The sequence below is a fragment of the Balaenoptera musculus genome, chromosome 20 (assembly GCF_009873245.2).
Source record: "Balaenoptera musculus isolate JJ_BM4_2016_0621 chromosome 20, mBalMus1.pri.v3, whole genome shotgun sequence".
NCBI lineage: Eukaryota > Metazoa > Chordata > Mammalia > Artiodactyla > Balaenopteridae > Balaenoptera > Balaenoptera musculus.
The window spans coordinates 6,852,357-6,976,213 of record NC_045804.1 but is presented as its reverse complement, the minus strand read 5'-3'; the positions used below and the strand labels follow the sequence as shown (position 1 = coordinate 6,976,213).

Below are 123,857 nucleotides of genomic sequence, written 5' to 3'. Positions count from 1 at the left end.
AATCCATTACTAAAATTCATGCGTATCTGAAAGATGTAACAGGAGAAGCTTTAGCCAAGAGCAGTGTTCACTCCCTGTGGTGCCTGCGTTGAGACCTTGCCTTCTAGGGACTTGGAGACATTCTTTTTTTCTCTCTCCCACGTATAGAGTCTGCACAAACCCTTAATACCAGCAAGAAAGAGGAATGTGCCCCACCTGGCTCCAGTCTCCAGCCTTGAGAATGTCCTCCTTTCAGTTACTAATTGGTCTGTTTGCTGAGGTGTAACATCCACGAAGTAAGCTGTACAGATCTTAAGGTCAAGGCTGGGTGAGATACAGAACAGTTCCAGCGCCGCTGAAGGCTCTCTTATATCCCCTCCCCATCAGTCACCACTGCCTCCGAGTAAATACTTCCCTGACTCTCATTACCATAAAGCAGTTTTGCCTGGTTTTGAACTTCATACAAATGGAATCATATTCTTTTATAATCTGGCCTCTATCACTTATCATTGTGTCTGTGAGTTCACCCATGTTCATTCTTTTGCCCTCAACCTTTTTTTTTTTTTTTTTTTTAAATGACAGGTCCTGCCCTTGTGCTCCACTCTCTGTCCCTTGGCTTGTTTTGTTTCTCTTTACCTCTCCTTCCCCTCCTCCGTATCTCGAATGCTTTTCCAGGTCCCTTCACATGCCACCAATGTCTTCTGAGGGCCTCACAGGTCCAGCACTAGGCTCCAGAGTTTAACCAGAGAGAGGCCCTCTCTGGTTTCCCGCCACCATCATCTCACCAAGCGTCTCCCTGCCTTGCCTCATCTTCAACTGCTCCTCCGTTCCCAAGACTCTACTTGTGCCCTCTGTCCTGCATCTCCAGCTTTGACCTCACTCCCCAGCTCCAGCTCCGTTCCCTCTCCTGGGCATCTCCACCTAAGCATTCCTCCTCAGGCCCCACAAAGTCAACTCCTCGAAGGCAAAACCATATCCATCATCCAACCATCCCAAGCTTGCTCCCTCGGTGACTTTCCTGGCTGAAAGCTCAGCACCACTCCCTTGTCACACACCAGCTTGCCATTTCACCCAAGCCAATTTTCTGTCCCCATAACCCTTTTGCATCTGCTATTTTCTCTCCATGCCAGTAGCCACTGCCCTAGTTCCAGGATGGGTCCCTAATTGCTCACGTGGGTCTGTCCGCCAACCTGTGTCCACTTCCCTGCAGTCTTTTCTCATTCAGTCACAGTCAGATTAATCTTCCCCTGACAGCCTCTGTAGGGGTAGAGTCTCAATGTCTTAGCTGTCACATTTAAGGCCTTTCTAGACCTGGCTCCCACTCAAGGTGGCAGGTGTGTCTTCCACAGCGCCTCACCCCCTGGCTTCCAGCCAAACTGGAACTGTTTAATCATGGCTAAACTGTCAATCATGGCTAACATTCCCTGGGTACAGGCTCAGTGCCACTAACCATTACTACCCTACGAGGTAGGCACTAATAACATCATCCCTAGTTTATAGATGGTGAAGCTAAGGTTCAGAGAGGCTGAGTAGTTTGCCCAAGGCTGCACAGCTGGGGGTGGTGGAAGTCAGGAGCTGATCCAGGGCAGCTGGCTTCACAGCCCATTCTCTCAATACTATGGTTTACTGTCCCGGCCACAGGCAGGGCCTTTGGCCATCACTGGAGCCTCCAGGTGACAAGCTCTTACCTTGCTCCCTTGGCCAGCCCCTCCCCTTCTTCCATCCCATCTCAAGCACATCAAGTACATCTTCACTGACCATCCAGCTGGAACTAGTTCCTTCCCAAAATCTATTTAGACCTTTCTTGTGTTATTTACCATGTTTTAGGTCATGTTACCCAAACAGGAATCCATTTTTCTTCTTAGCTTTTATCATCCTCTGATCAAATGGAAGTTCTCTGGAAGAAAGGACTTTTGTTTTGTTCATCGCTGATTCCCCAGGACCTGGCCCATTGGCTGGTATTCAGTAAGTATTTGTTGAATTAATGAACCAAAGAATGCTGCACTTCCTTGTATATGAGCCTCAGCTCCCTACTGGGCTGAGTCCCTTGAGGACAGGGACCCTGTCTCCACATCTTTTGTATTTCATAAGAGTCACTTATCGGGACTTCCCTGTTAGCACAGTGGTTAAGACTCTGCCTGCTAATGCAGGGGACACGGGTTCAAGCCCTGGTCCGGGAAGATCCCACATACCATGGAGCAACTAACCCCGTGCGCCACAACTACTGAGCCTGTGCCCTAGAGCCCGTGCTCCGCAACAAGAGAAGCCACCGCAGTGAGAAGCCCGCACACTGCAACGAAGACCCAACGCAGCCAAAAATAAATAAAAATAAAATTAAAAAAAAGAAAAAATATCTAAATTGCTCAATTTGAACTCGAGACCCTGCACCTTGAACTTCTATCTCCCTCTCCAGACTCACCTCTCACAATGACCTGCACAAATCCCCCATTCAGATGGATTCCTCATCATTTCCTCCACCGCAGCCTTTTCTCTGGTCTCCTTTATTCACACTGTTCCTTTCAACTGGCATGTCCTCCCGGCTCTCTACTGATTAATATTCTACCCCTGTCTCCAGGCCCAGTTCTGATGCCCATGCACCTGTGTCAGCCCTTCTGCCCTTGTGTTCCTGAAGGGCTCATCCCTCTGTGCCCCACCCCCGGGCTGTACAGTCAGTGCCAGTCAATAATTATTAGGCAGATTTCAACTGAGAGAAAAGGGAGGAATTCTGTTCTGAAGCATTCTGAGAAGCGGAAGCCCACTGAGTTTATTGCAACTAATATATTAAATGGATAATAGAGGTTTGACAACATGGTAATTGCCTATAAAGACCTCTGCAACCAGTGCCTACAACCCTCATTCCAGATGAACATTCTTGAGATGGTTGCAATGTTACAGACAAGCGCTGACAACAAACAACACACACGTCTCCTGATGGTGTTAGAGCTCCCTCGTGGCAGCTGCCTGGAGGCCCTAAAGAGGGTCTTTGCCAGCTCGAGGGCATGATTTCAGTCCACATCTACCCTCCTGCTTGTCTTTATGGCAGAATTTATTCTCTTTTTTCTCAGCCTTTCCCGATTCATGTTTTCTACCCTGAAAACAAAGAAGAACACAGTTATGCCCAGATGCCCATCCAGTGGTTCTCAGAGTGGTGAGAGGAGCTGGTGAGAGGAGCTGGCAGCTGAGCGGGAAGCAGAGCAGCCGAAGCCGCAGGCGCCGGCCCGGGAGCCTCCGCTCCGGGTCTGAGCCGCTCCCGTTCCCGGAGCTTGTCCACCTGCCTGCTGGCAGGTCGTGGGCTTCACCGTGCCTCCCTTCTTCCCTGGGTAGCCCCTTGTCCACACGAATTGGTTTACAGAAGCTCAGGGAATTTTCCAGTACCTGATTTTCTGGAGTACAGCATCTTCTCTGGATGGCTCCTTGGCTGGCTGGCTGGCCTCAGTGATCATGTCTCGAATCTTCTGTAGGCAATCTGCCAGGTTTCGGGACTGATAGCGGCTGCGCTCAGAGGTCAGGATCAGCTCTCCTGCCCTGTTGACCTTATTTCTGTGCTGCGGAGAACAAAGGCAAAACCAGAGTTCTACAGAGTAAAGGCTTAAAAGTGACTGAGGGTTAAAGAGAAAGGAAGGGGCCGTGGTTACCGTGACCGCCATCTTCCGCCGTACAGGCTCTGCGATCCACTCGGCGCTGGCCAGGTGGAACCTGACTTCAGCCTTGGAATTCACTGTAAATAAAGGGAGGGGGCAGGCTCGGTGCCCGGGTGGCTGGTGACCACCGGATTCTGAACCACAGGGAGGTGAGACACGCACCCGGGGCTGTTTCTATCCTGTGTGAACTCGGGGATGCAAACCGGGCTATGGAATGAGCCTGCACATCCAGACAAACATAAACTTCCCGGAACAAAATGCCTAGGGCTTTCTTTCTCTTACAAGGTATTGGATTCTGAAAAGAATGTGGGGAGGGGGGAGGCGGGGAGGTGGAGGAGCAGGGAGGCGGAGCTCCGTAAGAGTGAAGGAAACCTGTTCTTGGAGCTGGCTGCCAACTCACACTGTGACTTCCCTTTGCTTAGACTCCCAAGCCAATCCTAGTCCTAGCAACCCACAACTGAGAGTCTGAGAATCAGACCGCATTCAAAAGAATAAAGAGGGTTATTATATAAACTGGCGGTATTTAAGCTTCTGAAAAAACAATCCCTTTATTGCCACATGAATGTAAACACAGAAGTCCTCAAGTCCATCTCTCAGCAAAGTTTTAAAGTGAAAGAAAACAAGGCACTGTTGTACCTTTGTTAACATTCTGGCCCCCAGGACCACTACTCCGACAATAAGATATTGTCAAGCGATCTGAAAAACAGAACACACACCAACAAAATATTATCACAGGGCAAAACATGCAAACTGCTAATTTACCGTCAACGTCAGTATCCCTATTCCTCTCTCTTTCAATGACGTAACATTCAGATCAGTAAAGTCAGAGATTATTTACAGATGTCAAAACTAAAATCAAGAGTCTCCCAAGGCCACACAGAGAGCAGAGGAGGTAAAATTACAACCCAGGTTGTCTGCTTGTGGTCTAGTACATTCCACTAAATCTGACTGCCCTCGCTTTTTGCTGTTTGTTTGTTTTAATGCAAGGACTCTTGGGCTTCCCTGGTGGCACAGTGGTTAAGAATCCACCTGCCAATGCAAGGGACACGGGTTCGAGCCCTGGTACGGGAAAAAACCATATGCTGCAGAGCAACTAAGCCCGAGCGCCACAACTACTGAGTCTGCGCTCTAGAGCCCGTGAGCCACAACTACTGAGCCTGCGCACCTAGAGCCCGTGCTCCGCAACAGGAGAAGCCACCGCATCACTGAGCACCGCAACAAAGAGTAGCCCGCTCTCTGCAACTAGAGAAAGTCCGCACGCAGCAACAAAAACCCAAAGCAGCCACAAAAAAAAAAAAAAAAGACTTATTAAAAAAAAAAAATAAGGCAAGGACTCTTTCAAAAGCTCAAGCTAAGGGACAAACTGAGTTTAATGTTGTATTCTGAAAATGCGGTGGATGTGGACCCCCCCAGAGGGGAGGTGGGTCTCATTCCTCGTGAGTTGCGCGTGCACCCCCGGGCCTCGGTCGCGGTCAGTGGACGAAAACACCTGCTGGGTGAATGAGCGCTCCATTTGGCGCTGGGAGCCCCGTCTTCCAACACCAGCTCGGCACGGGCTGACTTTGTGACCTCCACAAACTCCCACCGCTTCTCTGGGTCTTGGTTTTGTTGGTCTGTTTTGGATCTGTAAAATGAGGTTTCTTCCTTCTATTTCTGTAATTCATGAAAGGCAGCCTCGTAGTCTCTGAGGGAAGCCGGGAAGGCACAGCAGCGGGAAGGTTTCAGAGGACTGGATGGTGAGCTGCAGGAGATTTGGGGGGCGAGGAAGTGCGGCCCCGTGGCGGCGGAGAGTGGGCCTCAGCGGGCAGCGGTGACCTCTCCAGATGGCTTCTGAGAGGCTTTCCTCCCTTTGAAAAATCAAATGAACTCATTTTTCTGAACAGGTGAGGAATACGTGTGGTTCCGCGGGGGCGGAGGGGTGCGGATCTACCCCGGGGCTGGTGGCCTTGTCTGCATCCGTACAGGCCAGCCAGGCACGGGGAGGCCTGGGACCCTCTCGGAGAACACGGGCAGAGGCAGGTGAGGAGCGGCCCCTCGGCCATTCCCACTGCCTGCCCGTCCCCCCGAAGCTGTCAAGAGACAGCCTCTCTTCTCTCTGGTTCTCGGCCTCCTCCCGCCTCAGGACACAGCTGCCGGCCTCAGGACGCCGGCTCCTCTGCTTTAGACCGTGGTCACCTGGCCTCCTTGTTTCAGGGTCGCCCTGAGCAGGGGCCACCAGGAGCCGGCACCTTTGGCTGCTCTTCTCTCACTGTCTGTGGGCGCCAGAAACTCTCTGAATCTCAGGAGCGTTGCTTGTTCCTTTACAGGCCACGCCTCAGGCTTGATGGGCACAAAATTATGAAGTTATGCAAATGGTTTACAGGGAGAAGTCCCCACTCCTGTTCCCCAGCCACCAAGTTCCCAAGTTTGTCCCTTCCCCTCCCCTCCCCATGGCAGTCCCTGTATCCAGGGTCCTCCACATCCTCTCAGATCTATGTGTACATCCAGAAATGTGTCTTTCAGATATATATATATAAGTAAAACACAAATGGTAGCTCACTATATAGATGCTTCCGTACCTTACTTTTTTCAAATAACAATCAACTCATCTATCGTAAAGATTGTTCCACGTCACAAGACCATCAAGAGCTCTCTGTTCGTGCTGGGCGCCGCACGGCACTCTGGAGTGGCTGCCTCATCACTTCTTTCTTCCTTCCTAGTCTCAACAATGCTGAAAGGACTCTGCGTTTGTAACCCCAGACAGTTTCTTTACTTTCATTGGTTTGGAGAGACCTGGAAGGAACGCGTGAGGGGTAGAGGAAATGACTGATTTTTTATAAACCCAAACTACTCACCTATAGGAATGTCGCTGTTGCCTTGCTCTGCATCATCCTGCAATGCAACATATACGGTGTCAAATAAATATTACCTACTGGGCGACTCCTAACTGGTCCAGGGCAACAAAACAGAAATGATGTAAAGCCACGACATGAATGTAATACAACTATTTTCAGGTCTCCAGCAAAATCGTATCAAGATGACAGAAAAATCTTCCCCAGACTCCAGAGGTACCACCTCAGAAACACTCCTCCAGGAAAATGGAACTGACTTCTCCAGCCTTCCCTGCTGCTGCCCCGACTCCACTTGGCTAGTGTCGGGAACTACCAGCGCCCAGGGGAGGGAAGGTGCCACAGTACATGTGCATCAGGCAGACTCCAAAAGGAACACCCTCTGCCAACCTGGAGCAACAAACCATGGGTCCCCTGTTCCTCCCCAGACCACAGGAGGCTCGCATGTAGGGCTGTCTGCCTTCAACAGTGACTAGCACATCTGCCTTGAGAGTTTGTGTCAAGCTGACCTACTCACCCCAGGACCTCTCACCTTCACGTCTCTCCCGAGTTGTTCTTCCGAAGCCTTAAATCCTCACATCCACAGGCCCGGTGCAAACACTACCCACTCTGAGGCTCTTCTGGCCCCCCAAGCTCAAAGTGTCTTCATCTGTCCCTGCTCTGGCTGCCTTCATCACCCACCACCCCGTTTTTGCGGGGGAGAGGGGGGCCCCGGGCCCCACCCCTACCCCCCCGCTGCACCACATGTGGGATCTTAGTTCCCCCACCAGGGATCGAACCCGCGCGCCCTGCACTGGAAACTCGGAGTCTTAACCACTGGACCGCCAGGGAAGTCCCTTCATCCCTTTTCATCTTAGAATTGTCTGGGGGTGAAATCCTCACCCTACTTCACCTCTGCATCGTAGAAGACCCTGGACTGCGCCCTCCTTGAAGCAACGCTCCTCCCCCTCCTTCCGCGCTGGCCTCTCCAGTTTCCTCTTACCTCCCCGTGACTTTCTCACTCTCCTTTGCTTGCTCTTTGCAACCTTTAAGCACAGAAATGTCCTGAAATTCTTCCTCTTCTCTCTTTCCCTAGAACATTCCATCCATCTCCTTTGAAAATACCACCTTTGGGAATTCCCTGGCGTTACAGTGGTTAGGACTCAGTGTTTTCACTGCTGGGGCCCCTGGTTCGATCCCTGGTGTGGGAACTAAAATCCCACAAGCTGGGTGCCACCAAATTAAAAAAAAAAAAAAAAAAAATCTTTGTTGATGACTCCCAACCTTCTGGCTCAAACTCAAACCTCTTTCTTGAGGGAAAGCCAACTGCTGTTCGAGGTCTCCTCTCTCGAGCCTCAAACCTCCTCACAGAGGACTTCCCTTCCTAACAACCTGAAGTAGCTCCCTGGCTATCACATCCAAGCACTCTGGTCTATTCATTACTTCTCGCTCTCTGGTATGTTTTCCCCATTTGTTTACTGTCTGCTCCTTGCGCTAGAACATAAGCTCCATGAAGTGGGAACTCTGTTTTATCGTGGTGGTATCTGCAGTGCTTGAAACAGTGTCTGACACAGTGGGTGCACGAGAAACTTTCTGTTGAATGAACGAACAGACAAACGAATGCTATTACCATTCTGTCGTCTCCATTAATGGCAACACAATCCTTCCATTACTCAAGGCCCTAGACCTCAATTCCTCTCTTAATCTCACTTCTCAGAGAAAATCCATTAGCAAATCCTGTAGGCTTTCCCTTCAAACTTTATCTAGGACCTGACCAATTCTCCTGACTCCTATTGCTTTCACCCTGCTTATCACCTCTTGCCTATATTATTGCAATCTCCTCACTGGTCTTCCTGTTCTTGCCATTCTGCAATCTCTTCTCTAGAACAGTGATTTTTGCAAAACCAAGTTGGATCATTCCGCTCTTCTGCCTCCATCACATTCAGGGCAAAACTAAAGGCCTGTAAGCCCTATACAAAGGCCTCCCCCCAGCCTTCTCCCCTTCAGCTTCATATCTGACCCCCCTGCCTGCTCAGCCACGCTGGCCTGCCTGCTGTTCCTTGAACCAGCGGAACATGCTACGGCCTTGAGGGGGGTGGCACCTGCTGTTCCCTCCGCAGGGATGCTCCTCTCCCCGCTCTTCTCACGGCTCGCTGCTGCCTTGTTTCTCCCCGGTCTTTACTCAAGCATCACCTTCTCAGAGGCCTCCTCGGACCAGCCTACTTACAATTGTAACCCCACCCCCTACCTTAGCACTCCTTCTCCCTTCCGGACTTTATTTTCTCCTAAGTACTTATCACATACTCTATGTTACTGATTTTATTCATTGCCTGTCTCCCTCCATTAAGCAGATAAGCTCCACTAGCATTAGGATTTTTGTGTTTTGTTCACTACTCTGTCCCCATGCCTAGCATCGTGTATACACCATGCTTTCAACAGAAGTTTGTTAAGTGAGTGAATGAATGAATAAGTGAATGAATGAATAAATGAATGAACGCTCTCTTCCAATTCTGTAGGTGGAAACTCCATAGAATTGGGTGGGTCCAAACTCTCCAGCTCTGGGCCCAGATACAGCGCCTGCGCACAGCGGGCTGTCAATAAAGGTATCCTGAGGCAACGAACCAGAAGCCCTGTTTCCTCAGGCGTGCCGGGGTTACTAGAGGCTAAGGACAACGTCACTTGCTAAAAGGCTCCAAAAGGGAGCTACTTGGCAGCTTCCTGCCTTAATTGTTCTCTGCGGAGGGCACTTTTCCCTTGGGACGAGCATTTGGGCCTGAGGGACGGGGAATGAATGCGGAAAAGCTGGTGGTCTTGTAAGAAGCATAGCCAGCATGCTCTCCCGATGCCGGCACACCTCGAGCCACACGGGGTGCCGCCAACCGCCCAGCAGCCCCAGTCCCCCGGTTGCTCGGGCAACCAGCCTCCTCCCGCGGCGACCGCCATGTTTGAGCGCGTCCGTCTCTTGGATTAGCAGCACGCCCGGCCAATGGGGCCCCGGCTGCCCGACATCACCCAGCAGAGTCCAGGAAACGCCCCTTCCGTCCGGCCCTTCCGGCTCACCGGAACCCTCCAGGCGGTGTCCGAGCCGCGCGATTTGGGGTAGAGCTTGTCCAGGCTGTAGACGCTCTGGAATTCGGTGCCTTCTACCTGTTTGTTCAGAGTCCGGTGGGGGCAGCGCGCGGGCGGCAGGAGCAGCCAGGATTCGGCTCGATTCAGGCCCCAGCGCAGCCACCGTACGGCCGCCATGTTCGGGTCTCGGGGCCGCTTCCGGTGGGCGCTTTCTTCCGCGGTCCGTGGGCTCGCTCTTCCCTCGAGACTTTGGTTCCGCTAGACCTTTAGCGCCTGCCACGGGGAGGAAGCGAGCAGAGCTCCCGGCGTTGCTCTCGCGCGGAGCTTATTAGAGGCTTCTGGTCGGCCGCCTTCAGGAGGCCTGGTTGGTGCTTTGAGGGCATCTGCTGCGATGGGGAAGACGTTGGCCAGACAGCGAGCTCTCAAGGGAGCCTCCTGGTGAAAAGAACCCCCGGATGCCGTGTCCCCCAGAAACACCACTTCTCTCCCTTTCGGTCTGTGCCTTCCTGGACCTGTGTTCCCCCAAATCTCACAGCATCAACGAGGCATGCCCAGGTTCATCTCCATCCCCTTTACTCTTTGCCACTTTTTTTTTTTTTCTTTCACATTGCTCAATCTTATTTTTCTGTCTGTTGCCTGTCTCCCAGCCGGAATGTAATCACCTCCAGGAGGGCACTGGCTCATTGCTGGATCCCCAGTACCCAGAACCTGGCACGTCATGGGTACTCAATAAATATTGATAAAAGGGATTCTTTGGGAAGGTGTTTTTGAAAGTTGAGTTCCGCCAGAGCTGAGTTTTAGTAACTTCAGGCTCATTCACAAGGCAGCCTAAAAGGAAATCCCTGCTGAGCACTTGTGTGAAGGCGCTGTAGGACAAATAACAGGATGGAGGAGAGGCGGGCAGGTAGAGAAAGAAATACTTTAGAAAGTGGACACCCGCCCCAGCCCGCCTGCTTTGTGGAGCTTGATGGCAGTTTCTCCAAGCCAGGACATAAGGGGAGGATGGGGAAGTAGGTCGAGATTCAGACAGCCACAGACAGGCTAATCAGAGCCCTTTTTACAAGATGGTTAAAAAATGAACTTGAAAACTGAGAAGTTCTAACTCTGAGAAAGGTTTAAAATAGAGCAAGCAGTGTTTGGAAACAGGTAAATGTTAGCTAAGTTGCTTTGTCGAGAGGCAGTGTGGTAAACGAAAACAGAGCTCAATAAATGTTAGTGATTATTAGTAATACTAGTGGTTATTTCTTAATGGCGGGTTCTATTTTTAGGAAAAGCACAATTACCTAGAAAAACATGCCCCTGGGAATGCGGCTGTTTGAAATAGGAGATTGTCATCAAGTCAAGGCTTTACCATCTTAGCCTCATTGATAAAGGCAAATTCTTTAGGAGGGAAAAAAATACTTCCCAAGCACTGGCTTTGCAAACCCAGACTAGGAAGGGAATGGCAATTGACATGCGCTTTTGGGGCTCTAGGATTTAAGGAGAGTCTCCTGGGACCCTCCCTGTCTGACTTAATCCCAAGACCTCAGAGGGAACAGAGGCGTCTCCATGGTGACTGGAAAAAGCTGCTCAGGGGAGCAAAGCCAGGGACTTGCCCAGGTTGACGGCTCAGGGATTACGAATAATAAAACCACCATCCCATGGCATCACTGCTCTGAGGCTGGGCTCCAGCTCTGCGCCTGACCCAGAGTGATAGGAAAAGGAAGCTGCAGGTTTCCATGGCCCCAAATAAACACAGCCTGCTCAGGCCATCTGGTGGCCTGGATTCTGGGAGAGGAGGGGGTAGAGGAGAGAGTGGAACAAGCTACCCTGTGGTGGATAGAGGAGCAGCTGGCAAGCTTCTTTCACCTGCTGCTGCCATGAACCATCCAGAATAGAGGCCCGTCTGGGAGAAACCGTCCTGAGAGGTGCCACCTGTTCCCTTAAAAAGGTGGCACTGAAGGCTGAGGCCAGCCTTCTTCCCTTCTCTGGTTCTCCATACGTTGAATGGGTGCTTCAGGAAGGGGACATGCATAGGGGCGAGAAGAGGGGAAGAAAAGATAAAGGATCATCAAGCCATTTCTGGTAGCTGAGGAGCTTGCAGACACCAGGCGTTCTCTATAGCTGTGAGTTGGGGTACCACCCCCATGTAGAGGGGGTCCACAGGATTTTCCTTTCTTCTTTTCTGGAGTGCCCTAGGTCAGACTGTCTCTTAAAACTCAACATTACGTGGAGGTAGGGAACATGCAGTATCACACAGTGGGATTGATCAGGTCTGGCTTCGACTATTTCTATGTGATTTTGAATTACTAACTTAACCTCTAAGCCTCAGGATCCCCATCAGTAAAACAGAGATTTTACCACTGCCTCATGAGGTTGCTGAGGGCAAGGGTGATTTAAAAGGCAAAGGAAGGCTTCCCTGTTGGCGCAGTGGTTAAGAATCCACCTGCCAATGCAGGGGACACGGGTTCGAGCCCTGGTCCCGGCAGATCCCACATGCCGCAGAGCAACAAAGCTGGTGAACCACAAAGCAGGTGTGCGTTGGGAGGAGGGATTTCAAAATCAGTACAGCAAGGAGGGTCCACCCCACGGGGTACCCTGCAAGGCAACGTGACTGGCCTAGCTGGTACTCAACAAATATGGAAACTTCCAAGAGCCTGCTATTTAGAGCTGTTCGGCTGCCAATCACGGGGGTGGTGAAGCTCAGGCTGTGCCCCTCCCCCCCATAGATAGCTGTGTGATGGGAGGCAGGTGTATGAGATGCACAGAGACAGGACCATGGCTCCATTTCTGGTTTTAGATTACTGGTGCGTTTTTTATTAAAGAAGAGAATAAAGCATTTGTAAATATATTTCTCTCATGTATACTTCAAAGGTGACGCTGGTCAGCAGCTACAGAACCGGGGAGCAAACAGGCAGAAGCCCTTCCCCCACCCGTCCCATCCCACCCCACCCCCTCCACCCTAGATGCCGGAGACACACGGATGGCTGGGAGCTGCCCAGCTCCAACGGACGAAAGGTTCCAAGATGTGTGAATGGAAGGACCAGCTGACAGCTCTCATCACAGTGCCGCCCGGAAAGCAGGGTGGCGCCTTCAGGGAGGTTGGGCAGGCTTGTTAAGAAAACCCCTTTACCCCTTAGAAACAAATAAGGCATGAAGGTTCCCCACTGGGCTCCCAGCACAGAGGCCGGGGCTACCGACTTCCACTGCGTTGTATGGCTCCTCTGATTTCTAGGGTCTCAGGAAGAAGGAACTGGGAGCCCTGAAGAACTTCTCAGGGCAAGCTGGGGACCTGGGCATCTCTTAGCTGAAGCTCTTAGCTGAAGCTGGACCTTCTGAAGCCTTAACAAAAGATTAAACCCCTGACCCAGCTGGGTCCTCAAAACCAGGCATTGTATGGGAAGGAGGAGACATGTTCCCCATCTGGTCCCATTTCATTACTGCCCAGTGTGGGGTGAGACTCTTGGGCGGGCCCCAGTAAAGGGGGGCAGGGGAGGATGCTGGGACCATGGGCTGGTGGCACACATCCAGGACATTCTGGGGGTGGCAGGCATGACCTGCAGTGGGGTGGGCCTGGGGGGAGCATGGGAGTGAATGAGACACATCATGGTCCCTGAGATGGGAACAGGCAGAGGCCAAGCTCGGTGAGTCAGAGGAGGCATGCAGAGATAGGGGGCTCCCACTGCCCAGACCCCTGGAAGGCTTGATACCCAGAAGGCATTTCCGGGGCTGGAACCCGGGGAGGCTGGCTCTGAGCTGATTGGCTACAGATCTGCAGTGGGCTGAGGATGTCCAGGGAGAAGCCCGCCCTCACCAGGGCTGGAGTCGGGGCCGCTCAGGCCTGGCTCAGGCTTTCTGCTCTGCATGGCAGGGGCCGTCTCTGACCTCGTCAGGACCCTCGAGGTGGGACAGCTGGTGCTAAGGGAATGACAGCGTGTCACAGCTGGAGAAGCAGTGGGTGGTCCAGGAGACCCCTGGAACCTGCAACATCTGGCTCTGGGGTCCCCCTTCAAGTGTTTCCAGTTGTGGTGAGGGGTCAGGGAGACCCTGCCTTGCAAAAAAAAATCTCTCAAAAAAAACATAAATAAAAAGAGAACTTTGGGAAAAAAAGCCAACTGGCCCAGAATGGCTTTCAGAAGCCTGGCCACAAATCTGAGAGCAAGGCCCAGGGTCAGGGAGTGGGGGCTGGGAGAGCGGGGAGTGGGGACATTTGGCTTGCAGACTTTTGGCTGCGCCTTTGGGCTGGCGCGGGGTGGTGGAGGGTCCTGGGAGGCAAGAGGTGTTGACAGCCTCCCCCGTCAGCAGGGAACGGGTGTCCCCCGCGTGCTCCCTGGGTCAGAGAGCAGCCTCCCTCTGGGGTGTATTGCTGCTAAAGGGCTCCCTCTCTCACCAGAGGCTGCACAGCCCAGGTAAGAGGGACCGCACGGCCTGATCCTGGGGGAGGCAACTGGCCGGGGAACCTTCACTTGCTGCTGTGCGTCTTGACTTTGGTGGCGCTGATGTCGGCCTTGGTCTTCTGGATCCTGGAGAAGATCTCCTTGAAGAGCGCCTTGTACTCGGGCTGGCTCTGCTCCAGCCGCTTGTCCACGGCCTCCACGTGCTGGCTCAGGCTCTTCTCGCCCGCCTTGGCCTCTCCCTGGCCCTCCTCGCTGCCCCGCAGGTCCCTCCACGAGCTGTCCCGGGAGACGGGCCGCGAGGTCTGCACGCCCGCGTGCCGCACCCCCGCCCCGTGCTGCCGGCACTTGCTCAGCAGCTCCTCGTACTTCTCCAGCAGCGCGTGGTACTGTTCATCCACCTCGCGCAGGATGGACATGCCCCGCTTGCGCACGCTGTTGGCGTGCAGCGTGAGGTGGCCCACGTGCCGGCTGGCCGGGTCTTTGGCCACGATGGCGTTGAGCGCCGTGTCGCTGCAGCTCTTGCGCACGGTGTGGCCCGGGGACGCGGCCGGAGAGGAGAGCCCGTCCTGGGTGCCCGAGTCGTCCCCGCTGCCCGGCTGGGGGTCGTCGGCTTCAGGCGCCTGGGTGAGGGGCGCCAGCAGGGCCTCGGCCAGGTGGTCCTCCCGGCCCAGCAGGTAGGTCTTCGCCTGCTTCATCTGCTGCAGCTCCAGCAGCTCGGCCTCCAGCTCCTGCACGCGGAGGCGGCAGCCCTCCATCTCGCACAGCTGCCGCTCCAGCTCCGCGTACTCCCGCAGCACCGCCGCGAACTCGCGCTCCGCCCGCTCTCTGCGCTGCCGCTCCTGGCTCACCTGGGAGCGCAGCACGCCCACCAAGGTCTGCAGCCGCTCGTTCTCCTGCTCCAGGGGCCGCGGGCCCAGCTCCAGGGAGGAACTGTGCAGGCGGAAGGCATCCTCGCACCTGGGAGGGAGCAGGGCCAGGTGGGCAGAGGGCGGTGGGCACGGCCAAGGCCCCGGGAGCCCAGCCGCATCTCTCTCCCCCACGGGGTTGGATAGTCTGCCCCCGTAGAGTCGCTCTCGGCCTTTCTCCCCCTGCTCTCTGCCCTGGGAGGTTCCCCTTAGCGTCCGCCAGGCTTCCTGGCTCTCTCTTGGGTTCAGCCAATGGGAGGCACGGGCAGGAGGGCCAGGGGGATGGGGGCAGAGGGAGGTCATGGGGAACGTCTCCCCCTGGGCTCCTTCCCTGGTCACTGCAGGCCAGACAGCGCTCTCCCTGCCTTCTAGGTTCCAGTAACCTCCCTTCTCCTGGTCCCTTCAGGCCTCAGGATGGTTAACAGCTCCTTGCTATTGCAACCCCAGGGGGCTGCAGTGTCCCCCTGGTTTCCCCACACCTTGCCCACACCTCTTTATTAAGCACTCCGCAGTTACTCTGGGCGGAGGCTATCTGTCTCCTACCAGGACCTTTATTGAAACACCCACTAAATACACCGTGTGTACAGTATTCTTACATTAGGAAGTCATCCTATTCAAAAGACTTAATGAGAACTGAAAGGTATAGTTGTTAACCCCTCCTGGGTGAGAATTCTGGCTTACTAAACAAACAGGTGACCTTGGATAAGACACATGATCTCGGAGTCGCAATTTCCTCCTCTGAGTAGCGGGGACGAGAAACCACACCTTGCGATATTGCCGTGAGAATCAAATCACTTAGCAGAGTGGTGGGCACACGGCCAGTGCTCACAAGCGCCAGCTGCTGTCGTCAGCAACGGGAGCAGCCTCTCCGACAGCCTGGACAACGCGGCAGCTCTCGTTCCCACCTGCTGCCTGGCGCCTACCCGCCCTTCCCTGCCATGGTTGGCAGCCCCGGGCATTCGGAGACACGGTCCAGGGTCCGGGCTGCTGCCCTCGAGGGGCACCCTCACCTACCGGGGGCTGGCGCACAGCTCCTTGAGGCAGGGGAAGGTGTGGATGGTGCGCCGGCGCTCCCGCTTCTCCCGCCGCACTCGCAGGTGCTCCAGGTCCCGCAGCTGCTCCACCTGGGCCTGCAGCTCCTCAACCTGGGTCTGCAGGCGCTCGATGGTCTCCGTCAGCCTGGGGATGGGGTGGGGGACACACGCATGGGAGGGACTTTAAGGGGACGGGGCCAGCCCTCCTCACTGCAGCCCTAGGGGGACTTGGGGGTTGGGGACAAACAGGTGACCTTGAGCCATGCTGCCTGGTGCTGAGGTCAGACAGGGAACTCCTTGTATGCCCAAGGACCCACTCTTTTCCCCCACCTCCCAGGCCGAGCTGACAATTTCTCCTCCGTGTCTCCTCAGTTCCTTGTACACCCATCTAATCACTCATCACCCTGCACTGCAATAAAATATTTACGTGTCTGCCTTCCCTCCCAGAGGGCAGGACAGTGGCTTTGCATCCCCATCACTGTATTCCCCAGTGCCTAAAACAGAGCCTGGTGTGTAGCTGGTGCTTCAAGAAGGTTTGTGTCCTGAATGTTAAGCCAGCCCAAATGGACAAGGGCAAACTCACTACCATCCCAGGTTCCCAGACCTGGGCTTCTAAAGGAAGGAGTCTGAGTCACACCCACTGGTCAATACGCACCCCATGTACACCCAGCCCTGGGCCCCTCCTTGGCCATCCCCAGCCCCCGGCTCCCAGCCCTCCACCCGGCCCTCACCCATGGATCTTCTGCTGGGCAGCCTTACTCTCCAGCACCAGCTTCTGGTTGGTCAGCTCCAGGTCTCGGGCCGCCAGGTCCAGCTGTTCGTACACTTTGGCGTGCTGCTCATTCACGTGCCGCAGCGTGTCCAGCTGTTTGGTCAGGTACTGGGGGTGGGGGTGGGTGAGTAACCTTTCAGAACTGTGTTGGGGAAAATGTCTCCGCCTGGGCCCTCCTCCCACTTCTAGGAACAGGTTTGCTTTGGGGTATTCGTCTGCAGCAGAGGGAGGGGTCAAGATGGTGGTGCAACAGGGCAGCCTGGGACAGTTGTGCAGGTTGTGAACTGCACAAGGCTGTTGGGCCAAGGCTGGGTCTGCTAAGAGGGCACCTTTTCCTAAGCTACACAAAGGTACACACGGGCCAAGGGGTCCTTGACGGGTGGCGGAGCCTGTGCAGGGCCCGTGTGGCCCCTCACCTCAATCTCCTGCACTTGCTCCTCGTTGGTGGAATACATCTGCTGCAGAGACTCCTCCAGCTCCTTGTTCCTCTCCAGCAGCGTCTTCCCCAGCTCCGCAGCTAAGTGCAAGTCTTGGGGGGGAGGGGGCAGAGGGTGGGAGGAATATGAGCAGCTGAGAATGAAGTTGGAGGACCCCCCGCTATTCCTGTTCTGAGCATTCATTCTGGGCTGGGCCTCTGGGGACCCTGAGAGAACCAGGACCCAGGGGCCGCCCCTGGGGAGACTCCAGGCCTGGAAGGGGATGTAAGTCACAAGCTAAGCCTGTGCATTGGCTGTCACTTCTGCCTGGAATGTCCTCTCCCCAGACACTCCCAGGGTTCACCCCTCTCTGCCTTTAACGTCACCTTCTCCAGGAGGCCTTCCTCAGACATTGACCTCACTGACCTCAAAATTGCACCCTCCCCCATCCCCCACTCCCTCCCTGCTTCATTTTTCTCCTGACCTCATATCACCACCTAATTTACCAAACAATTTGTACACTTATCTTGTTCATCTCCCTTGACTAAATCGTAAGCTTACAGGGCAGGGATTTTGCCTGTTTCAGTCACTGATGTTCCTAGGACCTAGAACAATACCTGGCACAGAGCAGGTGAATAAGAAATCTTTTTTGAAAGAAAGAGTGAGTGGAATGTGATAAGAGCATCAGCAGACATAGGGGCAAAGTGCCCTGGGATGATAGGTAAGGGAGAGTTCACGCAGGGGACAGAGGGAATCTCAGGCAATAAGCAGCCTTGGAGCTGGGTTTGGAAGGGCGGCTGGAGCTCACTGAGAGGGGGAGGGGCAGAAGGGCTTGCTGGGTGTTAGAACTGGACAAGGCTTCAAGGTTCTTTGGCCCAGGACTTCCCGGGTGGCACAGTGGTTAATCCGCCTGCCAATGCAGGGGACACGTGTTCGATCCCTTGTCTGGGAAGATCCCACATGCCCCGGAGCAACTAAGCCCACGCGCCACAACTACTGAGACCACGTGCCACAACTACTGAAGCCTGTGCACCTAGAGCCTGTGTTCAGCAGCAAGAGAAGCCACCGCAATGAGAAGCCTGCGCACCGCAACAAAGAGCAGCCCCGGCTCGCAGCTGGAGAAAGCTTGTGCGCAGGAACGAAGACCCAACGCAGCCAATAAATAAATTAATTAATTAATTTTTAAAAAAAAAGAGAAAACAGGAAAGTAAAAAATGGTGCAATAAAAATAAATATTAAAAAAAAAAAAAAAAAAGCTCTGGCCCAACCTCCTTGTTCTATGGATGACAGGTTGGAGAGGAAAGAAGAATAACCTACCCAAGGTTTCATTACCTGGGTTATAGCCACATTGGAAGCAGAATTCACATCTCCTCACCCCAGGTGGGTACCATTTGGTCCTAGTGACACACGCCCCTCTCCAAAACCTTCTCCTTTCCCTGGGCAGCAAAACCAACCTCTTCCCCCAGTAGCCCCGATTCTTGTACCCCGTGGGACCGGAACCTCCTCTCCCCAATCCCAGCCAAAGGTAAATGAACACCTATCAGAGAGGTCGGGAGAGAATCTGGCCTGTCTTTAGGGGGCTGTATGGTGGGAAGGGGGAGGGGTTAGAAGGGAATGGTAGGTGCTGGAATCCCTAAAAATTCTCTCAGTGGGTCTGAAGCTGGGCGAGGGTACCTAGACATTTGGGGTGGATATTTCCCCATATATAGGCCTAACTCCTTTTAGAAGCAAAGGGTAATATATAAAATAGATAACTAATAAGGACCTACTGTATAGCACAGGGAACTCTACGCAATACTCTGTAATGACCTATACGGGAAAAGAATCTAAAAAAGAGTAGATATACGTACATGTATAACTGAGTCACTTTGTTGTAGAGCAGAAACTAACACAACATTGTAAATCAACTATACGCCAATAAAAATTTAGAAAAGAAACAAAAGTTAATATGTTTGTAAATATAGTATTATTTGTATTTAAATATATAAATATATGTCTAAGGGAAGCCTAGGATCAGACTGTGGTCTCAAAGAGGAGGTCAGATCAATTTATGTTGTGTGCTTGGTGGAAATTCAGCAAGACCACCCCTAGTTCGTGACGAGGGAGGCACGCCAGCTTCCTGCTCTCTGTAATAGGATGGCGGACATTTGGCTCATCCACAAACGCTATCAAGTAATTCACGTTTACATGAAAAAGAACAGAGGGTCACACTCATTAACTTTTTTTTTCCCCTTGGGAACTGTCAGGTCGTCTGTGACGAGGCCACTGCTAGGGATGCCGCCTCCTGCACTGGCGTGGGAGGACAGGCTCTGTGGGTGGCCTGCACGAAGCCCCTGAAACTTAACCTTGAGTCCAAGGTCAGAGGCAGAGTGAGGAAAGGCCAAGAACAACTGCACTTTATGTTCTTCCTTCCAGGTGAGCATCTGAGCTGTGTGTGTATTCCTACTGCCAGTGGGGTGGGCTGGGGCAGCTGCAAGTCATACTGTAAACCGGGGATATTGAAGGCAGCGAATGTGACCCGGGCCACTTAGCGATTCCGAGATGCGGAGGAAGGGAACACAGTAGAAGTGGCTTGGGGAGAATCTCAGAGACTGTCTCAGGGAAACGGGATCACAATGCAAGCTAAGCTGGTCCGAGCTGCCAGGAGGGATCATGAGAGAAGTCTAGAAGCTGCAGGGCAGGGCACTGAGTGGAGCCAAGTGCTGGGGAAAGGACACCAGCTAAATGAGGGCTGGGCACGGCTTCGGGGAGGGTGCAGCTCCCCCTGGGCCAGAGGGGGAGGGAGTCCTAGGAGTGGGAGAACGGGGGAGCTGGCTAAGCCAGAAGTAGAATCTGGAATCTGCATAAACAGCCTGTCACAGCCACATTAATGGTTACACTGGACCAGGCCAAGGAAGGTACTGAGTCTGAACTGGCATCTCCCCTGCGTGGACCCCAGCATTTTCTGGGGTCTCCTGCAGTAGGCTGCAGCAGTTTTGCCCTCTGAATGCCAGCAGAGGTGTTGCCCAGGGGCAATGCCCCAGAGCCCTAGAGAGAATGGCTGGGAGCCAAGGGGATGTCTTTGAAAAGAAATCCTGAAATCCTACTGCCCCTCCTGGTTAGGGTCACGGTGGGACCCCCTAGACTCCAGAGAAGAGAGGTAGGAAAAGGACAGAGGACAGACATAGGGAAGAAAAGACAAAGATAAAGGGGGCAGAAGGAGGCCAGCTACCACCTGGCAGGGCTACAGGGGTCCTGTTCACAACCTCTGGGGCACCAGTGTCAGGAACCCTGGGTCCGCAGAATTGGGGTCCGGTCACCTCCCTCCCCTCGCCATGTCAGAGCTCTCCCCTGAGGCTGAGACTCAAGGTCAGGAGCCCAGGACCTCAATTCTGTGACTCAGCAGCCATCTCTCAGCCTGGAAAGAGGTACCCACAGGGCCGGCCACACCTCGTCCAAGGTGGGGGAGGGAGGCAGGCAGAGAGAGAGTGCCAGCGCTTAATAATTAATGGTTTTTTCTATTTTTACAGGTGCTCGTGGCAGTGGGCAGAGGGAACACAGTGAGAAAGGAGGGCCCTGTTTGTCCCAGATGCCTGCCTCCACTGGGGCGGAACAGCATCAAAGTCAAACAGGAGCTTGATGGCCAAGCATCTGAAAGTAAAGTTGGGGCCCGTCCTCAGCGGAGTTGGGGCTAGCTGAGAAAAACCATGTCCTGGGACACTCAGAGGCAACTTGGGGGCAGCTGGGCGGGAGAGAATTTGGGGAGCGGGTGTGCGGAAGGGGGGGAAGGAACAGGCACGCGATCCCCCACGTGTCTGGCCTTTGGCCCGCGCTCACCCCACCATCCAGCCCTCCGTGCCGGTCCCTGTGGGGTGCTGCAGCATCTGTGCCTGGGACTTCCTCCGACCCCCACCCCAGCACTCCAGATAATTCCTACTTTGCAGTCATGCGTGGTCTTTTCGCATGGCTCTGTGCCTCGGTACAAGCACCCCCTCCACTTAAGACTGCCGGCCTGCCTTCCTCTGCCGGGGCGGAGCGGGAGGGCCCTCTTCACCCTCCAGCTCCGAGGGGTGTATAAACCTTTATGCGTCTTACAGCAGAAGGCCCTCACGTCTGTTCTCACTGTCCTCAGGGGCTCACTGCTGCAGAACCCCTGTCGCTCCGTCACAGGTGCTAGTCTGATCCCATTTCTGCCTCCTCTGCCGGACTGTGGAGACTGCGAGGGTGGAGATCACGTCCCAGGCTCAGCACAGCACCTGGCCCACGGCAAGCAGACGTTTGGCTTCTGGTGGAAAGCTCCAGTTTCTTCTGAGACTGTCTCATTTCTGGTTTCCCTCCTCGTTCCCGGGCTCTGGCTGCTACTCAGGCTATGAGGCAAGGCTGACTGCTGCAGACCAGTAAGGCCAGAAAAGCAGGGGCCTGTGGGGCCCATTCCCGACCCCGGACCCAGAGCATGGCTGCCCGGCCCAGCTGGAATCTCGACATCTCTCTCCCTCTCCGGATGCAGCACATCTCCCACCCCTACTCCCTAGCTCCTTCCTCCCACATCTGGGCCGGGCACAGTGCCAGAGACTTCTTTAGGGGTGCGGGAATGAAATGAGACAGCAACAACATCAGCATCTGCCTCCAAGGAGGCCATCTTCCAGGCACTCAGCTTCCAATCTTTCCTTCTAGGCCCGCCTCTTCCATGAAGCCCTCTCACTGCATCCTATCATCCCCACTCAGTTACAAGCCCAACTCCACCTACTCAGGTGCACCCAGGAGGCCAGGGCTGGGACTACTCCCAGCTCCCAGGATAGTGTCCGACACTTAAGTGGAGCCTGATACGTGTTTGTGTAATGTGAGGTTTTGGGGGTAGTTGCCCAGGATGGGGAAGGGGGGTGTTGCAGCCAGGACTGGGCATTTCACTCCAGGCAGGGAGGCTGAGGGTAGCCTCCAGGACACAGAGGCGCGGTCCAGCCCAGCACCCCCCCGTCCTACATTGGTCCCCCAGAGGCTCTGACTAACCCACGGTCCTGAACACAAGGGCAGCGCCTCATCTACCAGCAAATGTGGCCACGTGGGGATGTGGGTCAGGGCCGGAAAACAAAGGCTCCAGGATCTGGCTAGATGCCTCACATGAGGGCAAAGGCAGGCGTCTGGGCCCCATGGATGGAGACCCAGAGCAGAGGGTGTCTGCGCACACTGAACCAGACTGTGTCCACACCCACCAGGCTTGCTGGGTGACTGTGGTCACTTCTAGAACATGTTTCCTAGCCCCTCCAATTCTGACCATCCAAGAATGACGCACTTTTCTTGGGAGGAGAGGTTGGATTTGATCTCACTCCAGCAGGCCCTGGCCCTGACCCTCTTAGGCCTCCTCCTCCTTCCTGTCCTAACAGACCCGCCCCCTACTTGGAGTGACGTCACCTCGGCCACCTCATCAACCCCCTTCCAGTCGCCCTCTCTGCCCTCAGATGGGAGAGAGGGGAAAGTGACTCCCTGTTTACTCAGGCTCTAATCTGGGGCATTGCTCGGAACTCCCAAATCTGATCCCCTCCAAACCTTGAGACATTTGGGAGAAGGCCAGCAGGGGAAGGACCAGGGGACTTCTCCCTCTGGAAGGCAGATTGGACTCCTAGTAGCCTCCGCTTCTCCATCGGCAAGGTGCCGGCACCCCCATCACCTCCCTGGGTAGAGGGGAACGGAGTTGGGGAAACTTTCTAGGAGCTCAGGAATCCTGGCAGGGAAGTGTGCTGGATTTGGAATGGGGATAACTTCCTCCCCCCTCGGCCCCCCAAAACCCCTCTCAGCAAAACATAACCAAGGAGCCACCTCCTGACCTCCAAAGACTTCCAGCCAGTACTCTCAGACTCCCCCAACAATGCCCGGGGCGCCGGGGCAGTTCCTGCCTCTAAGATGGGGTGGGCGAACTGGGTGAAGTATGCCCCTGTTGTTCGGGGAAAGAGGAAGACCGCTCCCCCCAGTTTTGCAGGTCTCCACGGGTCTGGTTCGGGTCTTCCCGGGCAGCGCCCTCTCCCTCCACGTCCCCATTCTCCAGACGCATCTCCTCTCTCAGTCCGGCACGCCGGGTGCAGCCCAGCCCTCCCCGGGGTGATACCGCCCAACAATGGAGAAGCGGACAGAGGTCGCGGCGCGCACCCCTCTTTGCCGCCCCCTTTGCTCACCCTGCTCCAGGTCCTGCTGGTCGTACCAGGGCTCCTCTTCCTCTGCGGTGAAGTCCTCCATCCTGGCGGCCCTCCGCATGGCCCCGCAGGCGGCGGGCTGCAATTGGGCGCTGCGGCGGCGCGGCTCAGGGCCGGGGCGCGGGGCCCGGGACAATGCGGCGGAGGCGGGCCGAGCCTCCCGCGTCGCGGACTCGGGCTGCAGTGCCCCCGCCCGCGCCGCGCCCCCTCGCCATCGGCCGCCGGCCTGGCGCCCGCACGGGGCTGGCTCGCTGCCGCGGTCTGGCCCGGCTGGGGTCCTGCGGAGCCCGGGGCACCGGGCGGTAGCTGCACAAAAGGTGGAGGGGCGGGGACGGCGGGCGCGACGGCGTCAAGGAGGGCCCAGGCCCGGCCGGCAGGTCTGGGGCTCTAGGAGCGAGCGGGTGGCGCGGCGGGCGCCCCCTGCCCGACTCCTACCCGCGCTACCCCCGGCCCGCCCGGCGACACCCGGAGCCGCCGCTGCATCTTGGCGGGGTCCGCCCCGCTCTTCCCGAGCCGCCCGCTCCGCGGGGTGGGGCCAGCCGCCGACGGCCAATCAGGAGACGTATGCAAAACTGGAGGCGGGGCCGAGGGCGGTATCTCCGCAGCGTCGAGGTTCCGCTGTTGCTGAATCAACCCCACCTTCCCTTCACAGCCGACTCCAGTTTACATCTCAATGCCTAAAATCATTTTATCTTGTTTACCTACTGTTGTCTCTCTCTCTCCGAAGATCTCCTGAAAGCAAGGATCTTGTCGCTCTTGTTCACAGCTGGCTCTTCAGTGCCTAGAGCAGGCTGACCTACTGCTACCTTCCATGGAGACTCTTTGAATGAATGAAAATTAATCAGAAATTACCTTTAAGAAATTGTGTTTAAATGCCTGTGGCCTGAAACCTCACGCTAGGAGTGGTGAACTTTGACTGTTACCTGCATTCTGGGCCTTTCCCTTTAAGGTCCTGTTTCCCTCTCCCTGGGATTCATATCCTATACCCAACTATATCCATTAAACTATATACAGTGTCACTTATCCGAGCATTCTTTCCTTAAAGGAGTTTTCAGACTCAAGCATACATGTAACTCACTTTTATTAGGCCCCACCATGTGCTGGTACTGTTGAAGCACCCTGAGTATAACCGACTCTGAATATATGTGGCAAATACATCAAACAAAGGACTTGTATCCAGAATATAGAAAGAACACCTGCGAATCCACAAGAAAAAGAAAAACAGCCCAGTAGAAAAGTGGGTAAAAGACTTGACCAAGCACTTCACAAATGACCTAAATGACCCAATAAACATGTGACAAGTTGTTGAACTTCTTGAGAAGGAGCCACGGTTGTTTCTGTAACAAATTACCCCAAATTTAGTGGCTTGAAACAACACAAACTTATTATCTTACAGTTCTGTAAGTTAGAAGATTGGCATAGCTCTCGAAGACTGAAATCCAGTTGTCTGCAAGGATTTGTTCCCTTCTGGAGGCTCCAGGGCAGGGTCTCTTTCCTTGCCTCTTCCAACTTCTAGAGAGGCTGCCCACGTTGCATGGCTCATGACTCCCTTTTTCCATCTTGAACGCCATCAACAGCAGGTGATCCTTCTCACACTGGATCACTCTGACTTGTCCTGCTCCTTCTTCCACTTTTAAAGACCCTGTGATTACATTGGGCCCATCTGGATAATCCAGCATAATTTCCCCATCTCAAGATACTTAATTGAACCACATCTGCAAAATTCTTTTTGCCATGCGAAGTAACATATTCAAAGATTCTGGGGATTAGGTTGTGGTTATCTTTGGGGGTCAGGATTCCATTTACATAAAGTTCAAAATTGGCAAAACAAATCTAATCAGGATAGTATTTGGCCTTGGGGAGACATGGGGGAACTCTGAGGGGCCAGGAGTGTTTTATTTCCTGATCTGGGTGTTGGTTACACACAGGTGTGTTCATTTGTGAAAATCATTGACCTGTATACTTACGTGCACTTCTCTGAATGTTATACTTTAATAGAATAGTTTACTCAAGAAGAAGGAAAAAAACAGCCTATGGCTAAGACACAGGCAGTTTCTGCTCTTGTGTAGCTTACATTCTAGTGGGGATAAATAAATGATTACAACCTGCAATGTGCTGTGAAGGAAATTAACAGGCTTCTGTGAGAGAGTCTGGGGGAAGGTTCAGGAAAGACTTCCCTTAGAAGGTGACATCTAAGCTGATACCTAAAGGATAAGATGGTGCCAGCCATGCCAAGCTCTGGGGGGAGAGTGTTCCAGGCAGAGGAGGCAGCAAGATCAAAGGCCCTAAGAGCTCAACATATATTAGAAACTGATGGAAGCCCAGCATAGCTGGAGTGGAGAGGATAGAAGACAGATGAATTGGAGTTAGGGCCATGGGAAGGAGTTGGGATTTTTTTTTGTTCCCAAATAGACAGAGAGGACCAATAAAAGGCTTTTCGTTTTCAGTTGTGAAATATCACTAGCAAGTTTGGAGCATGGATTGGAGCGGAGCAAGAGTGGAAGCAAGAAGACCAGTTTGGAGGCTTTTGCAATCATCTAGAAGGGAGGTAACGGTGGGATGGGCAAGGCTGGTGGTAGTGGAAATGGAGCGAGATGAGAAATATTTGAGTTGTAGAACTAAGATGTGCAGATGAATTGACTGAAGAATCAGAGTGATGCCTTAGACATCTGGCTTCAGTAACTGGGTGACAGTGATGCCATTTATTGAGATGGGGACAAAATGAATCTAAGGGACAAGCAGGTTGGGTGGCTGTTCCACAGGGATCTGGCCACATTCCAAAACCACCAAATCCCTTCCCATGTGTTCATTTCTTCATTCTGCAGCTGTGTGGAAATGTACCCACAGGAGCCAGGGAGTTTAAGGAGTCCCCAGAGGAGAACAGGGGCAAAGGGCTGAGGGCCACGTCCTGTGCAGTGAGGATGCTAGCAATGAAAGGCAACCCCTCAACCCGAAAAGTCACCGCCAACCCCTGCAGCTAAGGTTGGTTTCAGCGATGACTTAGAAGACCCCCATGTTTGAAAACATCCAGCTCCTGGGTCATCTCTCAGCTTTTGGCCTTTACCACGCTGACCACACCCTCAGCATGACCCAAATACCCTCCCTTCCTGTGGACACCCTCTACCTGCCCCAACCACAGAAGCATTGCCTGGCAAGGATAAATAAATGTCACAAAGGCTGAATTCTTACTGCTGCCTGAGCACAGGGTGGAGTGATTCAGGCTGGAGTCCCTGGATCTCATGGGGCTGGTGTGGGGTGGGAGTGAGCTGAAGCTGGGCAACCAACTCTGCCAGGTTGGTGGAGCCTCCCTGTCCCCTCTGCAGGGGACAGAGGGTAGAGGCTGGGGTGGCTGAGGGGTGTGGTGCCTGCTGCCTGCCAGGCTTGTGCTGGGCCCTTTGCCTCGGTTGGTTCATTTGAACCCCCTGGGTTGGTTCATCGGTGGTGCCCAGTGGGACCACTCCAGGTGCCTTCAGGGCAGACTTGGTATTTTCTAAACTATGCCATGAGGAGGAAAATCAGATCTACCTTTGAAGAAGGAAATTCCTCAGCTTCCCTGAGCTACCAGCCAACAAGCCCTGGGATCCATTTCTGGCCTTTCCTCTAAGCAGGGCAGAGTCAAACCCAGGGGTGGGAAGTATAAACCACCCGACCTTGGTAACCCCCAGAGCCTGGTACCTCATCTGCGTGTCAGGCAGACCTCTCTCGTGGTGTTCCTTGTCAGGGGCCTCAAGGCTCGATGCTGATGGTCAGAGCCTCGGTGGATTCGATGTCCCCTCAGCCTTGGGCACTATGATTCCCCTGGGGTCAGTTTCACACTCGGGCGACCAGGAGCGCTCCCCGAGCTCTCACACGAGCTCCCTAGAAATGCAAGCCCAGATGCTGGATTTGGGACCAGAGCACAGATACGGAACCCCGGGAGAGCTAGGATCCGGGACTTGAAGATGTAACCGCCCTCCCCAAAGAGCGTGAGCGCTGCCCCCTCCGCCCCCAGCCCAGCCCAGCCCACCGGAAATGACGGCGCGTGCGCAGGCAGCACTGACGTTAGAGGGTCCCGGCGCTCCCAGTCGCAGGAGTCACCCTGGGGGAGGGGCAGGGTGCCCAGCCCGCGCCTCTGCGCCGTCGGGCTATCCACTGACACCACACGCTGCGCATATTGGGTGCTCCCACCCCTGCAGGCCGCGCTACCCTCCCTGTCCCCAGACCCGTGATTTTAGCGCTGGGCTTACATTGCACTGAATGATCTCGCCCCATCTGTCCCCTCCACCATTCTGAGGTCAGCGCCTGGCGGGGAAAGGCACTCAGTACATTTCAATGAGTGAGGTCATCTGATGTCCAATCCCCCTTCCCCCTTACACCATCGGAGTGTGTCCCAGACAACTGTCTGTTCTGAAAGGGGAATTATGTTAGAGTCTCACAAGTCCTTGTGGTCAGGAAGTGCTTCTGTGTGTCTACCCCAAATCCCTGCAGTTTAAACCCTCCAGGCCTGTCATCAGCAGTGACCTTTAGGATGCTTATGCTGAGGGTGTCCCTCCTGTGGGGTCATTCTTACTTCTCCTCCTTTGATACCTCCTCATGGGGTTGTTGGGAGGGGCTAGAAACTCTTGGTCTGAGTTAACACAGGCCAAGGGCTTAGAACAGTGACTGGACCATATGAACACTATTCAGTGTTTGCTCTTAGGATCAGTATTATTGTAACATTTTTTACCTGGAGGATCCACTCCTTGCCCATCACTACCCCTCTTCTGGCGGGGCTCCTGACGGGGGTGCTGGGAAGACTGTCCAGGGACTTTACCTTCCTGGTGGGGGGTCACGGGGGCAGGTCAGGCCTGCAGTCAAGGCCTGAGATACAGGCCTAAGAGAACTGTGGAGAAGCTCCAGGCACATTTGCTCACTGCTGGCTGCCTGGGCTCCCACTGCAACACAGCACTCGGTCCCCTGTATGGGATCCATCTGGCTCCCAGCAGACTAAAAGCTCCTTGAGGGCAGGGACTCCAGCTGGCACAGAGCAGGTACCTGATGAAGGAACAAATCGATGCTCTAAAACCAGTGGCAGAACCATATTCCTTGGCCCTCCTTCTTTATCCATCTCCACCCCAGAACAGATCCACTTGCCCTACCTGAAAGGCTCCTAAAGGCACTAAAAAATGAATCTGAAAAACAGTGGGTGAAAATGTGCCTTTCCTATTGACTGAAGTGGATTCCCAAAGTGGCTCCATCTTCTGTGATCGCCCAGGAGTTCTCTTCATTCAGTTATCCACTGTGTGCTAGGCCGGTGCTAGGTGCTGGGGATGTAGAGAACAAGACAGACCCAGCCCCAGCTCTCATGAAACTTGCATCTCAGTAGGAGAGGCAGACCTAAATCAAGCAAAAAGGCAAAAACATTTAAGATGGTGGTGAAAGTTTTAGGAAACACACTGAAGGATGAACTAACAACAGCTGGGGATGGGAAATCTCTCAGGGAAAGAGACTTTTAAGATAGGACCCTAAAGCATGAGAAGGGGACAGCCGCGTGAAGAGTGGGAGGAGGGATGTCTCAGTCAGAAGGAACAACTTGTACAGAGATCCCGGGAAGAAAGAGCTTAGAGGGTCTGAGGAAATAAAGGAAGACCAGTGTGGGTGGAACCTGGGGGTTCGGGGGAGGGGGAGCAGGCCCCAGATCATGCAGGGCCTTGGAGGTCACAGTGGGACCCAGAGAGAATTGACCCTAACAGTGGGCTCCCAGGTGTTTTCCATGGGGGAGCGTTGTGAGCTGCAGTTTACAATTCCTCAGGCTGTTCTGCAGAGAATAGATTAAGGGAGGCAGGAGTGGTGGTTGTGGTAGACAGGAGATGGTGGGAGCCCTGGCAAAGGTGGGGGCGGCAGAGATGAGGGAGGTAGAACTTATAATATATACGTCTGGGGGATGACATCATCGGGTCTTGGTGATGGACTGGAGGAGGGGTTGACAAGAGGAGAAGCATCAGGCTGACACTGGATTTCTCGTTTGAGAACCTGGGAGATGCCATTTACTGAGATGAGAAGACTTAAAGACAAACGTTAGGGGCTTCCCTGGTGGCGCAGTGGTTAAGAATCCGCCTGCCAATGCAGGTGACATGAGTTCGAGCCCTGGGCCGGGAAGATCCCACATGCCACGGAACAACTGAGCCTGTGCGTCACAAGTACTGAGCCCGTGAGCCTAGAGCCCGTGCTCTGCAACAAGAGAAGCCACCGCAGTGAGAAGCCCGCATGCAGCAACGAAGACCCAATGCAACCAAAAATAAAAAATAAATAAATCAAATAAATTTACTAAAAAAAAAAAAAAGACAAACGTTAGGAGAGAGATGGATTGGGCTTGGGAGGAGGAAGTGTGGAGGATAGAATTGCCCACAATGTGGCAGTTTCAAACATGGCGCCAACTTCTTTGACACGTCTTCCATGGGGAGGTGGGTGGGTCCCCTCCCCTTGAATCTGGAGGGCTTGTGATTGCTTTACCAATAGAGTATTGTAGAAGTGACTATATGTATTATTCCCAGGCTGGGTACCAAATGGCCATGCAGCTTCCTCCTCTTTCTCGAGGGACACCCTTGAAAATTATTTATTTATTTATTTATTTATTGGCTGCGCCACACAACATATGGGATCTCAGTTCCCCGACCAGGGATCGAACCCATGCCCCTGCAGTGGAAGCACAGAGTCCTAACCACTGGACACCAGGGAATTCCCTAAATCACCCCTTGATTAAACTCAATTTGGCTAATCTGTCCACTTGTCCATGGGTGACCAATAATATCTCGGTGCCACCTGGAGTTCCTGGTTGCAAACCACAGGAATGGCTCGGAACAACGGGCAAGACCAAAGCGTTCACAATGAATCCCTTGGAATGGCCGGTGAGCACCTGCTCTTGGTGTTTGTATTTTTTATTGAAGTGTAATTTACATACAGTAAAATTCATCCCTTTTAGGTGTATAGTTATATGAATTTGACAAACATATACAGTCATGGAACCACCACCACAATCAAACCAGAGAATGTTTTCATCACTCCAAAAAGTCTCCTCATACCCTTTCAACGGTCAGTCCCCTCATCCTGCTCCAGCCCACAGCAACCACTGATCTGTTCTCTGTCCCTATATTTTGCCTTTTCCAGAATATCGTATAAATGATATAACACAGTATGTTGCCTTCTGTGTCTGACACAGCACTTTTGAGATTCATCCACATTGTTGCTGCCTGTACCAGTAGTTTGTTTCTTTTTATTCCTGAGTACTAGTCCCATTGTATGCATGAACCACAATCTGTTGTTTCACCAGATGATGGACATTTGGGTTGTTTCCAGGTTTTGGTGATTATGAATGAAATTGTTATATGCATTACGCAGGCTTTTTGTGTGGATATATGTTTTCATTTCTCCTGGGGAGATACCAAAAGTGGGATTATTGGGTTGTATAGTAATTGTATATTTAACTTTATTTTTATTTTTATTTTTGGCCACGCAGCATGTGGGATCTTAGTTCCCCGACCGGGGATCGAACCCATGCCCCCTGCATTTGAAAGGTGGAGTCTTAACCACTGGACTGCCTGGGAAGTCCCTATATTTAACTTTATAAGAAAATATAAATGCTCCCCATCCTCACCAGTATTTGTATCCTCAGGTTTTGTTTTGGTTTTTAACCTATTCTAATAGGTATGTAATGGTTATTGTATTATAGTTTCAATTTGCATCTCCCTAATGAATAAGATTCAGAGTTTTTAATGTCACTCTGGCCTGGACTGGGGCTGGGTGATTTGTAGGGTGGACTTGATTTTTTTTTTTTAACGCCAAATAAAGGTACTATTCATTTGTTATCTTGAAGTGATTAGAAAAGCCATGGAGCCTGTCCAAGATTTCATCCAGGGCAGGGAAAACCCACCTCTGGAGCAAGGACAGAGCTATCCTGTCCAGTCTGCTCATTCAGTGACATGGTGACATCCCCATCTTCCTCCTCCCTACCTCCACACCTGTCCTACCCTGCCTTTGTGCCTAGACGGTGCACCCTTTATTTTTTACTCGTGGAGTTCCAGTTTAAACTAAATGTCACCTCCTTTTGAAGAAGCTAGGATTTCTAGAAGCTTCCAGACACACCATGCAAGACGATATTATTGAAAAAATGCAGCCTCTTTTGGGGCCAGAGTTGAATCTGCTTTTTTGGCTTTGTTCCTTACCAGTTATGTGACTTTGGACAACTTAACTGCTTTGAGCCTCAGTTTCCCCTAGTGTAAAATGGGTATAATACCTATCTCAGAGGTAGGTTTTTGTTGTGTAAGAGATATTGTTTTCAATATTCAATATTCAATATTATTATTATTATTAATTTGCCTCTATCAAAGCCTCACTGGGCTGAACCATGGCTAATTCGTTCCTTGTTTCTCTCCCTAGCTAATTGCTCTTAAAGGGCAGACCCAGTTACTTAAGCCCCCTCTGCCCCCGCCCCTGACACAGTGTTGGTAAATACTAGTCCCTCAACCTATTTGTTGAAATGGATGAACCTAAAAGGATTCTCAGGGAAGGCAGGTGGCCAGAAGGGAGTTGTGGGACTCGGAGGGACCTTTCGCTCTCATTAGACCTCGGAGCTGCTTTCTTGGAGCAGGGGCACTGAATCAGGGCTTCTCTTCCACAGAACGGAAGGCTGAGGGCTTGTGACTGCAATAACAGCGGGGCCGTCTGGACATGTGGGTTTGACAGGTCAGAAAAAGGGGAACTAAAAGAGAGGATCCTCAGAATGCGAGTACAGGGACTGACGAGGAAGAAACTGGAGAGGGCTGGCTTTGAAAGTGTGGGCCCAGTGATGGCGTGGGGACCAGTGGTGAGGATGGGGGCAGGGGACGGGAGGCTGGGAGGGTTGCGGGCCCTGGAGGCTGGGTGGAAATGGGAGAGACCGAGGGGGGATAACGCTGCCACGCAGAAGAAAGCGCGCAGAGGCAACCGGTCCGGCTGGGAAGGACCCGGGGAGTGGGGCAGCAGTGGATCGGAGGGGCAGACCCCGGGAGCCGGGAATGGGCGGTGCGGGGAGCGGCAGGTGCGGGGGGCGGAGCCCGGAGAGGAGGAGCCAGGAGGGGGCGGGGTCGACGCCGGGCGAGCGGGCGGGGTGCGCCGGTCCGCTCCTGCGAGAGCAGCTGGGCCCGCGGAGCTGGAGCTGGATACCGAGCCGGGGCCCGGGCGGGAGTCGGGGCCAGGGCCGGGCCGGAGCGGGCTCCAGCGATATGGGGTCGGCCGACTCCAAGCTGAACTTCCGAAAGGCGGTGATCCAGCTCACCACCAAGACGCAGGTGCGCCCGGGGCCCCCGGCCTCCCCACCCACCTGCCGGGCTGGGGGCTGGGCAGGGCTGGGGGACTGCAAGAACTTGGCTTGCCGGGAGATAGGGGGACCAGATGGCCAGGAGGGTGACGCTGAGGCCAGGGCCGGAGCGAGACCCCTTGGCCTGTATCCCAGGGCTCCATCCCTTAGCCCCCACCCCCAGCCTTCTCTCCCGGGAACATCCCTTTTCCCGCAGCTGCTGCTGCCACCTTAGGCTGACGTGTGCGTACTCTCCAAGCTGGCGTCGCCGCTGTCCGCCCCTCTGTCCACCCCCCCAAGCCCCTCCAGCCTCGCATCTCCAGCCTCCTCCCCCCCAAAAAACACCTCCCTGCTCTCCTCCCTGCCCCTCGGTGCCCGCGTGTCCCGGAGGCACAGACCCGGCTGACTCAATGCAAACAAAGCCGGCCGGCGCCCTCCCGGATCCGCGAAACAGCTGGTGCGCGGCAGCGGCAGCGGCCTCGTTGGGCCCAGGTCGATGCCCACGGCCAGGGAAGGCCCAGGTCTTGCTGGGAACACGCAGAGTGGCGGGCACCGCTGCAACCTGGCAAGGGGACCTGTTCCCGGGTCTATGGAATTCAGGTTCCCAGCTGGGGACCACTGCTCCAGGGGGCTCCCCCTTTGAGGCCTAGCGGTGGGGTTGGCTGTGTTTGCAGGTACTCTCTGTTCTCTGGGTCAGGGCTAAGAACCGTCCAGGCTGCCCTTGATACCTGAGGGTATCTTTCACCCTAGGCCATGCTTGCACACTCCCCTGAGTCCACAAGTGGCACAGAGGCCACCTCCTTGCCCCCAGCACAAGGACCTGGCCCCAGCAAGGCTTCTTCCCTGCCCACCCCTCTCTCCTCACTCTTTGAGCCAGGCTGCTCTGGCCACAGAGATGCCCAGCGCTCACTCCTCAGATACCCCGCTTTCAAGGGAGTCAGGATCTGCTGCCATCTAGGACTTTCCTCCTACCCCCACCCCCAAGGCTCTCTCTGGCTCTAGGCAATTAGAGTGGGTTCAGGGGAGCCATTTCCCCACAGCCAGCTGGTCACAGCTCCAGACCTCTGGTCCCACACTCTCTCGATCCCACAGGAGAAAGGTCAGGAGCCCGGCAAACACCCGCGGCCTCTGGAGAGTCCAGCCCCAGCTGAGAGGCGTTTGATAGAAACCAGGCCTTGCTTCTCGCCACTTCCCCCATGGCTCCTGGTTATTTCTGGCGCTTGGCTTTCTTGGCATGGGGCTTCTAGATCTGAGGGTGGCAGGTGGGCCAGCCTCTCAGTGCGGGGCCATAGGGAGAGGAAGGGAGGGAGGTCTCCATGTTTACCTACCTGGGGAGGGAACACCTTGTTGGAGGAACGAGATATGGGCTGTAGCCTCAGCAGCCAGGGTCCTTTGCCAGGCCTGCAGGGCCAGCTCAGCCACGTCCCAAAGAATCTGCGTGGACAAGATTCCTATATGCTCCGGTCCCCTCCCCGAAATACAGTGTGCCTCCATCTTTCCCTGGCTGTGGCCCTATGACAGGGCTGACTGAGACGGTGCTGTCTCGTTTCCCAGTTGGGGACAGTGAGTTGGCTTGGGACAGGACTGGAGCCAGAGGCCAGCCTGGGTCTCCCTCTGGAGGGCCCTGGGCCCTGCAGGTGGGAGGGGGCCTGGGCTGCTTGGAGGGAGAGACCCTCAGGAATGAGGCCGCCTGCCCTGTGTAGTGACCTGGCTCGGGCAGCTCAAGAGTCGGGACCAGATCCCAGATGGTGTTTCCAGACCTTGTCACTCGGTGTCCCCAAGGAGATTCAGGCCAGCTGTGTCCACAAGGTGTCCACCTGTCCCAGGCCCTCAGAGGTTGTGCTGTGAACACAGATTTTTGCTCTGGGCAGCAGACAAGCCGACCCAGCACCTTTTCCCGTGGCCCGGGCCGGAGCTGCCGCCGCTCGGCCTTCCCTGCCTTCCCGTGCTGCATCCTGTTTTCTTCCTGCCTCGGGCTAGGCCTGACCCTGGTCCTGAGGGCCAGCAGCTTTGGCTGTGTTTCCAGAGCCTTTCCTGGTGTGGGTGGGGCCCTGGAGGGGGCACATTCCTGGACCTGGGACCCTCTCCTAGATCCTGCCCATTTGGAGATTGTTTGCCGTAGGTCAGATGATACCGGGTGGGTCCATGTTTACATGTGTGCACATGTACGTGTGTGTGAATGCCATTGTGACACGGTCCTCCGGTACAGGTCACCCTTAGCCGGCTGGAGCACTGCTGGTCCTTCCCTTCTCCCCGCCACCAGAGAGGTTCAAAAGATGCAGCTGGTCCCCCAGGCTGGCGGGGGCTTTGGCCTGAGCAGGTCCTGGTAAAGCTATGCTAAGAATATCTGGTTTCCCACCAGGGTAGCTCAGTGCCCCTGGCAGCATGGGCCTGCCCACCTCCAGCAAAGAAACTGGCTTGGATTTTAGAAGCTTCCTTGCGTTGGGTGGAGCCCAGTTGGGGTAACTGAGGCAGGGGCTAAGCCATGTCCGCCTTCCAACAAAAGTTCCAGTGACCCTGGCAGTACCTGTAGCATCAGGTTAGCCTGGTATGGTCAGGTAATGGTCACCAAACTGAAGTGTCTGAGCCACAGCTGGGACCAGGTGGGGAGGCCCAAGTTGGGGATGGGGGAGGTGAAGGTCTTCACTCCTGAAGTTCAAGGCCAGCTCCCAGAGCTGGGACTTTCCTCTGCTTCAGGTCTGGGCTGCCCTGGGGCCTCCCAATTTCCCTCCTAAGGCTCTCTCCTCATTTTGAATTCAATCCCCAGGTGACACTTACCTGATGAACTAGGTCAGAGGTCAACTCCACTTGATGAGTGTCTGCCCCTTTAAGGGGGTAGTGGCTACGTGGGTGGTGGGGAAGGTGGCTTCCCAGAGGTGTTCCCAGATGGTGGGGGGCTCTGCACATTTTCTGGGATGTTCCTTCCCCACTCCCACCCCGGCCACCCACACGGGGATGTGCTTCCCCTGGATCCCAGTGAGTGTCAGAGAGCTGTCTGGACTGAGGGCATGAGGGCCAGCAAACCCCAGCCCCAGTGACCCTCCTTTGGTCTTTGTTCCTCTCCCCCAGCTAACTCACTCTACCAGTTCTGGGACTGAGCACGTCCTGGTGCCAGGCCTGCCCTGAAGGCCACAGCCACATGCTGCCCTGTACCTCAGAGGGGGGCATTGTTTGGGGGGTGGGCTAGGGTAAACCTGGACCTCGGGGAGGCTTGTGGCCAGGCCTGAGTTTGGGCAGCCCCACTGGCACTCAGCTCTGCCCCGTGACGGGGCTGAAGGAATCTCTCTCTAGGACTAATTACAGCCTTTGGCTGAACAAATATTGGCTGAGTGTCTGCCATATGCCTCAAGTGCACGGTCAGGGAGAAGGGCTGATGGCCTAATGGGGCCTCCAGGCAAGCGCACCCAGACCTGTTGGGGACTATGATGAGTGACTGAGGGGGGTTCCAAGGTGGGAGGGAGCCCGCTGGTCAAAGCTCTGGGAGACTTCTTGGAAGAAGCGGCTTCAGAGAACAGAATTATTTTTTTTAATTAATTAATTAATTAATTAATTAATTTATGGCTGTGTTGGGTCTTCGTTTCTGTGCGAGGGCTTTCTCTAGTTGTGGCGAGCGGGGGCCACTCTTCATCGCAGTGCGCGGGCCTCTCACTGTCGCGGCCTCTCTTGTTGCGGAGCACAGGCTCCAGATGCGCAGGCTCAGTAGTTGTGGCTCACGGGCCTAGTTGCTCCGCGGCATGTGGGATCTTCCCAGACCAGGGCTCGAACCCGTGTGCCCTGCATCGGCAGGCAGATTCTCAACCACTGCGCCACCAGGGAAGCCCCCAGAATTATTTTTTACCAAGATTCATATTTTTCTCTGATGGTAAGACTGATGCATATTGCATGCGGGTTTGTGGTGGGGTAGCAGGGCCCCATTATCAGCCCTTTCAGAGAAGGCAAAAGTCTAGGTTGATTGGAGCAACCCGGGAAGATCTCTTGCAGGAAGTGCTATTCAGAAGGGTAAGAGTGTCTTGGACGCCCCTCAAACAGATGAACATTCAAAAGGAAAAAATAGTAATACGTGCACTTACAGAAAAATATAAAGAAAAAAATAACCACCCCATGAGATAATTGCTGTTGACATTCTGTCATTTTCTTCTAGACTTTTATTCCTGTATAATTTAACACAAAATTGTGATCATCCTATAGTTAGTTTTATATGTTGCCTTTTTCACATAACATTGTACTGTGAGCATTTTCCATTCATTCATATTCTTTGAAGACGTGATTCCGATGGCTGTGTAATATTCCACTGTATGCGGGTGCCTTAACTTTTCAAGCATTTCCCCAATTGTTGGTTATTTAGGTTGATTCCAACTTTTCACTGTTATCAACTCTTCAGTAAACATCCTCATACCTGCACTTCTCAGATCATTTCCTTAGGAAAGATTTCTAGAAGTGGAGTTCATGATTCAAATTGGTTGTCTATATGACCGACTATATAAATTAAAAGGCATATGTGTATTGAAGGCATGTTACCTTGATAGGACCGGTGGGACTTTGGGATGTGTTAGAAGGGGCAGGTGTACTGGGAAGAGGGGACAGTCTGAGCAAAGGCAAAGAGAAAATATGGCAGGGTTGTGTTGTTGGGATAGTAAATACAGGTGTGTGTGCACACACATGCATGTGCACACTTGTGTATGTACATGTGTCCGTGTATGTGTACGTGCACGTGTGTGGCTTGTATGTGTGTTTAGGTGTGATCTTGGCTGACTCTCTGGCCGAGGTCTGGACTCTGAGGGAACAATGCCTTTGGTGCTGTGTTTTGAATGCATGTTGGGGGCAGCGCGGAGGCGGGATTGAGGGGGTGAATTTGGAGGTGGGGCCCTGGCAAGAGTGGCCTGAACTGCAGCACAGGTGGTGGGTACTGAGAGGAGCAGGTGTTGTCAGAGAGCCGTGGGATGACTCCTTTAGATTTGGCATCTGTTGGGTATACCAGCAGAGGGTGGAGGCTGGGACCGAGGGGGCAGCCTGGGTGAATGGAAATGAGCATATGTCCCCTTGTCTTCTTCCTAGGGGGTGGGGCACAACCTGGCTCTGGTCCCTGGGCGCTTGACTTAGGGGTGTGGCCTGGGGAGGCCCCCAGGTAGGGAGGGCCTGCCAAAGGGGGATGGTGAGTTACTCAGGGTCACACAGTCCCTCAGGGACTGGGCTGGGCTTTGGCTACTGGATTCAGTGTCCAGCTGGCCCCTGACCATCTGTGTCAAGTGTCCCTAGCCTGCCTGTGCCAGCCGGGGCTCATGGTGGCTGAAGGATGTCTCCCATGTGGGAAGGCTCCTGGCACCAGCAGGGATGGAGTAGGGGGGCTTCCCTTTCGGGGGCTCCCTTGGCTACAGGGTAGGCAAACTGTGGACCTGCTGGCAAGAGACCGTGCGGCTCTGGACACTGCATCTCCCCACAGCCCGTGGAAGCCACTGATGACGCCTTTTGGGACCAGTTCTGGGCGGACACGGCCACCTCGGTGCAGGATGTCTTTGCACTGGTGCCGGCAGCGGAGATCCGGGCAGTGCGAGAGGAGTCACCCTCCAACCTGGCCACTCTGTGCTACAAGGTGAAGGGTGCCCGGCCCCTCACTGCCACTCCCACCTGAGCCATTTCCCACCCTCCCAGGGAGGCTGGAGCTGGCCCAGCCCTGTGGTCCAAGAGGACAGGCACCCAGGAAATCCTCCACCCAGGTTGGAGTGGTCCCAAGTATTCACCCACTTCTCCTCCTGGCTGGGCTCTGGGGGAAGTGATGGTGGCAGTGCCACCTGTGAGGGCTGCCTGTGGGTGACACTTTCCATAGGTCAGCTCATGTAGCTCACCTGTGCGGTTGGTACTGTCAATGTCGCCATTTTACAGATGAGGAAACTGAGGCTCAGATGGCTGGTCACTTAGCAAGGTCTCAGCCAGTGAGTGGTGGGCTGGGTCTCACTCCCAGGATGCTCTAGGCTGCTCCCTGGCCCACGTCCCATCCTCCTGGGCTGGCTGACCCTGTCTGGAGAGGCGGTCCGGTAGGGTGGCCCCACTGTCTCTCCCCCTCTGAAGCCTGGGGTGCCCAGCCTGACCCCAAGTGCCAGGGCCCCACTCCCCACCCTGCCAGCGTGCCTCTCTGCCCATCCTCGCAGGCTGTTGAGAAGCTGGTGCAGGGAGCCGAGAGCGGCTGCCATTCGGAGAAGGAGAAGCAGATTGTCCTGAACTGCAGCCGGCTTCTCACCCGCGTGCTGCCCTACATCTTTGAGGACCCTGACTGGAGGGGCTTCTTCTGGTCCACAGTGCCCGGGGCCGGGCGAGGAGCGGTCTGTGGACCTGGCCGGGGCTGGGCGGGAGGTGGAGTTGTGGTGACAGGGAAGGAACCCCTTCAGGGCCGGCCACATTCCTCCAGACCTCTTCTGGGGTTTGGGAAGGGCAGATGTAGGGGCAGTGCAGGTGCTGCTGAGGAGAGGGGCCAGCTCTTCCTCCCTGAGCCCTCGGTTTCTCTCCCATGGGGGTCTCGGCCTCTGCAGCTGGGCAGGGATGGGGGCAGGGCAGCTGGGCCCTCCGCCCCCGCCGCCCCACCCCCTCCCTGGGTTTCTGTCCAAGCAACTGGCAGGGGGGTGGGGAGGTGTGCAGTGATTCCTAGCAGGGCTGAGGCTCTAGGGTTTAGGGGACTCACCTGTCCCCTCCCAGTCAGTGGGGAGGTCTCACTGGTCCCAGCTCCGCTCCCCACTCTGTCCCACTTCTGCCTTGGGAGGTTTGGGGTGATTAGGGGTCTACTTCCTGTTCCTTCTCCCACCTCTTCCTCCATCCCTCTGCCCACGAGTGTCTGCCTGGGCCCAGACCCCGTCCTCCTCCCATCCCCCCTCCAAGTCCTGGGGCCACCTCTCCTTAGCCAGCTACGACTGAGGGGGCCTATAGGTGCTGTGTCCCAAGCAGGGAGAGGACGATGACGAGAACGCCCGGCCCCTGGCCGAGTCCCTGCTCCTGGCCATCGCTGACCTGCTCTTCTGCCCAGATTTCACCGTCCAGAGCCACCGGCGGAGCACCGTGGTGAGAGCCCCCCAATCCCCGCCCCTGGGCCGAGGAGGGCTCTGGTCCCAGGTTGGGGCCAGTTGAAATTTCCTTGGGCAGGGGCTGCTCCAGGAAGGCTGGGCTGCCTGGCACGCATGGTCCCGGGGAGGGGGTGGTGGCTGGCACGGCTGGAGGGGAACCAGCTGGTGCCCGGCCCTGCCCCCTGCATCCAGGAGGTCAGGCACAAGCGCCCATTGTCTTCGCCTGGGCCGTGGGTGGAGAAGTGGGGCTTACACACGGGAGCCCTGGCCCTCTCACTGCCCGTGGACCCGTGGATTGGACCTTGACTGTTCTCCGTCCCCCACTCCCACGCACCACCAGGGGCACCTGATTCCGTTCTGCTCTCTCCCTGTCTCTCTCTCCCTGTCTCAAACTGGATTGAGCAAGTACCAGACTGAAGGAAAAGGAGCTTTCAAGAGGTTGAGAACATTCATTTCTTCCCGTGTGCATTAGCACCTGGGGCATTTTGAGGGTCTGTCTTTAGGAGAATATGAGGGTCTTTGCCCCCAAGGATAGCGGGGGGCTTGGGTTGGCCTGATCTCTCCCTGACCCTGTCCCCAGGACTCGGCGGAGGACATCCACTCTCTGGACAGCTGTGAATACATCTGGGAGGCTGGTGTGGGCTTTGCTCACTCCCCTCAGCCCAACTACAACCACGACATGAACCGGTGAGCTTGCTCAGGATGTAGCTGGACCCCAGGCCTGGCCCCCTGAACAGTTCAGAGCGGGAACCACGCGTGGGGTCTTCCAAGGAGACCCTGCCCGCTCGTGACCCAACTTCAGCCTCACAGGGATAAAATGGAGTCATTTCTTTTCATGGACCTGAGCTGGGGCCAGGCAGTGTGGGCGCGCCCTCCTACAGGAGAACTGGGGTCCTCAGGTACTGAACCCTCTCCTCTATCCTCCCTGCCCAAGGATGGAGCTGCTGAAACTGCTGCTGACGTGCTTCTCTGAGGCCATGTACCTGCCCCCAGCTCCAGACAGCAGCAGCGTCAATCCATGGGTGCAGTTTTTTTGTTCCACAGAGAACAGGTGAGGGGCCCCTGGCCTTTCTTTCCATTTCTCCTCCTCTTGGTTCCAGGCAGCCCAGCGCTGAGGCGCTTTGCCAGCCCTGTGAGTCTTATTTGAGGGGATGTGCTGCCCCCTCGTGGTGGTGACCTATAAGAACAGTCACACCTCACGCCAGCTCTGTCCCATGTCCCATTGGGGGGCCCTGGATGACCCATGCCTGGGTCCTCCATCTAGAGCCCTGCTATCCAGCAGAAATATAATGTGAACCACACATGCAACTTAAACATTTCTAGTAGCGACCTTTAAAAATAAAAAAGAAATAGATGAAATTAATTTTAATAATGTATTCCGTTTAACCCAATATATCTGAAATATTAGCATTTAACATCTAATCACTATACAAAATTGTTGAAATGTTTTGCATTCCCTTTTCATAGTAAGTTTTCAAAATCAAGTGTTTAGTTTACATTCACAGCACATCTCACTTCAGACCAGCCACATTTTAAGCTCTCCACAGCTACATGTAGCTTGTATTGGGCAGTGCAGTTTATTTTATTTTCTTTTTATTGGCCACACTGCGGGGCTTGCGGGATCTTAGTTCCCCAACCGGGGTTGAATCCGGGCCCTCGGCAGTGAAAGCACGGAGTCTTAACCACTGGGCCGCCAGGGAATTCCCTGAGCAGTGCAGTTTATTCAGTGGGTGGAGAGGGGGCGTGATAAATACCCTGAAGGGTGGGGAAGCCCCGCCCACATGGGGGCACTTATGGGCAGTGGGGGGCATAGGAGCCCATGGACGTGTCCCATGGCTGGATTGAGTATTTAGGGCAGGTACACATGCTCCAGCTGTGCAGCTCCAGCTGTGCCCAGGGCTGCGCTGGCTGCACAGGGGTTAGTGCCCCTCAGTGTCATGGTTCACCCTCTTCTAGACTCTGATTCCCACATGGCAGGCCTCATCCTTCAGGTTTTGCTGGCTGCCTGCCTGACCTTTCCCCCACCCCCGCCCCCAACTCCCAGAAGGAGCAGGTGACTCCCTCCACCAGGCACAGTCAAAAGCTGGCCAGAGTTTTCTTTCTCACCAGCCTTATGGGGCAAATGGCCACCTTTGCCACTTGATTAACCTCCTTGGGTCTCAGTTTCCTCATCTGTAAGATGAGGCGCTTGATCTCTGATGTCTTACAAATCTCTGAACGGAGTCATTCTGTGGCCTGGGAGCTGGGGGATGGGGCACATGCTTTGCCTCCCAAGGGGAAGCCCGCCTTCCCCGTGGGCCCTCCAACCCTTCTCTGAAGCCCCAAGGAAGGGTACCTGCCCCTCAAAAACGTCAGGGGCATGTCCTTTATACATTTGCCCAACCCTGTAGATCATACAACGTCAAGAGTGAACACTGGGGACTTCCCTGGCGGTCCAGTGGTTAGGACTCAGTGCTTTCACTGCTGAGGGCCCAGGTTCGATCCCTGATCGGGGAACTAAGATCCCACAAGCTGTGGCGTGGCCAAAAAAAAAAAAAGAGTGAATCCTGATGTAAGCTGTGGACTTTGGGTGAAAACGATAGGTCGATGTAGGGTCTACAGTTGTAACAAGTGTGCCACCCTGGTGGGGGATGTCGGTAGTGGGGAGGACTGTGCACGTGTTGGGGCAGAGGGTACACGGGAAATCTCTGTGCCTTCCTCTCAATTTTGCTGTGAACCTAAAACTGCTCTAAAAAATATTTTAAAAAATAATTAAAGGGCTTCCCTGGTGGCGCAGTGGTTAAGAATCTGCCTGCCAATGCAAGGGACAGGGGTTCGAGCCCTGGTCCGGGAAGATCCCACATGCCGCAGAGCAGCTAAGCCCGTGTGCCACAACTACTGAGCCTGAGCTCTAGAGCCCTCGAGCCACAACTACTGAGCCCATGTGCCACAATGACTGAAGCCTGCGCGCCTAGAGCCCGTGCTCTGCAACAAGAGAAGCCACGACAATGAGAAGCCCGCGCACTGCAACGAAGAGTAGCTCCAACTAGAGAGAGCCCACGTGCAGCAACGAAGACCCAACACAGCCATAAATAAATAAATAATAAATAAATTTTAAAATTAATTAAAAAAAAAATAGGCTTCAACCCCTGGGGGTGAAAATCTAAGGGGCGTGGGCACGCTATCCTACAAAGAGCCCCTCAGGACTGGCCATCCCTCTCTTGGTAATAAAGTCCTTCTGGCCTCGGCCCAGCCTGGCCTGGGTCCCAGATGCAGGCAAGGATGAGGAGGGGTCTCTCCTACGGGGGAAGGGGTGAACTCCTGGTTCCGCTCCCTGGCCCGAAGATGGGGGCCTGGCACTGAAACCCTTGTGGAATGAGGGGGGCTGGTCTGGCTGACCCTCCCACCTGGCCACGGCTGGGGGCGGATGGAGGGCTGGGCTGGTGGGTGGTGTCTCTGAAGCCCCGCCCCTCCTCTCCTGCCGCAGACACGCCCTGCCCCTCTTCACCTCCCTCCTCAACACCGTGTGTGCCTATGACCCTGTGGGCTACGGGATCCCCTACAACCACCTGCTCTTCTCTGACTACCGGGAACCCCTGGTGGAGGAAGCTGCTCAGGTGCTCATTGTCACCTTGGACCATGACGGCGCCACCCCCACCGTGGACGGTACCACCACAGGCACAGCCATGGATGATGCTGATGTAAGGACGGGAGAGGGAGGGCAGCCAGCCCTGCCAGGCTGTGGGTGGGTGGCACCCCCTCTAGCGGAGCTGGGCAAAGGATATCCAGTGGGCACCTCGTGGGGGTATCTGGGGTCAGAGGGGGTACTGCTGCTCTGCCTAGGCCTGGGGTAGGGGCAGGGGGTGAAGGCACCTGCTCACCCCAGGCTCCGCCCTCCGCAGCCTCCAGGGCCCGAGAACCTGTTTGTGAACTACCTGTCCCGCATCCATCGCGAGGAGGTGAGTCCAACGATGCTCTTGCTCTTGTGGGTTCTTGATGCCCACCCTCCACAAAGGTTGTGGCCTTGCAGGGTGTGAGGGGATACAGATGAGATGGGGGTAGGGAGAGTCCTGACCCCTACATGAAGGAACCATGGTCCCTGTGGACTCAGGCCACCACAGGTGAAGTAGTGATGGCAGAACTGCGAGGGTCTTGAGACTCAGAAAAGGGCTGATGGCCTCAACTGGGTGAGGGTAGCCAGGAAGACTTCCAGGAGGAGGTGGCTCTGATGTCAGGTTTGGTGGGGGAATGACAGTGGACAGAAAGGCCAGTCAGACCTGAGTTCCTGTGTCTTGTGACCTTGGCGGAGGTTCTTGTGCTCCCAGAGCTCTAACCTCTGCAGCTATGACATGGGGACAGTAATTGTGCCCTTGCCTTGTAGTGAGGATTAGCTGAGAGCACAGTCCAGCAGGCAGCAGGGGCTCAGTGAATGACAGCTCTTTGAGGACAGAATGCTCCTCACGTGTCACAGGGCGATGGGGAGGGGTGGAAGGATGTCACCTGTCAACAAGGAGTCCAGGTGGGCAGGAGTCCAGTGTGCATGTGAGGAGGTCACTAGGAGCAGATGCGGAGCCTGTGGTCTGGCGGAGGGGCAGGGTGCTCTCTAGACCTGCCTGCCTTGGACCCAGCTTCTGAGAGGCTGCCCCCAGGACAGCTGTTGATGACACTGGCATCTGGGCCCCTCCGGCTCTAGAGGTGGGATCAGGCCCTGGGGGGCTTGGAGGCATTTGTGGGAGGCCTGGCCAGGAAGCCTGGATTGTAGGGAGCCGGACTGGACAGGGCCCTGCCCTTCCCCCACCCAGGACTTCCAGTTCATCCTCAAGGGCATAGCCCGGCTGCTCTCCAACCCCCTGCTCCAGACCTACCTGCCCAACTCCACCAAGAAGATCCAGTTCCACCAGGAGTTGCTGGTCCTCTTCTGGAAGCTCTGCGACTTCAACAAGGTGGGCCGGCCTCGGGGGCCCAGGCTGGCGGGCAGTGGTCTGCCTCAGGGGTGGGGACAGCGTCTGGGGAGACTCCCAGGAGAGGGAGAGGGCGGGGCAGAGCTGCCCCTCCCCCTGACTCTGCCCACCTGTCTCCGCCTCCCCCCAGAAATTCCTCTTCTTTGTGCTGAAGACCAGTGATGTGCTGGATATCCTGGTGCCCATCCTCTACTTCCTCAACGATGCCCGGGCAGATCAGTGTAAGGCTGGGGTGGGCTGAGGATCCCTGGGGGGCTCCTCGTGGAGGGGCAGTTTCGGCCAGTCCGTCCTGCCTCCCAGCAGCTCAGGCCTGGTGCCCCGACCTCCCGGGAAGGGTTTCTCCCTTTACCCCCAAGATGAGTCCCTGCCCTGGGCTCCCTTCCTCCCCTCCCCACCCAGCGTGGTGACCCCTCCCATGCCACGTGCCGCAGCTCGGGTGGGCCTGATGCACATCGGTGTCTTCATCCTGCTGCTTCTGAGCGGCGAACGGAACTTCGGGGTGCGGCTGAACAAGCCCTACTCAGTGCGTGTGCCCATGGACATCCCGGTCTTCACCGGCACCCACGCCGACCTGCTCATTGTGGTGAGGGAGCTCCCGCCAGGACCTGGGGGTGTGGTGTAACGTCCCCTCGGCTGAGTCTGGAGGCGGCAGGGACCCCATGGCTGCTCCTCTGCCTCCCCGCACAGGTTTTCCACAAGATCATCACCAGCGGGCACCAGCGGCTGCAGCCCCTCTTCGATTGTCTGCTCACCATCGTCGTCAACGGTAGGGGGGACCAGAGCCTGCTTCCCCATGCTCACCACCAGGGGGCGCCAGGGCACAGGCTGACCTGCCTCTGGCTCCCTGGTTCAAACCGGCTGGGTACAATAGAAATATTAGGGCAGCCAAGTATGTACTGGTCAGTTTTCTAGTAGCCACGTTAAAAAGGAAGAAGGAAAGAGAGCGGTGACAATAATTTTATTATATATTTAATTTAATCTGTTGTATCCAAAATACCATCATCTCAATATGTAACCAGAATACAAAATTATTGAGATGTTCTACATTCGTTTTTGAATCCAGTCTTCCAAATCTTGTGTGTGTTTCATGCGTGCAGCACACATCCATTAGGACTACGTTTCTAGCACTTAATGGCCACATGTGGCTTGTGGCTGAGGTATTGGACTGCGCAGGTTTGGATGAGGGCCCCACCCACCAGCAAGGGCTGTAGACGGCTGCCTCCAAGCTGGGAGGGGGCTCAGGCTGACGGGGGCGCTGGACCCAGCAAGGTGGGGGCCCAGGGCTGGGGCGGCATGACTTCCGCGTGGCTGCTTTTTGGAGAGGAAGGTCCTGAATGGGAGGGGCTGACTTCTCCGTGGTCCGGTTTGGACTCCAGGGTGGGTGGGATGTTGTAGGGCCTTGGTGACCTTTAGCTGCATTGTTGGACGTGAGTTCTGGGGCCAGAACCTCACCTTCCATCACTGGCTCCACCCCACAAATCTTCACCGAGAATGCATTTGTGAACAAGATAGCCACCAGCCCTGCCTCATCCCAAGGGAGAAAGACACGGGGCAAGGAAGCACACAGATCAATCTGTGACTTCAAGCCATGTGCAGCCTCGCATTTCCGACTCCCCCTTCACAGGCTGTGCAGAAAATCTCTATCTAATTATACGTGGAATAGCAGCTTGACATTCTATTAAAATTTTTTTAAATAATATTTTTAGTTTTTGGCTGCACTGTGCAGCTTGTGGGATCTTAGTTCCCTGACCAGGGATCAAACCTGGGCCCCCTGCAGTGGAAGCTCAGAGTCCTAACCACTGGATCGCCAATGAATTCCCAGCTTGATGTCCTAGAAAGAGTTAAAGATCCTGTGTTTGTATCCCTGCCCAATCATTTTATAACTGGAGAACTTTGGACAAGTTTATGAACCTCTCTGAGCCTCAGTTTCCTCATCTGTAAAATGGGGATGGTCTCCTCTCTGTCCACCTCCCTCTCAGATGCGGGGAGGAGTGTGGGAGATGGAGTGTGTGAGTGGCTTTGTAAACGGCGCAGCTGTCCACAGGGGAGGGGCCAGGGTGGACCCCTGGGGCTCTGCAGGGGGCATGGCCAGTGTGGCCTTAGCCTCTGGCGCTGGTCTTCCTGACTTTTCGGGGGACTTCACAGGCAGGGGGCAGGGAGGGTGTGGGAGCAGGAGCATCGTGTCCCACCCAGGCCCAGGATGTGCTCGGGTGGTTGGTGGGGGCCCCAGGAGTGAGCCGACCCCTCCCCTGCAGTGTCCCCCTACCTCAAGAGCCTGTCCATGATGGCCGCCAACAAGCTGCTGCACCTGCTGGAGGCCTTCTCCACCACCTGGTTCCTCTTCTCTGCCGCCCAGAACCACCACCTGGTCTTCTTCCTCCTGGAGGTCTTCAACAACATCATCCAGTACCAGTTTGACGGTGAGGCACCGGTCCAAGCCCCTGGCCTGGCCTCGGGGTCAGGAACCAGAGTGGGCAGTGGGCGAGGACACCTCCCCATCTGAGGAGGGCACGGCCCTCCACCCCCCTGTTTGTTTGTCCAGCGTGCATTTATTGAGCACCTACTGCATACCAAACCCTGTGCCAGGTGCAGGGGATTCACTGGGGAACAAAGCAGAGTGCTCCCTGCCCCGTGGAGCTCATAGCTGGGGAGGGGGCATGGAGGGGGACTTTAAACAGATGGTCACCCAGACAAACAGGCCATCTTAAATCTGTTGAGAGGGAAGTGCAGAGTGGCATGGTCCTGTTGGGTGTCACAGATGCTGGGCTGCCTGGTGTCAGTTAGGGCCTTGCCACTTAGCTCTGTGACTGTGTGCACATAACCTCTCTGAGCCTCAATTTCTTCATCTGTAAGATGGTCATAACGATAATTCCAGGAGTCCGCATCTCAGAGGGTATTGAGAAGATTAAGTAAAAATAATCCCAAAAAAGCACTTAGCACTTGCCTGGTGAACTAAATATTAGCAGTTATTATTATTTCCAAAATAATTCATATCTGTACTGATCTATGAGGGATGAATGGGGGTGGGGAGGGGTAGAAAAACATGGGGGGAGCACAATATATGCAAAGGCCCTGGGGTGAGATGTGTTGAAGTGGAAGCAGAGCAGGGTGGTGAGAGGCAGGGACCAGAGCGGTGGATGGGGCATTGAAGGCCCGGAAAGCGTCTGTTATCTCCCCGGGAGCCAAGGGCGTTCGGAGTGGGCGACAGAGCACAGGCACACGCCATATCGTCCTTCTTCCCGGTGACCTGACTTGGGGGACAGTCAAAATATTGAACAGCTGGCTTGGTGGGACACTGACACGCTGGGCCCGCCCCACTCTGCCAGCTGTTACCCCTTAGTGCTGGGTGCTGAGAGGGTCCGGAAGGTACCAGGGAGTGGCAGGGGCGGAGCTCAGCCCAGAAGCTCTTTTACCGAAAGGTAGCATCCCGGTGTAGCCTCAGACCACACATGCTGCCTGACGCCAGCCCTGCCCGGCTTCCTCACTTCTGTGCCCTGTGCTGTCGCCTCCCCCTGGGGTAGACACCCTCCTCTCCTCCAAACTCCCCCTCCCAGGAAGACACCCAGGTGAAGGGGGTGGCAAGGGGGCCTCCCTGAGACACGCTTCCTCCCCACAGGCAACTCCAACCTGGTCTACGCCATCATCCGAAAGCGCAGCGTCTTCCACCAGCTGGCCAACCTGCCCACTGACCCGCCCACCATCCACAAGGCGCTGCAGCGGCGCCGCAGGGCGCCCGAGGCCTTGTCCCGCACCAGCTCACAGGAGGGCGTCTCCATGGAGGGCTCCCACCCCGCTGCCCCCGCCGAGCCGGGCACCCTCAAGACCAGCCTGGTGGCCACCCCAGGTCCGGTGCTGGCGAGGGGCAGGGTGCTGTGCAGAGTGGCAGCAAGGGTGGGGGTGGAGGTACGGGGGGCCCGGGAGGGGCAGCTTGGTGGGGGGACCGGGCCTCGGGGCTGAGCGTGGGGAGATCAGGCACAGCATCTGTGAAGTGGGGGGACGTTGGAGACTCTCGGGGCCGGCCCCAGGCAGAGGCTTTCTAGGAGGAGCACTGTGGCAGGAGTCCTCACCGCTCCCCACCCCACCCCCCAGGCATTGAGAAGCTGACGGAGAAGTCCCAGGTGTCAGAAGATGGCACCTTGCGATCTCTGGAGCCTGCACCCCAGCAGAACTCGGCAGAGGGCAGCCCAGCCTCGGAGGTAGGTGTGGGGGACTCTGGGCAGGGCTGGGGGGCGAGGCTGGGCGTTCCCTTTCTCCCTGGCCTCCGAGGTGTAGGCCGGGCCAGAGCACTCTGCGGCAGAGGGGCAGGTACCCAGCGCCCAGGGCATCAGGATTGGCACTGATGACTCTCTGGGGGTGGGGGGCCTTTCACAGACCCCTCCCTTGTTTATTGGTCATGGGCTCAATCCCCTGGCCTTGAGATTCCTCATCCGTCAGCCTTATCTAGGCTGGGCTAGCCTGTACCCGGTCTGCTCAGTCAGCTCCTGGCCCTAAACCTGTCACTGGGCTGGGCAGGGTCAGGCAGGGCCTGGGACCCAGGGCAAAGGTGCTGGGCTGGGCTACCCCCTCCTTTGGGAGTGAGCCCCCTCCCTGCAACATGGGCCAATGGGGAGACCTCATGGCCCTCCCGGTTCCAGACTGTGGGAGGGACTGGGAAGAGGAGCTGCCCTCCCCCCGCCCCCCGCACCCTCTCCCCCCACCCCTCTCTCTTATTCCTTCCCCGGGACCAGGAGCCCAGCCAGGCGTGGCGGGAGCAGCGGCGACTGTCCAGCGCATCAGCCGGTGGGCAGTGGAACCCGACGTCGGAGTGGGTGAGGGTGGGGCAGACGAGGTGGGGTACGAGGTGCGGGGGGGGGGGTCCGGGGCTCCTGGCCCTGGGAACAGCTCAGGAGAGGCTTGGATGGGAATGGGTCCAAATCCAAGGACTGGCCCGGGTCAGGTTAGGGCTCAGTCCTGCCTCATGACCTTGGCCTCTCTGGCTTGGTTGCTTCCTCTGTCTACACCGTCCCAGAGTTTGTTCCCCAGCAGGGTTAAGCTTCAGTTGTCTACAGCCCTTTTTTAGTAAATCACCCTTTCCAGCTTCCTTCCCCAAATCACTTGCCCACCCCCTTATATGATTCCTGAGATCACCACTAATTGCATTTGCACGGGGATAATAAATGTCCCTACCTCATCACGCCATCGTGAGGATCAAAGGGGATACTTTCTGGCACAGAGTACATGCTCAGTGAGAGGCCCCCGCTCTTCCCATGAATAGCAGTCGCTGTGTACGGGCACTGCGCTGTGCCAGGCCCTTGCTGTGATGAGCGGCGATGCCTTCTGCCTTGGGGAGTTTCAGGTCAGGGGTCAGGTTTCAGGTCAGGGGTCAAGCCCACGCCACAGCCTCTGGGGGCTGCTTTGCCAGCCCAGGAACCCCCGTCCCTCCCCCAGGTCCTCTCCTGGAAGTCGAAGCTGCCGCTGCAAACCATCATGAGGCTGCTCCAGGTGCTGGTTCCCCAGGTGGAGAAGATCTGCATTGACAAGTGAGCCTGGGGACGGGGCTGGGCGGCCGGGCTCTGCGGGGCCAGCCCAGGCTGCGCCGGGGGTGTGGCCGGGAGCATGGGCCTCGGGGGTCCAGGGTGAGCTCTCTGCTCCCCTTGACCTTCAGAGTGGGCACATTGGAGACCCTCCTCTCCCTGGCAGGGGCCTGACGGACGAGTCGGAGATCCTGCGGTTCCTGCAACATGGCACCCTGGTGGGGCTGCTGCCTGTGCCCCACCCCATCCTCATCCGCAAGTACCAGGCCAACTCGGGCACGGCCATGTGGTTCCGCACCTACATGTGGGGCGTCATCTATCTGAGGTGGGCCCCTTGGGGGTGGGGCAGTTACCAGCCTGGGTCGGTCTGGCATCCACCCGAGGGTCAGCTCAGTGGGGCTGTGCCCCACTAGGGTAGCGGGGCTAATGTCAAGACAGTCAACCAGGGTGGTCTTGTCTGGTGGAGGGTGGGCACCCGCTTCCCCAGGGGAAGGGGGCAGAGAACATCAGGGTGGGAGGACGACAGCCTCGTTCCTCCCCAGTCTTTCCAGCAAGGCCTCCCGGCACCTGGGTGACAGCCCACTCCCTCTGCAGGAACGTGGACCCACCTGTCTGGTACGACACAGACGTGAAGCTGTTTGAGATCCAGCGGGTGTGAAGATGGAAGCCTGCAAGGGGCAGGGACCAGGGGAAGGCGGGGACCCTGGTCCCCCGATGTTCCCGCCGACCCACCATTCTGAGCTTTAAATTACTACGATCAGGGCTGGGGGCTTGAGTGGCTGAGTCCAGAGTGGCAGACCCCGGAGGCCCCTCGTGGCTGGGATGGTGGGGACCGGCCCTGCCCCCTCCCTCCAGGCTGGACTGAGAGGGACCTTCTGTCTCCAGGGCTGCAGCCCTCCACCAGGGCCCCACCTCACTCTGGCTCCCCTTCGGGACCCGTTTCTGTGCTGACCCTCAGTGCCCGCCTGGCTCCTGAGCTGCCCAGCCCTGGAGGCCACCAGGTCACTGTGCCCTAGTGGGCTGCCCAAGAGGGAGTCTTGGGTGGCCCCTTGAGGCACCTGGGCAGGGTGAGGGGAGCCTTTCCAAGCCTCCTAACCTGAAACCACCTGGTCCAGGCCCGGCTCGCTGCCAGGACCCCGGGAAGAAGGAGGGTGACCAGGCTGCTTGTGGGGGAGGCTGGGGGCTGACAGACACCGAAAGCCAGACGAGGGGACCTCGTGCATTTTAGGGATTTGGAGTGGGGTGTTGAGGGTCTCCTGCTATATTCTTCTGGGTCAATGAATATAGCCTGGCTGGCTCTTATATGGTAATGGGGGCGGGGGAACAGCTGATCAGTCCTCCCTGCCCCTGCCCACCGCCTGATGACTTGCCGGGAGGGGGACCAGGATACCAACGCCCCATCCTCCTGATTCTGGCCTCTTGGTCTCCCTCACCCCACCTGTGTCAGTACAATCTTTGCTCTGTACAATCGGCCCCTTTACACAATAAAACCCCCTCTCCACGCCCTGCCTCTTTGTGCTTGGAGGGGAGGGAGTCAGGCCATGGCTCTTGTTTTCGGGGAAGCTGGGGACTCTGCCTCCCAGAATCAGGCCCCAGAGGGCCCTCGGTGCACACCTGGGAACTAGCGTTTGTCATTTTCTTGGGTGGGGGAGTGGAGGGTTGGACGCCCCAGGCTGTGGCCCCCCCGAGAGAAAGAGTCCACACAGGAGAGGCGAGGGGCCTGCCTCCCAGCCTCCTGCACGGCCCCCAGGCAGCCACTGAGACAGCGCCGGGGGTTCAGCACCCAGCTGCAAGGGGTACAAGCCTGGCCTGCAGGGCCCGGGGCTGCCGTCCCTGGGCCTCACCCTGGGCCTCACCCTGGGCACAGTTCACTGTTTGCGCTGGGCACAGGGAGATGGATGGGCTGTCAGTGCCTGCCCTCCCCACCCGATGGCTCAGAGGATCGGCAGGCCTGGGGTGAGCGGCTACAGAAAGTCACCGGGGGCTCCGTCCTGGGGAGAAGGTGTGCTGGCGAGGGGTGGGGGGATGCGAGAGCCCCGGCTCCTCTCTTCCCACCTCCTCCCATGGGTCAGACAAGGGGAGGACCAGACAAAGGGTTGAGACCCCTCGTGGCCCAGAAATAGGATTGTCCCAGCCCCACAGCCCCGCCCAGGAGGACTGTCCCATCCCACCATATACACAGAGTGCCCTCTCTGTCCCCGGGAACAAAATGCCACGAAGCCAGAATGTAATCGATCAAACAAACAGGGTTTATGTCAGCGGGAGAGAGCTGTTGAACCCTGCCTGGCAGCTAATTAACCAGCTCATTAGGAGACAGGGTGTGTGGGGAGAGAAGGGCAGGGCTGCCTGCCGAGCTGCGAGCTTCCAGATGTCCTGGGCTGAGCTTGGACCATGCAGGAGGCAGACCCCCAAGGCCTGGCTGGGTAGGGGTGCCCCTCCCCAGATTCCCCGGAATCATCTAGGGCTGACCGTCCCCGAGAGTAGCTGTGTGGGCTTCCTGGGGCTGCGCTGATGGTGGTGGTGAGCGGGGGGCAGGTATGTGCTCAGTCCTGGGTGTGGGCCTTAAGAGCTCCGTGTCCAGGCCCTGCCCTTGGCCTTGGGCTGCGGTGACCACCCACCCCAGTGAGGTTCTGGGGAGGAGGAGGCTTTGCGGAATCCAGGCTGGTCTAGGTCCCCCTGGAATGGGGCATCTGGGTTACATTCTCCCCAGCCTTGGCACTTCGGGGGTGTGCAGGGGGTGGGTTTCTTGGGCACTCTCAGGCCCCCAAGTAGACCTCCACCAGCACCCCGACAGAGTGCATGCGGTAGAAGACCCCCAGAGGCAGGCCGAAGTTGACGATGGTGAACCATGTCTGGTAGCCATAGAAGTCCTTCTCCAGCCCGTTCTCAAACTCCGGGTGTATGCCAAAAGCGGGCATCATCCACAGCTGGGGGGGAGAGGAGGTTGATGAGTGGGGGAGGGGCTCTCCCATCCCCCAAGGCCCTCAGCTCAGGGGCGGCCCCAGAACCTGCAGCTCCTCCAGCATACCCCCCACCCTAGCAGCCCCTCACCCTTAGGCTTTCAGAACCAGCCCCTCTCCCCCTATATCCCCCTCACCCCATCCCACAGAAGGCCTCAGCCCCCTCCTTGGCCTGCCTGGGGCCAGCCTAAACTCCAGCTGGATCCTGAGACCCCAGGCTGCCACCACCACGGTACAACCTGTTCCACCCGGGCTCCCCTGGGCCCTCATTTCCATCACCTTTTTCTGCTCTGGGTTCATTCTTCCGCTGTCATGACTCTCTGCCCGCCCCACCCTGACCCTGCCTCCCGTCCAAATTCTGCCCATTTCTCAAGGCCCAGATCAAACTTTCACAAAGCCTTCCTTGGCCACTTGGGCCCACACTTCCTTCTCTGAACTCCGACCACACTTTAGGGCCAATTTATTACTTATGATGCTCTGTCTGGACCAGAGGTTTCACCCTCTGAGGTGTCTCCAGCACAGCTATTACCAGCATGGGCTAAAACAACCTGGAGTTGTCCCGGGACTGCAACTTGCAGGCTGTGGGAACATGGCAGGTCAAACATCCTAAGCCTCAGTTTGCTCATCTGTTAAATAGGGACAGTAATAGTGCCAGTTGCATGGAGTTAGTGTGATGATTCAGAGAGATGCACGGAAAGGTGGACTTGGAACTTAGCAGCTGCCGGGCACTGGGCAGTCATTGTCAATACCTTCCCCTAGAGATTCTTTAGAAAAACAGGCACCTTCTGATCTCTTCCTTTGACTCAAGTCAGTGGACCATTAATTATTTGGTAATTCTCTAATTGGTCCCCCTGTGTCTCCTCAGCTAAGCAGTAAGCTCCCCGAGGGTAGAAATCCTATATGTATGTTTGTAAATAGCACTTAGCTACATGCTTGGCACATTCATTCATGCCAGGCACCTGGCAGGGAGCTGGGGGACACTCCCTACTCTCAAGCAGCATCAAGCTAGTTGGAAAGGGGCCTGTGTCTTTGACAATCAAAGGGACAAGCCAGTCGCCCTCGGGACAGTCAATGCACAATGAATGCACCTTGATCCATTCCTTCCTGAGTGAGGCTTTCCGGGGCCTCCTTGCCAGCTCCACTCCCACGCCTCCCGGCCCCGCCACTCACTGTGATATTGCAGAGGATGAGGAAGAGTGAGATCTCCTTGAGGGCCCGCCGCTTCCAGTTGAGGTGGCTGTAGGAGTGGATGTAGGCCAGTGAGGCCTGCCGCAGGTCCTGGCCCAGCTCCAGCAGGGAGCCCCTGCGGGGAGGCTCAGCCTCCCACTTCCCCGCCAGGCTCTCAGGAGCTGCCTCCCAGAGCGGGCGCCGGTGCAGGCCCTCGATGATGAAGAGGTTCTGGGCTATGTGCTGCAGGATGAGCAGCAGCGAGTAGGCCAGGATGAGGTGGTTGAGTAGCTCGTGGGGGCGAGTGGCCACGATGGCCACGATGGAGAAGTAGGAGATGCCCATCTGGCCCAGCGCCGCGCCCATCAGCAGCACCACGTCCAGGCTGCGGGTGGGGTTCTTGAGCGTGTCTAGCTCTCGCTCCTCCAGCCCATGGATGGCCATGCCCGCCAGGCACGCCAGGCTCATAGTGGGCAGTGCGGCTGCATAGAAGGCGTAGTAGATGATGAAGTACTGGCGCGCGATGGCAGGGCCACTTGCTTGGATCTGGAAGAGCACGAAGACGCACGTGCCTGCCACCAGGACCAGCAGGCCCAGCAGTGGCCCTAAGATGGCCCCGTGCAGGTGGAAGGGCGGGGTGCTGGGGTGGGAGCCCGTGTGGGGTGCCAGGCGGCGGCCCACGTTCTTCCACATGACGAAGAGCATGCCACAGCAGATGAGGGAGTACTCGGTGCTGAAGGGGTAGAGCATCAGGTAGCCCTTCTGGAAGACCTCACACATGGTGACGTTGAGGCACAGACAGGTGTTGGTGTTGTTGCCTGGGAGGGGGCAGGGCAGGAGGGGACAGACGTTCAGGTGGGCCTTGCTCTGAGGAAACCAGATGCACAAATCAATCTGTTCACCTCCTGGATTATGGCAGGAGGCGGAAGGGACCCAGCCACCCATTTTACAGATGTGGAAACTGAGGCCAAGAGAGAGAAGTCAGAGAGAAGTCAGAAATCACAGGATGGTCATTTTTTTTTTTTTTTTTTTTTTGCGGGACCTTAGTTCCCCGACCAGGGATCGAATCCGTGCCCCCTGCAGTGGCAGTGTGGAGTCTTAACCACTGGACCGCCAGGGAAGTCCCCAGGATGGTCATTCCTTGACAGAGGGATTCTAGACCTCAGGTGCCAAGCTTAGGTAAAGGATTTGACACATGATGTCTTTGGTGCCAAATGTCACCTCTACAGATTACTTGCTGAGCGCAGGGGGACGCCTGTAACCTTATATGGGAGGCTCTGGCTGATACACCTGGACCATCAGCAGCATCCCCTGTGGGCCAGACACCTTGCCTTGTGATGAGGTGCCCTGCAAAGCACACAGTATCCGCTGTGGAATGTTGGTGTCCAAAATGCTTAACCCAAATGTAATCAACACTTTGGTCCATACTTCCTGTTTCTAGGAAAAGCAGGGGATTTGGGAGCAAGTCAAATGCCACCACGAGGTAGCAACCTGACAAATCTCAATGTCATTAGGGGAAGAGACTTAACTGGGCCACCAAATGTACTGCATGTTTGAACAAACCATCTTGAAAAGACATTTCATGGGCTGATTGGAGAAAGTCGAATATAGACTGATACAGAGGATGGGGATGATGTTAAGGCATTTTGTTAGAAATTACAATGGCACTGTGCTAATGTAGGGAAATATATTATTTTAAAGACATGCAGGGCTTCCCTGGTGGCGCAGTGGTTGAGAATCTGCCTGCCAATGCAGGGGACATGGGTTCGAGCCCTGGTCTGGGAAGATCCCACATGCCGCGGGGCAACTGGGCCCGTGAGCCACAACTACTGAGCCTGCGCGTCTGGAGCCTGTGCCCCGCAACGGGAGGGGCCGCGATAGTGAAAGGCCCGCACACCGCGATGAAGAGTGGCCCCCGCTTGCCGCAACTACAGAAAGCCCTCGCACAGAAACGAAGATCCAACACAGCCATAAATAAATAAATAAATAAATAAATAAAAAGTAGCTATTAAAGACATGCATACTGAAATACTCTGAGATGAAATGCCAGTATTTCTGCAACGTAAGTAATTCAGCAAAAATATTGGAATAAATATGGCAAAATGATAATAATGATCACATCTAGGTAATGAGTATGTCCTGTCCTTCTACTCATCTGTATGCTTGAATTGTTTAATAATAAACAATCCATGATGTCACTTGCCGAAAATTCTCTTTGCACAGGTCTTCTGAAAAATGGATCTGGAGCATAAAGAATGCCCACGGTATACCGGCATGCTGAGATTTATGCAATGGATGTGTGAATGCATGAGTCTGCTGGGAAGGCTTGGCTGTACACAGGTCAGGATGGTGATGCCACCCGGGGCGGGGGGAGGTGTATACATACAGGTGTGGCTGAATCCCACAGACAGCAATGTTCCCATGTAGGTTTACGGGACATGGCCTCTAAGGGCAGACTGACAGGTAGGGCACTGGGTACATGGAACAATCCAGGGAGTTCTTTCTGCCCAGAAATCTTCTGTTCTTCCTTATATGTCCAGGTACCTACAACTGTGTTAGGAAGACATTCCTTTCAGTCTTGAAGGCTTTTTAGTTTCTTGCAAGTAAAATGCAAATACCAGGGGTAGAGTGCATACCTGGACTTATCAGTGAATAGTTCAGCCAGAATTAGTGGTTAGCTTACTGATAGCTAGACGGATGCCTGGAGTGGGCTTGCAGAGTGCCAGCACCTGATGGGGCAGGCCCAGAATGGGGGCAGGATGGGTACCATAGGCAAATGTCAGTTTCCGTTTAGTCGTGATCTGGCCTCTAGAGCTTGCTCCCAATTCTGCAGAGTCATTGAGCCTCACCTGTTTGAGGGAGTGTAGCGTGCACGCACGTGTGTGTGTGTGTGTGTGTGTGTGTGTGTGTGTGTGTGTACATTCAGGGATCGGGGGGCAGTCACGGTCTCCTCTGTACCTGAGAACTTTTCCATGAGGGCGCTGACCTCAGTCTCGATCTCATGGTGCATGGAGTCGTTGGTGACGGCCAGAAGCCACAGCAGCAGATTCGTGGCCAGCGTCAGCATCAGGCCACACCTGGAGGAGGTGCTACACTCTGCCACACAGCCTAGCCGGCTTCCCGGGTGCCCCACGTTCACCATCACTGCCTTTGGGGTGACCACTCTCTCCCAAAGCCAGATGCCATCTGCCGTTAGAACTTCAGGAGGGGCAGCCCTAGGGGCTACCTGGGACCCATTCCCAGACTAACCGATAGCCCCAGGGCCACGCTGTCCAGGGAAGCTGTTGGGGGGCCAGCATGAGTGGGGGACAGGGGTATCCCAGGAGTTGTTGGAAGGAGAGAAGGTGCCCGCATCTTACCTAGTGAAGTTGGTCTGGATCTGAACGCAGTCCTTAGAGTGTTTCCAGAGCACCCAGGTCTGAAAGAGAAAGGGCCTTGAGCCCAGGGGCTAGGGGTGGGGCGAAGGTTGGTGGTGGGACTATGGGGCATGTGTTCCAGTTGCATGTGTGTATTTACAGTGGAAGGGACAGTGAGGAAGCCTGGGTTGGATTCGTGGCTCCAGTGTTTCCTCGCTGTGTGGTCTTGGGCCAGTGGAAAAACATCTCTGAGCCTTAGTCTCCTCGGCTCTAAAATAGGACTAAAATGTCTATCAGGGGAATGCTTACTTATTGGGGCAATAAAAAGGGTGATGCAAACAAAACACATAGCACAATGCCTGCAGATCAGGAACTCAGGAGGGAGTTGGAGATTCATTAAGAGTAGCTCTGGGGACTTCCCTGGTGGCATTAAGAATCCACCTGCCAATGCAGGGGACACAGGTTTGAGCCCTGGTCCAGGAAGATCCCACATGCTGCAGAGCAACTAAGCCCGTGCACCACAACTACTGAGCCTGCGCTCTAGAGCCTGCGAGCCACAACTACTGAGCCCACATGCCACAACTACTGAAGCCCGTAGCCCTAGAGCTTGTGCTCCACAACAAGAGAAGCCACCGCAATGAGAAGTCCGCACACCACAACAAAGAGTAGCCCCTGCTCGCTGCAACTAGAGAAAGCCCACGCGCAGCAACAAAGACCCAACGCAGCCAAAAATAAATAAATAAATTAAAAAAAAAAAAACATTCTTTAAAAAAAAAAAAAAGTAGCTCTGTAGGGCTTCCCTGGTGGTCCAGTGATTAAGACTCCATGTTTCCAATACAAGGGGCCCCTTGGTCGGGGAACTAAGATCCCACATGCCGCTCAACCAAAAATATAAATAAATAAATTGTATTTAAAAAAAACAAAAAAGAAGGAGAGTAGCACAGTATATCCGGGGGGTGTAGATTTAGGTACACACAGGTACGTACAGGCAAGTGTGTCTATAGGTGCTGCGTTTCAGTGACACAGTGTGTGTGCTGATGCTGGCACATGTAGGTGGCACGGGTGTGGGCACACAGAGGCAGGCGTGGAGGGGCGATGCTGGCACATGTAGGTGGCATGGGTGTGGGCACACAGAGGCAGGCGTGGAGGGGCGATGCTGGCACATGTAGGTAGCACGGGTGTGGGCACACAGAGGCAGGCGTGGAGGGGCGATGCTGGCACATGTAGGTAGCACGGGTGTGGGCACACAGAGGCAGGCGTGGAGGGGCGATGCTGGCACATGTAGGTGGCACGGGTGTGGGCACACAGAGGCAGGCGTGGAGGGGCGCTGTGGTATGTGTGTACATACTCTGGGCCGTGTAGGTATTTGCTGACGTGGCTGTTTCTAGGCATAGGCTGGGGTGTGTATGCATGCGGCGAGGGGGTGCGAGAGGCGGGTCACCTGGATGCCGATGAAGATGATCTCGACGGCCGGGAAGATGAGCTCCAGCTGTGACTTACACTGGATGTGGCTCATGCCGTAGCCCACGCGGAAGACGTTGAGGCAGATGGTGCAGCTGCCAAAGAGCACCAGGGAGCCTGGCCGGGCCAGGGGGCCGTTGGCACCTCCCCCGGAAAGAGCCCTCCCTCCCCACTCCTCTGCATCCACCCAGGCGCCCCGACACTCACCCCGCACCCAAGCGGGCCCTGCGTGCGGGTCCTGGTGGAGCACGGCTTGCGGCCGGCGGGTGGTCCTGGCGGTGTAGTAGAGAAGCCAAAGGAGGGCCAGGGCCTTCAGCGCGGCCAGCAGGGTCCACACGTCCCCCAGCGTGATGGCCACGTTGTTGAAGATCATGCTGCAGATGAAGGCTCCGCCCAGGAACACCATGTTGAGGGCCAGGAGCCCCGAGAAGAGCTGCCCGGCCTTCTGGGCCCGCCGGTCCCGGCGCAGCAGCAGTGAGATGTGCCGCACCAGCCAGGACCTCTTGAGGGGCGAGGCGGGGGCCCCTGTCTGCTCGGCCCCCGTGGCCACTTGGTTCTCCTTGGCCGGGGTCTCTCCAGTCTCCTGTGCTTCTGGAGAGGCCATGGGTGGAGCCTCAGTAGGGGCTGGGGAGGGAGACAGGGTTCTGGTTGGCTGCCAAGCCGTCCCGGGCTCAATTCCGCTTCTGCCTCTAACCGCTGTGGGACCTAGGGCAAGCTAAGCAACCTCTCTGGTCAGGACATTGGAAATAATAGCAGCTGCACCATCTGCCTTACAGGACCCGACAAGATTCAGACAGACCAGGGGATATGGAAGCCCTCTGTGCCCCACATAAACATAGGATTTATTTCGACTGGCTTGAGGACCGCCTTCCCCCCACCCCTATCCTCCTGCATCAGTGCTTGATCTTAAGGTGGAATAATGATGTCTGTCAAGGCAGCCAGGGGTATCTGCACAGTGCTTGGCCACTGGGCAGTTTCCAAGGCTGTGACTTTTCACCACCAAAAGGCCGTTTGTGCCCTCTGTCTTCTGGAAGGAAATTCACTCCTCAAGTCAGGGAGAGCAAGTAGGTGTCCTCTCTTGTTCTGACTCTGACTAGTTGGGCAGTGGTTGCCTAGAGTGTTGGGTTGAGAAGGATCCTGAGGCTCAGCGTGGGCTTGGTGGGAAAGAATGCTATGATCTGAGATAATACTCTATTTTAGGTACATATGGGTGTATATAAAATTACTTTTTAAAAAAGTCTTTTTATTGAACTTGTTACAATATTGCTTCTGTTTTATGTTTTTTTGCTTTTTTTGGCTGCGGGGCATGTGGGACCTTAGCTCCCTGACTAGGGGTCGAACCCACACCCCCTGCATTGGAAGGCAAAGTCTTAAGCACTGGACTGCCAGGGAAGTCCCTAAAATTACTTTTAAAAGATCTAGAAGACACCCATCAAGTTCACAATAGGAGTTTCTTCTGGGGAAAGGAGGAGGGCACTAGCATTGGGAGAGGTTTAATGTTCTAGTTTAAAAAAAAAAAAAAAAAACACATTACTGGGACTTCCCTGGTGGCACAGTGGTTAAGAATCCGCTTGCCAATGCAGGGGACACGGGTTCGAGCCCTGGTCCGGGAAGATCCCACATGCCGCGGAGCAACTAAGCCCGTGCGCCACAACTGCTGAGCCTGTGCTCTAGAGCCCGTGACCAACAACTACTGAAGCCCGAGTGCCTAGAGCCCGTGCTCCTCAACAAGAGAAGCCACTGCAATGAGAAGCCCGCACACCGCAGGGAAGAGTAGTCCCCGCTCGCTGCAACTAGAGAAAGCCCACGTGCAGCAATGAAGACCCAATGCAGCCAAAAAAATAAACAAACAAACAAACATTACTTATGTAATTAAAGTTAATTTTAAAGCACATTAAAGGCTTAAGGAAAAAGTTCTGAGATTGACTGGCAATGTCTGCCATGAGCATGGGACACATTGGGATGAGCATGAATGCCATGCCCTTGACTTTCTTTTTTTTTGGCTGTGACGCACAGCTTGTGGGATCTTAATTCCCTGACCAGGGATTGAACCCGTGCCCTCGTCAGTGAAAGCACAGAGTCCTAACCGCTGGACTGCCAGGGAAGTCCCACGCCCTTGGCTTTGATAGAACTGACTTCCATCTGTCCCCTCCCTCAACTCCTTGAAGTCTCACGAATGTACAGCTCAACATGGGGAACACCATCCTACCCTTCTCTTTCCCTGAGTGTCTCCTGCTACTTTCTCACTTGCCCCAAGCTTTCACTCAGGCCGACCTCTTTGTTACCCTTCACTCGGACCCAGATCTTGGGTCACCCCATACCTGCAGCTCAGGACCCCTTCCTGGAGTCCAGCACACTTCCCCCATGGGCCCTCTGAGTACTCATAACGCTGCACTGGAGTGCAGGGATGCCCCACCGGTTCTGGGTGCTGTCCTGGTGGGAAGGTTCCTTCACCACCCCCTGCTGTCCCAGGTGCTCTCCCTTGGTCCTGCTGCTGCCCTGGCATCCCTGGTGCTCTGGGCTCAGGGTCCTAAGTGCACACTGTCCCCATTGTCCGGGCTGCAGGAGGCCTGCTTTCTAATTCACTGTCTCAGCAAGCGGAGTCTCCATCCCCATGTCTCCCAGCAGGGAACCACGTGTCTGCCTTGCCTCTCCCCTCACCCCTGTGCATTCCAGCTCAAGGACTGCTCTGAGATTTTTCTTTACCACAAGCACTACCCTGGTCCATGGCTCCCTCTTCTCTCTCCTGGACTGGTCTCCCTACCCACTGTACCTCTCCCCTCCTTCCCCTGCAAAGGCAACCAACTGTCCTCACTGTAGAGTCCAAACTATCTAGCATGGCCTGCATGGCCTTTCAAAATGAAACAAGGCAGTGTATGTTTAGTATGGGCTTGGGGTACACAAGGTGATCAAGGCAGGGTAGCCGCTGTTGCTTCCTGGTCTGGCCTTAACTTTCCTCTCCAGCCCTGTCTTCAGACTCCCACTCCCTTGCCCATGGACCATGCCATCCTGTTGCCTAGTTCCCAGAATGCTCCTGCTTTTGCTCACTTCCCTGTCTTTGCCCACACCCTACCCTTTGCCCATCATGCCCACCCACTTGCCCCTTGGATGACTGTGGTGTGCCCTCAGGACTCAGTGGAGCCCCACCTCCTCTAGGAAGCCTCCCCTGAACCCCTTCGCCAAGGCTGGACTAGGTGCCCCTCTTGGTACCCCCACTGCACCCATGCTTGTTGCTGAAGCATCACCTATCATGCTCTATTTTATGTTATTTTTTGAAAGTTTACTTCTTTTTTAATTAATTAATTAGGCTGTGCCGGGTCCTTAGTTGCAGCACGGGGGGTCTTTTTTTTTTAATTGCGGCACGCATACTCTTAGTTGCGGCACGTGGGATCTAGTTCCCTGACCAGGGATCGAACCTGGGTCCCCTGAATTCGGAGTGCGGAGCCTTAGCCACTGGACCACCAGGGAAGTCCCATATCATGCTCTATTTTATTTTATTTTATTTATTTAAAAATTTTTTTGAATTTTATTTTATTTATTTTTTTATACAGCTGGTTCTTATTAGTCATCAATTTTATACACATCAGTGTTCATGCTCTATTTTAATTAGCTGTGCTTTGCTCTGTCTCTCCCTTTGGACTCTGACCTTTAGACCATCCCCCTATGTAACTACCAGAAGACCCTCAGCACATTTGGCTCTCAAATGCAGCCTCTTCAGGCCCCCATTCTCCAATGTGCAACCTGCCCAATATTTATACCTCCTAAGGTCCTCTTCTGGGGCAAATAGAATAATAAAACTTGGTACTCTTTTAAAGATTCTACCAATGCTTCCCCCCTTCCCAGTCCTCCACGTCATGCTTGCTCCAGTTCTGTCCCCTCCTTGTCCAGCCCCCTTGTCACACTCTAGGCACCTGCTCCCCACATTCATCCAGGCCCAGCCAGAGGCCTCCCCATTTCTCATGTAGCCTCAGGCCCCCCTCCGTCACTCCTGGAGGCTGCTCTTCCTTCTGCCTCTCCTGCTACCCTCCACCAGTGGCTCTTGCCCATCCTCACCACCCATCTCAAGCGCTTCTCCTGGGAAGACTTCTCCCTTTGCCCAAACATCTATCGAGAGCGGGCGTGCACTGCTGTGGGTGTGCCTGGTGGGCAGCGACCAGCTCCTGCTTACCTCATCCCCCGTATATGGCACAGGCAGAACACTAAACCAATGTTAGCTGACTGACTCTGGCATTTTCTGGGGAAATTTCAGCACCAGAGCCGTGGACAGAAACCCTTCCCATCCAACCCTTTGCATCCTGGCCCAGTGGAGGCGACTTTCCAGATGATCTTTGTCTTTCTTCCCAGGCTCCCCCACCCAGGTTGAGCACATCTGAAGCTTACAGGGACAACCCCCTGCTCCTTTTCTCCCAAACCTGACTGCCCCATCTCGCCTTCCCAGAATCTACCCCAAGGCAGGAGGATAGCCTAGTGCCCAATTCTGGCACTTACTACCTGTGTGATCTTGGTCAAGCTACTTAGACTTTCGGTGCTTCAGTTTCCTCTCTGTAAACAGATACACGACTATAGAATAGTACCCGTTACATAGTAGATGTTCAAAAAAGAGTTCTTGAATGAGTAAATGAAGGAGTTAAGGCATAATACCTACCTGATGGGGATTTTTCAAAATTAAATGATTTAACACATGTAAATGCATGTAGAGACATGCCTGGCATAGAGAACGCTCTCAGTGTTAGCTGTTTATGCATTTCCTTCCTGTTCTGTCCAGGTCCTGGAGAGGCCGGAAGGATCGGGATTATTGGTGAATTACAGGGGCAGGTTTTGATTGGACTGCAGGCCTAGAGAGGACGCTGGAGGCCAAGGTCCTGTCCTCCAGGGTCCTCACCTTGACTATCTTCCCCGCCCCCACCCCCGGGTCCAACCCTCCATCGGCCGCTAGAGGGAGCGCTCAAAGTGGAGGATTGGGTCCTCCGCTGGGAAGGGTGCGGGGATGGGCAAGCAGGGGTCGCGGGAAGAGGGTGAGGGCTCCCTGAGTGACAAGGAGGAATCCGCCACCCTCTGGCTCGCCCCTCCGCGCCACGCCAGTTCAGGGGAGGGCCCGGACACCAGACTGGTTTGTGGGTCGCGATTAGAGCCAGTGATGAAAGCTGCAGAGCCGTCGGGGCGCGGCGCCTGGCCGGATCCGACGGATGCTGCGAAGCGCTGGTCGCGGAGCTATGGGATTTCTTTCCGAGCCACTCGAGGGACTGCGAGGCCTGGGGCAGGCACCACACGGGTGCCTCTGACTGGGCATCCCGGCAACCCAGCCCCACACCCCTTTTTCCAGCCGTCCGGGCTTTTAGCTTCTTCCCGGCTTCGGCGCCCCCTTTCCGCTGTGCGCGCTCGGACCTGGCTAAGGCGGGGGGTGCCCTGCTGACCCCTGCGCACCCCCCCGCCCGCGGAAAGGAGACGGGGTGCGGAGCCGGGGTGGGGGCACAGGGGGGCCGCCGTTCGGGTCACCAAGGGTTGACCTTCCTCCCGTCATCTCGCCCTCCCGCCCCAGTCCCTGCAGCCCCCGGTCTCTGACCCTCGCTTTCGGAGCGGAGTAGGTGTGAGTGTCGAGGGTGGGCTCTCGGGAATGTTCCTCCAGGGGTCAGAGGGCGCTCCCGGCCGTAGCGGCGCCGCCGGGGAGCCTTACCTGAGGCCTGGGCAGGCATCGCCGCCGGCTGACCACCGCAGCGCGGATCGTCTGCCCGGGTGAGGCCCCTGGGCCGGACCGATGCCCCCGACGCCCTGCCCCCGCGGGACTGCGCAGCCGCCTCTCGGGCTCCGCGGCCCATTGATTTTTCTGTTGACTTTGGGGCTCTCATTAATCCTTCGTTAATTACCCCGCCGGGGTCTCCCCGGACAGCTCAGCCAATAGCGAGGCGGCTGGACAGGCGGGCGGGGCCGGAGGCGGTGCAGGCGCGGGGCGCTGGGTCAGGGGACCCACGAGCAGGCCCGCTTCCGTGGTAGGTTGGGGTGCAATGTCCTTAGGCCGCAATAGAGGCCGTGTAGGGTTCAGGCCACACTTGCCTCTGGCGGCCCAGCAGGGAATGGACCCTCCCCCACAGATCCGGGGTCACCTTCTCTTGTACCCCACGTAGCACCAGGCCCGGCCCTGCCGCAAGCTCTCTCTCCCTAAGGCAAACGTGAACCTGGGGCGAAAGAGACCCGGTTCTGACACGGCAGGAGACGCCCCCTGCGGCCCTCCCCACTTCTTCCTGCAGCCTCTGAGACCTGCCCACCTCATCCTGCTGGGGGGGTCCTGGCACATTTTCCTCTAAAGTGCCCTGTGCTCCAGGTGCGGCTGCTCCCACGCTCCCGCACAAAATGCCATCTCCTCCCACCCCAGGCCCCACCGCAGCCTGTGCCCCTTCACCTGACTCGTGGCCACCAATTCCGCCTCCCCTTCTAGCTGTTGGTGCCTCCTTTTCAATCTCTCTCTGCACCGTCTGACTTCCTCAGTCTCTCTGAGTCCACCTCTATATCCCCTCTCCCCACCTTCTTTTGGATCAAACCATTTTATTGAGGGGCTCCGGAGACGGTCGAAGGGCTGGGAAAACAGTGACATCCCACACCCTCTGCCCTGCCAGGATCTCTCCAGCTTCACAGTCGCCCCATCTCTACATCTCTTGTGGAGTAGAAGGCAGAGGGCTTTGGAGAGGAGCCTCAGGGACCGCAGGGAGTGGGGTTGTGGGTAAGAGGAGGCCCAGGGGTTGAGAATCTGTGCCACCCAAGCCCTGTTTAGCTGTAACAGCCCTGTTATAAATTATAACAGCCTATGAATTGAAGTTGCGTTCCTGAAATGTTTCATTTGAGGGGAAAACAAAAGCGCTGATGCATGAAAAAAGTTTGAAAATTATTATTCTTAGTAGAAAGGCACTGGCTCCCTTTCGCTGTGTGACTGTGGGCAAGTCACTTTACCTCTCTGGGCCCCAGTTTTCTTCTTTGTAAAATCGTAGGTGGATTAGGTGAGTCCTTCCTAATCTTTCATGTGTCATGGAATACATTAAAAAATGTATATGTCACTTGAGGATAAAGCGAAGAGGAAGGTGGCAGCCTGGGTACTCCGCCCAGCCCCTCCCAGCCACCCAGGTACGAGTCTGTAACTAGTCTGTGACTCAGACTTGGCTCACCCACAGAAAAGCCTGAGACCTGAATATCTCCCGGGGCCCTTGCAGCTCCGACCCCAAGACCCCCTCCTGTGATCATCTTAGATGTGGCTGCTGGACACGAAGTGGTCACAGGGTGGGGCAGGGAGAACATCAGGTTTATTGGTTTCCAGCTCCAGGCGGCAGCACTGGCCAGGACACGGGGCTGGGGTAGGGGTGGAGCTAGAGTCTAGGACACTTCCAGATCTTGCCTGATCCTAGAAAGGGTGCAGGGAGAGGTCCTCCTCCCCCGCTTGCCCCATGCCCCAGGGATATGCATGTCCTGATTGTGATTTAAAAACTATCCTGGAAAAATAACTTTTGTGAAAATTCCACTCTGGGGCCGGCGGGGGAATGGGTAGTTAACGTGGCATAGTGACTGCCAGCCTGGGGTTCATTCCCCGGGGGTCTCTGGGTGGGTGCATGAGCTGAGCCCCTCCTCCCCATGTCTCTAGTGGGGCTTCAGGACAGTATGTAGACCTCCAGCAGGCTGGAGACAGCATGCATGCGGTAGAAGATGCCGAAGGGCAGGCAGATGTTGACGATGGCTGCCCAGAGGGAATAGCCATAGAAGTCCACCTCCACGGTGTTGCTGAAGTGAGGGCGGGCCCCGAAGGCGGGCATGATCCACAGCTGTGGGGACAAAGGGGTGTCAGGACCTGGCCCGGACTCGTGCCAGTGGGTCGTTCCGTGGGCTTTGCTGGGTGGGGTGGGGGCAGGATGGGGGTCCCAGCCCTCTGGTTTTGTGGACAGCGAGGGCTGGGTGTTGCTGAGTGGGGACCTCGAGCATCTTGGGCAGGGCCTGGCACTCACTAAGGAGCTCAATAAATGTGCCCAACTGAACTTGCCTACCCACCAGCCTAGGGCTCCGCCTGTGATCACATCTCCCACCCTCAATATGGCCCACCTGTGGGACTGGGGAAGGGGAGAAGAAGTCTCAATAGATGCTGTGAGAATTTGGAATAAATGGCTAAATCAGTAGCTCTCTCCTGGAGAGATGTGTGCAGGGTGGTGATGGTAGAATCACACAGGCCCAGGGCAGGGGTTCTGGATCCTGCCAGAAGGCTCCCCCAGCCCGGCCCTCTATGAGGTCTGCTCTCCAGCTCTGGCCCTGCACCCCACCCCCTTCCCGGGTCTGGGAGGAGGTTGAAGCTGAAATCCTGCTTCATCCCTGGCTATGAGCTCAGATAGTTCACATATGGGGTGTGAGGCAAAGAATAAAGGCTTCTAGGCTAACGCCCCTCCCCCCACCGCAAATGTATCACATCCTTGGGCACAGCACAGCCCAAATCTGAGCCTGCTTCTGTCCTATAAAATGAAGGAGTTGGAGATGATGCCCTCAGAGTTGATGCAGGCTCAGACACCTGGAGCAAAAGCGGCCTCCCAGGTGACTCCCGGCCTGTAGGCTCGGCCTTGGGAGAAGGTGAGGGGGTGCCGAGGCTGGGGGCCGCACCAAAAGTGGCCCAAGACAGGAGGAGGATTTGAGCTTTATTGCTTCTACTGGTAGGTCAGAGATGGGTGACGACTCTTTTTTTTTAAATAAGTTACCTGTAGGAGGGGCAATATTGGCAGTGGGGACTTCACCAAGGATGCACCTCAATTAGGGCGTGTATTTCATGTAGACCCCACGGGGGTGGAATCCCTCTGGAGATGTGTTCTATATTGGGATATGCCCACATTAAGGCTGTTTTCTATATTAGGGGTATTTTTCTATCAGAGGTTATAGCTAAAAGGACTGTCTTTACATTGAGCAAAACTTCACTGAGGTGTGCTCTCTCTTTGGGATATACTCACAGGGCTCCATGTTTCTCTGTTAGAGATTTCCCTACTGGGGATTATATCTACACTGGGGCCTTTCTCTATTAGGTTGGAGCTACGCTAGGAGTATTTCTCTGTTGGGATGCACCTTCACAAAGAGTGTTCTCGTACAGGGTGTATATTTGTATTGGGTGAAGTCTGCTGCTATACAGAGGAGTTTCTCTTGGAAAGGGGCTTTGCTGAGTCGCCGGGGAGGGGGCGACTGTTGTGGATGCCTCCCTCCCGGCCAGCCCGCCACTGCACTCTGCTGACAGACCCCTCACGCTTATGCTGGTCTCTGCCACTTCCTGTCGCTGCTCCGATTATTCTAAGAAGCAGGCTGGTCACAAGGTCCCGGGAAGAGTCACACCTCCCACCCAGGAGCAAGGGCCCCCACTCAGCTCCGTCTCACCTCCTCCCAGCCCGCACGTCAGCATTCCCTAAGACCCCTCCAGCTCTGCCTAGATGCCAGAATGCCGGGATCTCATTCTCCCTGTGCTCCCTGAGATGCTGTTCGCCCCCGGGGCTGCACCTGACTCTCCCTGAACCTGCTCCTTTCCTAGAGAGCCAGACAATGCTCGAGTGGGCTGGGGGGCAAGACAGAGAGGGCCAAGTGAACAAACCTGAAAGAGCATCTTTCCTTGGCCTTCTCTTCCCCCCAGCCCACCCCCGTGTCTGCCCAGTTACTCACGATGATGTTGCAGAGCAGGAGAAACAGAGAAATGTCCTTCAAGCACCGGCATCTCCAGTGGCCCCTGGGGGCCGAGATGACGCTCACTGCTCCCTGAGGTCCTGCTGGGCTGGGGCCAACCAGCCTGGGGGCGGGTGGGCAGGCAGGCAAGGTGTGGAGGGTGTCCGGGCTGGCAAAGGTGAGGCCGTGGCAGGGCTCCTTGGGGGGAGTACCATGAGGCTCAGCCCCAGGGGGAGTCCGGTGGAGGCTCTCAACGATGAAAATGTTCTGGAAGGTGTGCTGGGTGATCACGAGCAGAGCGTGGGCCAGGCTGAGCCCCGCCAGCAGCTCCCTGGGTGTGCCCGCCACTGCAGCCACGATAGAGTAGTAGGAGATGGCGTACTGGCCCAGGGCGGCACCCACCAGCAGAGCCACGTCCAGGCTGCGCGTGGGGTTCTTATGGTGGTCCATGGCCCGGCGGTCAAAACGGTAGATGACTGAGCCACTCAGGCTGACCAAGGTCATGAGCCCCAGACAGACGATGTTGAAGCTGTAGTAGATGACCAGGGCCTGCTGGGCGCGGCCCCTCTCCCCACTCACTTGGACCTCGTAGATGATGAAGACGGCCAGCCCCACCACAAAGAGCATCAGGCCCAGGATCGGGCCAGCAAAAAAGGTCTCCCGGAAGAGGCTGAGCAGGGACGGGGTGTGGCTGTGGCCATGGGCAGAGGAGGCCAGCAGCCTGCCCACGTTCTTCCACATGACGTAGAGCATGGTGGAAGCAAAGAGGCTGTACTCGATGTTGAAGGGGTACAGGTAGAAGTAGCCCTGCTGGAAGATCTGGCAGACGGCCGTGTCGCAGGAGCAGACTTCTCCGACTGGGCTGTCCGCACGCTCCACTGTGGAGAGGGGGACGCGGAGCTGCACCGCCCTCCCACCTTCCTGGAGGCCCCCAACTGAAGAACCTCACCCCTCGACTGTGACCTTTGGAAGGGCAGGGCTGCTATCCGTCACCACCGTATTCCAAATGCCTACACAGGGCCTGGCACATTCGTTCATGCCACGGATATTTATTGAGCACCTACTATGTGCCAGAAACTGTGGGACACACCAGTAAACCCTAGCCAGGGCTCGATTAAGAAAAATAAAATCTGAACTACGGAGTTGCCCGCTTCATCCTGTCCCATTCCTGCAGAAAAACACTCCCAACCCTTCCCCACCAGTAATGACCCCTGGCTGCCCAAGATAGGCAAGGCTCTGGTCCTAATAGAAGGTGGCCTGCTTGGCAACCCTTAAAATTCAAGCTGCCTCTCAGCTCTCCCCAACATCTGCTTCAGCCAGAAAGCAGCTGCTGTGCCCAGATCTCAACCGTGACCTCCTGTCACTTCGGTTTGTACCATACTGATAGGAATCTCATCCTGCATCCAGAGTGTGCTCTGCTCTGTAAGATTCCTCGGGCCTTGGCAGACAGCTCTTTTGATCCCCAGAACTATCTCAGCTGGTTTTGCAGAAGAAGGAACTGAGCCTCACTCAGAGAAAGTGGCTTGTGATAGCAGAGCTGACACAAATGACGTGACTCTCACGCCTGAGGCAGGTACCTCTCTGCACGTAGGGTCGTGCAGCCCTAGCACGCCCACCTCCCTGGGCTGGGTTTAACCATCCTCAGGAACCCTCTGTATGTGAAGAATGGCCCTTTTCAGTCCTGCTGGGCTGGGATCTCCTGTAGGCCTGGATCCATGCTTTCCATTCCTGGACCCTCCCACACTGGGTGTGCGTGTGTATTCAGGCAAGGTCCAGGTGGACTTGGTCATCTAGTCTGATCCTGGCTGGTGGCAGGGGGGAGAGGGGGCTAGAGAAGTCCAGAGCACCAGGACCAGGGGGACTGTGGGCTCATTCTTCTTCAGCATAGCATATTGGTTCAAAGCAAAGATGGATCTCAACCCTAGTTCTCCAATTTCAAGCTCTGTGCCCTCAGGTAAGCTACTTAACCTCTCTGTGCCTTAGTTTCTGCATCCATAACATGGGAATACTAATAGTACCCATCTCATAGGGAGGTTGCAAGGGTTAAGTAAGATGGTGCTTAAGACACTTGGCACAGTGCCTGACATATAGAGCTCAGTGAATTGTCACCGTCGTTATCACGATTATTACTTCTACCTTCTCCACATCAGGCACTCCCTTCTGATCCCACGCTTCCACCACTGAGCCACCCTGCCTCCCTTCCCCTCTTTCTACCTTGATCACTCTTGCCCTTTCTTCCTGGAGCATGAATCCCTTCTTTGGTGGGATGGAGACCTGGACAGTGGAACCAAGGCTGTACTGTCCAGGATGAAAAAATGCTCCCCTACACTCTTCCTCCTGGGCCACCCACATCTAAACTTCTCCAGAGGCATAGCCTGGAGCAGGAGGAGGTCCCTGGCCTCCACCTTTGCCTCCGTGCCCTCTACAAGCCCACAAAGCACCCAGCCCGAGGCCTGGCTGCCACGGGACCAGGGTTAGTCCGAAGTGAGCACTCACCGTCCAGAACGCGGCGGGTATGGCTGGTGTTGCCGTGAGAGCTGCTGAGGGAATGGGCCTGGTGCACCGATTCGTCCACCACGGCTGCCATCCAGATGGCCAGGTTGGTGGTGAGTGTGAACATGAGACCACATCTGTTTGGGGAGGGAGAGCAAAGAGGCCAGTGAGAGTCTTTGGCTCATGTTGGGTCCCCAGCATGGTGGAGAGCTGGGGATGCTCTCCTGGGAGATGGTGCTGAGAAGCGAGAAAGCAGGCAGACCCCTGTGTGAACAGGGAAGCTGAGTTTGGAAGGAACACTTAGCCTGGCTGAGACGCCTCCCAAAAGAGGGCTGGGGGTGTCATGGGGTTCAGCACGCCATCTCACCAAGCACATCCCCCATACCCCCAGCAGAGGGTGGTGGAAATCAGGCCGACAAAGCCAGGGGGCCTTGGCTGAAACCCCACCTGGGGGCAGAAAGAGGACCCATGCCCCAGGTTGGGAAGCGCTCATCTCATGCCAGGTGAGCCCAGCCCCTGGGCACGGACGTTGAGCCACGGACATGGAGCAGGCACTCACCGAGTCAGGTCCAGGTGGGTGTGAACACAGTCTTTAGCGGAGACGCAGAGAAAGTAAGTCTGTGTTGAGAGAGAGTGGTGGGGTCATCTACTCTGCAGACGGGCTCAAGCCGGAGCACCCGGGTCCATGCCCAGCATTATGTTCTTACCACCTCAAGAGCCCTCCTACTACGTGATCGAGTTTATTTCAGCTTTACAAAGTGAGACGTGAGCTTTTCTCTCTTTCTATTCTCTGGAGCGATTTGTACAAAATAGTTCTCTGTTCTTTAAAAGTTTGCAAAATGCCACCTGTAAACTCTCTGGGCTTGGTGTTTGTTTTCTGTTTCTTTGTTGGGTGGAGTTTTGACTGCCTAGTTATTTATTCCTGGGAGCGAGGCCAGCCTCAGAAAGAATCTAAGGGGCTTCTCAGCTCTCTCTGGCAGTATCCCTGCCTCACCCTCATCCTTTGTTGCCCTGCAAGTCCTCCCTCTCACCTGGCTGCCCACAAATCCTTGCTGTGGTGTTTATTGATGTTGGGGTGTCTGTATTTCCATTTTGCCTGAGTATTCTTTAAAGTCATAAAATGTAAAATTAAAACTATATAAATGCCAAAGTCATAAATGTGTTAAATTGTGGAAACCTGGGCAGTAGGGGTGATGTTTCAAGAGAGGGAACCATACACGTGGTCATTCTGGGCTGGGGAGGGTTCGGGTCCCACGTAAGACCAGTCCTGCCTCAGCTCAATCAGAAGATCTTTCCAAGTGTTATTCATGCAACAAATAAAAACGTGAACTTGTTTGAAAAATCCCATATACAGGATACCCTATTTCCTGAAAAAATACAGAATATAGGGAACATGGCTGGGACCAAACTGGCCATGCCCACAGCAGGACCCTGAGCTGAGACTGATGCCCTCTATGGGCACCCAAGGAGGGCAGGTCAGGTTCCAGGAGACAGAGCAGCTGCCACAACTGACACCTCCTAGGTGTTAACTACTGGCACTGCTTAAGCTGAAATGAAATCGCAGGGCCCCTAAGTAGGCACTCACATTTGGATATTACTTCATTACCAAGTGCTTCCAGATTTATGGACTCATGTGATCTGCACTACAGTCCTATCCCCACACTAATCGATTGCTCAGCGTAGACGTGGAGTGGAGCTCGGATCGCCTGACTCCAAGCCCCGTGTTGGCTCTTTTCCACCACACTCACGGACACTCCTCCCACCCACCTGGACAATGACAAACACGGCCTGGGTCAGAGGGTACAGGATTCTGATGGCTGACTGGCACTCAAAGGAACTGGAGTAGTAGCCGGTCTTGAAGACATCCATGACGAGAGTGCAGATCCCAAACAGCACCAGCCCACCTGGGAATGAGGGGTGGGGGGTGGATCAGAGAGGCAGGAGAAAACGATTACAGATTTGAGGATGGATGGCCAAAGAGTTGGATGATTGGGTGGATGGATGGATGAATGGGGTAAGTGAGAAGATGGATGGAAGGATGGATGGAAGGATAGGTGGGTGATGAATGGGTGGATGGAAGGATGGATGGAAGGACAGGTGGATGGTGAATGGGTGGATGGAAGGATGAGTGTGTGATTGAGTGGGTGGATGGATGGATGTCCTATTGAGCCCCCATCCCTTTGGGGCTGCATAGATAAAGGGAAGGGCCCTAGAGAGCCTCTTTCAACTGCAGCTGTCATCTGTTTTCTGCTCTCCATCAGTCCCTCCCATGGCCATCCTCTTTCAATCTTTAGAAAGGGCAGAGAAGTTCCATTCCATCCCTCTCTTCATCCCTCTTCCAGGACTCTTTCCCTTCCTCTTCTCCCTCAGTCACAGCCCACCTCACTCTCAGACACATCCAGCCTTGGGGGGTGGGGACTTCTCACCGGTCTACCTCGAAGGGCACCCAGCAATTCCTGCGGGAGCCCCAGCCTCCAGCTCCCCGCCTGGGCCGCCCCACCTCCGCCCGCACCTCCCCTGGCACCTCGGAGCCAGATGGGGCCCGCGTGCGCGTCCCGGTGGGGGACGGCGTCGGTGTCGGGGCAGCGCACGGTGCAAAGGAGGTAGAAGAGGATCCAGAGCACAGCCAGCAGCATCATGGTGGTGAGCAGGGCGAACACGTCGGTGTCGTACACCGCCACCTTGCTGAAGGCGCCGCCGCTGATGAGCGTGCCGGCGAGAAGCAGCACGTTCGCGGCCAGCAGCGCGGACAGCAGGCGGCCGCCCTTCTTCCACACCTCGCGGCGGGCTGCCCGCGGTGCCGGCGGGCTCTCCTTGGGGCCCGTGGGCGGCTCCTCGGACATGGCAGAGGCGACTGGAGGAGGTTGGAGGGGTCACTGTCGGGGAGGAGCGGACAGGACCCCAGGTCAGCCTCGAGGGCTCTCCTTCCTCCATCTTATCCCTAGATTTGGGGACCCGAGGGGCGGGGGCTGCGGGTGGTGAAGGAAGCGCTGGGAAGGGGAAGAGAAAAGCCCACTGTGCCGGTCTCGCTCTCGACGGGAGGAAAAGAGAAGCGGCTGCAGCCCCGTCGGACCCCGTCCAAGGTTCCCACTCCCCAAATCCGTCGGCCGGCTAGCCAGGGGCACCCACCTGGCTGGGCCGGGAGCCCGCGCTGAGCTGGGGGTCAGGGGGCGGCGAGTGCGTCCTCTGTCTAACGCCGGGATGGACGGGCGCTTTATACCGGGGAGGGCAGGGTGATTTACAGCCGCGGGAGCTCAGCTCCATAAACCTCTCAGTCTCACTCACATGATCCATCTTTTTCCCGGGCTGAATTTAGGGAAGAGCGTGCGGAGGCAGACAAGGTGAGATTTATATTTACCCATTAAGAGGCGCCCCCTCCCCCGCCGCCCTGTCACCTCCGCGCAGCCAGCCTCGGGCGCGGCCCGGCACTGCGGCACCCAGCGGGCACCCCGCCCCCGGCGCCCAGCGCGCCCTGGCGCCCCGCTCTCCTGATGCCCAGAGCCCTGAGAGCTGACGCTCAACAGACGCCCCCCCAAGGGCCCGCAGGCACCCCGACGCCCTCCCAGCCCCCGCGGCCCTGGACCTTTGTGCTCCTCTCTTGCTGCCCCAAGATCGGGACCCTAATGCCCCTTCCCCGACACCCTCACAGTGATCGAAGTTCCCTCTTCCGCTATCCCTTCCCCTGGTTCCTGCTGCGCTGGATGCTGCCGAGTCGGACTTGCGTACGAAGTTCTCGGCCAGTCTTCTAGCGCCTCCTGCTGGAGCGCGGCTGGCCCGCCTCGCGCGAGACTGTGGCAGCCGGGACAGCCGTGTCCCGATCGCTGACGGTCTGGCGGTCGGTCCTCATAACCCTCTTAGGCCCATTGTCCAAGGGGTCAGGACTGCCCTCAGACAACCCTCCGCAGCCCTTGGCCCGTTCCCTTGACGCTTAGAGACATCGGGGGCCGCAGCGCCGAGGCTCTAGTGAAGACAGACCTCGGACTGTCCCCAGACTGGGCCTCACGGGGCGGGACGCCGGGGTGGGCACTTTTGGAGAGAGGCCGGGCCCGGTGTGCTCGGGAGCAGGGAGTTTAGGACCCAGGGGCAGCCCGGGGCGGCCCTCTGGGCAGCGGGAGATCCTCCCCCCACCTTCCCCGCCGGCTGAGCGGCTCAGATGTCCGAGTAGCGGCGGCTCTCGCGCTCCGCATCCTCTGTCTGCGGCGGCGGGGGCTGGCGGCCCCGGCCCCTGCCCGGCCCCCTCCCCCAACCCCATGCCTCAGCTCTAACCCCGCCGCCCTCCCCCGCGGGGGGCATTTCCCCGGGTCCCCTGCCCGCCCCGTCCAAGTCAGGCGCCATGAACGACCAGTACCACCGGGCGGCTCGGGACGGCTACCTGGAACTCCTCAAGGAGGCCACCAGGAAGGAGCTGAACGCCCCCGACGAGGATGGCATGACCCCCACCCTCTGGGCTGCTTACCACGGCAACCTGGAGTCACTGCGCCTCATCGTGAGTCGAGGGTGAGTACCCCCCTGTCCCCACCCAGGCCCCGCCGGGGAGGACTGAGAGTCTCAGGGCCGCTCTAGGCCCCTGAGACGCCACCCCCCAACTCCACGGCATCTCCCCACCCCCCCTCCGCTGAGCCACCCTCTTCCCTAGGACAGACCCTAAGATGGAACCTTGGAGATTGGCAGTCGTGGGAGGAGGAAACAAACTGAGGCCTGTGACATTTGTGACCTGGTTGTGGGGCTAGGAGGAGAGGGACTGGGACATGGGGGTCCATGATTGTGGGAGGGGCTTCAGAGTGAGGAGAAGGTGGGAGGGATCTCCTGGGTGGGTAGCACCAGGAAGCAAGAGTGAAGGGCATAGTGAGACTGGGAGAGAAAGAGCAGACGCCTCAGAGGGGCCGGAAGGGGGGCTGGGAAAGGAGAAGCTCTTCACTGCCCACCCCCAGCCTGTGGTCCAAGGGGTCCAGCCGGTGCCCACACCTCCCCACACACTGGATTTCACACAGCTCTCTCCCCGCTCATTCCTGGGATTCCTGTGGGCACTGTCCACAGTACCAAGTGTCACTCGGTTCAGCCACCCCATTAACTCCCTCTGTGCCCCTCCCCCACCACGGGCTCCATCAACCTCCCTTTGGAGTTGTCTGGGGGGAGGAGTGGGCATTGAATCCAGGTGCCAAGGAAGGGGTTCGAAAGTAGCAGCTGAGGAACGTGGCGTCCAGGGCCACTGACATGGGCTCCCTACGGCTGAATGACCCTGTGGACAGCTTGCCAGCCCCAGCGGTTTAATAAAGAGAAGTCAGGTTGACCTGGGGACCAGGGCGGCCTGGACAAGGAAAAGGGATGTACGAGATGCCCCAGGAGGGTTAACGTGAACATCTCAGGCCCTGGGAAATCATGGTGGAGGGAAAGGGGCCCAGCTGGCCTGGTGCCAGGAGCTGGCCTGTGGTTTGAGCATGGGGTAGGTGGGGAACCCCCCTTTGCCCTCCCTCCACAGCTGCTCCCCGGGCCCAGCAACAGGTGGAAGCAGCCCCTCAGATCAGGCAGCTGAACCATGTTCCAAGATGCCGAGACTGGCCCCTGTCCACGCGAAGAGGGCACACAGTGATCTGCCATCCTGCTCCCCCCTTGGAGAGATTCGTGGGAGGAGGGGACTAGGGGCCCCCCTTGGTGCACCAAACCCCCCAACTCCTACAGAGGGTGAGGGTTGGTGCTTGATGGGGTGTGGGCCAGATGCCCAGTAGCTCCTGTCTCGAAGGACTTGAAGACCAGTAAGGGAAGTGGGGAGGGGAATGCGGGGCTGGGGGGCTGGGGAGTGTGGGCAGGAGCTGTTGAGACAATGAAGTGATTCTTCCTTCAGCCCTGCGGGGTGGCCTCCTCATTAGAGTGGCGCAGAGGGCCTGAGCTAGGTCCCTGAGGGAGGGGCAAGCTTGGAGGAGCCAGGGCGAGGGTGCCCAAGGGGGGCACAGTCTGGCGCGGAGGGTGTTGGAGAGGGCTGCGTGGGTCCCTCGGACCTGCCCGAGCCAGCCGCCTCACAGGGCTCCCGAAGATGGGGCCGCCCTGGGAGGGGAGGGCAGCTGGGCTCAGGCTGCAGGCTGCCCTTCCCCTCCCCTCCAGTCCTGGCTGCCCCCATGTTCCCCTCCTGGCCCAGGCCAAGACCCGACACCTGCTCTCACACGCGGCCTTGCCAGGCCTGGCCCTGCTCCCTGCAGACGTGGCCGTGCCCGGCGACACGCGGGCGCGCACCCTCACACACACCCCCAGGGCTCAGGCCCAGCACACACAACCCTCTCGTCCTCTTTTTCGGTCACTCCTGCACAGGCAGCCACACTCGCCGCCGTGCCCGCCTAGAGACCCAGACTCGGCCCTGGCCCACCACCTCTCTGGGCCAGCTCCCCGCCGGGCCCCATGAATAATTCACTCCTTTCTCTCTGGGCATTAAATATTTATCCCCTGAGATTCCCAACCCGCAGTTCTCTTGGGGAAGGCCCCGCCCCGGCCCCGCCTTCTCTGTCGCCCCACCCACTGCGAGCCCGGAGCCATCTTTAACCCTGGGCTCGCTCGAGCTGCGTCCGGTGGCTCCGGGCTGGGTGTCTCGCGGAGTCGGAGGAGAGATCTCAGGCCGTCGAGTCCCTCTGGTGTGCCCGTGGGGAAGCTCATCCAGGCTGGGCGCTCCCCGCCACCGGCAGCCGCTGCCGACTGCCTGCCTGAGCTTGCGATGGCTCATCACCCCTCCCCGCGTGTCCTCCCTGCAGGGGTGACCCGGACAAGTGTGACATCTGGGGCAACACGCCCCTGCACCTGGCAGCTTCCAATGGCCACCTGCACTGCCTCTCCTTCCTGGTGTCCTTCGGGGCCAACATCTGGTGCCTGGATAACGACCTCCACACGCCGCTGGACATGGCGGCCATGAAGGGCCACCTGGAGTGCGTGCGCTACCTGGACTCCATCGCGGCCAAGCAGAGCAGCCTCAACCCCAAGCTGGTGGGCAAGCTGAAGGACAAGGCCTTCCGCGAGGCGGAGCGGCGCATCCGCGAGTGCGCCAAGATGCAGCGCAAGCACCACGAGCGCATGGAACGGCGCTACCGGCGCGAGCTGGCCGAGCGCTCGGACGCGCTCAGCTTCTCCAGCCTCACGTCCAGCACCCTGAGCCGCCGGCTGCAGCATCTGGCGCTCGGCAGCCACCTGCCCTACTCGCAGGCCACGCTGCACGGCACCGCCAAGGGCAAGACCAAGATCCAGAAGAAGCTGGAGCGGCGCAAGCAGGGCGGCGAAGGCACCTTCAAGATCTCCGAGGACGGCCGCAAGAGCGTGCGCTCGCTCTCGGGCCTGCAGCTGGGCAGTGACGTGATGTTTGTGCGCCAGGGCACCTACGCCAACCCCAAGGAGTGGGGCCGCGCCCCGCTCCGGGACATGTTCCTCTCCGACGAGGACAGCGTCTCCCGTGCCACACTGGCGGCCGAGCCTGCGCGCTCGGAGGCCAGCACCGACTCAGGCCACGACTCCCTGTTCACCCGCCCGGGCCTGGGCACCATGGTGTTCCGCAGGAACTACCTGAGCAGCGGACTGCACGGCCTGGGCCGCGAGGACGCGGCCCTGGACGGCGCGGGCACGCCGCGGGGTCGGCTTCAGAGCTCCCCCAGCCTCGACGACGACAGCCTGGGCAGTGCCAACAGCCTGCAGGACCGCAGCTGCGGGGAGGAGCTGCCCTGGGACGAGCTGGACTTGGGCCTGGATGAGGACCTGGAGCCCGAGACGAGCCCGCTGGAGACGTTCCTGGCCTCCCTGCACATGGAGGACTTCACCTCCATCCTGCGGCAGGAGAAGATCGACCTCGAGGCGCTCATGCTGTGCTCGGACCTCGACCTCCGCAGCATCAGCGTCCCCCTGGGACCCCGCAAGAAGATCATGGGGGCCGTGCGGAGGCGGAGGCAGGCGCTGGAGCGCCCGCCGGCCCTGGAGGACACAGAGTTGTGAGTGCCCAGAGCCTCGGCGGGGATGGGAAGATAGGGCTTGTAAGGCCCTGGGGTGGGCGTGGATCTGTCTGCCTTTTCGGGTGGGGGCTAATTAGGTCGCCGTCAGTTCCAAGAGGCCCCACGTATTTACCCCCAATTCGGAAAAAGAAGCTGCCAATTTACATTGCTGATGTCAAATGCACCTCGATTTTGAAGAAGTCAAAATGCAGGAAAATGGGTGTTTTTGTATGGATAAGACCCAGTAGTCATAGTGATCACAGCCGGGACGTTTTGAGCCCTCCCTTCTCCTGGGTACTGGAGTCGCCCTTGCACAAGTCCTCTCATGTGCAGGGGCTATATCATCCCCATCTTACAGGTGAGCAAGTGGAGGTTCAGAGGCTTAGAGTAGCTCACCCAAGGTCCTGCTGCTGCTCAGCGCAGAGCTGGGCCTGATCCCTGGTCTGTGTGGCTCTAGAGCCTAGGGAGGGCAAGGCGACGCCCGTGGGCTGGAGGGTGTGGCAGCCAGTCGTCTCACCAAATGCCCAAGCCCTCAAGGCAGATATTTTACCTACTGGTCCCTGAACCTTGTAACCAGAAACATGAGCAGATGCTCTCAACAGGGCCAACAGTGGCCTTGAGGGCAGAGTTGTCATGTTCAAAAAGCCATCATGGGGAGCCCAAGGCTGCTGTCAAACTGGCAATGCTGTTGGCCCATCCCTGCCCTGACTCTCCATCCTGGCATCCCACAAGCCCAGCAAACACTGCCGCCCCCTTTTGGTATCTATGGCCTTTACCCTGCATGGCTGGGCAGGGCTGGGTTTGGGAGGAAGTCTGGTTTAGAGTTGGGGGCCAGCGTCCCCATCCCTGATCATCAGTCTGCCTAGAGAGGGTAAGTGGTCAGAATATTTGGTCCTGGCTTAAAATGCTGTCTCCAAAGGCCCTTATCTGAGGTCCATTTCTGTCTCTCTCTCCACAGATAACAGGGGCTCCTATCCCCATACCAAAAAGAGTTGCAAGTTGCCACAACCCACGGTGGGACCGCGAGGTCCTCACAGTTGCCAGCCCTGCGGCTCCCCAGCCGCTTCCCGGGAGCAAGGACCATGCGGGACATCTCCCTTGAAAGCCTGTCCCCACTCTGCCGCAGAGGGTATGGCCTGGAGGCACTTGGAAGGCCAAGAGAGTGACTCAGAACATCAATACTGAGGGGTCCTGGGGCCCCTAAGCCACCTCTCTCTGAGTGGCTCTAAAGCACGTGTGCATTCGTGGAAGGCCAGCCCCAGTGCCAGGGCAGGGGCCACTAGATGACCAGCCCATCAGAGCTGGATGGGAGCGTGTGGTGCGAGTGGGCATGGCTTGTCCTGGGGCCGCTGTCTGTCCCCACCCCTCCTCTAAGGGTCCTGTGGTCTGCTCAGTCTGGAGACTCCCCTCCTACATTTTTGTGCAGGAAGAGTTTGGGCTGCCTCCCCTCCCCCTGTGCACCCCAGAGGGGAGGTTCCCAGCTAGACTCTTCAGCCAAATGCCCCAGCTTTAGTCCCCACCCCGCCCCAAGCACGGCCGGGCCCCTTCTCCTTCTCCCACTGGCCATGCTGGGGAGGTGGAGTGCCAGGCTGGGCTGGGGTGGGGGTGACCGGTGCCCTTCCAGCCTACCCCGGGGTGGGGCCCAGCCTGACTCCGCCCTCCCCGCCCTGTCCTTCTCCACTCACTCTCTCCTTGGTTGTGCAGCCCGGTGCCCCCAACCCCAGGGACCCCAGAGGGTCAGGGCAATAGATCCAAGGTGCTAGAGCGACTGGCTACAGTATTATGGCCTCGAGGCTCGGCGGGCATCTCTGGGCTGGGGAAAGGCATCTGCCAACTGGCTCAGAGTCTCCCAGGCCCAAACCAGGCAGAGACTGGTTGTGGCTGGGTGTCCAGCCTCGTGTGGGCAAGTCCTGCCATGTGGACACGGGAGCCTGAGGATGTGGATAGTCTAAACTGCTGATTGCCCCCAGGTCCCCAGGGCTCTGGGCAAGGTCTGGAAGCAGCTGGGTGGCTGCCTGATTCTGTGTGGGTAGCGGGTAGGGGGGAGTTCTGCACGGGTCCCTGCTCTGTGATGCTGGTGAGACCAGGGGAAAGGCCAGCCTCAGAGGGTCCTCAGACCAAGGTCACGGATGTGGGAGGGTCACTCAGGAGCCCACACGGTGTGCACATATACACCGCATGCAGATGTGCCCTTCCTCCTCTGTCAACAATGGTGCCCCCGTCCCTGACCTTCAGCTTGGGAAGCAGCTCCTACCGGGAGCATTGCCACAGCCCCCAGCTCCTTCCTGGGCCCCCCTTGGCTGGTGCAGGGGAGAGAGAACCCCCCCCAAACGCCACAGGCCTCCCTCTGGTGTGTCTGAGCGTGAGTCCCTGGGCACACACCTGCTCAGAGCTGGGGGCGTGATGGAGGTGGTCCCTGTCCCCACACTGAAGGCTTGGTCGCCTGCCACTGCCACCCTGAGCCCACCGCAGTCCTTCCCCCCGTCCTCTGGGCCTGGGGCCACCCCCAAGTGCCGACTTGACTTTCCCGGAGCCCCAGGTGCTGCCTTTTCTCTCCTGTTCCCTGTCCGTATACGGCCTCAGCCCCCTCCCTGTTCTCTCAGTGCTGGGGTGGGGCGGGCTCCCCGATTCCCACCACTGTACAAAGTACCCCTCCCTCAGGCTCATTATAATTTTTGTAGAGAACGTTCTCCATCCTTGTCATGCCTGTGTCTTGTTTTAATCATTTGGGGTTGGGAGACGGGTAGGGTGAAGAAAGCAAGAGGGTGGAGGCGGGAGAGGGAGAGGGTCTTTTTGTGCCTATGAGGACTTGACCCTCTTCCTTGGAGGGGGTCCTGGGATAGATGGTAGGGCCCTCCCCCACCCCATGCATCTCTGCAGGGCCCTCCCTCATCCCCGAGTCTTCACCTTGCTCTCTCTCTGGACCCAGAATTTAGAGCTGAGGGAGAGGGAGGGTTCAGAAGAACTGGGACAGGAGACCCCCCCAGCAGCTGAGTGAGGAGGATGGCCCAGGCCTGTCCGCTGCAGCTGCTGAGGGCAGGTCAACACTTCCTGCCTTCCCACCAGGTCTGCCTGAGCTTCTCCAGACATGGGCAGACGCTGTACACTAGGAGTCTGTCACCTATCACCAAGGTCCCATGAGCCCTGATCTCAAGGCCCCACCCACCCCTGGGAGGCCTCCAGTGGGGTCTCCATTTCCCTCATCACCCCAGGCAGCTCATGTGGCAGCCCTATTTAGAGCCCTCCTTTCTCCCAGGGGTAAGGCTTCCCCTTAAGCTGCAGGACAGTGGGCTCTGTTTTCTTAGTCAAGTCTGGGAAAGAACCCTGGAGTCATTTTGTTTCATTCCCTAAGGCTGCTGGGCCAAGTGCTTCTGCCAAGGGCACTTCAAGACAGCCTCTTCCCTCCAGCATCATCAGAAAGGTCCACAGGATGTTAGTGCAGCAAGATCGCCTAGCAACCATCTCATGATTCTAGGCCACCTCCCTCCACTTTACGGATGGAAAACCTGAGCCCTATGGAGGGGAAAGTCCAGACCCAGAACACAGGCCTCCTGACTGCTGCCATGCTCTCCTCGCCCCCAGGCTGCCAAGGGGGCCGAGATTCTGCCCTCGGATGCTCCTCGTGGTTCCTCTGCCCTGCGACCCCTACTGGCCGTCCTGGTCACTGCACCTACCTCACGAAAGACCAGCCTCCTGGCGCCGGTGGTCCAGGGAAGGACATGGGGGTGAGGACTCGCAAAGACAAGATAGAGGAGGTCGGAGCTTCAGCGTGGAGGCAGAGACTAACCGGAAGCAGTGGGGGCTGGAGCTTCCATGGGTCAGCGTAGCTGGGGGGTAGAAGACTGGGGTGCAGGAGCAGGTGTGGCTCCAGGAAGCCTGAGGGTACTTTAAACACAGTGAAGGGAAGAACTTTACTCGGTAGGGACTCAGCTTTCTCTACTCGTCCCCCTAAAAATTTAGATGGAGGTTAGGGAAATTCTAAAAAGGTAGAATAATCAATGATTCTTCGCTTTTGGGGATTAGAATCTGGTGCCAATATGGACACTTGCCCTGGGAAAATGCACGTTGAAATACGTATACACTCATATACAACTTTCCTCGTAATTCCAGACAGCTCCTGAAGTGCGGAGAGGTCCGGGGACCCCAGGTCAAGAAGCATTAGTTAGACTGCTGTGAAGTTACATCATAAATGAGATTACCGATTTGTTGGAGGTGGGAGTGGTGGAATGAATCAGAGGCAGGAAGGACCTCCGGGTATGTGGCACGGACTTCTCTCTCTCTTTTTTTTTGGCTGCTCCGGGCAGCATGCGGGATCTTAGTTCCCCGGCCAGGGATCGAACTCCTGCCCCTGCAGTGGAAGCGCGGAGTCTTAACCACTGGACTGCCAGGGAAGTCCCACAGACTTCTCATTTTACAGATGAAGTAACCGGGGCCGCATGGCAAGGGGCTGGCCAAAGATCACAGAACAGTCAAGTGGGCAAAGTGACACTAGGTCTCGTGATGCTTCCCATGGTGCCAGCTGCCTCCTGTGCCCAAGTTAGACCAGTCCTGGACAGCACCATACCCCTGTCCTCCCAGCATGTGCCTGTGTCACCTTCTCTGAGACAAGCCTGGGTTGTACGGGAGGTGGCCGTACTCAGGAGACAGCCTGATCTGGGGAGCAAAACTGGCTCTGCCCCTTTTTAGTTGTGTTGCCTTAGGCAAGTTACCCAGCCTCTCGGAGTCTGTTTCCTCATCTGCAAAATAGGTATTACAATTTATTATAATATATCAATAAGCGTTAACCCCATAGGTCATTAGGAGGGTGAAATGGTGATGCGCGGAAAGCACTTAACATGCTGCCCGATATTTACTGCACATCAGTTACTAATGATCACAGTTATTGGTGGTCTGAAACAGGCCCATGGGGCACTCCTTGCATCTGTGGTCCCAGCCACCCAGTAGGTGAGTCCTAGGCAGTTCCAGGGAGCAGTCCTGCTTTTCTGACCCCTGTATAAGAGTGAACCCCAGCCGCACCCACCAATCACACTAGCTTCTGGAGACGGCTCTGCGGGCATCCTCATCTGACCAGCAGGGGGCGTTGACAATCCAGCCAGCGGTTAAGAAATAGCTAGCCCCCATCTAGTGGAAGGACCCAGCGAGAAGCCAGAGCTGTTCCTGAGGCGCCCAAGGAGCTGGGTGTCTTTTATGGCGGGGGAGTCGCATACCCACTGGCCTGGGCCCACATCACGCTACTGTCTGAACTTCACCAAGGCAGGTGAGGGGTTTTAGCCTTCATAGGTGAAGATATTGAGTATCAGAAAGGTTTTCTGATGTGCCCAAGGTCCCAGTGAATTAAGAAAAGTTCAGGATCCCTGACCTTTGTCCCTTCTGCCACCCCTATGCCCAGAGGTAAGCTTTCAAGGTTTTACTATCAATTGTTGAGAGCTTGTAAGGTGTCAGGTGCTTATGTTAAGCACTTTATATACATTCACCCCTCACAATAAAATCACAACCCTATAAAACAAGGACCATATTATGATTATTATCCCCTTTTACAGGTGGGAAAACAGAGGGTCAGAGCAGTGATATGACTTGCCCAAAGTCACAGAACTATTAGGTGGTGAACTAGGCCTCAAGGACAAATGTCCGTGATACTGAAACCTGCGGGCCTAAGCCTGCGGACCTGACCACGGTGCTGTAGGCCCCCATGCACTTGTACTGTACCCTTTGGTGGGGGTTGTCCTTGATCTTGGGTCCCCTTGACCTGGGCATGCCCGGTCCTGAGCAGGTGCCAGACTCAGCCTGAGGTGGGGTGGGGACATGCTGGCAGCTTCAGCAGCCCAAGCACATGGTCTGAGACAGCGCTCACCTGCCCTGGGGGGAGCTGGGCTGAGAGAGGGCAGGTCGGGTCATGGGGCCACCGGACAGGATACTGCAGGACAGTTTGGGAGGGTAAAAGCTTTCTGTCTCAAGCCTGCCGAGATGGGGGAGCAGGCCTGCAGAAGTACTTCCTTCCAAACAGAGAGTCTGCCTGCTTTCTTTTTGTCTTCTTGTCTCTTGGTCCCATTTCTCCCTGTGACGCTGGGACTCCTGGTGTCATCCTCTCTCCCCCTCTTTCTATTATCTCATCTCTCCAGGCCTCAGTCTCTCTTGGTGTCTGTGACATAATCAGAAATAGATAACTGGTCTCTGCTCCTGGCTCCTGACACAGAGCTCCTAAATCCCTTGGAATTTCCTGGGATGACAGGAGCATCTTTTGTTCTAATGGGGTGACTCTGGGTGGGCTCTTTGACGGCTTCAGGATGGGGGCTGGTCACCAGAAAGACCAGGCCACGATTAGAAGCTTGAAACTTTCAGCGCCACCCCCCATCCTTTGTGGGGAGGGGAGAGGGGCTGGAGGTTGAGTTAATAATTGATCATGATGAAACCTCCATAAAAATCCCTGAACGACAGGGTTCGGAGAGCTTCTTCTGAGTTGGTGAACGCATCCACGTGCCGACTCCACGTGGAGTTGGGTACAGAGGCTCCTGAACTTGGGACCCTCCTGTACCCTATGTATCTCTTCATCTGGCTGTTCACGCATAGCCTTTATAATAAACCAGTAAATGTAAGTAAAGTGCTTTTCTGAGCTCTGTGAGCTGTTCTAGAAAATTATCGAAGCTGAGGTGGTGGGTTGTGGGAACCCCCGAATTTGTAACCAAGCTGTCTCAAGCCGAGTCAGGCTGGCTCCCGCTGTGCCGTGTCTCATCACGATGGAGGGCATTTATTGAGCGCCTGCTGTATGTCAGCACTTGATATCTGTGATTTCGGTGAATCCTCATGACAGCCTCATTTAATAATGACAGGGGATTATTAAACCCATTTGACAGAGGAGAAAACCGAGACTCCAAGACACCAAGTCGTTGCTCAGGTCACATAGCCAGTTAGAGCACAAACAGGGCCTGACTCGTCGTCTGTGTGACCCTGGACTGGCTACCTCTCATCACCCCATTTCCTCCAGGAAGGCTGAGGGCAGTGAGCCCTCCCTGGGTTTCTATCGCTGAATGACTAAGTCCTATGGGATTTGGAGCCCGAGGTGGGGAAACTTCTGGCAAGTCCATTCAGAGCCCCAAATGCTTGGTCTTTCAAGAAAGCTCTTGGGGCATGCAGTGTGGTGAGCCCTGGAAAGCTGCAAATCCCCCGGGCACTATTTCTACCTTCATCTACTCTGACTTCTTTATTCCACAGGCCCGGGAAGGTCTGCATGGGCAAGTGTTCTGAGGGCTGCGGGACCCTCTCCCTGCTCTGGATGTACACACATCTGGGAGGTTGCCCCACTGGACCCTGAACGGTAACGGGTGGGCAGGGGAGGGGGCTTTCTCCGGGGCAACAGCAGCTACCAGTGGAGGCTGGCCCCTGACCTCACTGCCCCACGGGGGCTCTCTTTATCCCACAGAATCAAACTGCCCCTCACAGCACTGTCTCTTCAAGTCTCACCACAGCCATCTGAGCAGGGCAAGGGCAGGAAGGCATTATTTACAAGCCCCATTTTCTAGATGTGGCAACTGAGGTTCAGGGGGGCCAATGACCTGCTAGGAACTGCGTGAGCCAGGATGGCTAGTCTGGGCCATTCGCACTGCTGCACGCGGCCAGCTGCCTTCTCAGAACACGTATCCAGGGGCTTCCCTGGTGGCGCAGTGGTTGAGAATCTGCCTGCCAATGCAGGGGACACGGGTTCGAGCCCTGGTCTGGGAAGATCCCACATGCCGCGGAGCGACTAGGCCCGTGAGCCACAATTACTGAGCCTGCGCGTTTGGAGCCTGTGCTCCGCAACAAGAGAGGCCGCGACAGTGAGAGGCCCGCGCACCATGATGAAGAGTGGCCCCCACTTGCCGCAACTAGAGAAAGCCCCCAAAAAAAGAACCCGTATTTAGCACTTTCTACATACCGGGCACAGCAAACCCATGAGAATGGTACCACTGCCCTGCCTCACGGGTAAGGAAACCGGGGCTCAGGCAGGTTAAGTCATTTCTCCCAGCCTCTGAGTGCAGAAGTGTCAGGGATGTGGGATTCACACCCCAAACTCTGGCTCTTTCCGTGGCGGCCCCAGCCTCCCCCATTCACTGTGCCGCCTCCCCCAGCGCTCACTCTGCACGAGGGTGGCTCAGGGGCTCCCCAGGTCAGAACAGGGGCTCAGCTGGCCAGGTCTGGGGAGGTGGGATGGGGGATAGGTGGCCCTCACTGCCTCTTCTTCCTCCGTTCCTGTTGTCTCCTCCTGCTCAGCCTCTCAGCTGTACCACGGATTGCCCTGTGCCCATGTGTGTGCGTGTGTGTGTGTGTGTGTGTGTGTGTGTGTGTGTGACGTGGCGAGGACCCTGATGTGGACCCGTGCATGCATGGGGTGGGTGTAGTGGACCCAAAGCTTCCCCTGAAGATTGTATGTATTTGTGAGCCTGAGTGTGCTTGTGTGTCTCTGTAGTTTTGCTCATTTATCTTTACTTCGGGGTTTCCAAGATTCCCAGAGGAGAGGTGTGTGCACGTGTGTGTGCATGTGAGTGTGTGAGCACACACTCACAGAGGCTCCATGACTTTGTCTAGAGTCTATTTTAGACTCCTCCTCCCACCTATTATCTGCTTTTAGGGCCCCAGCTCCTTTAGACTGGAAGTTTGAAGCTCTGGCCGCCCGCCTCCCCGGCCCCATCCCTCACCTTGAACTGAGGGTTCCCGCAAAGCTCCCTCCAGGCTCCCTCTCGGTGACAGGCTTGTTGGGGTCAGAGCCCCAGGGGAGGGGGTGGGCGGGAGGGGGAGAAGGACCAGTGGTCCAGAAGGCAGGGAATGGGGTAGACACAAATCTACCTTTTGGGGCAGTCAAGGTACCAAGGGGCCTGGTGGGCCCTTCCCCTGGGTTGCGGTACCCAGATTGGGCTCACAGCTCTGATACTTGCTGGGAAGACCAATTTGTTATTCCAAGCCTCAATGTTTTTCGTCTGTAAGTGGGGATAATTATACCCCACATCATAGGCCAGTTGTGTGGATAAACTACATAGAGCACTTATCGGAGCCTTGACACCCAGTAGGTAGACGACCAGCCCGGGGACCTGGTGGAAGGGAATCTGGAGATGGGGGAGGGCTCAGTGGGCACCAGCCAGGCCTGGGCATCCCTGAGCTGGTGGCAGAGAGAACTGTCATGCTGGGTTGTCCCCCAAATGCCCCTTTTCATGCTCATCACACCTGCACAGTATTGCAGAGCAGAAGTGGGAGGAGTCATCACACGCCTGAAGCCCAGCCCTCTACACACACACACACACACACACACACACACACACAAAATGTGGGCAAGGAGGAGAATAGAGGGAGTGAGCATGTTCAAGCCCTTTTCTCACTGGAAATGGAAGCCACTTATGAGTATCATTACTGATACCAGTATATGTTAGATTTAAACCGTAACAATAGCTAACGTAACAATAATGTTATAATTACAATAGCCCAAGAAATGGCATTACCTTGGTGCTAATGCATCTACCTTGAGCATTTGCCCTTTTATTACCTACCTGGTAAAGTACATAGTATCACCTTCATCCACTCCGAATCACCCTCTCCGAAAATTGAGGCCCAGAGAAGCCAAGTGATTTACCTAAGGTCACACAGCAAGGACGGGAACCTGGGGGTGTCTGTGTCTAGAGACCCCCTCCAGACACTGTCCTCAGCTGCCTCCACACTGTGCAAGAGTCTCGGCCCTTACTCCCCCCTCCAGCCCTGGCACTCACCCCACCAGGACCCCACACCCCCTTCAGGCTGCTGCATACCCCAGAGTCACTCACACACACCGGACTGTGGTGTTGCCCTGATGCAGGGGGAGGGGCCAGATGACCCTTGGAAAACTTCATGAGGCGGCAGTCTGTGTGGCTGAGCTCCAGCCTTGGGTTTTCTATTACCTAAGTTGCTGAGGAAGCCTGGGCCTCGGTTCCTGTAAGGTGGGGACAGACGGATGGCCCCAGAGCCTCAGCAGCACCCCCGCCAGCTCAAGGTCGGGCCCTTTTCCCTCACCCCTCTCGCTCCCTGACCTGCCTCTGGGCCATCACCCACCTGGCTGTGTCCCCGCAGAATGGCGAGATAGAGGCCGCAGGTAACTACGGAAGCCTGGGGGAGGGTCCTTGAAGGTGAGGCTGTTGCTGAGATGCCCCGTCCATGTGGCCCGGCCCTGCTGGAGCCAGAAGCACTTGGGGGGCTAGTCCCACCCTCAGCTGACCAAGATCTGAGCCAGAGGCCAGGCCACTTCTCCCCTAGCTCACTCAGCCCCACCCCTGTGAATAATGCCACTTGCCCCATGGAGCTGGGCCTCCCTGGGCTTTGATGATTTGGGGGGTGGCATCCATGGGTGGAAGACAAGAAAGGGTTAAAGACCCATTCACCTAGACTTAGAGCACATAAATGGCTATATTGCTGGCAGGAGGTGCCTTTCTAATCCACCATGTGCCCCCCAGCCTCCCAGTCCTGACCCTCCAAGTCTCCAAATCCATCCCTGACTCTCAGGATTCCCCCTCCAGGCCCTGGGGCCAGGGCTGGTCTCCCTCCCACCCTACACCAACCACAACAATAATTAACCCCAATGAACCCCAGCAAATAGAGATCTGGATCGCAGAAGGGAGGACTCATCACTGCCCCGGGGTGGGGAACTCCGGAGGTCCCAGCAAGGCCAAACCCAGCATCATCTAACACCACAGCCCCCATGCTATTGATGCCTGGGTAGGTCCATGAGCACCCAGCCTCTTGGGGTCAGAGAGGAGGGCTCACTTGTCTCAGGCTTGGACTGGAGTCTTTTCCACCATCTATTTTTTTTAAAAAAGATTTATGTATTTATTTAGGCTGTGCTGGGTCTTAGTTGTGGCATACGGGATCTTTTTTTTTTTTTAGTTGCAGCATGAGGACTTCTTAGTTGCGGCACGCATGTGGGATCTAGTTCCCCGACCAGGGATCAAGCCCAGGCCCCCTGCATTGGGAGCACGGAGTCTTACCCACTGGATCACCAGGGAAGTCCCTACCATCCATTCTTTTTAAAAAACTTTTTTATCTCTTCCTTCCATTCTCTTGAGTCAGGTTTCCTAATCTTTCCACGCAACCATCTAATCATTTATTCAACAAATGTTTACTGAGCACCTACTATGTGCCACTCACCGTGCGAGGCCCCAGGGAAGCAGTGCCGTCCAAAGAACAGGAAGGACCTGTCTCTCCACCAAGCCCCAGCCCCTTCTCCTTCAGGCAGCCTGTTTTGACTCACACGAGCCTGTCCATCAGCTAGTAAATATTGAGCTCTGGTACAAGACACTGTGCTGGGCCCGATGGGTGTGTGAGTGTGTGTTGGGGGGCAGGCAGGTTAGAAGTTATGGAGGAGGTTCAGGGAAACATAAGGAAGATGTGTGCAGGGTTGGTGCCCTTGGGAAGCTCCCAGTGCAGTTGGCGATGGGACCAAGACTGGCTGTGTGGCTGTTAATACCACTTGCTCTTCCCGGGCACATAGGAAGGCTACAGTCCCAAGTCTATCTGTAGTTATACAGTAAATCCTTGTTGCCTATCTATTTTATGTATAGTAATTTGTATCTGTTAATCCCATAACACAGGGAACTATATTCAGTATTTTGTAATAACCTATAATGGAAAATAATCTGAAATGTATATATGTGTATATATATATATATATATATATATATATAACTGAATCACTTTGTTGTACACCTGAAACTAACACAATATTGTAAGTCAACTAGTACTTCAAGTTTTTTGATTTTTAATTTGCATTTCCCTAGAGACTAATGACATGGAGCATCTTTTCATGTGCTTATTGGCCATTTGTACATTTTCTTTGGTGAACTGTCTATTCAAGTCTTTCGGATGTTTGTTTTTCCCCCCATCTCCCAACCCACAGCCCCTCCCCCTGCCATCTACACCCAAAGTACCCTCTTGTTCTAACTTTGTTCTAAATTAAGTCTGCTTCTCCCCAAGGAGGCTACCAGTCAGCCCCAGTCCACGGGGGTTCTTTGCTCCTCTGAGCTCCTCTAATACTTGTCCACCTCTACGACACAGCATTTGCCTCCTTCCAGCACCACTTAGATGTCCAGAGGGCAGCCCAGGCCTGGAGAGGGGCTTCCTGGTACCAGGAAGTTCCCCAGTCTATAGAATAAAAGCAGAAGGATTCCGCCCTTATAGAATTACAATGTTGCATGTTAATATCGAATATGCTTTTAAAAATTGTAGGTATCGGGCTTCCCTGCTGGCGCAGTGGTTAAGAATCCGCCTGCCAATGCAGGGAACACGGGTTCTAGCCTTGGTCCGGGAAGATTCCACATGCCGCGGAGCAACTAAGCCCGTGTGCCACAACTACTGAGCCTGCACACTGCAACTACTGAAGCCCGTGCTCCTAGAGTCTGTGCTCCGCAACAAGAGAAGCCACCACAATGAGAAGCCCGCGCACCGCAATGAAGAGTAGCCCCCGCTCGCCACAACTAGAGAAAGCCCGCGCACAGCAACAAAGACCCAATGCAGCCAAAAATAAATAAATAAAATTCATTAATTAAAAAAAAATTGTAGGTATCCCCTCCCTGAAAATGCTAGTATGTTTGAGAAGGAAGAATCTCTGATAAAAACAAAAGATGATTGGATTTAGAGGAGACTTCCTGGATTTGAGTTCTAGTTTTGCCATTTAATAACTGTGGGGTGACTGTGGGCAGATCTGGGCCCCCATCAATTACATGGGGATGATGTCATCCTCACAGGGTTGTGGGGAATACACCAAACCTAAGAAGTACCCGGAAGTCAGTGGTAAACTGTAAGGAGCAAGACGTGTGTGTGGTGAGAACTGGCCTATTAAATTGTTAGCCCTTTTGAATATCGAGCTGGTAAAGAAATCTTGCCCTTTTATAAAAAATTGGAGGGATAAACTCATACGAAATCGTGAAGGAAAACGCCAAGGAAGACAGAGGAATCAAAGTCTTAAGTGTTCCTGACCCTCTTTCACAGACTTCTCCTCCATCTCTTCCCTCCCGCCACCTTCCCCTCTTCCTCCCCCTCCCCCTCCCCCTCTCCAAAGGTCTCCTGGGGCCAGCGCTGCTGCCCTCACCATCCCAGACCTCATTTTTAAAGGGACTTCAATATAAAACCAGGGGGAAAGTTAAACAAAAAAGAAAAAGGAGAAAGGACCCTCAGAAGCCGAGAAGGGTGTTTGCAGAACACAGTGGCTTGTGCTCCTGGGGCCAAGGCCAGCCTCCAGCAGCGCTGGGTCAGGGCCTGGGCTGATGGGAAGGGCTAGAACGGGTGCTGCTCCCAAGTCTTGGGGGCTGTTTGCCTTGGCCTTCAGACCCGGGCACCGCCCCCGAGTGAGCGGCACTGCAGAGGGACCCCACCTGGAATGGTGAGCTCTGAACGTGTTTTCTCTTAGCTATCCCTTCTCACCCCCAAAGCCACTGGGCTGGGGAGCCAACCCTCCACGGGTCACCGCTGCTAAAGCCGGATTCGAAGGGGTGCCCCCACTACCCCACTGGTCTGGGTAGAGAGACGCCTTGAATTTTCTGTCCCACGAATTCAAAACTATTTTCGTGCACTGTTTAAGGTACTGAAGATACAGCTTGAGCAAAATCGGCAAAGTGAGGCCTGTCGGCACCAGCGTCCAGTCTGTCGGTGGAGACAGGGAACAAATGTCCGTGTCTTGTGTGGGAGAGGCCGCTAAGTGCTACTGAGAAAAATACTTAAGCTATGGGATAAAAATGGTACCACAAACCCGAGCGGGGTGCGGGGTCCGGGAGAACGCGAGGGAGTTATTTGAGATAGGCAATCAGGGAAGGCCCTCGGGGGTCTCCCCTGGGGTCTCTGTGCCCCCGCCCCGCCCCCGCAGGGGCCCCTGGATCATGAGCTGCTTCTGGCTCCGGCTGGCCTCCCCACCCCCGCGCATCTGCGCGCTCCTCCTGCGGCGATTCTGGTCCTGCCCGCCAGGAGGGTGGCCCCGGGCCGGGTCGCCGCCGCGCGCGGCAGGAGGAGCCCGGGGGCCCGGCACGCGCCCAGACACCGGGGGGGGCGGGTGATTCCAGCCGCGCGCGTGACTCCGCCCCGGCCCGCCCCAGCTCGCGCTCTGCGTCTAGCCCGCCCGGCGCCGCAGACGCTCCGGGTCCTCCGGGTTCTCCTAGTCCTCCGCGGGCGCCGAGCCCGGCGCGCGGAGCCCATGGAACCGGCGCGGGGCGCGCTCCGTGCGAGCGGCGGGGCCGAGGCGCTGCTGGGCGAGCTGGAGGTGCGGGTCCAGGACGTGGTGAGGGTGAGCTCGTGGTGGGAGCGCCACGGCGTGGACTGCGCCATCCTTGCGCTCAACTTCCTCGCCTTGCCACCCGGTGAGGGACACGGGGCCAGGGCGATCAGGGGCCCGGCTGGGATGGGGGCGGTGGGAGGCGGGGGAGGGAGACGGAGAGGGCTGGGGGGCGGCGGGGTGGGGTAGACGGCGCGTGCCCGGGACCCCAGGACAGAGGGTCAACCCCGAAAGTCTAGTTGGGGTGTCCTGCCTGTGTCCCCAGAGGAGCCCTGATGGCACGAAGGGCAGTGGAGGAGAAAGTTGAGCCGAGTCAAGGAGAGGCAGGGAGGGATGAGGTGGCCTGGGAAGGAGAGGATGCTCCAAGGGGACACCAGGGATGGGGTGAGGGGAGTGAGAGGGAGGATGGGAGCGTTCCCTGGACTTCTCCTGGCCTGGACCCCCCACCATGCCCTCCACACCATCGCTCCTCTGGCTGGGGTGCAGAATCAAGACTCCCAGCGTCTCCTTGGTGAGTCAGTGGGGCTGTTTTGTCCCAAATCCGGTAGAGAGAGCCAACCCGTGCCCCTCAGGCCATCATGGGACCTGCCTCACCGCTGTCTGTGGCAGTCCTCAGGACTGGGCCTGCTTTGGCCTGGGCTCCCAGGGGTGCGGGCTGGGTTGTTTGGGCCCAGATCTCCAAGAACCAGAGAAAGGCCCTGCCCTTACCGCTCCCCCTACACCAACTCTCCCTTCTCCATGCAGGGTTCCTGTGCCTGCGCTCTGAGAATCTCCTGGTCTTTGCCCTGGGCATCGCCATCCTGGGTGTGTGCCACTACACGCTCACCGTCAAGGGCAGCCACCTTGCCACTCATGGTGCCCTCACCGAGTCCAAACGCTGGAGCAAGATCTGGGTGCTTTTCTTTGTGGAGGTGAGCCTGGGACTGGGCGGGAGCAGCTGCTGGTACTGTGTGTGAGAATCCAGGTGTGTGCAGCTGTGTGTGCCCTCGAGGGCCGGCAGCTGCAGCTGTGGTCTGTGGGCCCAAGTGTGCAGCCTTCACTACGGTGGGTGTGTGTCTGTGTGTGTGCACGTCCCCAAGCCCTTGAGAGGGTAGAGGGCTGCATGAGGAATGATGAGTATTTAACTGTGGCAGCCGATGTGGTCTGAGCACCCGTTTCTCCTGGGGGCACCGGCTCGCCTCTCTGCAGCCCTGGGCCAAGGGTGATAGAGCTTCCTCCTCCCACCAGGACACCTGTGGTTGGCAGGTCCTGGCTACACCTTCGGGGCCTCCTGGTTTTGCAATCAGGGTTTAGGATGTGAACCACGGACCAAAGGGCAGGCAAGCAGGGGACTGGTGTCACAGCACCCCAGCTCTGCCATCTCCCGACACCTGGCAATGGCCAAGCCATCCTAGAAGCCCCTGCTTCCCCAGGGCTGTACCAGGAAGGCACCTCCTCTCTCCTGACCCTTGGCCCCCCTGCTTCCACCCCCTCCCCATGCTGCCTCAGCCTATGGGCACGGTCAGGAAGGCAAAGGTTTCTGGCCACGTTGCCCTTCTCTCTGGACTGGTCTCAGGTCTCCCAGTTCTTCTGAGAGCCCCTTCCCTCCTTTCCAGGCGGCCTCTCCCGTGGCCACCCAGGTCCCTTATGAACTAATATGAAAGCTGGTACCAAAAACAGCCCTTTTTTGCCAGGAACTGGTTACCATGACCAATTAACTCAATTATTAACTTTTTAAAAGAGCTTTTATTTATTTATTGGCCTTGCCTCGTGGTATGCGGGATCTTAGTTCCCTGACTAGGGATCGAACCCGTGCCCCCTGCAGTGGAAGTGCGGAGTCTTAACCACTGGACTGCCAGGGAAGTCCCTCAGTTATTAACTTTTAATAAAGTTATATAACTTTATAAAACTCTACGTAACTGTACATACACACACACACACACACACACACGATGTTTTATAAAATTATACTGCATCGGTTGGGTGAGAGGAAGCATTTCCTGCCCAGAACTCTCCATTGCCCTCATTTTCCCCAAACCCATCTCTCCCACCTGCACACATTTCTTTTTCTTTTCTTTTTTTTTTTTTTTTTTAGTATTTATTTATTTACTTGGCTGCACGGTTACTTGCGGCGTGTGGGATCTAGTTCCCTGACCAGGGATCGAACCCAGGCCCCCTGCATTGGGAGCGTGGAGCCTTAGCCACTGAACCACCAGGGAAGTCCCTTGCACACATTTCTAAAGTGCCAAGGACATGGGGGAACCAATGGGTCCTCAGGGTCCATTTCAAGACACTCTCCTTCCCGGGGACCCCTGGGCACTGGTCCCAACCAGATTCTAAGGTGCAGGCCCAACCCTGGAGCCAGGGTCAGATGCCCCCTAAGTTTGTCGTCACAGGCAGGGGAGGAACCGGGCATGTTAGGCAGTCACATGGGACACGAGAGGGAGGGTTAGCTCTCTGTGGATTTGACAAAGCCGTACTGAGTCCCAGGGGCCTGGGGGCAGCTGAGAAGGAGGAGTCTTCCCAGCCTCCCCAGCTGGAGGGCTCCAGGCGAACAGAGCGCGTGGCCCACCCTGAAGGACCCAGGCAGCCTGGTGGTTGCACCTCCTCTTGTCCCCTGGGACCCAGGGCAGTGGCCTCTTTGTCCCTTTAGCTCCTGGCACAGGGCTGAACTCAAAATTTGTTGACGATGACCCTGCAAGTGATGGGGGGACAAGGTCCAGGGAAGAGCCAGCTGCAGGAGGGTCACAGCCTAGAGGTGGGTGAGCCCCCCCACAGTGGGGGGGGCTTGGCTGCCACCCCCGTGTTGTGACAGAGGCTGCTATGCTGCAATCAGCTGCGGGCAGGTCACAAATTTCTCAGAAGGCCAACCTGAGTGGGAGGCCTCCACTTTTCCATGCCCCCATCAAGGCATGGCTCTGGCCACCCTCTGGGGAAGATCCAGCTCCCAGTGAGAAGGAGGGGTGGCACCACCTCCTCAGCCCATGGCATGGGTGGGGCGAGTGGAGTCCTTGGTCTTGTCCGCCAGGCAGGGGACAGTGTCAGGGACACTTTGGACACAATGGCTGCCTTTGGACCAGCATCTAAGTGTTAGTTTCCTCACCTAATAAATGAGAATAATAACGTTACCTCCCGTGTGAAGCCAGCATGAGGATTAAACGAGACATCCTAGATCTTCATTTAGGGTTTGGGCCTGACTCGTCAAATGTTTGCTTCAAAGTAACAAGTTTCTTTTTTTTTTTCCTCTGGAGGGAACACAGTCAACTGCAAGGAAAGGGTTAGTAATTAAAAAAAAAAATTTATTTATTTATTTTGGCTGCACGGGGTCTTAGTTGTGGCACTCGGGATCTTAGTTGAAGCATGCGGACTCTTAGTTGCGGCATGCAGGATCTAGTTCCCCAACCAGGGATCGAAGCCGGGCCCCCTGCACTGGGAGCGTGGAGTCTTACCCACCGGACCACCAGGCTAGTCCCAGGGTTAGTGATTTTTGTTGTTATTTGTTTTGTTTTGTTTGTTAGTGGTTTATTTTTAACTGAAAGGTTGACCAACTTATGCAAAGCTCAGTGGAGCTGTGTGTGTGTGTGTGTGTGTGTGTGTGTGTGTGTGTTGACGGGGCTGTTTGTTGAGGTCCTGGACAACCACCTGTCCTTTGCATCACGCAAAGGACCAGCTCTCGACGTGCAGGATCTCAGCGGATGACCTGGGACCCTCGTGGATCCCTGGCTCTCCCCATGTGCCACGTCCTGTTGTCTCTCTGTAATCCTCCTCTTGTTGGCTGCCTGTGCTCTTCCCAAACCGTGACCCTCAGGAGGCAGCGTCACTATAGAAGACTCTAGTCCGCTAGTTGCAGCCTCAGGTGTCAGCTGAATGTCACTGGCTTTCCTGGGGCACCCAGCTTTTGCCTGGTTTGTCTGAAGGTCTGCTGTCAAGCGCTGGGGGTGAGACAGGTCACTCTGACCCATCAGATCTGAGGGGAGGAGCGGGCGGGATGGAGGGGGCGGCTGACCTCCACGTGGCTGTTGTTTCTCTGCAGAAGTATCCAAAATCGTACGCCAGGGAGTTCACCTACACCAGGATGGACTTCCCTCTGAAGACCCATTTCCAGGCTACCCCAGAATGTTCCATTTCCCCTACCAGTGTACTTCTGACCCTCTACCTTGCCCACTGATTACCCTGGCCTGGGCTATGTCATAGGGACTACTAGTTATATTCTTGGGGACTGCCAGTCAAAGGCCACAGGAATGTGGGGGGCAGGCTGGGGCGGGCAGGCCCCCATGGTTTAAGTACTGAAGCTTGGGAAAGGTTTTTTTAAAATTTATCTTATTGAAGTATAGTTGATTTACAATGTTGTGTTAATTTCTACTATACAGCAAAGTGATTCAGTTTTCCATATATATATATATATATATGTATACACACACACATTCTTTTTCATATTCTTTTCCATTATGGTTTATCACAGGATATTGAATATAGTTCCCAGTGCTATACAGTAGGACCTTGTTGTTTATCCATGCTATGTATAATAGTTTGCATCTGTTAATCCCTAACTAACTCCCAATCTATCCTTCCCTCATTCCCCCCTCCCCCTTGGCAACCACAAGTCTGTTCTCTACGCCTGTGAGTCTGTTTCTGTTTCGTAGATAAGTTCATTTGTGTCACATTTTAGATTCCACATATAAGTGATATCGTATGGTATCTGTCTTTCTCGTTCTGACTTACTTCACTTAGTATGATAATCTCTAGGTCCATCCATGTGGCTGCAAATGACATTATTTCATTCTTTTTTTATGGCTGAGTAGTATTTCATAGTATATATATACCACATCTTCTTTATCCATTCACGTGTCACTGGGCATTTAGGTTGTTACCCTGTTTTGACTATTGTAAATAGTGCTGCAATGAACATTGGAGTGCATGTATCTTTTCGAATTATAGTTTTCTCCAGACACATGCCCAGGAATGGGATTGCAGGATCATATGACAACTCTATTTTTAGTTGGGAAAGATTAACTCCTGCAGTCAAGAGGGCTTTAGGGACTCCCTTGCAAGTCACTCACTATCAAGATGTTCCCCTGAGTAGGAGCGAACAGGCTGTACCAGTTACTAGGTTCCACTGTGTCTCAACTTCAAACCCTCCTTCTGAAGTCGGCTTTGTGCTACGGGGGTGGAGTCACAGATGGTCCACAGAGAGCACAGGCCAGCTCTGCCCAGGGGGAGGGGTGTCACCCAGGGAAATGCCGTCACCTTCGTTCCAGTCCCGTGTGGTGGTGGTGGAAACAGAGCCGAGAACCCCCAGCCTGGTCATGATGCTCGAATGCTCTCTTGCCACGAGTTCAGGGTGGCCGTTACCCTCTGGGCCACCTCTGATCTTCTTTCTGTTCGGCCCCTCCTGCCCCCGAGGGGTGGTAATCTGAGTTTGCACCGCTGTGATTTTTAAGTTTTTTAATTAAAAGGTTTAGCAGGCAAACTCAGATCTGCAGTACAAAATATACTTAAAAAAAAATAATAAAAACTTTTTATTTTTGAAAAAATTATAGATTCATAGGACATTGCAAAAATAGATCAGAGAGGACAGAGGTCCAGTGGCTCCTTCACCAGTTTTCCCCCAATAGTTACATTTATGTAAATGTCATTCAACAGCAAACCCAGGACGTTGACCTTGGTGTGTGTGTGTGTGTGTGTGTGTGTTTGTGCCATTTTATCACATGTGCAGATTTGCAAAATGTACTTTTAAGGGTTCTCGTGGTGATTCCAACTCCTGAGGGTCTCTAAAAGCCTGCCTCTGGGTGGGCTTGCCCACTGGCCCCCAGAGGCCGAGGACCCGGGAGCAGGATCAGGTGGTCGTCTGTGGGTGGCAGCACTTAGTCTGAGGAGTGTCCCTAGGGGGAGGGGCTTGGAGGGAAAAGGGTGGGGCTGCTCCCAGGGGCCCAGTGGCTGCCCAGTTGGGAGGGGAGATTGGAGGGAGGCTGGGTTTGCTGCGGAGCTTTTGGGGGCTGAGACAGTGTTGGTCCCAAATGTCAATAGTGCCAAGAACCCCTGGTGAGAGTGTCCAGAGGAGACACTGACAGGACAGGGCTCCGGCTTCCAGGCCCAGAAGCGGGAAGGTGGCTGCAGGCTGAGCAGAGGTACAGATAAAGGCATGGATCTGGGAAGAGCATAGTGCATGAGGGACCCACAGAAACCTGGAGTCACTAGAATCTCATGGGGACTCTGGAGAAAAGGGGACAAGGAGGCCCATGGGCCAAGCAGAGGAGCTGGGAGTTTCTAGGGACGAGGCCTGAAAAGGGAAAGAATCTCATGAGAGCCGCTTGATAGGATCGGCCCGACCACATCCAGGCCGCTCCCAGCAGGACGAGGCACTCCAGGCTCCCCTGGCTTCCGCCCTCACCGCGGCCCCTCTGTTATCCAAAGGTGCTAACGCATCACTGTTAGCGGGACAGCCCGCGTGGTACCCGAGGACTCGCGCTCAGGGACTTGTGTTCTCACTGAGTAGGGCTGCCAGAAGTAGCAAATAAAAATCCAGGATGCGGGACTTCCCTGGTGGCGCAGTGGTTAAGAATCCGCCTGCCAATGCAGGGGACCATGGGTTAGAGCCCTGGTCTGGGAAGATCCCACATGCCGTGGAGCAACTAAGCCCGTGTGCCACAACTACTGAGCCTGCACTCTAGAGCCCGCAAGACACAACTACTGAGACTGCGAGCCACAACTACTGAGCCCGCATGCCACAACTACTGAAGCCTGCGCACCTAGAGCCCATGCTATGCAACAAAGAGAAGCCGCCACAATGAGAAGCCCGTGCACCTCAACAAAGGGTAGCCCCCGTTCGCCACAACTACAGAAAGCCCGTGCACAGCAATGAAGACCCAACACAGCCAAAAAAAAAAAAAAATCCAGGATGCCCAGTGAACTTTGGTCTTCAGATAAACAAGAAATGAAGGCAGTGTCTGGGATATATGTCTATAAAAAATGATTGGTTGTTTATCTGAGACTCTGATTTATGTGGGTGCCCTATACTTTATCTGACAAACCAATTGCTGAGGCCTGTGGAGCCCCCCACAAACTCTGAAGCCAGTGTGAAAGGGTTGCTCAGCCCGGGGGTCAGTGAGAGAGGGTCTGGAGGGAGGAATGGACTCTGGGCACACTCCGGCCTGGAGTCCCTCCTGGCTGAGGGATGCTGCCGCTGCGACGACCCCCAGCCCCTCCTTCTCACCTGGTCCATGTCTGTGGCCCTCTTCTCCTGCCCCATCTCTGGAGCGGCCCCACCATGCCCCAGGCCTTGAGCTGGAAACTTGGCCCTTGTCTTGATGCCTCCTCCTCCCCCCACTCCTCACCCTTCCCCCAGATCCCACCCTCCATCCCTGCTCTTCCACGCCTCACCTCTCTCACTGGCCACACCTACAGCCTCCGGCCCATCACCTGCCTCGTCCTGCCCCTCCCCTTCCAATCCAGTAAAGTGACCAATTCGAAACCCAACTTTGTGTCATAATCTTATAATGAAACCCAACTTTGTGTCATAATCTTATAATGATGGTTTTTAATCCTGCGAAGTATTGTTTGTTTAAAAAATAAAAGAGGAGAATATTAGGTAACCACCTTTGGCTGCTGGCAGGGGTCTGAGCATGCCTAAGTGAAAAAACAGCTAAATGAATGAATGAGAGGTCTGAGGCCTCTGACTCTAGCTGAGAGGGGAGGTCCGGGGGGCTATACTGACGTCCGCCCCGCACACGCTCTGGCCACTTGCAGAGCCTGAGTGCGGCTAAGGGGTCTAGGCTCTTTAGTCTTCCTGAGGGTACAGGGGGTAGCGATGTCAAGAAGCTTCTGGAACTTCCTCTGGGTCTGGATGGGAGAGCCTCTTGGGTGAGACCTGTAAGTAATCCTGTACGGCAGGATCGTCTGTAGCACGTGGCTACATCCTCCCGCCCCCTGATGGGTGCGAGTGAGACACACCGCAGTCCACGTCCAATCTCTCCTTCTCCCAAACCCACCGCGTTCCTTCTTGTTCTGGAAAGAACATCTAGATGGGAGGGAGAATTCCAGTCTTATAGAAACAGCCTCAAATCTCTTCTTAGTTATATAAAAAGGCAAAGCGCACAGACTCTGGAAGCCTGTGCTGAGTCACAAATCATGTGTTACGTCGGACCACACAGGTGGCTCATCCCTGCCCCCGCCCCCCATTCCCGCGTCTGGGCACGTGGCTGAGCACCTGGCCCTACCAGGCCCCTGAGGGTCAACTTCTTACCAGGCTTAGTAGGGTTCAGGCCCCAGGTTGTTTCTGGCCTTGCTACTCAAAGTGTGGTCAGCAAGGAGATGTGGAGCTTGGGCCAGAAGGAAGAGCAGATCGCTGCATTCAGCTGATGTTTCTTGAAGAAAGAAGCAATGCAGACAGGATTGGCCCTCAGAGCAGAAGTACGAGGAAGGAGCAGTTAAAAACAGTTGCTTCGGGCTTCCCTGGTGGCACAGTGGTTAAGAATCTGCCTGCCAATGCAGGAGACACAGGTTTGAGCCCTGGCCCGGGAAGATCCCACATGCCGCGGAGCAATTAAGCCCGTGTGCCACAACTACTGAGCCTGCGCTCTAGAGCCCACGAGCCACAACTACTGAAGCCCGCGTGCCTAGAGCCCATGCTGTGCAACAAGAGAAGCCACTACAATGAGAAGCCCGCGCACTGCAAGGAAGAGTAGCCCCTGCTCGCCGCAACTAGAGAAAGCCTGCATGCAGCAACGAAGACCCAACACAGCCAAAAATAAATAAATAAATAAATTTATTAAAAAAAAAAAAAAAAGTCGCTTCTTCTGGTTACAGAACCGTGAGATTCAAAACACACTTGCAGGCCTTGGACAGAGGCAGCCTGGCCTCTGAGGAGGTCCTGGCAGACCCCGGCGGAGGCCCCTTTGTTAAACCAACTGCCTGGCCCTCTTGAGCAGCAGGTCCTTCCAGACCAGCAGGCCTGGAAGAGACATCACTTTAATTGACAGGTTACCTGCCCACCTTCTGCAGCCTCCCCCAGGTTCTGTCCCTTTGCAAGGTTACGAAACCAGAGAGCAAACCCACCCCTCTGTGGGTTACATCATCTGAGAGCAAAGCACCTCTCCTGTTTTTGTGAACTCCACAGGCACACTCTCGCTGAATCAGCATTTACCTTCACATCCTCTGCCTTGAGAGGGGCCCGTACAGTGTTGGTTTGACTATCTTCCCCTGTCTGTTGTGAAACGGCCGTTGTGACATCATATCCTACTTTTTGGCTTCATTTCGTTCCAAGGGAGAGAGTCTCTGCAGACAGTGGGAAGACAGTGTCGTTCCTTATCTGTCTTCTCGCGGTTTTGTCTCTGCTGCCCGGACTCCAAGCCTGGGTTCATGCTCTGTTGCAGTAAGTGACTCATCCCAGGGGTTTTATGCCTTATCTTGGATGGAACCAGGGTTCAAATCCCACTTCTGCCACCTACTTAGCTGAGTAAGCTGGGGTGGGCACGTGGCCTCTATCTCGGTTTCTGCTTCTGTCAGCTGTGAATAATAAGAGCACTGATAATAATAATAATAATAATAACCCTCCCCCACCCCGCCAGGCTTAAGATTAATGAGTTACATGTGTAATGTGCAGAACACTGAACACTCAGCTGAGTGTGTTCTGCTGTCTGTATGGGGCTCACAGTGACTGGCATTGGGAAACCCTTCACGTCCTCCTGGAAACAGGCAGGCAGCATCTTCAATAAAATTAGCAACACCTTCTGGCTTGGATAAAACATTGGAAGAGGCTGATGGCTGCATGTTCATTGGCATATATTTGCATAAGAAACACCTTAGCGCCTCTTTTACATTCAGAATGACTGCTCTTGGAGTCAGAGCTGCTGCTGCTCACTGCCAGCTTCAGAGAATCCCACAGGGGGTCACGCCAGAGAAGAGTCACCCCCTAGGAAGAAGTGGACTCTTGGCCCCCACCGGGGCACCCTCATGGACAGTTGAGAAGATGGCCTTTCTTCGCCCCCAGACCACTCCTGCACCCCTCCCCCCACTGCTGTGGGCCCAGAATGCAAAGCAGTGTTATGAAGGTACAGATGTTTCAAAGATAAACACTCACAAAATAATTGGCAACACACGCCAGGAGCTTTACCTGCAGTGTGTCCAATCCTCAGGCTTGCAGGCTGCAATCACGGGGGGCTGTGCACGCCAACTGCTTTGCACGCCAAGTGGACGCAGTTGCTTTGACTGGCTGCCACTCTGTGGTCGTGGATCCCTGAGAGTTGATGGTCAAGGCTGATGAGCTGTGGGTGGAAGGCAGGAAGGCCCTGGAAATGCGTGGTCTGGGGAGGGAGGGTGTTTTCAAGGCTCCGAAGAGCCTGCTTTGCTCGCCTGTGCCTGATACGGACCCCAGCGCCCTTTCTGGCTCCCTCCTCTAGGTATGCACGTCCTTCACTGCAGAGCACGCCAAGTACGGACACGTCAAGATGCACCATGGCTACACCAACGTGCTGGGCCTGGGGGACTCGAGCACGTGGAGGCTGCCCTGCCTCAACCGCTACGTCTACATGTTCCTCGCTCCTCTCTTGATCCCCATCATAACCCCGCTGGTGGCTGTCGGTGAGTATGCTAGGCCTGGGCCCTGCAAAGATCTCGTTCCCCCTTTCCTTCCTTCCTCTCCTGGCTTCATGGAGGAAGTGAGAAGCCCTGAGTTAAGACCAGACAGAAACTTTCTGAGACAGCCAGGCAGGGTGGAAAGAACCTTGGTCCTGGGGCCAAGTCTGGCTCTGCCACTTACTGGCTGGTGACCACAGGCAGGTAACTTAACCTCTCTGAACCTCAGGTTCTTACCTGCTCGTCAAAGATGGTGTGAAACAATTCCACTTATTATATGAGGTATCTAAAGTAGTCAAACTCATTGAAGCAAAGAATAGAATGGTGGTACCAGGGGCTGAGAGGAGGGGAACATGGAAAGTCCCTGTTCAATGAGCATGAAGTTTCAGTTATGCAAAATGAATAAATTCTAGAGGTTTGCTATATAACACTGCGCCCATAGACAACAGTACTGTATCACACACTTTAAAACCTATGTGGATAAATCTCATGTTAAGTGTTCTTACCACAGTAAAATAAAATAAAAGTTTAAAAAACTCTGTGGCTACCTGAGAAGACTAGAAAGTTGCATGGGAAGGCATCAAATGCCTAAATAAATAAATGAATAACCTTTACTCTTTATATTTGATTTACAAGCCTCATTCACCATCATCTTGTTGTCTATTTAATAATCACTGATCATGTTATAAACATTCACTTGTGTTGTTTATTAAATATTTTTTCTAAAAAAAAAAAAAAAGATGGTGTGAAAGCATAATGAGGTCATAGATGTAAAAATGCTTTCTAAATGCCTCACACTCTATTGCATGTTATAATTTTTAGTATCATAGGAGCAATATCATACGGTGGAAAGAGCAGGGGCTAGGGGACAGCCAGACCTGGGCTCAAGTCCCAGGCCACCACTTACTATCAGACTGACCTTGGTCACGTTGCTTAATGCTCTGTTTTTTCATCCATTAAATGGGTGAACCAAAAAAAAAAAAAGGGAATTCCCTGAAGGCCCAGTGGTTAGGACTCGGTGCTTTCACTGCTGGGGCCTGAGTTTGATCCCTGGTCAGGGAACTAAGATCCTGCAAGCCGCGCGGCCAAAAAAAAAAAAAAGAAAAGAAAATGGGCGAACCTACTTTTCAGGTCTGTGTATGGATGAACTGAACACCTCGGTCACCCTAGTTTGCACTATTGAGCTACCAGGGAGCCAACTCATGTTGGATCGGAACCTTGCTGACCCCTCCCTCTATTTCTCGCCCCTTCTGGCAGAACGGCTGAGAGAGGTGGAGCTCAGGACGGCCCTGCGGACGCTTGGCCTGATTTCCCTGGGCCTTTATTCTCACTACTGGCTGCTCCTGAATGTGTCTGGCTTCCAGAGCCCCAGCTCAGCCCTGGCCTGCATGCTCATCACCAGATCCCTGCTGGCCCACCCTTACCTTCACGTCAACATCTTCCAGGTGAGGCCTCCCCCACCCTGAGTGCTGGGGGGCTACAGGGATCGCTCTCCAGGGTGCCAGGCTGGGCTCTAGGTTCTGGGGGGAGAGAGAGGCCACCTGAGGAAGCATCCCTCCACCTCCCCCGCCCACCCTCTCTCTTCCTTTCTCTCTGTGGGTCATCACAGAGTTTTGGTCCCAGGTAAGGAGCTTCTCTTCAACACTGGCTGCCATTCACACACAGATCAGAGATTTATTAAGAAGCTTCTATGTGTAGGTTACTTGATTAAGCTCTGTGGGGACACAAGTGAATAGGACCCCAGCGCCTACCTCTAGGGCTCTTACTGTGATAAGCCCAAGGGCCATTGCAGAGGTCCCGGCACACACGTGTCGAGGCAGGCAGATGGAGGAGCTGGAGACGAAGGTCTTCATGGGAGGCCAGCAGCTCAGCACTCAGTTCTGGGCCATTTCCAGGGATGGTCACCTCCCTGCTCCCGGGACCAGTGAAGACACCGGGTTAGAGCATCCTGCATATGACCATCCCAGCACTTACCACACTGCCATTAATGAGTGAATCCCATGACATAATCCCATAGTTGTGTCCCATCTGCTTGTCCTGCTAGAGCAGAAGCTCCCGTTCAACTTCTGCATCCTCTAGACCGAGGACAGTGCCTGGCAGAGCAGGCGTTTATACATCTTTGTTTTTTTTTTTTTTAATAATACATTTATTTATTTATTTATTTTTGGCTGCATTGGGTCCTCGTTGTTGCGCATGGGCTTTCTCTAGTTGCGGTCAGCGGGGGCTACTCTTTGTTGTGGTGCGCGGGCTTCTCATTGTGGTGGCTTCTCTTGTTACGGAGCACGGGCTCTAGGCACGCGGGCTCAGTAATTGTGGCGCATGGGCTTAGTTGCTCCGCGGCATGTGGGATCTTCCCAGACCAGGGCTCGAACCCATGTCCCCTGCATTGGCAGGCGGATTCTTAACCACTGCGCCCCCAGGGAAGCCCTATACATCCTTGTTGAATGAAAAAATACACAAGGATGCGCAAACTTGATCTTGAACCACGAGCAGGATTTTGACTGGTGAAAAAAAGCAGAGAAGGGTCTCTTTGGGATGAAGGCACAGGGACATGAGGGACAGCGGTGGGCAGTCGTGGGCTTAGAGGATCACGAGATCAGAGAGGCACCCAGGCCAAGCCCTTCACTGCACAGATAGGGAGAGGGACCCAGAGACGGGCGAGACTCAGCGAGGGGCACAGACAGGGTCGCATCGGAGCTGGGTGGAGAACCTCAGCTTCCTCACGCCTCTGCTGGGTCCTGCTGGAGTGGGAGGTGAGGAAGGCAGAAGAACCCACGGGTCCCCGGGTGCTGGCTGAGGATGCCTAAGGCAGGGTGGGGAGGCACAGGGCTGCCCGGCCCAGCCCCAGGGCGTGACCCTTGTGTCTGTCACAGCACATCGGGCTGCCCATGTTCTCCCGGGACAAGAAGCCCCAACGGATTCACATGATGAGCCTGGGGGTGCTTAACCTGCCCCGGCTGCCCGTGCTGGACTGGGCGTTCGGCCACTCCCTCATCAGCTGCCACGTGGAGCACCACCTCTTCCCCAGGCTCTCCGACAACATGTGCCTGAAGGTAGATGAGGGTCGGGCTGCGGGGGGCTTGGATGAAGAAACTGTCTCAGGGTGGAGGGGGAGTCACCTTCGGGGTTCTCTAACCAACTGGCCTGGTCAGAGGTTCCCAGGAAGGTCAGTCCAGGGTACAGGCAGCAGTGTGGGTTTCTGATCAGAGACACCTGGTTTTCTTACTAGCCGTGTGGCTCTGGGCAAGTTAACTGAGTGTCTCTGAGCCTCAGCTTCCTCATCTGTAAAATGGGACTAAGTAGTGCTTATGTTGACAGGCTTTGAGGATGAGATGAAGAAATGGATCTGAAATGTTGGGCCCACCGTAGGTGCTTGGTGAAAAGGAGCTGTGGTTTATCCCCCTGTGCAAAGGAGGACAGTCACAGATTCGGGAGCTCCAGAGAAGGGTGCTGGGGAGAAGCCCCCCCTTCCCCTTGCCTGCTGGAAATGGGAGGCGGGAACTCTCCAAGCCCCTCAGCTCCTCCGGAGCGTGACGGGACAGAGCAGACAGGAGCGGGGGGCTGGGCAGAGGAAGGGTCCCAGTGGGGATGGGCCTGCCCACAGTCCCGGCTCAGCGGCCCCTCCTCCCGCCCACCTTCTGGCAGGTGAAGCCCGTGGTGTCCCAGTTCCTCCGTGAGAAGCAGCTGCCGTACAACGAGGACTCCTACCTGGCTCGCTTCCGGCTGTTTCTCCACCACTACGAGGAGCTCATGGTGCAGACCCCTCCCATCACAGAGCTGGTGGGGCTGCAGTGAGGGGCGGCCGGCACAGTCACCCCGCTCTCCCTTCCGGGCCCACCCCCGGCTCTCCTGCCTCTGCCGGCCATCCCTGGGGCTGGGAGGGCGCAGGCCCTTGCCCGGTGGGTGTGGCTCGGTTGCCTGGAGTGGGGAGGCGCGGGGTGGGCAGTGAGGCGGGGAGCTCGTGCTGGGGGGCCGGGGGGTCACCTGCCCTGCTTGCTTTCGCGGGTTTTGAGGAATATCTGGAGGGAAGGAATAAAGGTGGCTGGGCATTCTGGACAATCTGGACCTCAGCCAACTTCATCTCAGGACTAAACAGCTGGATTCCTCCCCTGCTCGCTCTGAGCCTTGGTAGGGCTATAGGACCGGGGTAAGGAGGGGCCCTATGTAGGGGGCAGGCTAGGAGGGGACACTGAGAGAGAAGGGTCCGCTCCCTGGTGCCAGGGAGCCCCACACTTGGTTGGCCACTGCTTCTTCCTGTGCCCTTGAGGTTCTGGCCCCTAAGGAGCCCTCTCCCCAGGGACCACAGGGAGAGGTTACCTTTGGCAGACCTTCCTAATCTTTCAGCCCGGAAGCCTGTGCAAGACACTGGCTCAGCAGCTCCCAAGACCCACAGCATCTGTGAGATCAAAGTGTGTGTTTTGTGGGGAGGGCACTCCAGGCGAAATAAGGGGAGAAAGGGTATAAATAGCTTTGAGCGTGACCTTGGCTAGCTCTAGAAGTCTGCTTTGTTCCATGATGTTTACAAGGGGTGGAAGAATTCTCAATTGGAAGAGAGAGAAAATTACTGGGAGGGTCGCTGAGGCTGGAGAGTGGTTATGGGAACAGGGTCTGGAGGTCAGACGGCCTTAGAGCGGAGAGGGAGGAGGGGAAGGAGTGTGTGTGTGTGGGGTGCGGATACAAGAGCTGGGAGTCCAGGGCTAGGCTTGGCTGTGAAAGGATGGTCTGCAGCCTGGGAGCAAGGTGGGAATATAAGAGAACTAGCGGTGCCAGCCGCAGGAAGAGGTCCAGGTACTGGGGACACCACTGAGATTCAGCCCAAAGTGGGCAGCTTTGAGACAGGGCTGGGAGCTGCCCTGGCCGGAGGCTGGATTAGAGGGTGGGAGGAAGGGCCAGGCTGGAGGCTGATGGAGGAACAGAGAGGGAGGCCCAGCCTGTGAGAGGAGGCCAGAGCAGTTAGTTTAAGCACGGTTTCTAACCGCAGCACCATGACATTTTGGCCAGGTAGTGCTTTGTCGCTGGGGGCCTGTCCTGAAGCAGCATCCCCAGCTTCTATCCACTAGGTTCCAGGAACCCAAGTTGTGACCATCAAAAATGTCTGCAGACACTGCCAAATGTCCCCTGGGGGGCAAAAATCATCTCTGGTCGAGGACATGCAAGTCTATTCTGAACACACAATTGCCTTGTTTTTCAGTGAAGTCCTTGGATGAGGTGAAGGGTGTGGTGACCCTGAAGATGGGGAGGCTAAATGCCTGCAAATGGGATGGGCTGAGGGGTCAGAGGGCAGGTGAAGGCATTCTCTAAGCCGGGTCCTGTTAGGGAGCCCATCTCTGGTGTGGCCTTAGGTGGCTCTGCTGGGGAGCTGCCACTGGCCCGTCCAGAGCCATTACCTTCTCCACCCTGCGCTCCCGTCCCGAAGCCCACACCCCCTGTCCAGCGCCCTCTCCTACAGCTACAGCTCTCACTACTTCTGAAACAGTCCCTCCTTTTGCTCCTTCCGGGCCTGGGGTGGTAGTGGCTTCCAGCTATTGCTAGCCCTGGAGGGGCTACACCACAACCTGCGTCCTGCTACACCTCTGCACAGAGTTCCTTCATTAAACTCTCTTCAGTCAGCCCCTCTGAGCACGCCATCTGTTTCCTGCTGGGAGGCTGACTGATAGAGCAGAGGTTTGGATCCAAGCAGCCCTCTTGGAACGAGGCAGGCTTGGCAGCCTCCCCCGCCTACTTTATATATATACATATACTATAACATATCGCTGCTCTTTTGAAATGCATTAGCGACTCAGACATGGCCTTAAGGACTGGGAATGTGATTAATCAAACTGCTTATTCTCCACATGAAAAATGCAACATCAGAAAAGGCCCCATTGCACAGTCCTGGCTAATGATTAAAACCATCCTAGGGCTTCCCTGGTGGTGCAGTGGTTAAGAATCCTCCTGCCAACGCAGGGGACACGGGTTCTAGCCCTGGTCTGGGAAGATCCCACATGCCGCGGAGCAACTAAGCCCGTGCGCCACAACTACTGAGCCTGTGCTCTAGAGCCCGCGAGCCACAACTACTGAAGCCCGTGCGCCTAGAGCCCGTGCTCCACAACAAGAGAAGCCACCACAATGAGAAGCCCGCGCACCGCAACAAAGAGTAGCCCCAGCTCTCAGCAACTAGAGAAAACCTGTGTGCAGCAGCAAAGACCCAATGCAGCCAAAAACTAAATAAATGAATAAATAAATAAATTTATAAAAAAAATAAAAATAAAAATAAAACCATCCTAATACAATCAGTGACTCATTGTTATTGATCTGGGCCTGAGTGGGGAATGGGCTGTACCTGGAGGCCCTGGTACCAGACTTGGCTGTACAATAAGCACCCAAGAACACTCCATCACTTTGAAGCTTGATTTTCTGTTACGCTGGGATTGTGGCTGGGATTGCGTGGGGCTTGAGAAATGAGGGGAGATGACAGGAGTGAATGAAGCCCTTCTAGGGCTCTGCAGAGACCTAAGGTCTAATTAACAGAGGTGTATCGGAGGTGATAATGTTTACAATGATGATGATGATAGCTAACATCAATTCAGAACTTACAGCACATTTTTACCTATGCTATCTAACTTTAATCTTTACAAGAAATTGGTACTATTTTCCCGTCATGTTACATATTGTGAAGATAAGCCTTAAAGAGATTAAACTTATCAATGTCATATAGCTAGCAAGTGGAGGAAGAAAAGATTCAAAGCTGGTGCGTCCAACTCCAGAATTCCTGCTCTTAACCACCAGACATACTACCTCTGCGTGGGGAGCCCTTTAGGGCTTTCTGGGGTGTCAGATCCTGAATCTCCTTCTCTTCCTCCCGTCTTAATAAATGGATCATCAAGACAAACTCTTTATGAACATCCATTATGTGCCAGGCACTGTGCAAAGCTCTGGGGATAAAAGAGTGAATGCGATTGGGCCCCAATCTCCTGGAGCTTACCGTCTAGTGCAGGAATTGACAAACTTTTTCAGTAAAAGGCAAGATGGTAAATATTTTGGGCTTTGTGGATGATACGGTCTCTGTCACAACTACTCAACTGTGCCATCAAAGTGCAAAAACGGCCAGAGACAATATGTAAAGAAATGAGCATCGCTGTATTCTAAAAAAAAAAATTATTATTTTTTGGCCATGCCGCGTGGCTTGCAGGATCTTAGTTCCCCAACCAAGGATCGAACCCGGGCCCCGGCAGTGAAAGCGCCGAGTCCTAACCACTGGACCACCAGGGAGGTCCCTAAAAGAATTTTTTTTAACTTTATGTAGTTTTCACATGTCGCAGAATATTCTTCTCTACAGTTTTAGAAAAACTATTTAAGAATGTAACAGCCTTGAACTTGTGCGTTATACAAAAACAGGTGGTGGGCAGGATTTGGGCTGCAAACAGTAGTTTGCCTACTCCTGGTCTAGTGGGATGAGCACAAAGCACAATGACTTGTTAGAAATCAGAGCAGTATTTACCTCTGAGTACGAGGGAGGGGAAGTAACTAGAAGGGGCACAAGGTGCTCCTGGGGGTGCTGGCCATGTTCTACTTGATCTGAGTGGTGGTTACATGGTTATATTTCGTGGTGACTCATCAAATAGCACACTTATGGTTTGTGCACTTTTCTGTTCATTGTACTTTGTAAAGAAAAAAATGTTGCCTGCCATTCCAGTTCTGCAAGAATCAAGCCATTAGCTACTGCAGTCACCCACTGACAATGATCCCTAAGGGGAATTCAGGATGGGGAAAACCAGGAAGCATTCTGTGCTTTGGATATACTGGCCCCTAGGTAGTTAATTTATATATCTAAGGAAAAATTTCAGTGACCCCATATTCTTGCATCTTACATGGAAAAGCACTAAAAGCATTAACTCTAGATGTCTGTTCTTTGTGATTAGCAATAATCTTTTTTTGCTTGACTACATGTTTTTCCCAGCAAAAAAAGTTCATATATATCCTGGCTCCTCCCTTACCTCTTTGGAGCAGTTTCTCAGAGTAATCTGAGAGGCTGTCTCCTGGGCTACAGTCCTCAGTAAGGTCCTGGAATAAAACTGAACTCAGGATGTGCACATTGTGCATTTTTCTTTCAGTCGACAACTTCAATAAAAAAATAATTTAAGAATGATAGGGACTTCCCTGGTGGCACAGTGGTTAAGAATCTGCCTGCCAATGAAGGGGACACGGGTTCGAGCCCTGGTCCAGGAAGATCCCACATGCCGCGGAGCAACTAAGCCCGTGCGCCACAACTACTGAGTCTGAGCTCTAGAGCCCGCGAGCCACAACTACTGAGCCCGCGAGCCACAACTACTGAAACCCGCGTGCCTAGAGCCCGTGCGCCACAACAAGAGAAGCCACTGCAATGGGAAGCCCGTGCACCGCAACGAATAGTAGCCCCCGCTCACCACAACTAGAGAAAGCCCGCGTGCAGCAACGAAGACCCAACCAGCCAAAAATAAATAAATAAATAAATAAAAAATTTAAAATTTATTTAAAAAAAAGAATGATAAAGCAGTGTAATAGGTAATGATGGGCTGGTTGCAGGGACAAAAAGGGCCCTAACCCAGCTTGGGAGAGGATGGGTCAGGAAAGGCTTCTCCAAGGATGTGCTTCACAAGAAGGCCCTTGGGGGAAGGGTGGGGGAGGCAGCATCAGGATCACTGGGTCAGATGTGACTACGGACCCGTCATTTAAAAATACATCTTGTATTATCATATGATCCAGCAATCCCACTACTGGGCATATATCCAGAGAAAACCATAATTCAAAAAGACACATGCACCCCAACGTTCACTGCAGCACTATTTACAATAGCCAGGTCACGGAAGCAACCTAAATGCCCATTGACAGACGAATGAATAAAGAAGACGTGGTACATATATACAATTGAATATTACTCAGCCATAAAAAGGAACGAAATTGGGTCATCTGTAGAGTCGTGGATGGACCTAGACACCGTCATACAGAGTGAAGTAAGTCAGAAAGAGAAAAACAAATATTGTATATTAACACATGTATGTGGGATCTAGAAAAATGGTACAGATGAACCAGTTTGCAAGGCAGAAATAGAGACACAGATGTGGAGAACAAACGTATGGACACCAAGGTGGGGGAAGTCGGTGGGGGGGATGGTGGTGGTGGTGGGATGAATTGGGAGATTGGGATTGACATATATACACTGATATGTATAAAATAGATAACTAATAAGAACCTGCTGTATAAAAAATAAATAAAATAAAATTAAAAAAATACATCTTGTTCATTGTGGATTTTTTTGCCTTAATTTTGATCTTCTGAAACATTGCATTACAAGATAATTACTTTGATTACTGAGGTTTTTGGCGCTCCATTAAATTTTGCACTCCAGGCCATTGCCTCATTCGCCTCACCCTATTCCAGCCCGCTGGACAAGGGTGGGAGATCTGGCTCTGCCCTTGGTACAGAGGGCAAGACGCTCCTCTCTGTTCCCTTACCTATGTAAAGGGGAGGACGATTAAGCAACAAGATCTTCAAGGTTTAAAATTCTCCCTGGCCCGACCTGGACAGCATCTTATCGGGGTCAAACCTGTGTAACGTCCGGCGTCGGAGAACGGAATGGCCAAAGTCCTGCCTGCAGACCCTTTTTCCAGACTTCCGGACTCTGTGGTTATTACCCAATGGGCGGGGAGGCTCGCTTGAACCTGGCTTGTGATTGGCTGAGATGGAAACGACCCGGGGTACGCTATCAAATGGGAAAGGCGTTGCGTCATCAGCGAGCGACGACAGCTTCCGGGGGTGGGGTAAGTAAAGTAAGCGCCTTTCTAATTGGCTCCTTCTTTCAGGCGGGATTGAAACAGCAATGGGGATTTGCTCTCCTCCAACTCTAGGCTCCAGATAATTGGAGGGAGGGTAAAGATTACGGAGCAATTTATTGAGTCACGTACGGCCCGGAAGTCCTGGGGGGGCGGGCCCTCAGCGGAAGGGGGTGGACCGGGGGGGGGGGCGGGCTTTTCATTAGGGCGGCGGGATTCTTTCGGTTGTGGAGGTGGAGCCGCTACGCTGTGCTTTCCTGGAGCGTGGGAGGCGGGATTTGGGGCGGGGCCGCGATTGTGGGTGGGGTCACAGGAAGGAGGAGAGCGGGGCCGGAGCCGGCGCGGGAGATCAGGGCAGTCAGCGGGGTCGGGTCCGCTGGCTAGTTGCCCTTTCCAGGCATGGCTCCGCGCTGTTGGCGCTGGTGGCCCTGGTTGGCATGGCCTCGGACCCGGCCGCCTCCTTCCGAGAGCACCCAGAGTAGGAGCAGGGCACCTCTAGGGCTGAATGGGAGCGCGGGGAGGCCTGCGAGCGCTAAGTATAGGAGTAGGAGCCGAGCTGGTTGCAGGGCTGGAGAGGGGAGAGAGAGGGGACCAGGGGCGAGACTGGAGGGGTCCACTCATGCAGATGAGATGGGGGTGGTGTACAGGGGCAGATGGCGGCCTGTGCGGTAATATGTGAGGCTCCTGGGGTGAGACAGGGATCAACAAAAGTGAGAAGGGGAGACCATGATGTCCACAGAAGTGAGAAGGAGTGAATGGGGGTGATAAGGAGGTCTGTGGGGCAAGAGGGAAGTCTGAGGCGAAACAGGGGCCTATATGGGCAATAGAGGGCTCTGTGGAGAGAGAGGTAAGAAGAGGTAAAATGGGGCCTTGTGGGCAGATCCACAGGGGCGATATGGGGTCTGTTGGAAGGATGTGGTATTCTAGCTGGGTGGGTTGGGAACCCGGTGAGAAAAATTAAGAAGTGCTGAGCAGGGAAGCTTCAGGGGTGATGGGGATTGTCGAGTAGGCCATCTTCAGCGGCATAGTAAGTTCATGGGTGAGATGAGGGCTCTGGATGGAGACACAGCCTTTGGGAATTCAGATGAAGTAAGGGACCCTGCAAACGCCAAAGCTTTGAGGAAAAAGAGAAGGAGGGCACAGATGAGGGTGAAGCCTGGGAAACTCCGTTTTCTGTTGGACACTGAAGTTGGGGTTTGGGATGGGGAGGGAGTCTTGAACTGAACTTCCTCCCCGGTCTCCCCTGCCCTAGGCTTCCGCCAGCAGTTCTCCACACAGGAGCAGACCCCCCAGATCTGTGTGGTGGGCAGTGGCCCAGCTGGCTTTTATACCACCCAACACCTGCTAAAGGTAAGCCGCTTCCTCCTGGTTCCTTTTCCCATGATTCACCTGCTGCTCCAATCCTAAGGGCAAGCTCCACTCCTTTGAGTTTTAAAAGCACTCCTGGATCCCTGAAGGGGAAGGGGCTCTCAGCCCATCTAGACGGGACATTTCCTGCATGCTTTGTCACCTGGGGCTCCCCACTCTAGGTCCTCAGCTAGAAGAGAAGTGTGTTTGTCTCATGGGTGATGGTCAGTGGTCTGTGGCAGACGGTCGGCTATGCCTTCTTGGCCAAGTACTCCAGGGAGCTTATGCAGACCTGCATGATGACTTTGTCCTGCCCCTCATCTTCCCTTCTTTCTCCTCTGTCTCCACTCTGTCCTGAACATCCTGCATCTTGAGGCCACCCCCTCTCCTCAGGGATTTCTGTAACTTTAGGCACCTCACTGCACTCTCCTCGCCAATAGCTCCAGCCCTCCCCATGCCATGCTGGTCTTCCGGCCTGCTCTCCACCCTCCATTCCACGCCTTCCCCCCACCCCATGGCCGGGGTCTCAAGGTTTATAGTATTAGCCTTGGCGGGCAGGGCCCCAAGGTTGCTGGTTACCCTTGAAACTTCGGCAAACCTTGGCGGGAGGGAGGAGGGAGGGAGAATCATGGGTTGGCGTGAGTTGGTGGGGGTGGGGTGGGGGAGGGGTGTGGGAGACCTAGGCTGACTGAGACGTAGGGCAATGGCCTTGCTGTGGAGAGAGAGGAGAAAGGATGACTATATTAATTACATGCACGCACACACACATATACAGATATTAATACTTAAAAAGTAGGGTGATCAACCTGCTCAGTTTGCCCAGGATGTAAGGCTTTCAGTGTTAAAACTGGGAGGGTCTTGGGGAGGCCAGGATGCATTGGTCACCCTGCCAAAAAGTGACCTAAGCACGGCTTCCAAGCAGCACAGGGGAAAGAGCTAATTACGATGAAGTGACCAGCATGAGCCCAGTTGGGTGGGGTCAGTCAGAAAGTGCTTCCTGGAGAAGTGAGTTGAAGGAGGCCTCAGGCTCTGGAGAGGGCCTCCCGCACGGGCGCTGGCAGGGAGACCAGGGATCTCCCAGGGGCTGGGGAGATCCTGGAGGGCTCTGTGTAAGGGGCAGTGTGCGAGCTGAGCCTGAAATTCGGAGAGGGAGGAGGGTAGGCCTTCCAGGCAGGATTCTCAATGTCCCCAGTGTGAACAAAGGCTCTGGCCTGCACATACTTTCCCTGGGGGAGGTGCTGGGGGATGGGCACCGAGGCCAGTTACAAGCTGGTCCTGGCCCACTGGGAGCTCCGAGCGACTGGCTGTGCTCCCGCGGCGGGAACACGCGCAGCACATTTGGGACAGTGGCACTTAGCCGAGTCAGGCACTGTCTGTACAGCATCTCATCGCATCCCCAAGACAAGTTGCGAAGCAGGTGGCATGACTCTTGCTTCACAGGTGAGAACTGAGCGAGGCTGCCCAAGGCCCCTCGTCTGAGCAGGGAAGGCCTGGGTTCTGAGCGTGGGCACTCCGATGGCAGAGCCCACTCTTAAGCTCCACGCTGGGCCATTCAGTAATCAACCTCTGGACACTGACATGATCCAGGCACAGCTTGGCACGGGGAACATGAGTGTGAGCAGGACAGACGTGGTCCGCATGCTCAAGGACCTGACAGTCTACTGTGGGAGGTTGTGGAGTGGTGGGAAGAGGGTTTACGTGGTATTCTAGGGCTCTGATGTGGGTGGCGGGGGCGTGTACAGGAGGGGCACCTAACCCAGCCTGGAGGAGGTGACGTCCAGATTGCTGTCTCAAGGACAGAAGGAGCAACCCGGTGGGGCAGGGGGATGGGTAAGAGGCCAGAGGGCCCCAGGCACAGAGAACCGTGTGACAAAGACCCAGAGGAAAGAGAATGCGGGTTTGGGGACCGGTGAGTTCAGAAAGGTGGGCGTGTGCAGTGAGGGTGGAGGGCTGAGAGCAGAGGCTGGAGGAGGTGGGTGGGCCCAGATCCTGGTGGCTGGGAAGCCACTGACCGGCTTGGACTCAGGCAGTGTCCCTTGGTGCTGTCCACCCCCTTCCCTCCATCAGAGTCCCCTGGGGGACTTGTGAAAATACACATTTCTGGGCCTAGTTCCCACCTAATCAAACTGTGGCTGGGGCCCAGGAATCAACATTTGAAAACAAATCCCCGCCTGCTGCTATAGGTGGTTGGCTTCAGTGAAGGGTTTTAGGCAAGGGACTGAAAGCACCCCGTTTTTGATCTGGAGCTCTCTCTCTGCCTGCAGGGCAGACAGCAGAGCGAGAGGCAGGGCTGGTGGCCGAAAGAGCAGTGGGGAGGATGGGGGTCTGATTGGACAGGGTAGAGGGGAGTCAGGGAGGAGCCCCAGCTTCTGACCCCGGAGCAGAGAGGGAGAGGTTTGGGGGAGGGGAGGACTGACTTTCATCCCAATGGGTGTGAGGTGTCTGGGGTGCGCTGTTCAGGGGTCTCAGGCTTGGTGGGAGGTCTGGGCAGAAGAGAGAGAGTAGAATGTCATCAGTAAGTCCAGGGGAGTTTGAGGTCACAGGAGGGAGCAGATGACAATTCCCCAGGGAATGTGTTCCGGGGCAAGGGAAGGAGGGGTCTCAGATTGGAAGAACCTCAGAGAATATTCTTGTTAGAGGGGGGACAGAGGAAAAGGGGCCTGGAAAAGAACAGCCAGAGGGATTGGAGGGACCTGTGAGAGCTAGGGAGGAGGGGCATCCTGGAAGATGAGGCCAGTCCTGTGAGAGAACCAGTAAATAGGTCCAGCGGGTTGAGCCTTATGGAGGTGGCCTTGGAGAGAGCCCTGTGAGCTGGAGGGAAGGCTCCACAGCTGGAGAGAAGGGAAGATAAGATGGAAAGGCGGATAGCGTCCGTCCGGTATCGACCTCCGGGCTCAGCAGTTTGAACTTTGTCCCACGGCAGGACAGCCAGGGAAGGTTTGTGAGCAAGGTGGTGAGATACAACTACCACAAAAACCACAGTGACGGTAATGACAGCTTTTGATTGAACACTCACAGCGGGTCACTCCCTGGGCTAAGGGTGTAGGCTTTGCTCATTTCATCCAGAACCCCACGCCAGAAGGAGTGTTCTGTGCTCCAGTAAGGAACATTCCAGCGGCACAGAGTCAGATAGCAGTGGGGCTGGGTTGGCCCCGCGGCTGTTGACTCCAAAGCTGCAGCTCTTCAAGGGCACAGCTACGTCAGCGGGGCTTGAGGGGGATGGGGAGAGTCGGGAGGCACGATGGGCGCGTGGGGGACCGGGACTTGGGCGCAGGCAGTGGGATGTGGACAAAGGCGACGAGCTGAGCGTGAGGCTTTGTTGGGGTGAGGGCTGCTGGGGGGCGGGAGCTCATCTGCCTCGAGTCCCACTGAATCGGGAGCGTGGAATCGCGCAAGAGGCTGATGGGGGCGCGAGGCAGGGTAGTGTCATCTACAGGAGCCCCAACTGCTTGACCCTGAACCTGCTTGTGGCCCAGAGTCTCACCATCCTGACCTCCGGGATGTTTCCCAACAACCCTGAGAGGGGCGTGTCATCTGTCCCGGTTTACAGAGGAAGAGACTGAGACCCAGGCGGACGCTGGGACTTGCCGGGGCCATGCGGCTGTTTAGTGGCAGAGCTACACCACACTTGTCTGCCCGACCCCCAAACCTGAGCCTTCCCCATGGCCCCTCTGGGTGCCCTGGGGTGGGGGGCAGGCAATGTGGAACCGACATATGAGTGAGATTGTTTTTTCTAACACTAGGAGTAGGGCCACTTCCATTCCCGTGTGCTCCCCTCATGCCCCAGCTGTGCCTCTAAGTCTCTGTCCTGCTGGTCCGCTTTCCAACAGGATGGTCTTGGAGGCTAGAGCTAAAGCAGGTATGAGTTTCCAAGGGTGGTTCTCAGGTCATCTGTGGGCTGGGCATTTCTAGAAGTGTCAGCGGGTTCTAGGCCAGGGCTGTGTGTCACGTCTGACCCAAGTAGACGAAGAAGCTCCCCTGATACAACTCCAGTGGTGGGAAAGCTGCCGTCTTCCTTGGTTGGCCAGAGTTCTCGCCATCTCAGTGGGCTGGCAGTCCTTGAAGTCTGGCCTCGGCTGCCCTGGCGCTGTGCTGCCCACTCCTCTAGCCCGGCTCTCTAGGCAGATGGGGAGTCGTGGGCCTTTCTCTCTCCTTGCAGAGGGTCGAGGCCACCTTGTTAGCCCACTGAGCTGGGCTCTCCTGCTTTGTCCTGGGAAGGGCAGGACCCACAGGGGCCTCCCTCGGCCCCACCAGCCATTGCCTTCTCCCCCAGCACCACTCCCGCGCCCACGTGGACATTTACGAGAAGCAGCTGGTGCCCTTCGGCCTGGTGCGCTTTGGCGTGGCGCCCGACCACCCCGAGGTGAAGGTGGGTCTCTCTGGGCTCGGAGCAGGGCTTTGGAGACTTTGGTCAAGGTGAGGAGGGAAGGGAGGCTCCCTGACCGCATGGAATGACCCCAGGCCCTCTGGGGGGATGCCATCCCGGACACTGTGGGGTGAGGGTGGCACAGCCACGGCCCCTGGAGCTGCCCCACCCTCTAACCCCTCCCACTTCGGGCCCCGGCAGAATGTCATCAACACTTTTACCCGGACGGCCCACTCTGACCGCTGTGCCTTCCACGGCAACGTGGTGGTGGGCAGGGATGTGACCGTGCAGGAGCTGCGGGACGCCTACCACGCCGTGGTGCTGGTGAGTGCAGGCGGGGGTGGGGGGGTGGGGGAGGGGGCAGGGCCGCAGCAGTGGTTGGTGGCAGCGGGTGGAAGGCCTAGGGGTGAGGGCCACGGCGGAGGCTATGGAGGAGGAGCCGGAAGGAGGCCGCTGGGAGCCTGGCGGGGGCTGCCTGGCCCCTTAGCTGCTGCTGAGGCCTCTGGGTCTTTCCTCAGAGCTATGGGGCAGAGGACCATCAGGCCCTGGAGATCCCCGGAGAGGAGCTGCCTGGCGTGTTCTCAGCCCGGGCCTTTGTGGGCTGGTACAATGGGCTTCCTGAGAACCGGGAGGTGAGTTTGGGGAGCACTCCCCCTGCCTCTTCCTCCCCACTCCTCACCGGGGCCAGGGGCAGCTCTTGGCTGCCACAGCTCGGGGAAGAGGGAGCCACAGGCCTGGGAAGCTCGCAGTGAGATGAGATGTGAAACATCAGGCTGACCGAGGGGGGAGGCCTCTGGGAAGAGGGGCCGCCGGGTCGGGGTGGAGGGACCTGAGCTGAAGCTCAGGGTGGGTGGACTTTCCGAGTGTAGGGGAGCCTGAGGGTGCGGCCGGGGACTGGGCATGAGGCTGAGATTAGCCTGACTGGGGCCAAGGTTAGGGGACCCCTATCCAGACCTCTGTCCTCCAGCTGGCGCCGGACCTGAGCTGTGACACGGCCGTGGTCCTGGGGCAGGGGAATGTGGCTCTGGATGTGGCCCGGATCCTGCTGACGCCACCTGAGCACCTGGAGGTGAGTGGGTAGGTCAAGGGCCGGAGGGGTGGAGGGGGGCTCACACCAAGGAGAGGGTGCCCCTGCCTGCAGGGTTTGGGCCTCGTCCCTCCACGCTGAGCCTCTGTTTCCCCTTGGTGCTGGGCAGAGGCCTTCTAAAAGGCAGCCTGTGAGCTTCGTCTCATACCATTTCCCCCTTCACTTTCTGCAGCTACATAGGCTTTTAAAAAAATTTTTTTCAGTACACACACACCATTCCTCTTGCTCAGAACCCTCTCAACTCACCTCCTGCCCGTTAACCTGTTTGCATCTTTTAGTTCTTGGTTCAGTTGTCCCTACCTCCAGAAAGCCTCCATGGACCTGAATAGGTCCATTTCCCTGTAATACTCTCCTCCCGTAGACTTGGCTACTTCTGTTTCAAAGCATGTTGTCACCACTGCAATTTTATACTTTTTACTGAATATTCGATAAGTCTCTCTCTCCACCAGATCAGAAGCTCTGTGAAGGCCGGCACCACGTCTCTTTTGCTCACCATTCACACACCCCCAACCCATGCCCTTTGCACAGTGCCTGGCACGTGGTAAACACTCAGTAAACACTTGTCGAATGAAGAGCGTGGGCCTGGTTTGCTACTAATTGGAGCCATTTGCAGAATTGGCAGCAGTGCTCCATCTGGCCACCGGGGGGGTGGGCAGTGGTACCATCTCAGGCTGCCAACCTTCTCACCGCCCAGCTAATGGAGAGGCCCCTTCTGCTGTCAGTGTCCAACGACTTTAAGGTCCTCCTTTTGTGCCAGAAAACGGATATCACGGAGGCTGCCCTGGGGGCGCTGAGACAGAGTCAGGTGAAGACGGTGTGGATAGTGGGCCGACGTGGAGCCCTGCAAGTGGCCTTCACCATTAAGGTGCTGGGGCCTGAGGGAGAGGGGCCAGGGTCCCAAGTAGATGGTCTGCCCCTTGGGAGGTGTGGCAGGGCAGAGCTGCCTGGGGTGGAAGAGGGAGGGCCAGGCAGGCCCCCCTGGGGCCCAGTGCCTGCCTTCTGGCGGGAGCTGGTGGTGTCTCCCACCTGGGCTGGGTTCTGGGGTGGGCTCAAGAGCCGACAGCGCTCTGGGCCTGACTCCTCCCCCACTCCCCGCCCACACCTCCAAGGAGCTTCGGGAGATGATTCAGTTACCAGGAACTCGGCCCATTTTGGATCCTGCGGATTTCTTGGGCCTTCAGGACAGAATCAAGGGTGAGGGGCCCTGGCCTGGCCCCCCGGCTCACTAGGGAGGGGATGGTCTAGGTCAGAGAGGGCTCGAGGGAGGGCATTAGGGGAGAGGGCTGTAACCCGGACACCGCCCTGAGATGTTCTGTGTTGCTAACAGAGGTCCCTCGCCCGAGGAAGCGGCTGATGGAACTACTGCTTCGAGCAGCCACGGAGAAGCCAGGGGTGGCGGAGGCTGCCCGCTGGGCATCGGCCCCCCGCGCCTGGGGCCTCCGCTTTCTCCGAAGCCCGCGGCAGGTGCTGCCCTCGCCAGATGGGCGGCGAGCGGCAGGCATCCGCCTGGCAGTCACCAGACTGGAGGTGAGTCTTCTGTTACCCAAAGACACCCCCATTCTCAAATCTCCCCAGCCCCAGCCTGGTGTTTCCCACACTATCCCCACAGGGTGTTGGTGAGGCCACCCGGGCAGTGCCCACTGGAGACGTGGAGGACCTCCCCTGTGGGCTGGTGCTGAGCAGCATTGGGTATAAGAGCCGCCCCATCGACCCCAGTGTGCCCTTTGACCCCAAACTCGGGGTCATCCCCAATATGGAGGGCCGGGTTGTGGATGTGCCAGGTGAGAGGGTGCAGTGGGGGACAGGGAGGCTGGTGTCTCCCGGGGCCATTCACATTCATTCATTCATCTGGTGACATGCATTGAGAACCTGCTCTGAGCGAGGCCCTGTCCCAAGACCCTGGCCCTGCCCCAGCCTCCTCCTGGCCCTGCCCCAGCCTCCTGGCCCTGGAGGAAGCTCCCAGTCTAGCTGAGATGGCCCACACATATATCTGGTTATTAAGTCATTCAGTTTACTGAGGCCTGCTCTGGGCTAGGCCTAGTGCTGGGACTGGAGATGAAGCAGCAGCCCCTTGGCCTCAGCGAGCTTCCAGCCTGATTTAACATCCACATACCTGTGTAGTCATTAATTCATTCAGTCAGTGTTGACTGAGAGCCTGTTGAAACAAGGTGGGCAGGACCCAGCTCCTACAGGGAGCTCCTGGTCTACAGGGACACTGAGGTGTCAGGGGGGACGGCATGGTGACTACAGCTTGGGAAGCCTTGAGGGCAGTGGGCCAGCGGCCAGAGTGGGCCCGGCTGATGGATGCTGGGAGGCCGTGGGGTGTATGGAGGCGTGTGCACGTGTGTGTACTGAGGCCCAGGCTTGCCAGGGGTGTCCAGCCAACTCCCCATTGCTTACCCCTTTGTTACCCCTCTCCAAGGCCTCTACTGCAGCGGCTGGGTGAAGCGGGGGCCCACAGGTGTCATCACCACTACCATGACTGACAGCTTCGTCACCGGCCAGATTCTGCTGCAGGACCTGAAAGCAGGGCTGCTGCCGTCTGGCCCCAGGCCTGGCTATGCGGCCGTCAAGGCCCTGCTCAGCAGCCGAGGTCTGGGCCCTGTGTGAGCTCCTGGGAGGCGGGGTGGGGGGCTCCCTGGGCCTTTCACTGTTTGGAAGGGGGCTGCTCTGGGCTGGGGTAGAGGAGGAGGGGAAGGCAGTGACCCGTCTTCCCTCTGCCGCAGGGGTCTGGCCTGTGTCTTTCTCGGACTGGGAGAAGCTGGATGCTGAGGAGGTGTCCCGGGGCCAGGGTGTGGGGAAGCCCAGGGAGAAGCTGCTGGATCCTCAGGAGATGCTGCGGCTGCTGGGACGCTGAGCCCAGATCCCAGGCGGGCACGGAGGGGAGGAGTGCTGTGCGGGGGAGAGCGATCTGCACCACAGCTGCATCGCCTGGCCATCCTGGCATGGGGCCTTGGCTGCCCCTTTTCCAGGGGCCTCTGAGCGCTTCCTCGTGCCGGAAGGTCGCTCGTGCCACTGTGGGTAACTCTCAGCAAGGAGATAACCTTAGTTAGGGATGGGTGCAGGTGGAGGCTGACCTTCCTCCCTCCTGCCTATCTCCTGCTGGACTGTGGAGGGTCACCAGGTCGGAAATATGCTGGAAATAAAACACCCGCAACCGAGGGACAGTGGTTGATGTGCGACTTCTTCTGGGGCCCGGGGTCACCTTCCAGCTGCAGCTCCCCTCCAGTCACCAGGTGGCGCTGCAGAGCCAGCTCCCTGCTCAGGGGCCTCTTGGGGGCTTGAGGGGTTTTGGCAGCCAGTCCTGGCACCCACCGTCTTTTTCTCAGCTTGGCCCTGCTGCTGCGGCCTGCCTGCCTTCTGCCCACACGGCAGGCACCCTGTGACCCCAGCCTGCCTGCCCTGCTGGCCCTACTGCTGGGTCCCCTCCCTGGTTAGTCCCCAGTACAACCCAAACAAGA

General features: G+C 55.8%; 8 protein-coding genes and 1 long non-coding RNA gene across 21 annotated transcripts; 4 read left to right on the top strand and 5 right to left on the bottom strand.

The window, feature by feature from the left end:
• Nucleotides 1-2,733: 2,733 nt before the first annotated feature.
• Nucleotides 2,734-9,723, bottom strand: MRPL58 (mitochondrial ribosomal protein L58). Of its 3 annotated transcripts, none has more exons than XM_036837974.1 (6): nt 9,575-9,723; nt 6,455-6,491; nt 4,257-4,316; nt 3,615-3,697; nt 3,355-3,524; nt 2,734-3,069 (listed from the first exon to the last, which is right to left on the bottom strand). In XM_036837974.1, exons 1-6 carry the CDS (start codon nt 9,671-9,673, stop codon nt 2,985-2,987), a joined length of 534 nt encoding a protein of 177 aa, XP_036693869.1. In that variant the 5' UTR covers nt 9,674-9,723; the 3' UTR covers nt 2,734-2,984. The 3 variants fall into 3 exon arrangements, with proteins under 3 accessions (XP_036693869.1, XP_036693867.1, XP_036693868.1); XM_036837972.1 differs by having other exon boundaries at nt 9,488-9,722; XM_036837973.1 differs by lacking the exon at nt 4,257-4,316 and having other exon boundaries at nt 9,488-9,723.
• A 2,706-nt stretch (nt 9,724-12,429) lies between these two features.
• On the bottom strand, nt 12,430-23,662 carry CDR2L (cerebellar degeneration related protein 2 like). 2 transcript variants are annotated; one of them, XM_036837140.1, is made up of 5 exons: nt 23,146-23,662; nt 17,000-17,112; nt 16,543-16,691; nt 15,792-15,956; nt 12,430-14,829 (listed from the first exon to the last, which is right to left on the bottom strand). In XM_036837140.1, exons 1-5 carry the CDS (start codon nt 23,222-23,224, stop codon nt 13,938-13,940), a joined length of 1,398 nt encoding a protein of 465 aa, XP_036693035.1. In that variant the 5' UTR covers nt 23,225-23,662; the 3' UTR covers nt 12,430-13,937. The 2 variants fall into 2 exon arrangements, with proteins under 2 accessions (XP_036693035.1, XP_036693036.1); XM_036837141.1 differs by lacking the exon at nt 23,146-23,662 and adding an exon at nt 22,523-22,647.
• An 8,588-nt stretch (nt 23,663-32,250) lies between these two features.
• Nucleotides 32,251-51,487, top strand: HID1 (HID1 domain containing). Of its 5 annotated transcripts, none has more exons than XM_036838152.1 (19): nt 32,251-32,447; nt 37,896-38,045; nt 38,602-38,772; nt 39,389-39,499; nt 40,085-40,191; nt 40,439-40,555; nt 42,971-43,184; nt 43,386-43,442; nt 44,286-44,426; nt 44,575-44,665; nt 44,876-45,027; nt 45,132-45,210; nt 46,700-46,864; nt 48,061-48,288; nt 48,534-48,640; nt 49,166-49,252; nt 49,872-49,963; nt 50,124-50,282; nt 50,552-51,458. In XM_036838152.1, the coding sequence occupies exons 1-19, from the start codon at nt 32,382-32,384 to the stop codon at nt 50,613-50,615; spliced, it is 2,358 nt and encodes a 785-aa protein (XP_036694047.1). In that variant the 5' UTR covers nt 32,251-32,381; the 3' UTR covers nt 50,616-51,458. The 5 variants fall into 5 exon arrangements, with proteins under 5 accessions (XP_036694047.1, XP_036694050.1, XP_036694049.1 ...); XM_036838153.1 differs by having other exon boundaries at nt 32,252-32,447; nt 39,389-39,502; nt 49,172-49,252; nt 50,552-51,487; XM_036838150.1 differs by having other exon boundaries at nt 32,252-32,447; nt 39,389-39,502.
• A 605-nt stretch (nt 51,488-52,092) lies between these two features.
• Nucleotides 52,093-64,732, bottom strand: OTOP3 (otopetrin 3). The gene is made up of 7 exons (XM_036837299.1): nt 64,576-64,732; nt 59,109-59,525; nt 58,882-59,018; nt 57,444-57,502; nt 57,043-57,161; nt 54,088-54,902; nt 52,093-52,884 (listed from the first exon to the last, which is right to left on the bottom strand). Exons 1-7 carry the CDS (start codon nt 64,715-64,717, stop codon nt 52,714-52,716), a joined length of 1,860 nt encoding a protein of 619 aa, XP_036693194.1. The 5' UTR covers nt 64,718-64,732; the 3' UTR covers nt 52,093-52,713.
• A 1,800-nt stretch (nt 64,733-66,532) lies between these two features.
• On the bottom strand, nt 66,533-73,894 carry OTOP2 (otopetrin 2). The gene is made up of 6 exons (XM_036838361.1): nt 73,576-73,894; nt 72,819-72,955; nt 71,611-71,669; nt 71,055-71,188; nt 68,559-69,436; nt 66,533-66,703 (listed from the first exon to the last, which is right to left on the bottom strand). Exons 1-6 carry the CDS (start codon nt 73,892-73,894, stop codon nt 66,533-66,535), a joined length of 1,698 nt encoding a protein of 565 aa, XP_036694256.1.
• A 1,307-nt stretch (nt 73,895-75,201) lies between these two features.
• Nucleotides 75,202-81,698, top strand: USH1G (USH1 protein network component sans). Of its 2 annotated transcripts, XM_036837698.1 has the most exons (3): nt 75,344-75,548; nt 77,789-79,006; nt 79,965-81,698. In XM_036837698.1, exons 1-3 carry the CDS (start codon nt 75,385-75,387, stop codon nt 79,966-79,968), a joined length of 1,386 nt encoding a protein of 461 aa, XP_036693593.1. In that variant the 5' UTR covers nt 75,344-75,384; the 3' UTR covers nt 79,969-81,698. The 2 variants fall into 2 exon arrangements, with proteins under 2 accessions (XP_036693594.1, XP_036693593.1); XM_036837699.1 differs by lacking the exon at nt 79,965-81,698 and having other exon boundaries at nt 75,202-75,548; nt 77,789-79,010.
• An 11,398-nt stretch (nt 81,699-93,096) lies between these two features.
• Nucleotides 93,097-107,898, top strand: FADS6 (fatty acid desaturase 6). The gene is made up of 6 exons (XM_036837545.1): nt 93,097-93,339; nt 93,999-94,165; nt 103,631-103,811; nt 105,063-105,250; nt 106,679-106,858; nt 107,451-107,898. The coding sequence occupies exons 1-6, from the start codon at nt 93,177-93,179 to the stop codon at nt 107,598-107,600; spliced, it is 1,029 nt and encodes a 342-aa protein (XP_036693440.1). The 5' UTR covers nt 93,097-93,176; the 3' UTR covers nt 107,601-107,898.
• LOC118887035 lies at nt 100,809-113,425 on the bottom strand. 3 transcript variants are annotated; one of them, XR_005017863.1, is made up of 6 exons: nt 113,279-113,387; nt 105,557-105,714; nt 103,345-103,495; nt 102,376-102,737; nt 101,476-101,596; nt 100,809-101,250 (listed from the first exon to the last, which is right to left on the bottom strand). It is a non-coding gene; the product is annotated as an uncharacterized LOC118887035 (long non-coding RNA). The 3 variants fall into 3 exon arrangements; XR_005017864.1 differs by having other exon boundaries at nt 100,809-101,596; nt 113,371-113,425; XR_005017862.1 differs by having other exon boundaries at nt 100,809-101,596.
• Nucleotides 113,426-113,912: 487 nt separating this feature from the next.
• On the top strand, nt 113,913-123,559 carry FDXR (ferredoxin reductase). Of its 3 annotated transcripts, XM_036838347.1 has the most exons (13): nt 113,913-114,074; nt 114,666-114,784; nt 114,875-114,946; nt 119,217-119,312; nt 119,511-119,633; nt 119,828-119,941; nt 120,277-120,378; nt 121,154-121,261; nt 121,506-121,590; nt 121,724-121,923; nt 122,006-122,177; nt 122,819-122,989; nt 123,123-123,558. In XM_036838347.1, exons 1-13 carry the CDS (start codon nt 113,996-113,998, stop codon nt 123,251-123,253), a joined length of 1,572 nt encoding a protein of 523 aa, XP_036694242.1. In that variant the 5' UTR covers nt 113,913-113,995; the 3' UTR covers nt 123,254-123,558. The 3 variants fall into 3 exon arrangements, with proteins under 3 accessions (XP_036694242.1, XP_036694240.1, XP_036694241.1); XM_036838345.1 differs by lacking the exon at nt 114,666-114,784 and having other exon boundaries at nt 114,849-114,946; nt 123,123-123,559; XM_036838346.1 differs by lacking the exons at nt 114,666-114,784; nt 121,154-121,261 and having other exon boundaries at nt 114,849-114,946.
• The last annotated feature ends 298 nt before the right edge of the window (nt 123,560-123,857 follow it).

Coding starts and splice junctions, on each gene's coding strand:
- MRPL58 (XM_036837972.1), bottom strand. CDS start 9,673: ATGGCGGCCGTACGGTGGCTGCGCTGGGGCCTGAATCGAGCCGAATCC. Junction 6,492..9,487: donor ACACCGCCTGGAGGGTTCCG/GTGAGCCGGAAG, acceptor GTTGCATTGCAG/GATGATGCAGAGCAAGGCAA. Junction 3,698..4,256: donor GGGCCAGAATGTTAACAAAG/GTACAACAGTGC, acceptor CTTTATTTACAG/TGAATTCCAAGGCTGAAGTC.
- CDR2L (XM_036837140.1), bottom strand. CDS start 23,224: ATGCGGAGGGCCGCCAGGATGGAGGACTTCACCGCAGAGGAAGAGGAG. Junction 17,113..23,145: donor CCAGCAGGACCTGGAGCAGG/GTGAGCAAAGGG, acceptor CTCCCCCCCAAG/ACTTGCACTTAGCTGCGGAG. Junction 14,830..15,791: donor GAGCTGTGCGCCAGCCCCCG/GTAGGTGAGGGT, acceptor GCTCCCTCCCAG/GTGCGAGGATGCCTTCCGCC.
- HID1 (XM_036838150.1), top strand. CDS start 32,382: ATGGGGTCGGCCGACTCCAAGCTGAACTTCCGAAAGGCGGTGATCCAG. Junction 38,046..38,601: donor TGGCCACTCTGTGCTACAAG/GTGAAGGGTGCC, acceptor CCATCCTCGCAG/GCTGTTGAGAAGCTGGTGCA. Junction 43,185..43,385: donor CAGCCATGGATGATGCTGAT/GTAAGGACGGGA, acceptor CGCCCTCCGCAG/CCTCCAGGGCCCGAGAACCT.
- OTOP3 (XM_036837299.1), bottom strand. CDS start 64,717: ATGGGCCGCGGAGCCCGAGAGGCGGCTGCGCAGTCCCGCGGGGGCAGG. Junction 59,526..64,575: donor GATGCCTGCCCAGGCCTCAG/GTAAGGCTCCCC, acceptor CTCCCTCCCCAG/CCCCTACTGAGGCTCCACCC. Junction 57,162..57,443: donor ATCCAGACCAACTTCACTAG/GTAAGATGCGGG, acceptor CACCTCCTCCAG/GTGTGGCCTGATGCTGACGC.
- OTOP2 (XM_036838361.1), bottom strand. CDS start 73,894: ATGTCCGAGGAGCCGCCCACGGGCCCCAAGGAGAGCCCGCCGGCACCG. Junction 71,670..72,818: donor CCGTGTTTGTCATTGTCCAG/GTGGGTGGGAGG, acceptor CTCTCAACACAG/ACTTACTTTCTCTGCGTCTC. Junction 66,704..68,558: donor TCCTGCTCTGCAACATCATC/GTGAGTAACTGG, acceptor TTGTCCCCACAG/CTGTGGATCATGCCCGCCTT.
- USH1G (XM_036837698.1), top strand. CDS start 75,385: ATGAACGACCAGTACCACCGGGCGGCTCGGGACGGCTACCTGGAACTC. Junction 75,549..77,788: donor CGCCTCATCGTGAGTCGAGG/GTGAGTACCCCC, acceptor TCCTCCCTGCAG/GGGTGACCCGGACAAGTGTG.
- FADS6 (XM_036837545.1), top strand. CDS start 93,177: ATGGAACCGGCGCGGGGCGCGCTCCGTGCGAGCGGCGGGGCCGAGGCG. Junction 105,251..106,678: donor TTCACGTCAACATCTTCCAG/GTGAGGCCTCCC, acceptor TGTCTGTCACAG/CACATCGGGCTGCCCATGTT. Junction 106,859..107,450: donor CCGACAACATGTGCCTGAAG/GTAGATGAGGGT, acceptor ACCTTCTGGCAG/GTGAAGCCCGTGGTGTCCCA.
- FDXR (XM_036838347.1), top strand. CDS start 113,996: ATGGCTCCGCGCTGTTGGCGCTGGTGGCCCTGGTTGGCATGGCCTCGG. Junction 119,942..120,276: donor GGCTTCCTGAGAACCGGGAG/GTGAGTTTGGGG, acceptor TCTGTCCTCCAG/CTGGCGCCGGACCTGAGCTG. Junction 122,178..122,818: donor CCGGGTTGTGGATGTGCCAG/GTGAGAGGGTGC, acceptor CCCCTCTCCAAG/GCCTCTACTGCAGCGGCTGG.